Source organism: Macaca mulatta, chromosome 9, assembly GCF_049350105.2.
Source record: "Macaca mulatta isolate MMU2019108-1 chromosome 9, T2T-MMU8v2.0, whole genome shotgun sequence".
Taxonomy (NCBI): domain Eukaryota; kingdom Metazoa; phylum Chordata; class Mammalia; order Primates; family Cercopithecidae; genus Macaca; species Macaca mulatta.
The window spans coordinates 134,990,060-135,134,238 of NC_133414.1; the positions used below are offsets into that span (position 1 = coordinate 134,990,060).

The window sequence follows — 144,179 nt, forward strand, 5'->3', positions numbered from 1 at the left end:
CAAATGTACCACTCTAGTGAGGATGTTGATAGTAGAGGAAGTTATACACATGTAAGGACAGGGAATATATGAGAAATCTCTGTAACTTCTCTTAATTTTGCTGTGAACCTAAAATGGCTTTTTAAGTCTGAAATCAAGAAATTAAATGTATTAACTTCTATAAACACATTCACTGCAAAGACTTGCATAATGCATCTGTAAGTTTGAAAACAGTTGAACATTTGTGAATGTCAATATGTAAACATCCTAGTAAAATACTGTTTTTCAGTTTCAAGGGAGGAAACTAATCTCCCTGTTAATCAAATGTTTTGGCAACTATGAAAAATACTGACCCTTAATAAATGACCCTGCATGGCTCCTTAACTGTAACACTTTCTTTTCTGTAGAGACAGGGCCTCACTATGTTTACTCAGGCTGGACTCAAACTCCCTGCCTCAGCCTCTCAAAGTGTGAGCCACCATGCCCAGACAGACTATAATAGTTTAATTTCAGAAGTTTTCTACCTCACACTGGGAAGCCAAACTAAATCAGCCATTTGAAATAGAAATACTTCTAGGGGCTGGGTGCGGTGGTTCACGCCTGTAATCCCAGAACTTTTTGAGGCTGAGGTGGGTGGATCATTTGAGGTCAGGAGTTCAAGACCAGATTGACCAACAGGGTGAGACCCCGTCTCTACTAAAAATACAAAAATTAGCCAGGCATGGTGGTGTGCGCCTGTAATCCCAGCTACTCAGGAGGTTGAGGTAGTTGAATTGCTTGAACCCAGGAGGCGGATGTTGAAGTGAGACGAGATCGCACCACTGCACTCTAGCCTGGGTGACAGAGTGAAACTCTGTCTTAAAAAAAGAAAAAAAAAGAAATACTTTCAGGGATATTTTGTCTTTGACTTTTAACATAAACACTAAGCTAATTCAAATAACGGTTCCTCTATGTTATGCTGGCATTGTTCCAAATAACAAATGCATAAGAGTATGTAGAGAAATCACAAATTTATCAAATTTCAAATTGCCAAATATTACTCTTTAAAATTATTGTGATCTTGCTTCCCAATTACTTCATCATCAAATGCATGCAGAAGGAATTCAGAATTGGCCTTTCAACTGTCTGCCTCTAACTTCATTCATCATCCTTGCTTGGAATACAGTAATTGCTACTACATCATAGCGAGGCACTTGGTGAATCAATGAACAGACTGCAACTACCACAAGATGCAGGACTATCAACTAACAGATTCAAACTTGAGACAGACTTCTCAATGAGAACGGAGATACTATCTTATATATGTTATGAACATCCCATAAATAATGGCCCTTCAAGGACTAGCAAAAGGGATATGCAAATCCTGACATTACTATGGTCACAGTTTGTTCCATATACTGTATCACCTTTGTAGTATGATAAAAATGAACAAACAGCATATAAATTAGCCCTCCTTTTGTTACCAACAAAGCTGGTCCTCCAGAAGATGGGGTCTTTCCCTGTTGGGTGTCACAAAGCCGATACATGAAACCAAAAAAGAGTGACAAACAGTGCAGGTTTTATTCAATTGCCACAGAATTGAGAAGCAGGAGCAAGGCTCACAAATCAACTTTTCAACTAATGAGGAGTGAGGGGGTTAAAATATAATTTCTCTAGTAAAGGTGTTTCACATTAAAGCAAAGGGAGGAATATTCATGGATTTTTCAGAAATGGGCAGGGAACTTCCTAAAACCAGAGTGCTGCCTTCCTTTTTGTCCTTTCATGGCTTCTTCTGGTCATTGTCATGGCGATTGTCAACTGTCATGGAGCTGGTGGGAGTGTCATTTAGCACAGAAATAAGATTATAAAAAGGCTGAGGTCTTTTAAAAGTCATTTGGTCAGCTATCGCGGTTGTAACCAGTCTCCTCTGGTCTGGTTACAAAGGGAACTTTTCAACACAGGCACCCTGTTTCTTAAAGATAAGCAGAGTTATTGGGGCAGGGTAAAAATTCAGTTATGTCACGCAGGAATTACATCAGGTAACACTTTTAAAGAAGAAATTTGCCAAAACATTAAATGAGTATTCAAATAAGACATTTGAAGTAAAGATTAGTTGAAAATAAAACAGTTCTACTAACTAAAGACAAGTAGTTCCCAGAGCAGGTGCATTTATTTTTATATGCAAATATATCACACTTCAATGCATATACAATAGTTACAAGATCCAAAACCTAAGCCTATCAGAGAGAATTGCAATCCCTTGACTCATATGTGTTCATCCTTAAATGGAGAGCCTCAGTATTTCATACAATAAACATGCCAGAAAAGGATTCTGGGGAGAAAACCCGTATCAGCTCAAAAGGAGAGGTTTTCTTACACTGTCTGGAGTTGTTACTGAGGTCAAACAAGATGACTGCATCTGTTTTACAGGAAACATCAAATCCAAAGTACTAATCATAACAAGGACTAGGCTGGTTCTGATGTTTACTTTCCTACCTACAGCTACTCTGTAATGAAACAAATAATATTAACAGCCCCAGAGTGAACTAATTTTACACATGCCAAATATCACATCTTATTCATTATCTCAGATAAGTAATACAAAACGTAAACTGGTAATCTGAATTAAAGGCTCCAAGTCTTAAGTATCCAATTTTCCAAGACAATTAGAAAAAGAAAAAAAATCAAATACTCTAAGCATTATTTTTCATACTTCTAAGACTATAAGATATTCATATAAATAAAAATTATACTTAAACACATATACAATACAAACTAATGAACTGTATTAGAAATCCTCAAGCATTTTGAACTCAACCCAAGTATACATACATTTCTGTAAGACTGAAAAATATCGTGAGCAAAAATAATTTGACTGTATCATATTAACTTGGTGTACAGTACTGGATTTAAAATAACAAGTGTAGTAAAAATGAAAACTGAGGTCACTTTGTGTAAGACAATGATCCCTCAAAGGACATTAAATACTTGCTTTTTATAAATATTTTTGGGTTTTGGCTTTGTAATAAATATGTAATAAATATCTGCAGTACACTGTTTATGTTGAGAGCTTATCTTTCTCCATTTGAAAGTCTTTCTCCAGAGTCATAATGTCTCAGAGGTATCCCAGTGGGCGGGGAGTTGGGATTTTGCAGCAAATCCATTAACAAAGCAATCTTATCATCAATGTGCTCCTGGAGTTTATATATTCGCTGGTCAATGTAATCCATAAGTTTCTTTTCCATCAGTTCCATATTTTTAGAAAGAATCTTTTCCAAGTAGGAGCAAACAGGTTGCTCTTCCATTCTAAAAATACATTTTTAAAAATATGTAAATTTTCCCTAATATTACAACAAAATCAACCAAGCTTATAAAACGAGCAGCCAACATAAATTGCTGAGATTTGTCTCCACAGCGTGTTCTGTCTTCTTACAATGCATTTCTAGGTTCTAATATACATCCACAATAGGCAACCACAGCCCTAAATGCCCAACACATTATTGTTTAATTCTTTTTTAGTATACAATTGAACAGAAATATAAAAGTGAAAAGGAACCCCCAAAGAGCAAGTCTTTAGAAAGGGTCTTTTTGATTTTGAGCTCCAAATCAAAACTGATCTTGCCCAATTTTCTTCTAAAGTCAACATGTGTATTTTCTAATACTTCCCCAAGCAACCCTATAAAGTTTTTCTTCCTTCATACAAACAACCTTACTAAACTACTGGAAGGTAGTTTATTATTTTTAACCTGATATAAAACACTTGAGAATTTAACTAGAATGGGCAAACTAACAAAATAAATAAAAAGAACATCAATTTCTAACATTCACCATGAACATTAGAATAGTCAGTCTCGGGACAGGCACGGTGGCTCACGCCTGTAATCCCAGCACTTTGGGAGGCCAAAGTGAGTGGATCACTTGAGGTCAGGAGTTCGAGACCAGCCTGGCCAACATGGTGAAACTCTGTCCCTTACTAAAACTACAAAAATTAGCTGGGCATGGTGGTGGGCGCCTGTAGTCCCAGCTACCTGGGAGGATCGCTTGAACCCAGGAGACAGAGGCTACAGTGAGCCGAGATTGCGGCACTGCACTCCAGCCTGGGTGATAAAACAAGACTCTGTCTCAAAGTAAGAACAGGAACTCTCAGAGAATGTGGTCCGCAGAACCTTGGGGTCTCCATGATTCTTTTGGGAATTCACTGAGGTCACAAGTAGGTTTATACTAAGATATTATTTGACTTTTTCATCCTCATACTCATGAAAGAGGCTACAAAATATATGTTACTGCTCTGATGACTAACAGAATCTGTAGTTGTGTATTCTTCTCTTTCCTAAAATTTCACAAAGGAGTAGAGATTTAGTGTATAAATATATGCTTTTTCAGAGATTAATCCACTCTGTTCTCAGTATTCCTACTGTACTCTTACTAGTTATATTTGACTATACATGTATGATTCAATATATATAAGGCAGCCAAAAGCTATTATGTATAGATTCACGTACATTTAAAATAATACTATTCTCAATAAAATTTTAAAATCTGGCTTTTTTTCATAAAGACTGTTATTTATGTTAATACACAGTGGGTTTATTGTTATTTTTAAACAAATATTTTTATGTAGCCTACATAAGTTTATTGGAGTCCTCAATTATTTTTAAGAGTGTAAAGAACAAAAGTCTGAGAACTACTACTCTAGAATACACCAAAGAGAGTTTTTAGGAAACTCTTTTATTTTGAAATAATTATGGATTCACAGAAAGTTGCAAAGATACTAGTTTCTCAGTGCCCTTTATCCAATCCTCCCAATGGTTACATCTTATCTACCTATAATCCAATATCAAAACCAGGAAATTGATATTAGTATGTGTGTGTATAGTTCTATGCCATTTTATCACATGTACACATACTTAACCACAACCATAATCAAGAGGCAGAACCATTCTTTAACTACAATGATCTCCTTCCTGCTACCCCTCTATTGTCATATCTACTTCCCTAAAATCTTCTTTCCCTAATACCCGGTAACCATCAACATGTTGTTCATCTCCACAATTTTATTATTTTGAAAATGTTATAGAAGTGAGATCATACAGTATGTGACCTTTTGAGATTATCTTTTGTCACTCAGCAAAACGCCTTTGAGAGATGTCCATGTTGTTTTTTACTGCTCATCAGCATTGCATGATATGGATGTACCACAGTTTAACCATTCACCTATTGCTAAGACATTTTAGTTGAGACTTTTGGGATATTACAAAGAAAGTGTCTAATTAACAACTGTGTACAAGTTTCTGTGTAGACCTGAGCTTTCATTTCTCTGGGATGTCCAGGAGTATAACTGCTGGGTTGTATGGTAACTGTATGTTTAGTTTTTAAGATATTGTCAAAATAATTTTTAGAGTGACTGTACCATTTTATATTCCTACCAACAATGTATGAGAGATCCAGTTCCCACACATCTTTGTCAGCATTTGGTATTGTTACCATTTTTAAAATTTAGCCATCCAAATATGTAGTGATACCTTGTGGTTTTAATATGCATTTCCCTAATAGTCATGAAATCAGTGTTGATCAACTTTCCGTGTGCTTATTTGCTACTTGTATATCCTGTCTGTTGAAATGACTATTCTTTTGCCCATGGTTGAATTGGATTATTAGGTTTTATTTTTATTTTCTTAGTTTTGAGAGTTCTTCATGTACTTCAGATACAGGTCATTTGCTGGATTTGTACTTTGCAAAGAATTTCTCCCAGTTTGTATTTTAATTCCCTTAACAGGGTCTTTCACAGACAAAAGTTTTACATTTTGATGGGGCCCAATGTATCAGTTTTTTATTTTATGGATCATGCTTTTGATGTCATATCTGATAACTCATTTACTAGTCCTAGGTCCCTAGAGTTTCTCCCATAGAAAAGCTTTATAGTTTTATATTTTACATTTTAGTCTATAAGTAATTTTGTGTTAATTTTTGCATAAAGTATAAGGTTTAAGCCACAATTCATTTTTTGCCTGTGGATATCCAACTGCTCCAGCACATGTTAAAAACACAATTCTACCTCTATCGAATTATTTTTGCATTGTCAAACATCAGTTGGTGTACTTGTGTAGAGTTATTTCTGTGCTATCCATCTATAAGTCTATCCCTCTGACAATAACAGTGTTGAATACTGTGGCTATATGTCTTGAAATCAAGTAGTGATTTCTCTTATACTTTTTCAAAAATTTTTACAGTTCCTTTATCTTTTCATTTAAAAAAGTTCCCCATTTCTAAATTTTAGAATCATCTCATTCATATTTATAAAAAATCATGCTTGATTTTTCATAGGAATTGCATTAAATTTATATATTAACTAGGAGAGAATTGAGGCTTTTACTATGTTGTATCTTCAAATCCATGAATATGGTATGTCTCTCCAGTTTTTAGGGCTTTTCTTTCCTTCATCAGTATTTTATATTTTCCAGTTTACATATCTTGTATATATTTTGTTAGGTTTATAAATTTTTTCATATACTGTATAAGTACTGTTTATAGATTTACATATTTACATAAATTTACATGTATTTTTGTGTATGTTAATTTTGGGGGGCATTCTAGTTTGGTGTCAGGCTAATACTGACTTCACAGAATGAGCTGGAACATCTTCCCTCCTCTTCTAGTTTTTGAAAGCATGTAAAATTGATGTTCTTTAAATGTTCAGTGGAAACCTCCAGTATAGCCATCTGGGCCTGGATATTTCTTTTTCATGAGCTTTCCAATCATTAATTAAGTATTTTTAGTGGTTATAGGACTATTCTATTACTTATTTCATGTTGGCTGAGTTTGGTTGGTAGTTTGTAGTTTTGGGGAAATTAATCCATTTCTCCTAAGTTGTCAAATTTATGAGCATAAATTTGTTTGTAATATTCCCTTCCTTGTTATCTTTTAATGGCCTTAGGATCAGTAGTGACATCTCATTACATTCCGGATACTGATGATTGTATCTTCTCTCTTTTTATCTGTTGATAGTCTTGTTAGAAGTTTATCAATTTTATTGAAATTTTCAAAGAACTGGCTTTTGGCTTCACTGACTTTGCTTGTTTTCAGTTAAATTGATTTCTGTTCTTTATTATTTCCTTCTTTCTGCTTGCTTTTAGTTCAGTTTGCTTGGCTTTAAAATTGTAAATTCAATTTCTTTAATGGTCATAGGACTATTCAGATTATTTTATTTTGGTTGAATTGTAGTTTTATGCTACTGATTTGAGAACAATCCTCTTTTCTAAGGTAATCATTTAGTGCTATAAGTATCCTTATCAACACTTCTTTAACTGCATCCCACAAATTTTGATGTGTTGTATTTTCATTCATTTCTGTGTAATACGTTTAATTTCTATCTAGACTTTTTCTTGAACCATAAACTTAAGAATACTGTGTAATTCCCCAAAATCTGGAAATTTTGTTGTCTTTTATTGATTTCTAGTAAGATTCATTTATGGTCAGAAAACATACATTGTATTATTTCAATCCTCTTGAATTTGGTCACATTTGCTTTGTGACTCAAGATATAATCTATCTTTGCAAATCTTCCATAGATGCTTGAAAAAAGTGTATATTCTCCTATTGTTGGTAGAGTTCTCTACAAATGTCAACTCAATCCTGCTGGTTGTTAGTGGTGTTTAGTTACAAAATAATCCAACTACCTCATTTTCAAATAAAATCTCTTACGCTAAAGAATATTAAACAGTGTGGCAACATGTTTAAGCCAAAACCACACCTAGAGTCCTGAATTCTAGTCTAGAACACCATTTTGACACACTATATATTAAGCAATTAGGAACATACTAAATACTTAGCTACCTCTTAATCAAATATGTACTGCCAAAATAAGGGATTAAGAGACTGGGGATAATAGCCTGTTAACTACAAATTATTATTATCGTAATATAGTTTTTTAATAATTCAGGAATTTGCCTAGATCAAACATAATCTTCAAGGAAAATGTCACAATGACATGCTTAACATACCCAGGCACAAAATAGTACAAATATATAAAAACAACATAAAGATTATGATTCCCACAGCTCCCTTCCATTCATGCAAATTACTTTCTATTCCAACTGTGAACTAATACTTGTGACCCTTCCACAAAATGCCTGAGAAGTGTGCAAAACCTCCAGTTATAGGGACTTCTTTCAAAGTAATCCATTAGTTATCCCCTTTAAGTGTTAATGGTAAAATGTAAAACTTGCTAAAATTTTCTCTGGAAACGCATTTTAGGAGTACTCATTGAGACAAATCTGTTTCCTTTTATCTGATTTTTCCACCTACCAAATCAAAACTTCACATGTCTTAAAATAATACTTACCCAACACCAAGAATGCGTTCGCCGTGCTTGGTGATGTTTTCCTGACACTCGGTCTTATTTCCCACACGGAGATGATTAACTTGACTACATAAATTCTGGAGAAAAGGTAGCAACTCAGAGTTAGGTATATTTGAGTTGTCACTTGCTTTCTTTGGTAAGAAAGAGGACATTGCATTTTTAAGATCATTTTCAAGAAGGGAATGGTTTTGAGGCACAATTTTACACTCATCAAGCTTGGTAGAATTCTCTCCACCAGGTAGTTGTGTACTTTTATCAATGTAAGTTTGTAAGTTTTCAGTCACATTCCCAGATGTCAATCCAGTTCTAAAAGGAAAAGGTGTGGAGGATGACTTGTCTAAGGCTCCTAAGGTAGATGAGGATTGTAGTCCAATCATATGCTTGTATCCAGAATTGCCCAACACCAACTGAAGCTGCTCTCCAATGGGAATACAATTCTAAACAAAGTAAACAAGTAAATGTTAATATTAATAATACTGACAGCTAACTTTTGGAGTAATTACTATGAGTTGGGCACTGTGTATTGTTTCATTTGATCCTCAAAACATCCTTATAAAGTAGGCCACTAATACTATCCCAATATTAAGCTGAGGAGACCAAGGCTAAAGGTACGTAGCCAAGGTAACCAGCCAGTAAGTGGCAGAATTGGGACATGAATGCAGGCCACTTAACTCCAGTCATGACTTTCAATTATTTCATTGTAGTTTTTCCCAAAATAAAATATTAAATAAATACTAGCATGAATAGTCAAACTGCACTGACACTAACGTTTCCACTACAAATTCTCTTTATGATAATAAAATGTACTACTCTCAACTGAGTCACAAGAACAGATAAGTTTCTTAAAATTCAATTATATCATTCCCAACTGTCAAAATATGGTAAGTCACTGACTTTTATCCAGTAGACTCTTTTGCAATGAATTTTTCCTGGAAACTACACAGATAATTACGCTATTTAAAGTTAGATGCTCTATGGATACATTTGTGACATTTTCAATGACTGAAATTAGCTACTTCTGGCTGGGTTAAGAATTCCCAGGATAATGAGAGTTGTTTTGCAGCCTCAATTCAACTGCTTATGCAGTATTATTTCCTGAGAAGATTCTGGCTTACCTTGAAAGGATGATTACAATATCTCCCTTTTATGCTCTTTAATTTTTCCTTTAGATAAAAGAAAATACCTCTAGCCTAAGTGTTAAGGCATATGGCTCTACTCTAAATTCAAAACATAAAAGTCTACTATAGATTCTTATCAGGGGGTATCATCCCACACTTATTGCTGTTCAACAGCTGGTGGAACAGACTGAAAAAGCAATATGTAAATTAGCTGAAGAAACTCAGTTCATATACTTACAGATATTCTAAAAAGTTATTACTAAACTAAGCCAGAACAACATTCATTTATTCAACAGATATTTACCAGGAATCTACTCTGTGCTAGGTGTTGTTTCAAGCACTGGAAATAAAGCAGTGAACAAAATAAATTAAAATCCCTGACCTCACAGAACCTGTATGACAAACTACAAAAGAAAAGAAGGAAAAAGGGGAAATAAAAGAAAGAAAGTAAGAGAAAGAGAAAAGAAGTGAAGAAGGAAGAAAGAAGAGAAAAAAATAAAAGAAAAGAAAGAAAAAATGTATCATGAAATGGAGATGGTGATAAATACTTTAGGGAAAAATAAAGCGGAAAGGAGAAAAATAAGGGCCAGGGAAGCTGGGGGAAGATTTGTAATGTCATGTCCCCATCTAACTTTTTACAAACTGCACTTTGGAAAAGTGCTCTTTATAGAGAAATGTTAACCTATTATAAGTTTATCTTGTTTTATAAAATGCAAGTTTTGAATAAACCTGAATATTTAAATATTCCTGGAATAAGATGAATTAAGTAAAATTACAAAATGTTAACATTGGACAACTCCCCATAAGCTCAAAGGAAGTTATTCAGTTATAACAGGAAAGTCCATTTATTTCTCTATGACATTTCAAAACAAAATGTACAGTGGAAAACTACATTAAAAGTAATAATATTTACACTACAGTCAATATCAAAATTACGGGTGAACATTAAGGAGGCAGAACATTTAAACAGAAAAATCTACATGTAAAGGTATTTGCTATGTAAATTTTTCCTTTCTGACATACAATATTCTGTTTATAAAAATTCACTGATTATGAAAATTAGTCATTGGTTAAGAATGTAAAATAGTACAGTAGTGATGAAAAACAGTATGGAGGCTCCTCAAAATATTAAAAATAGAACTACTATATGATCTAACAATCCCACTTCTGGGCGTATATCCAGAAGAACTGAAATTGGGATCTCAAAAAGATTATCTGCACTCCCATGTTCACTGCAGCAGTACTCACAACCGCCAAGATACAGAAACAACCTAAATGTTCACTGACTGATGTATTGATAAAGAAAATGAAATATCATTGAATGAATATCATACAATGAAATACCATTCAGCCTTTGAGAAGAAGGATATTTTGTCATGTGACAATATGATCAATCTGGAATACATGCTAAGTGAAATAAGCCAGGTACAGAAGAATAAATAATGGATGATTCCACTAATGTGACGTATCTAAAATAATTAAATTTAGAAAGAGAGAGTAGAATGGTGGTTGCTAGGAGATGGGGGGAAGGAGAAACGAGGAATTGCTATTCAGTGAGTATAAAGTTACAGCTTTACAAGATGAATCTGTTTTACAGACCTTCTGTACAATAGGGTCTATAGTTAACAACACCATATTGTACATTTAAAAATTTGTTAAGAGGGTAGATCTCATGTTAAGTATTCTTACCACAATTTTAAAAAGGTCATTTTCTGAGATGAGAGCTCTTTAGATGATCTTTTCTCTTTGGATTAAATATCAAGAAATTCAGATACATCTACATGCCACCATAGGAAATGAAGAATTCTCAGGTGGCCGTGTTGGTTAAAATTCATGGTGAAGAAAAATTACTTATAAATAAAACTATAAAAATTTAAAGACACGGCCAAAATAAAAATACATCTAGTTTTATTTTTTCCTAAAGTCAAGATTTTAAAATAGAGAAATCAGACAGTAAACTAATATTCTCTAATTGTTTCCAAAATTTGTTCACAAACAATTGCTTCCTTTTAAAAATCTTCCATTAAAAGAGTTACTATTAAACTACAATGTACATAAAACTCACTTAGACATGACTGTTTAAAACACTGATTCCTGGACCCCACCCTCTGGGAATGAGTAGTGAGGGCCAGGAATCTGCATTTTGAAGACCTTCCAAAGGATTCTGACACAGGTGTTCAATGATGGACTGTACTTGAAAAAATACACTGCCCTAAATAAATTCTTAATAAAGCTCAAATCTCACAACTTGTCAAAGTCTTCATTTATCTTCAATATTCCTTTACAAAAGTATCTTCTAATTTCCTCTTTATCTCTAAACTTGAAAAAAAAAAGCTGTGTGCACTTAGTAACTCCACATCCCATATACCCAGTTACTACCTAAATACCTTACTACCTAATCCCTCACAACTTGGTTCATGTCTCGTCACTATTCATACTTACTCCCCGAGGATCTCCAAGAAACAGTTGATCAATTCAATAGGTGTGTGTGCATATACACACATACATACATGTATATATACAAGTATATACACACATACACACACACACATATATATGTATGTATGTGTCACATTACAAAGTTTTGGTCAACAATGGACCCACATATGACAGTAGTCCCATAAGATTATAATGGAGCTAAAAAATTCCAATCGCCAAGTGGCATCACAGTAACACATTACTCACGTGTTTGTGGCAATGTTGGTGTAAACCAACCTATTGCACTGCCAGTCATAAAAGCATAGCATGTTTTGGGAGGCTGAGACGGGCGGATCACGAGGTCAGGAGATTAAGACCATCCTGGCTAACACGGTGAAACCCCCTCTCTATTAAAAAAAAAAAAATACAAAAAAACTAGCCAGGCGAGGTGGTGGGCGCCTGTAGTTCCAGCTACTCGGGAGGCTGAGGCAGGAGAATGGCATAAACCCGGGAGGCGGAACTTGCAGTGAGCCGAGATTGTGCCACTGCAGTCCAGCCTGGGCAACAGAGCGAAACTCCGTTTCAAAAAAAAAAAAAAAAAAAAAAAAAAAAAGCATAGCATGTACAATTATGTACACCATATACTACACAGTAATAATAATAATAATAAATGACTATGTTGCTGGTTTATGTATTTATGATACTATATTTTTAGTCTTAAAGTATATTCCTTCTGCTTATATATTCTAAAAGTTAACTGTAAAACCACCTCAGGCAGGTCCTCTGGGAGGTCTTCCAGAAGAAGACATTGTTATTATACAATATGACAGCTCCATGGGTATTACTGTCCCTGAAGATCTTCCAGTGGGGCAAGATATGGAGGTGAAAGACAGTGATACTTATGATCCTGACCCTCTGTAGGCCTAGGCTAATGTGAATGTTTGTGTCTTTGTTTTAAGCAAAAAAGTTTAAAAATTAAAAAAAAAATACAAAAAAAGCTTAATAGAAAAAGGATATAAAGAAACCAAATATATTTTTACAGCTATATAATGAGTTTGTGTTTTAAGCTAAGTGCTACTACAAAAGAGTCAAAAACTTTTTTAAAATTTAAGTGTAAAAAGTTAAAAAGTTACAATAGGCTGGGCATGGTGGCTCACGCCTGTAATCCCACCCAGCACTTTGGGAGGCTGAGGAGGGTGGATCACCTGAGAACCTGGAGTTCAAGACAAGCCTGGCCAACATGGCAAAACACCATCTCTACTAAAAATAAAAAATTAGTCTGGTGTGGCGGCATGTGCCTGCAATCCAGCTACTACTACTAGGGAGGCTGAGGGAGAAGAAAGGCAGAGGTTGCTGTGAGCCAAGATCATGCCACTGCATTCCAGCCTGGGCGACAGAAGAAGACTGTCTCAAAAAAAAAAAAAAAAAAAAAAATTACAATAAGCTAAGGTTAATTTATTATTGAAAAATAAGAAATGCTTTAAAAAATTTAGCATAGCCTAAATGTACAGTGTTTATAAAGTCTAAAGCAGTGTACAGTAATGTTCTAGGCCTTCATATTCAGTTACTGACTTACCTAGAGTAACTTCTAGTCCTGCGAGATTAGTTCCTGGTAAGTGCCCTACAGAGGCGTGCCATGTTTCATCTTGCATACTACATTTTTACTGTACCTTTTCTATGTTTAGATACACAAATCCTTACCATTATAACTGCCTAGAGTATTCTGTAAAGTAACATGCTATACAGGTTTGTAACCTAGGTAGATAGTAGGCTATATGATCTAGGATTCTGCAAGTACATACTATGATGGTTTCACAACCATGAAATCCCCTAATCACCTATGTTCTCAGAACATATCCCCACTGTGAATTGACGCATGACTGTGTATATGTACTTGGAGCCATAAACAAGACACATAAGTCTTGTTTGCATGAAGCTTATCTTTTAGTGAGATAAACATGCAACCAATACAAAAACAACAACAAAGTGGTCAAAAGAGCACTGATGAAACTGATATGGATTTGGAGGTACATGCTACTTTACACTGGTTGGCTAATAAAGTTGTCATTAACGATGTAACATTAAAATGAGATCTGAATAAGAAAAATGCAGATACAGAAGTATCACAGAGAGGGGGTTCTGGACACAGAGAGCAGTTATGAGTGCAAAGGTCTGGAGGTGGGAATATATTTAGATATTTATGGAATATAAACATCAGAATGTCTGGAGCAAGCTACCCAAGGAAACATGGCAGGAGATGAAGTTGAGAAGGCAAGCAGGGCCTACATTTTAGAGATCAAGGTAAGGAATCAGGATTAACTCTAAGTACAAAGGGAGGCAAGCAGTCAGGGGGCTTTGCACAGGAGAAGGATGAGATCCAATTACCCTTTGAGGTCATTCTCGGTACATTGTGGAGAATGGATTGTAGCAGGGCAGGAGGGCCAGTTAGGAATCTCCTGAGGTGTCCAGGTGAGAACATGGTGTGGGAGGAAGAAAAGTACACATTTCCATCTTTTTTGAAATTCTTCTTTCTGTGGTTTCCATAATCTTCAGCTCTCCTGGTTCTCTTAACTCAGCCCATATTACAATACTGGGACATTAATATTTGTGAACCACACAAAATCTACAAGGAGTTCTTGCATTATTTAAAATTTTCACATCAATTCTGTGATCCCTACAGTGTTATCATTTAGATTTTATATATGAGGAATTCATATTGAAAAAAATATGAATCAACTTGCCATAGGATGCAGAACTAAGAAGAGGCAGGACAAGAGCTTGAAGTCACTTTGCCTAACATCAAATCCTTTCTCTTGCTACTCTATCACACTGCTGCCTTCTACATTTCCGGTTACCTTTCTCCTCTCCCTGTATCTTTACAAATGCAGCTACTCTCCAAGGGTCTTTCTTCCTTGCTTCAGTCCCTCCCTTCACCACAGTACCTGTTAGCTACTGTGGGAACACCCCTAAACTTCCCTTCCAGCCACTGAAAGTTCATTCCATTTCTCCTAATCCTCTGTTTCCAGATGTTTGCAACATACTTCCAGGGAATGTCTTATTCACAGCTAAAACTCAATGTTCCGAAAATTAAATTCCTTTTTCCTCCAAGCATCCTCCTCCTTTGGGCTGCATTTATATTATTAGCATCACCATCTTCAGAGCCTCGATTTCATGTTGAACTTGTTTTTTCTATCATAATACCAATATTAAGTTAGCTGTCAAGTCCCAATGGCTCCATCATTTTAGCATCTCACAATCCAGCATTATGTTACTATGTTCAATCTTAGACCTCATTCACTCTTATCTGGATGAGGGGAATAACGTGCAGCTTGTCTTCTCCTTATAGTCTCACCTTCTTCAGATTCACCTTACACATGACAGTGGCTTAACATTTCTCGAAACATAAGTCAAAAACATCTACAAATTTAAAGTAGGATCCAAAGCTCTTTATGATCTAGCTGAAATCTACTTTAAACTTCCCCTATTACTGTTTTGCTTCAGAGAAATGAACTACTATTCATTTTTCAGCTATATCAAATTCTTCTAGCATTCAAGATTTTATTCACCTTATTTTTTGTCTGAAATGGCCTTCTTTCTAATTTACTTGCCTAATCCCACCCTTCATTTTAAAGGGCTAGATAAAATACCACTTCCTTTAGTGAGCCTTTCCTTAGTGTTTTCATCATTCCCCACTTACATGCTCCAGAATGTAAAAATTCTTAAAGACTACAGACTAACTGATCATCTTTGCACACTCAAAATTGCTCAAACCAGTGCCTTGTTCACTGCAAGAAAAAAAACTTGCTGAATGAATGAATTCATAAAAAGTATGAAAATGTGTAGTCAAAACACTTTGTAGAAGGGCAAATCTATAAAGTTAACTTCTATAAAACTAAAAGATAACAGTTAAATCAGTATAAAAGGAAAATTTTAAGTCATACATTTCTTTACAAAAAGCAATCGTTCTGAAATTGTCAATGGCATCTGGAAAGAAATCCATTTCTACTTACCCGCTGCTGAAATCTAACCATATCCATCAACTGCTGAGCTCCAGGAGATAACTTTGACCCCATGGATTCCATTATGGTTTGGACCTTGTCAAGGTCTATCCTTGATCCTAGAGCAGGAAAGCTTGTTGAAGAATTTGCCAAAACTGATCTCATGTGTACCACAACTTTACTGATGAACACACGCTGCCTTTCGCCAAAGGAGAGCAACTATTATAAAACAAAAGTTCCAGAAAATAATGATATTAAAAACAATCATCATTTAAGGTCACTTCTTGGTATCACCTAAACAAGAGTGAAGCATTCAAGAATCTAAAAACTAACTTCAAGTATATTTTAAACTTTTCTCTAGAACAGCAATAGTTAGGAAAAATTCCAATTTATCATGAGGCTCAGATGAACTATTTAAATAAAAGAGTCCTTTCAAAAATTAAGACTTCATGTACAATAACAAATGAGGTGGTTAAATAAACGTTTACCTATTTAAAGAACTAAAAATAAACTACAATAGTCCCTCTTTACCTGTGGAGAATGTGTTCTAAGACCTCCAGTGGCTCCCTGAAACTGCATATAGTACCAACCTCTATATTTTTTCCTATACATACATACCTATAATAAAGTTTAATTTATAAATTAGGTATAGTAAGCGTTTAATAATAAAACAGAATAATTTTGACAATATAATAAAAGTTATGTATATGTTACTGCCCATTAGCCACTTATAGCCAAATGTATCATCAGAAGGTCAATAGTAGCCTAGTGCTGTATTACAATGCCTATGTCATTCACCTCACTTCATCTCATTACCCTTCCTGTAATGATGTGATATGGTAAAATGCCTACATAATGAGATGGAGTGAGGTGAATGATATAGGCATTGTAATACAGCACTAGGCTACTACTGACCTTCTGATGATACATTTGGCTGTAAGTGGCTAATGGGCAGTAACATATACAGTAGGGATACACTAGACAAAAGGATGATTCATGTTCCAGACAGGACTGAGCAGGATGGCAGGAAATTCCATCATACTACTCTGAATGAAGCACAATTTAAAACTTATGAATTGTTTATTTCTGAAATTTTCCATTTAATATGTTTGGACCTCGGCTGACTGTGGGTAATGGAAACCGGGGAAAGTAAAACCGCAGATAAAGGGGAACTACAATATACCTACCAATCTGAGACCTTAACATACCACAACTTGCTACTTAACAAAAAATAAGACTGGCCAGATGCCCATGCAAAATGTTTACTGAAATAATAAGTAAAATTCAATCCTTTCAAATTCAGAACTATAAGAGAATATCAGAATGATGTAACATAGCTTGCTGGATTACACATAGAAATGACGACTTCAAGGGTGATTTTCTAACTTGTTAAAGGACACTCAATTAGTAAAGGACCAGCTTGAAACCTAGCTCTTTTGGCTTCTATCCCTGTAGTTTATCCAACATTTTATTCTGTCCATATTTCTGAAACAAGAGACATTTCATTTGTGGTACAGACAACAGAGTAGCAAAATTGAAAGGGAACAGGCTTTAGAATCAGACAAACCTGAGTTTAAATTATGACTCTGGTACTTACAACCTGTGTGACCCTGGGCAAATGCTAAATCTGAGTCAGGATTAAAATGAGAGAAGACAGTAGCAATGATTTCACATAGTTGTTTTGAGGATTATATGTTAAAATGTCCAGTAGCGACCACTAAGTGCTCAAAAACTTGTAAGTGCTCAAAAACCTTGCGTCAGAACAAGCTTTCCTATCAATCCTAGAGTTTCCCTGAAATAACCCTTTGCATTCCCATGTACTTTCATAGAACAGTTTAAAAACAAAAAACCATTCACCTTCAGAGACACACACAGGTTCATATATCAAACAAGGACATAGGTCAATACAGACTCATGATCCAAGATCTCTTGAGTGTTGAACCAAAGACGTGACTGTCTTCAACATTTTAAGGAAACACCCTATTAACCTCCTACCTCTCAACTTCTCTGTAGTTCCCCTTTCTCTTCTTAACCCCATGGCCTTTTTCAGCATTAAATATAATACTTAGTATACTCATTGGTCTCCTTATTGTCTGTCTCGCCCACTAGAACACAAGCAACATAAGGGCAGACATTTCAGTTTATTTACTTATTGCTAATTCCTAAATGACTGGTATAGTACCTGACATTAAGAGGCACTCAAATCTTTGTTGAATGAATATATCACTTTATTCAAATGGTTTTAGAAGTTATTTAATATATACTATCCAAAACAACATCTTGGGATAATCAGTTCCGTGAGTTTGCTATCTGCCTGTGAAAATCACTTATTTTTTCTTATTGTAAAAATAAGTTTCAATCTTCTATAAGTAATGATAGTAAGTACAGAATTTTAGAGATAAAAAAAATCCAAGAATTTTCTTCAGCTAATTTTACCCGAGATAGGTCCAAAATTTACCGAAGACTAATCCACTAGTCAGCGACAGAACTGAATTAACACTCAGGGCTGAGGACTTCCAACTCATTACCTTATCCCTAGACTCTGAAGACACAACTAACAGTTACCTTAACAATATTTTTCATGCTGAAGACAACAGTCTAATCCCTTAAACTTATTGGTTCTCTTGCTTGAAACTTCTCTAATTTCATTCTTTTTTTCTTTTTTTTTTTTTTTGAGACGGAGTCTCGCTCTGTCGCCCAGGCTGGAGTGCAGTGGCTGGATCTCAGCTCACTGCAAGCTCTGCCTCCCGGGTTCACGCCATTCTCCTGCCTCAGCCTCCCGAGTAGCTGGGACTACAGGCACCTGCCACCTCGCCCAGGCTAGTTTTTTGTATTTTTTAGTAGAGACGGGGTTTCACCGTGTTAGCCAGGATGGTCTCGATCTCCTGACCTCGTGATCCACCCATCTCGGCCTCCCAAAGTGCTGGGATTACAGGCTTGAGCCACCGTGCCCGGCCAATTTCATTCTTTTATAAATGGGGCCAAAACTGCTTATGGGTTTTTGCCACCACTATACAGAGTTTTTAAAAATGTTTTTTGCTCAATTTCCCAACACTTCAAAATACACAGCACTACTATATTAACAATACATTATCCAAAGTTAATAAATGGTCAAATTCTATTTTTATTATTTTTTTAGTGAGATGGGGTTTCACTCTGTTGCCCAGGTTGGTCTTGAACTCCTGGGCTTGAGCAATCCTCCCACCTCAGCCTCCTGAGTAACTGGGATTATAAAAATGTACCACTGCACGTGGCTCATCGTTAAATTTTAAGAGAAAAAGTCTACTCCCTGGTCACCGGGTGAAAAATTAAAAAAAAAAAATTTTTTTTAATACAATGTTAAAAAGGGCTGATAATTTTTTAGAAAAGCAATTTCTTTTTATATGTTTACTAAGTATTTCTGAGCCTCATCTCTACTAAAAATTAAAAAACACCAGGCATCGTGGTGCATGCCTGTAGTCCCAGCTACTCAGGAGGCTGAGGTGGGAAGTTAGCTTGAGCCGGGAGATGAGGTTGCAGTGAGCCATGATTGTCCCGCTGCACTCCAGCCTGGGCAACAGAGCAAGATACTGTCTTGAAAAAAAAAAAAAAAAACAAGCAAGTTGGACTAATTGTATTACTAATCCAAAAGAAAACAAGCATACACAGAGTACAAAAACAACTTAGTTGTCAAATTAGTTAACAACTGACAACTTACCTTTATTTTACAAGCATGTGTGGAGGACTCCAATTTTAGATATTTTTTGTACAAAATAACCTTTTCATGTTCACTAAAAATAAAAAAAGAATTAATTTTTTTTACTTACATATGTTGTCACTTTTAATATTTACACTTACAAATAAATGTTTCCAGAACAATATTTAAATCCTAAGATTCAGTTTTCCTGGTGAGGCATGAAGAGTTGGGATCCATTACTGAAGCACATTGCCTATGACTACATCTACCACTTACTAGGCTCAATGAGAAAATTACATTATACAACATAGGTACAACCATGTAGCCAGACTGTATTTTAAAGCTCAATAAACACAGCAATTGTTTCCAACATGCAGGATACAAAACAGTCATATTTTGGGTTACATTAAAGACACACTGGGGAAAAATCTTCATAAGAAAAAAAATTACAAGTTGCGTTACAGGTTAATAAATAGGTTTATGTAGCACAGTCTTAGATCCCTCCACCATTTCTAATGGGCTTCCAAGAAGAAAATGTGTTCAAAGTTCCAGACTGACTACCAAGTTAACTTTTGGAAGACAGACTGCTGTGAGTTTAAGGAAAGAGACACACCTCTCAAAATTTCATTCTAATAAAACTCTTCCACTAACTAGCTATGACCTCCTACCAATTCACCTCCACTGTTAGTTCTAAACTTCAACATTTAAAAAATAACCAGGCTGATCTACACTGTCTTTAAGATCTCTAAAGTTCTAAACTTCTATGCCTACTGGCACATTTTTATCTTTTCTCCCATAACATATGGCATTAATGTCAGAGAATCAATAATTATTGCAAAAAGTGAGAAAACTCAAAACACTAATTCAGAAGAACATTTTCCCGTGTACAAGCCACACACCTGTCATCCAGGACAGTACAAACATTCTTGCCCCTACTGGTTCCACAGTACTCCTCTCCTAAGTACACTTCCATATTTCTTGCTGAACTTAAAATGCCAATAGAAGCGATTTCTTCACCTCCATCAGGGCCACACCTCAGGTAAAGGAAGCAGGGCTTTTCATCTTGGTTGTTCAGGTTTCTCTTCAAAATCACCAGATCCTGGCTGAGAGGAAGATTGGTGAAAACATCACACAGTATACTTCTCTGAACATGACTCATAACCCACTTGTTAGATCATGAGGTTGCTTTCTTCTTCTTCTTTTTTTTTTTGAGACGGAGTCTCTCTCTGTCGCTCAGGCTGGAGTGCAGTGGCGCGATCTCTGCTCACTGCAAGCTCCGTCTCCCGGGTTCACGCCATTCTCCTGCCTCAGCCTCCCAAGTAGCTGGGACTACAGGTGCCCGCCACCACGCCCGGCTAATTTTTTTGTATTTTTAGTAGAGACGGAGTTTCACCTTGTTAGCCAAGATGGTCTCGATCTCCTGACATCGTGATCCGCCCGCCTCGGCCTCCCAAAGTGCTGGGATTACAGGCGTGAGCCACCGCGCCCGGCAGGGGCTTCTTTCTTCTAACTCACTTCCACTTGCCCTTGAGGTCCAAGCACCTTCCCAAGCATCCAACAAGCACTCAACACAGAATTCACACGGAAATGGAGGTGTCACACATCAGGGCTTTCCCCTCTCATTTTCCCCTTAATCATCAACATTGTACTCAATCTCCTGCCATTGACTCTCGGATAATTACATAAATTACTGGACACCTACTGTGTGCACAGGAGTAGGAGCAGGGCACAATAAACGACAAAAGTGTATTTTTTTCGAAATTAAGTCGACGACGGTCGTCTATAGCTAGACGTTTTACACAGCCTATTTTGGTGGAGAGGTGGTGGCTTGTTTGAAGGTAGGTGGGCGGACTGACTTTGACAGCAGCCCTGAGGAGCTGTCACGCCTGTCCCGCACGTTTATGAAATTCCGAGTCCGGGTCACCTTCCCCCGCTCACGCCCGGGAGCCTCGGCCCCTTCCCGGCCGGACCCACCCCGGACCACCTCGCAGCTCCCCTCCCCCACTAGAGACCCGGCACCAACTGCTCTCCCGGATCCCGGGCTCAGACCCTCTCGCCTCCCCTCACAGCTCCCAGAGGAGCGGGGCAGTTGCCGCGCGTAGCGACCCCGTCCCCGTCGGCTCGGCGCACCCTGGAGCAGGCGGCGCCAGCAGCTCCTCCCAGTCGAAGTCACCGGGGCCGAGACCGGCCCGGGTGAGAAGGAGGTTGTGGGTCAGGGCCCCGCCTGCAACATCCCAAGAAGAGGCCAGCGTGGGGCGGCGGATGAGGCCCCGGTCCTCGGTCCGTGTCTCCATTCTGCCGCCTTCAGTCAGGCCAGCCCAGCCCCGGAACCTCTCTTCCAGTGCTTGAATTTCCGCCGGTACAACGTGAAAGTGGGCTGCAAAGCGACTTCCGGCTCACTCCGCTTCAAGTACCGGCCACTTCTGGCTTTGGTTGGGAGAGCAGGCACCAGAGCTACGCATGCGCATGTGCCCGCTGGACTCAGGCGCGGCGCTCGTAGTGTGCGGGGAAGCGGGGGAGAGCGGAGCCTGTGGACTGGCAGACCGTCGCTCGCTCGCTCGCTCGCTGGAGACTATGCGCAGGCGCGGTGCACTGCGCGCCGGCACTAGGGTGTTTTTGCCGTTGGCTGTGGAGAAACAGCAGGCGGCGTGGACTGCCGTTGCTGAGCTGGTGTGGAATGTCTGTGTCAGGTAGGTGTGGTCTCGTCGCTCTACGCGGCGTGCAAGACCGACTCCTGACCTCGTTCTTTCCCGAGGGGACGCCAGGGCCTTTTCTGCCTCCGCTACGTCGGGTCTGCAGCGTTTGTGGCAGCGAGCGCGGTGGAGGCGCTGCCAATTCTGGTTATTTTTACTCCGAACTCTCCTAGCCTCCCTCACACATATTCTCGCGTTAGAGTGGAGGTTGAAGGGGATGATGAGGTTTTGGGGTTGAAGGGCGTCTGTGATGGGCATTGAGCCATGCTGGCCTTCGCCGGGTGCCCATCTCAGCTGACACCCCCTGACCCCATGTGTGACCTGCCCCTCGGGCCGCGGGAACCCTGGCAGCCAGGACTGGACGCTCTGGGTGACAGAAATCTGAAATGCAAGAAAGACCCAGGGACCGAAGGCAGGGGCTGCACCATGAGTAGTGTGGAAAGGGGGTCTCAGGACTCTGTTGAAGTAGAATGTGAATTCAGTCTTGAAGGAGCTTAAGGCTATGGATACAGAATAGTGGGAGCAGATGGAACTTTCTAGATGCCCCACAGGATGGGACTGTATATAGTGTGCCCCCTCATCCTCTTCCTGTAGAGGCTTGTGCAGATTATTTTTCTGTCTTTTGAAAAAAGGAAACTCTGAAATTCCACTCGTCTATAATCTAGAGTTCCAAAGTTGTGTTTAAGGTGGTATCCTCTCTAGGAAATAACGTTTTTGCTCACCCATAATCTAATTTTGTTTCAGAGCTGTCTATTCTGGGTTCATGACTCAGGGCACATTACTTTAATCTTTTTGCTTATGTTTTCATTTGAGTTTATGTACTAGGTCGTGTGCCCTCTAGCTAAAAACGAGAATAGAGTAACCTTTGTATTCTGTTTACCTGTGTCAAAGCAAGAAAAATGATGACCAACTGTATTTTTCTATAAGTAATCACCAGAATGTATGTATGGTAGGTGAATTCACCAAGATTGGAAGAGAGAAATGTCACCAAAGGTCTATCATAGCAGAATTGCAAAGTCCTCGTTTGCAAAGGTTTTTTAATATTTCAGACTCATTCTAAGTTGTCTTTGTCATTATTTTTGTCGTGTACTTCCTGCTTCTTGTGGTCATAAGTTAACATTGATCCTAAAAATGTGGACAGTCAGAAGGAAAATAGGCTCTTCAGAAACTAATCTGCAATTTCATGAGCAATATCAATATTGTAAACTGGATTTTGACTTCCTTAAATAAAGCTGAATGGCTAGGAATCAGAAAATGAAAGATTCCTATGGTCTATCCTTTCCTTTATTTCCATAGAGCCAATAAACCACCAGTCTTCATTTTCCTAAAGAAAGATTTTCCTATCTCGCTTTTTCTGTTTCCAAGCACTAGCTTCATCTGAACAATTTCAGGAGTTTCTGTCAGTAGCTGTCATTTTCATTCCTTCCATTTCATTCTTTGCACTGCCCTTTTCTCCTTCTGATGATTGATGTTCCTGACTGAATCAACACCTTCACTCCTTAGCATAGCAGGCAGAGTCCTTTATACTATGAACCCTGCCTACCTTCCAGTTTCCTCTACCTAGAATGCCGTTTTTTTCAATAGTAGGAAAAATCCTATTTATCATGTGAAACCAAGCTTACTTCATCCTGCTATAGAATTAAACAAATTCCTCTGTGCTGCACTTACCACTTTTTTTGTAGTATAATTCTCCTTTGGTGTCAGACTTTGCCAGTTTATATATCTGTGTTCCCTACTATCTGCATGCTTGCTGAGATTAGGCATTATGTTGAGTACAGGTTTGTTGTATGGAATTGATAGATTGGTGACAGCTTTTATCACATAAACTAAGAGCAGCAGAAAAAGGAAAATTAGTACATTCAATCTTAAGCTTTTTTCCAAAGCCAGGGTGGTTATGGTTCAAAGCTGACTTCAATCTTAATATGATCCATTATTCTTGTCATGAATTACAAATGAGTTTTTTGCTTTACTTTTCCCTTTGAAATAAATCATAAAATATAGTTGGTGATATGGTTGGCTGTGTCCCCACCCAAATGTCATCTTGAATTGTAGCTCCCATAATTTCCACTTCTTGTGCGAGGGACCCCATGGGAGATAACTGAATGGTGGGGGCAGTTTCCCTCATACTGTTCTCGTGGGAGTGAATAAGTCTTGGGAGATCTGATGGTTTTATAAGGGGAAGCTCCTTTCACTTCGCTCTTATTCTCTCTTTCCTCTCCCTTGCTCTTCTGCCATGAGTGCGAGGCCTCCCCAGCCACATGGAACTGTGAGTGCATTAAACCTCTTTTTCTTTATAAATTACCCGGTTTCAGGTATGTCTTTATCAGCAGCATGAAGATGGACTGATACAGTTGGAAACTTCCCACCAGTAATGATATGCAAGAACTCAATATTTAGGAGCATATTTCAAATCTGTTTTCAGAATATGAGCCAACACACATTTGAAAGGTACATTTTAGAAAAAGTAACTTAGAGTACTAATTTTCTTGAGCACATTCATTTAGTAATGCCACAGTTTAGATGTTTTGACTATCTTAAGTAGAGTGAGTTCTTACTGTATATGCCCTGCCTTTTACACAGGAGTATACTTCCCAGCAAGGTGGTTATAGGAACTTCCTTCTCAGGACCACTCGAGTTGTACCTTTTCTCCTGCTTTCCCTCTCTTCTGGTCCTTGCAGGTCCCACAGTTGCCAGGAATTCCTTCTCACCCTGCTTCAGTACAGGGCCTGCAATTAAGGGAGGAGTGGAAAAGAACAACCTCCCTATCTTTTTCTCCCACCTTCATTTATAGCTGCTTTCTACCTCATTTTAACTGGAACCTCTGTTCTAGTTAGAATCATTGTTAGACTGTATATCGTTTTCAATACAACCTTTCTGAGGAAATATAGAAATGCTGCAGAGGCTCTTGAACTAGAGCTGAATCTGTGCCCACGTCCGTGGTTATCACCTGTATGACACCTTCTTATCCTAAAACTCTTACGCAGCAGTCTATGGTCATACCACCCTGAACACATCCAATCTTGTCTAAAACTGTTATGCAATAAAGAGTTAACTCAGGAAGTCTGGGAGGTTCAAACCCTGTAGCTTCCAAAGAAGTTGGCTCTTGATCAGCTTTGGGAAGATGACCACTAACCTGTTGGAATGCCCTGCCTGATAAGAGTGTCTTTGTATACCTAGCTAGCTTATATCAACTGTGTGATTTATATAGTAAGGCCACGCTTGAGCCACACTCTTATCAGTTTGATCTCTGGAGGTCAATTTTAAATAATTATTTAAAATTAATTAAATAATAATTACTCTATACCTATCTAGATACAAAGAAAGGTTTTTGGGGGTGAGGTAAGTAGGAATCACATAACCATAGCTTGCTGCCAACTGTGGGCTTTATAACAGAGTTCCTTGACACTTCGGTTCCAGAGCCCTTTTACACCTTTACATCTTTCTAATTAAAAAATCAGCAACATTGTTCTTGAGTCTATAGGAATGTACACTAATGGGAATGAGTATTTAAAGAGTGGATTGAAAAGATAACCACTAGGTCCCTCCCCCAACAAGTGGGAATTATGGGAGCTACAATTCAAGATGACATTTGGGTGGGACACAGCCAAACTATATCACCAACTACATTTTATGATTTATTTAAAAGGGAAAAAGGAAAAATCCACTTCAGCTTCAGGACACCTGGCTTAAAATGAACTTTCTTAATGAACCCATTTCGTAAAATGGTTTTATCCTGTTTTCTTAGGAACTTGGCAATAACTTAGAGGGTTTTAGAGTCTTAAAGGAAGGTCTGGGTGAACAAACTCTTTTTTTATGTTAATGAAGGAAAGTAGCATCCGAGCTAAATCAGCTGTAGGATTTGTTATGTTTCGTTATGCATTCATGGCACTTGCACCTTCAGAAGACGTAACTCATCAAAAATTCTACATAATATGCTGTCAACTCATTTGTAATATTGCACGTTTCCTACAGAAATAACCCATCTTTATGCAGAATGATAGAATTTTGAGGTAAGTTTATTAACCTCCCTTCAGGAATATGTTGTACTGTTGGGTTGCAGGTTAAGGGGAAGCCATAGAGTCCTTTTTACCAGTTTTACTTTTGATAGCCGTGCTTTTATATACAGCATACAATGATGTAGTGTAAATATACCTGACAGCAATACCTTAAGCATGCCCTTACAATGACCCTGCATGGCAGATGTACCTGAATGTGTGTTCTGAGCTAGGGAATCCAGGGCGTGGCCAATCTGGAGATTCGTTTATTATTTATGATAAACATCTGATGCCCCGGCCTTTCCCGCGGAACTTGGGCAGCACAGGGGATTGAGGCCCTGAGTTTTGAGTTAGATGAAGGTTGCCAGGTAGAGGTCATTATGGGGAGATTGTTAAGTGAAAATGCTGTATAAACTGCATGTCTTTGCAGGCAGTTGTAGTTTTCATGCCCAGCCCCTGCCACTGGGCTGTGCAGTTATGTTGTCTAGTCTGCCGCCACTGGCCTCTCCCCTGTATGTAAGCCCCTGATAAAACCCATGTCTCATTTGCTGGCTCTGGGTTTCTTCTTTAGCTTCTTGAACCTGATGCCTTCTCTAGTGAGGTTAATGGGGCTTCTGCACAACATATGAACAGCCAAAGGTAAGTTTTATTAATTTTTAATTATATTTTTCTTTACTTATTGTGGACATTTTAGTTTTCTCACTTTCTCTCTTCAAATCAAGTGTGAGCTTTTTAAATAGCAGCAGCTGTCTTTAGTTACATGTGAATCCCCAGCATTTAATGCATTGTCTGGTACACAAATATAAAGTGAATATTGAATGAGTAACAGCCTTAAAATACAAAGCCCTCTTATTAAACTGTTAAATTGTTTATAATTACTTTATAAATTATAATAATTTATAATTATAAATTTATCTTTACAGTTACTTTAAACATATAACAGTGGTAGGAAGTAAGAACACAGTGAGAAAGCAGTGGAAATCTGTGGGAACTGCTTTTTTCCAAAGTTGTGTTGAAAGCTTCAGAAACTACGGAATTAAAACCTATTACATCATTGTTTCTAAATAGCAGAGGTGGATAATAGGCAGATCCTTCATTAGCAGAGATGGATCTTGTAGCTTTGTTCTTTCCTCAGACATTTTGGTGGTTCTTAGGGTTACTGAGATTGATGATTCTTCTAGGTCTACCCACTTTCAGCAGATTTGGTAATTGCTTTGAACCTCACAATACCAGGAACAGAGTAATCTTGGGGAAATAAACACTAGATATTGTCAGATTAGTTCAAGATATAGTAGTGTTTGACTATCTGGCTCACATTTTAGGATACCTTTATGATGTTTTTATAAAAATTCAATAGGAAGATAAGACTGGTGACTTAAAAATGATTCAACTGCAAGTAACATTGATGTTGAGTTTTTAAAAAGGGAGCCATTATCTTATAAATTTTATATGGACCTCTATTTTGTAGGAGGAGTTGTTGAAATGGGTGTGAGCGATACCTCATCAGAGGGTAAAATAGGAAGTTCGTTTTCACAGGCCCATGAATTTTTGGTGGCCAAGGGACAAACATTTATTAAATGTCCACTAAACTATAAATAACATGTTTTAGACCATCTCAGCAACTAGAAGTGAGATTTTTGCAGAGGTTATGAATGAGTCATGCTGGCAAAGCAAAGGTGAAACAGTTTGAGGCAATTTTTTTTTTTTTTTTTAACAGAGTCTTGCTCTGTTGCCCAGGCTGGAGTGCAGTGGCGTGATCTTGGCTCACTGCAACCTCTGCCTGCTGGGTTCCAGCGATTTTCATGCCTCAGCCTCCCAAGTAGCTGAGGCTGCAGGCGTGCACTACCATTCCTGGCTAATTTTTGTATGTTTAGTAGAGATGGGGTTTCACCATGTTGCCCAGGCTGGTCTCAAACTCCTGGCCTCAAGCGATCCACCCATGTGGACCTTCCACAGTGCCTGGATTACAGGCGTGAGCCACTGTGCCTGGCCATCCAAGGTATTTTTAAAGGTGAAATTCTTTTTGTAACTAGAGTTTCAGAAAGCTTAGCTATATGAATTGGTAAGGAAGGGAAAAGGTGGGCAAAAGTAGTTGGGGGTGGAGTTTTACTTGCCATTGCTGTGATTAAGAAAAGCTGGGCTTTGGCAGCTAGACTGTTAGCAATTTCTGTTACCAATTACAGAACCCTATTGCTAAGTTGATAGAATACTGTGAAGGAAACTAGAGGAGAAAGCCTTCTTCTAAAGATACTGGGGATGGCAGAGGTGGAATCTCAGATTTTCTAAGATGTCTGAGTGTCCTTTTGAGGATGTCATTCATTTTAGATATCAGGGTATTTAGACTCAGAGTTGTCACCTTGCTCTTTCTGCTTATTCCCGGATGAATACAGTTCCCCTTAAGGACTATTAACATGTTTGGAACAGGAATCTATATCAAAGTAAATGGAAAGCTCTCTTAGGAACAGCATGGGAAAATCTAGCTGAGGCTGAAATTGGAAGTAGGTGCTGGGTACTTCTTGCAGCCTATATGGTAGTCAGGAGACCTAAGAGGTAAGGCAAGAACCTCATGCAATGCCCAGGGCCCTAAGTGGCAGCACTGAAAGAACAGCCAGTAAGGTGAGGTGGGTCAAGTAGCCTTACCCTGAATTCAAAGCAGAATGACTATTCCAGCATGAAGCATTACTACCAATGTCATTGCTTCTCTGAGGATCAGAAGGGATGGAATGATGACAACTGAAACCGAACTTATTCAGTGACACTGCCTATGTGACTTAACCAGTCTAATATAATTGTGATTTAAATCAACTTTAACAACAAATCTTTAATAGGAGTGACACATGCCCCTTCAGGGTATATGTTTGTATGTGAGGAAAGTTGGCTTCATCTCCACTGGGGATGAGGATTGCTTTTTGGCTCATTTATTGCCCCCTATAATTAATGGCAGTGACACCAAAAACCAGGTTAGTCCGAACATGAGTACTTGTACCCAACAGAGCAATAAAAGTTTGAATCCCTTTCCTCTGCAAAGTTCCTCAGCATACTCAATTTTTTCCTTAAAGCAGCTAAAGTTTAGGTAAAGAGAGAGGCAAAAGGTGGCACAAAGGGGCAGAGTCACTGAGTGCCAGGAAGCAAGATTTACTTTAAGATTCAGGCTGGGCATGGTGGCTCATACCTGTAGTTCCAGCACTTTGGGAGGCTGAGCCAGGCAGATTGCTTAAAACCAGGAGTTGGAGACCAGCCTGTGCAACATGGTGAAACCTCATCTCTACAAAAAATACTAAAATGAGCCGGCATGGTGGTGTGTGCCTGTGGTCCCAGCTAGGAGGATCTCTTAAGCCTGGAAGGCGGAGGTTGCTGTGAGCCAAGATCGTTCCACAGCACTTCAGCCTGAGTGACACAGCGAAACCATGTCTGAAAAAAAATAGAAGCAAGCAACTGCCTGCTCAGGCACACAAAATGAACTGCTTTACCTCTGCCCAAGCTGTATATCTTCATTGATAACACCACTTCTTTGAGCTTTGGGCACTTGGTGACATAGTAGCCACAACCACATTGCCTATCAGCTGGGGGTAAGTAGGGATTGCTGTCTCTTTGTCCTGATGACATTCCTTCCTCTTCCCACTCAAAGAAGCAGCAACCAAGTTGCCATTTAGGCAGCTTGTTTCAATCCTGCCTCTTACCACTCAGACAATAAAAATTTAACAAGTAGGATGCTGGTGGACTTTTACCCTTCACCTATCTACAACTTGGACAAAAGCATTTGCTTCTAGGTCTTGGGTAGTTTTGAGTATCCTAACTCGGCCCACAAGGACCTTTTGTTCTTTCTTTTCTAGAAAGCAACTGCATTCTATCTTAATCATCATCATTACCAAAACTGTCATGAACTATATAAGGTCTGAGATTTTACCCTGTGTACTTAGCTTACTCACAAGCTAATCAGTTAGAAGCTGTTACTCTTTCATGATTAGTGGCAGAAGATGTAAGACTCCTGGGTCAGAGACTAAGGACTTTATTACTCACAGCAAAGCAATAATCACAGCTTCATGTTGGCTTTTTCTATTTCCCATTCCTTTACTCCCACAGTGATGACACAGGGGGCCCATGATTGGTGCCTATATACTCAGGGAGTTGCACTGCAAAACAGAAACACTGTGTTTTTTGTTTGTTTGTTTGTTTGTTTTGCAAGATCCACTGTGTTTGTAGCAAACAGGAGCAAGCTTGCTTTCTGTCTGGAGGAAGACATGATTTCATTTCTGAAAATTGCTCACTGCACTTCATCTCTCAAGATTGCTTATTGAAACATCATCCTAAGAAATAACTTAGGTGTAAAGAGCAGTCAGGGTTTTATTATTGCCATACTAAGGGCAAAGGGATACTAAGGGCACATGGAAAATTGCTTCTCTCAGCAAGTATAATCTTTAATGGAGGGGAATTTGGCAATATCTAACAAAATTGCATATGCATTGGCCTTTTGACTCTGCTCCTGCTTCTAAGATTTTTAACCTGAAGATAAGTGTTAAGTAATACAGAAATATAAACACGCAATATTTTTTATTTCAGAATCATTTTAAAATGTTGGAAACTTAAATGTCCAGACATAGGAGAGTGATTGAATTAAATATTGTACATCCACACAATAGAGTACTATGCTGCCACAAAAAAGAATGAAGATTTCTATGAAGTGATACAGAGTGATTTTCAGGATATACTTTATGCAGGGGGAAAAAGTAAAGTGAAAAAAATTTATATAATGCTACCTTTGTATAAGAAGGAAGGGGGAGTTTAAATACATGAGCCTATTTTCTTTTGTTTTTGAAATAGGATCTCGCCTTGTTGCCAAGGCTGGAGTGCAGTGGCACAATCACAGCTTATTGCAGCCTTGACTTTCAGGCTCAATGATCGTCCCACTTTAGCCTCCCAAGTATCTGGGACTACAGGGATATACCACCGTGCCTACCTATTAAAAAAAAAAATTCTCGAGACAGAGGTCTTGCTGTGATTTCAGAGTTGGTCTCAAACTCTTAGGCTCAAGCAGTCCTCGTGCTTTGACCTCCCAAAGTGCTGTGATTACAGGTGTGAGTCACCACACGTGGCCTCCCAGGCCTATCTTTGCAAAGAAATAGAGGAAAGAAATCAAAATAAAATGTGATTGGTTACCTGCAAGAATTGGATAGGAATGGCATAGAGAAGATGGAAAGTAACCATGTTAATGTTTTGTGTACTTAAATATAATAAAAGTCAACAAAGATAAGGGACAAAAATAGCCCAGGGAACTTCTGAATGCACTATTTTGAGCACCAACCCATTCATGCGCAGGGGGAGACATTTCAGCTAAAATAACTTAATTGAAATTTGAACAACTTTTCATTGCAGGTAAGACAGAGTGAGTTTTTAGTTTTATTTCTGCCAAGTTAACTGTTTTCTTTAAAAAAAAAAAAATCAATTTAAAAAATCCAGAATCTGTACAGTATATTATGCACAATGTTGAGAACATAATCCAAAATTACTTGATAGACAAAACACAAGAAAGTGTGGCCCATTCTTAAGAAAAAAGACAGTCAATGGAGGAAAGTGAGAAGTCAAGAGCTGTGGTTTGAATGTGTTCCCCAAAAGTTCATGTGTTGAAAACATGATCCCCAATGTGACACTATTAAGAGATGGGGTCTTTAGGACATGATTCATGAGGCAGATCCCCCATTAATGGATTAATGCTATTATTGCAAGAGTGAGCTGTCACAGGAATGGGCTCCTACTGAAAGGATGTTTGGCCCACTATTCTTTGTCTCACATGTTTGCTTCCTCCTTCTACCATAGGATTACCCTCTCCAGATGTTGGTGCCTGGCTCTTGGACTTCCCAGCCTCCTAGAACTGTGAAAAAAAAAAATTAAAGAAATTAACAGGAGGTGGCCAAGATGGTCAGCTAGAAGCAGCTAGTGTTTGTGGCTCTCACAGAAACGAATGGAAGGAGAAAGTAAATACAGCACCTTCAACTGAAACATGCAGGTACTTGCTTTGGGAATAATCAAGGAAACAACTCAACCCACAGAGAACAGAGAAAATCAAGGCAGGAAAATGGCCCATCTGGGAGCAACACAGAGCCAAGGGAACCTCCCCTGCCCAGGGAAGTGGTGAATGAGTGTGTCACCCCAGGAAGCCACACTTGTCTCATGGATCTTTGCAACCCTTGGGTTGGGAGATGCTGTCGTGAACCCGTTTCACCAGGGCCTTCAGTCTGACTGACACACAGAGCTACAGGGAGTCTGAGCAGAGCCCCCACAAGGGGATACATGGAGACTTGAGAGCGTTAGATACTAGATGGCTTTCTGGGCATCCCAGCAAAAGCAAATGCAACTCCAGCAAACTGGGAGGTGAGACACCCCAACCCATATATACTCCTAGGAAAAAGGCTGAATCCAGGGGGCTGAGCAGCAACAATCTACAGGCCCCACTTCCACGGCACCTCACGGGACAAGACCCACTGGCTTGGAATTCCAGCCAGCCACCGGTAGCCAAATTGGAGCTCCTGGGGGAGGGGGAAGGGCACCATCTTTGCTGTTTGGGCAACTTAACCATAGCAACCTTTGGGCTTTGGAAAGTCCAAGCCAACCAGGGGCGGAAGGGATTCCCCAGCGTAGCACAGCTGCTCTACAAAAACACGGCCAGACTTCTTTTTAAAGTGAGTCCCCGATCCTGTTTCTCCTTTCTGGGTGAGGCCTCCCAGCTGGAGTCTCCAGCCACCCCTGCCAGTGTTCTTGGGCCAACAGAGTTTTGAAACCTCCCTGGGACTAAGCTTCCAGAAGGAAGGGCGAGCTGCCATCTTTGCTGTTTGGGTGACTTAGCCATTCCAGCCTTCATGCCAACCAGAGGGTAGAAGTGGTACCTAAGTGCAGCACAGCTGCTCTATGAAAATGTGGCCAGACGGCTTCTTTAAGTAGGTCTCTGATTCTGTTCTTCCTCATTGGGCAGGACCACCCAACTGGAGCCTCCAGCCACCCCTGCTGGCATTCTCTGGCCATTAGCACCTGCAGGGAGACAGGAACCCCTGTATCCACCAGCACTCTGCTGCAGCTGCCACACCATAGCACTCGCCAGCACAGTGGACCCTAAACCATGAGGAGCCACAGGACAATGGCAGGGCTTGATGCAAGTCCCCCAGAGTTAGAGAACGCAGTCCAGGAGTTGGAATCTGAGCTTTGGCCCCCTAAAATCTCTCAAAAAATGAAGCCAGTTGACAGAATTCATCTTATACCACAGTCAAACCCTCAAGGTCATCAAATAGGATAAAACAAACAAAAAACCCAAAGGTCAGCAGCCTCAAAGATTGAAGGTAGAAGCCTACAAAGATGAGAAAGAATCAGCACAAGAATGACAAAAACTTAAAAAGCCAGAGTGCCTTCTTTCCCCCAAAGGACTGCATCACCTCCAGCAAAGGTTCAGAACTGGGCTGAGGCTGAGATGGCTGAAATGACAGAAGTAGAATTCAGAGTATGGATAGGTACAAAGTTCATTGAACTACAGGTGTATGTTGTAACCCAATACAAGGAAGCTAAAAATCATAAAACATAGCAGGAGCTGACAGACAAAATAGCCAATATAAAGAAGAACATGACTTAGCTGATAGAGCTGAAAAATACATTACAAGAATTTCATAATGCAGTCACAAATATTAATAGTAGAAGAAACCAAGCAGAGGAAAGAATCTCAGAGCTTGGAGACTAGCTTTCTGACATAAGGCAGACAAGAATAGAGAAAAAAGAATAAAAAGGAACTGAAAAAACCTTCAAAAAATACGGGATTATGGAAAGAGACCAAATCTATAACTGATTGGTGCACCTGAAAGAGATGAGAATAAAACCAACTTGGAAAACATATTTCAGGATGGCATTCATGAGGACTTCCTTAACCTAGCTAGAGAGGCCAACATTCAAATTCAGAAAATGCAGAGAACCCCCAGTAAAATACTTCACAAGATCATCTCCAGGACATATAATCCTCAGATTCTCCAAGGTCAAGATGAAAGAAAAAATGTTAAAAGCAGAGAGAAAGGCAAGGTCACATACAAAGGGAAGCCCATCTTATTAATGCTGGACTTCTCAGCTGAAATCCTACAACCCAGAAGAGATTGGGGGCCAATATTCAAAATTCTTAAAAGAAATGCCAACCCAGAATTTCATATCTGGCCAAACTAAGTTTCATAAGCAAAGGAGAAATAAGATCCTTTTCAGACAAGTAAATGCTGAGGGAATTTGTTACCACCAGACCTGCCTTACAAGAGCTCCTAAAGGAAGCACTAAATATTGAAAGGAAAGACCATTTACCAGCCACTACAAAAACACACTGAAGTACACAGACCAGTGACACTATAAAGGAACCACATGTAAAAAGTCTGCAAAATATCCAGCTAACATCATGAGGACAAGATGAAATCCACACATTATCAACACTAACCTTAAATGTAAATTGACTAAGTGCCCCCAATTAAAGGACACAGAGTGGCAAGCTGGATAAAGAACCAAGACCTGTTGGTATGCTGACTTCAAGATACCCATCTCACATGCGGTGACACACACAGGCTCAAAATAAAGGGATGAAGAAAAATCTACCAGGTAAATGCAAAACAGAAAAAGGCAGGGGTTTCAATCCTAGTTTCTGACAAAACAGACTTTAAACCAACAAAGATAAAAAAAAAGACAAGGGCATTACATAATGTTAAAGGGTTCAGTAAAACAAGATCTAACTATCTGAAATACATATGCACCCAACACATAAGCACCCAGTTTCATAAACCAAGTTCTTGGAGACATTCAAAGAGACTTAGACCCCACACAGTAATAGTGGGAGATTTTAACACCTCACTGACAATATTAGATCATCGAGACAGAAAACTAACAAAGATATTCAGGACCTCAACTCAGCACTAGATCAAGTGCACCTGATGGATATCTACAGAACTCTCCATACCAAAACAATAGAATATACATTCTTCTCATTGCTGCATGGCACATACTCTAAAATTGATCACATAAACATTAGCAAAACACTCCTCAGCAAATGCAAAGAACTGAAATCATAACAGTCTCTTAGACCACAGTGCAGTCAAATGAGAAATCAGGACTAGGAAATTCACTCAAAACCATACAATTATGTGGAAATTGAATAACCTGCACTTGAATGACCTTTGGGTGAATAATGAAATTGTATTGGAATTCCTGGCCAGGGCAGTCAGGTAAAAGAAAGAAAGAAAAGGCAGGAAGAGAGAAAGTCAAATTATCCCTGTTTGCAGACAACTTGGTCCTATATCTAGAAAACCCCATAGTCTCAGCCCAAAAGCTTCTTAAGCTGATAAGTAACTCAAGCTCAGTCTCAGGATACAAAATTGATGTGCAAAAATAACTAGCATTTCTATACACCAATAACAGTCAAGCTGAGAGCCAAATCAGAAATAAACTCCCATTCACAACTGCCACGAAAAGAATAAAATATATAGGAATACAACCAACTAGGGAGGTAAAAGAGCTCTACAAGAACTGCAAACTGCTGCTCAAAGAAATCAGAGATGACACAAACAAATCAAAAAACATTCCATGTTTATGTATACAAAGAATCAGTGTCATGAAAATGGCCATACTGCCCAAAGCAATTTACACATTCAATGCTATTCCTATTAAATTACCATTGAGATTCTTCACAGAACTAGACAAAAACTATTTTAAAATTCATATGGAACCAAAAAGCTCCAATAGCCAATGCAGTTCTAAGCAAAAAGAACAAAGCTGGAGGCATCACACTACCTTACTTTAAACTATACTACAGGGCTACAGTAACCAAAACAGAATGGTTCTGGTACAAAAACAGACACGCAGACCAATGGAACAGAATAGAGATCCCAGCAATAAGACTGCACGCTTACAACTATCTGATCCTCAACAAACCTGACAAAAACAAGCAATGGGAAAAGGATCCCCTATTCAATAAATGGTGCTGGGATAACTGGCTGGCCATACGCAGAAGATCAATACTGGACCCCTTTCTTATACCATATACAAAAATTAATGTGGAGTAAAGATTTAAGTGTAAAACCCGAAGCTATAAAGATTCTGGAAGACAACCTAGGCAATACCATTCAGGACATAGGCACAACAAAGGCTCCAAAGGCAATTGCAACAAAGGCAAAAATTGACAAATGGGATCTAATTAAACTAAAAGAGCTTCTTCACAGCAAAAGAAACTATCAACGGAGTAAACAGACAACCTACAAAATGGGAGAAAAGGGAGTGCTACACACTTTTAAACAACCAGATCTCGTGAGAAGTCACTGTCATGAGTACAGCAAGGGGAAAGTCCACCTCCATGATCCAGTCACCTGTCATGAGGCCCCTCCTCCAACATTGAGGATTACAACTGGACATGAGATTTGGGTTGGGACACAGAGCCAAACCATATCAGACATGAACACTTTTCAAAAAAAGATATACATGCAGCCAACAACCACATGAAAACAGGGTCAGCATCACTGATCATTAGAGAAATGCAAATCAAAACCATAGTGAAATACCATCTCACACCAGTCAGAGAGGCTACTATTAAAAAATAACATGCTTCTGAGGCTGCAGAGAGAAAGGAACGTTTATACACTGTTAATGGGAGTGTAATTAGTTCAACCATTGTGGTAGACAGTGTGACAATTCCTCAAAGACCTAAAGACAGAAATACCATTTGACCCAGCAATCTCATTACTGGGTATATAGCCAAAGGAATATAAATTGTTCTACTCTAGAGAAACATGCATGCGTATATTTGTTGCAGCACTATTCACAATAGCAAACACATGGAATCAACTTAAAGGCCCTTTAATTATATATTGAATAAAGAAAATGTACATGTACAGCATGGAATACTATGCAGCCATAAAAAAGAACAAGATCATTCTTTTTCTTGCAGGACATGGATGGAGCTGGAAGCCATTATCCTTAGCAAACTAATGCATGAATAGAAAACCAAATACTACTTATTCTCACTTTAAGTGGGAGCTAAGTGAGAACACATGGACACATAGAGAAGAACAACACACACTGGGGCCTATCAGAAGGTGGAAGGTGGGAGGAAGAAGAGGATCAGGAAAAATAACTACTAGGTAGTAGACTTAATACCTAGCTGATGAAATAATCTACAACAAACCTCCACAACACAGATTTACCTATGTACAAACCTGCACACATACCTCTGAACTTAAAAGATTTTTTAAAAATATAAAAGGTTGGCTGGGTACAAGTGGCTCACGCCTGTAATCCCAGCACTTTGGGAGTCTAAGGCAGGTGGATCACAAGGTCAGGAGTTCAAGACCAGCCTGGCCAATATAGTGAAACCCCATCTCTACTAAAAATACAAAAAAATATTAGTCGGGTGTGGTGGCAGGCGCCTGTAGTCCCAGCTACTTGGGAGGCTGAGGCAGGAGAATCACTTGAAGCCAAGGGGCGGAGGTTACAGCGAGCAGAGATCGTGCCACTGCCCTCCTGTCTGGGCAACAGAGAAACTCCTCCTCAAAAAAATAAAAAAGTAAAAAGTTACCGAGTCAGTGGTTTTAAACTAAAAAATAAACTAAGAAAATTGACACAAAGAACTGGGCACCATTGGTCAAGCCTGTAGTCCCAGCTACTTGGGAGGCTCAGTTGGCTTGAGGCCCTGGAATTCGAGGCTCTAGTGTGTCATGATATTGCCTGTGAAAAACCACTGTACTTCAGCTTGGGCAATGTAGCAAGACCTCATCTCCATTTAAATAAATAATTTTTTGTGGAAAAAAAAAATAGTACCTAGAAATGGGGCTCTTGCCGTAACAAATACCTGAATATGTGGAAGTGACTTTGAAACTGAGTAGTAGGCAGAGGCTGGAAGAGTTTGGAAGAGCAGGCTAGAAAAATGACTGTATTGCCATGAATGGAACATTAGGGGCAATTGTAATGATTGTTTAAAAGAGGCAAGCTATAGGGGAAGTCTGAATCTTCTTTTAAATTACTTACATGGTTGTGACTGGAATGTTGGTAGAAATGCGGACCGTTGGCCAGGCGCAGTGGCTCACGCCTGTAATCCCAGCACTTTGGGAGGCCGAGGCGGGTGGATCACCTGAGGTCGGGAGTTCGAGACCAGCCTGACCAACATGGAGAAACCCCGTCTCTACTAAAAATACAAAAATTAGCTGGGCCTGGTGGCACATGCCTATAATCCCAGCTACTAGGGAGGCTGAGGCAGGAGAATTGCTTGAACCTGGGAGGCGGAGGTTGCGGTGAGCCGAGATCGTGCCATTGCACTCCAGCCTGGGCAACAAGAGTGAAACTCTGCCTCAAAAAAAAAAAAAAAAAAAAAAAAAAAAAAAATGTGGACCGTAAAGACCATTCTGATGAGGTCTCAGACAGAAATGAGGAATAAGGTATTGAAAACTGGAGTAAAGGCCATCCTGTTACAAAGTTGTAAAGACCTTGACTAGTTATGTCCATGCCCTAGGGCTTTATGAAATGGAGAATTTAAAAGCGATGAACTAGGATATCTGGCAGAAGAAACATCTAAACAGCAAAGCACTCAGGCTGCTGTGTGGCTACTTTTAACTGCATTCAATGAGATGTGAGAGCAAAGCAATGATTAAAGACAATTTATAATTGAAAGTAAAGCAGAAAGATTTGGAAAACTCAGAGTCAAGCTATCGTAGAGTGAACTTTACAGAGTGAAAAACTGTTTGGGAGAGATTGCTACGCATGTGGGCCAAGTGCTGTTTGCTAAAGAGTTTACTGCTATAAGGGAGCCAGATATTATTCATCAAGATAATGGGAGAAAAGATTCAAAGGTATTTCAAAGATCTTTGAGGCTTCCCCTTCTACCACAGGCCCAGAGCTCTAGGAGGGAAGGATGTTTCTGGGGGCAGACCTGGGACATTCTCCACAGGCTCACTCTTCAGAGCTGCCTTGGGCCCCGCTTCCCACATTTCACTGCAGTACCTCTTGGCCACCCCAGCTGTGGCTCAAGCAGGCCCAGGTGTGGCTCAGCATACCATTCTGGAGGTTACAAACTGTAAACTTTGGTGGCATCTACATGGTACTAATTCTGCAGGTACACAGAATGCAAGAACTGTGGAGACATGTCTTCCTTCACCAAGACTTCGAAGTCATGGACAGCCTGGGTGCCCAGGCAGAGATGTATCACCAGAGTGGAGCCACTCAGAGAGGCTCACCAGGGCAGTGCCTAGTGGAGCTGTGGAAGTGAGGCCACCCCCAAGATCCCAGAACTTCAGGGACACCAGTCTGCAACTCCAGCCCAAGAGAACTGAAACATGGACTGAGCCCTGCAAAGCCATAGGAGCAGACCTGCCCAAGGTTTGAGGGGCCCAACCCCTCACCCCCAACAAGTTATAAGCTGTGTCTAGTATACAGGACATAGAGTCAAAGGAGATTACTCTCTGGTTTTAAGATTTAATGCTGTTTTTACTGTTGGGTTTTGAACTTAGGACCAGTTACCCTTTTCTTTTTGCTTATATCTCTGTTTTGGAATGGGGATGTCTATCCAGCGTCTGTCCCACTGTTGTATTTTGGAAGTAGATAACTTGTTTTGATTTCACAAACTTAGAGCTGGAGGGAGTTTGCCCCAGGTGAATCAGGCCTTGAGTCTCACCCATATCTGATTTAGATGAGACTTTAGACTTTTGAGTTGATGCTGGAACAGGTTAAGACTCTGGAGCTATTGGGATGTAATCACTGTATTTTGCATTGTGAAGACATAAATTTTGGGGGCTGGGGCAAAATGCTGTGGTTTGTATGTATACCCCAGAAGTTCATATGTTGAAAAATTAATCTTCGATGTAACAGTATTAGGAATGATGAATGCTTTTGTCATGGAGGTGGGTTAGTTACAGTGGGAGTGTGCAAAATACATTGAAAGACATCAGGCGTTTCACAGGAGAGTAAATACACACAGCCAAAAAACTGAAGGAACAAGTGAAGAGGTGTTCAACGTTGTTAGTGATTAGGGAAATGCAAATCAAGGGCACAATGATATTTTATGTCCATTAGATTGGTAAAAGTAAAAAATGTTGAAGAAGATGTAGGTCTACTGGGTTTTTAAAATAAAATATTAACAGGAATGTAGATTGATGGAATCATTTTGAAAAATAGTTTGGCATTATCTCCAAAATTTCAAGTCTAGCAGTTTTACACCTAAACATGTACACAATAGTAATTGTTGCATACATACAACTGGGGACATATACAAGAATGTTTATTGTAGCACCATTCACAATAGCAAAATCTTGAAACCATAATGCCCACCAACAAAATGAATAAATTATGATATAGTTACATAATGAAATATTCAGTCAAAATTAATGAACTACATCAATATTCAGTACTATGGATGGATGACTCCCAGTAATAAAAGTGAAAAAAGTTACATCGTAAAAGATTACAAATAGCATACCATTTTTGTAATTTTTTTAAACATTAAAAAGTGTTTCAGGATTATAAGTACAAGAAGAGGATGAACATGGGATTTCAAATGATGGTTATTTGGGGTGGATGAAAATGTGCCAATTTCATTGCAGAAATATTAATGCATTTGATTATTAATATATGTATTAATGTATTTGAATATGTATTAGACACCCACTGAGCATGTAATGTATTATACGTATTGCCTACCAAACTCTAAAATATTACTAATTTCAAAGTACATCTGGATACAGTGGTTTCAGTTAAGAGCTTGTGAATCTGTAGAGGCCTGGAATGAAAGGCAGCAATGGAGATATATTTTGAAGATAAAATGGAGGAGACTTGCAGATAAACTTGATTTGGGGGTGAAGAAGAGGGAAGAATCGAGGATGACTACTAGATTAGCAGGGCTAAAGGTAGTGTCCTTTCTTGAAATGGGGAATGGGAATGTGGACTACATAGATCTGGAAGGGTAATCACATTGATCTGGTATTAATAAATGCTTAAATCTGTAACAGCTGCTGTTGGACTGACCTTGATGTAATTTTCAAATACTATTTCCCTGTACATTCCTTCTCAGCTGCCCTGACTCTAGGAGATGGCTATCAATCTCTGGTCCGTTTTCCCTCTGTGGATAAATAGAGTTTCTAATTCCTGGTTCAGTTGATTCTTCTGTTCCATGCAGGCTTTCTTGGTAGGGAGTGGGCTGTCACTAGCCTCTTCCACAGTCACTCAGTTTCTATTGTTTCCACTTAATTTGCCACCCAGGTTTCTTCTGACATAAAGGTTTTTTGTAAATGTCAGTCCACCAAACATATACTGAGCTCAGAGAGAACAGTGGGAGCTGCGACAGTTGCTGGCCTGCGAAAAAGCCCTCTGGTAACAAGGGGTGATGGAGATGTCTTGACCCATTTAATGTTACTATAGAAAATACCTGAGGCTGGTTAGTTTACAGAGAGGCTTATTTGGCTCATGATTCAGTGGATTGTGCAAGAAGCATGGAGCCAGCATTTGCTTCTGTTAATGGCCTCAGGCTGCTTCTACTTGTCATGGAAAGTGGAGAGCCTGCATATGCAGAGATCATATGGTGAGAGAGGAAGCAAGAGGGGAGATGCCAGGCCCTTTTAACAACCAGCTCTCATAGGAACTAACAGAGCAAGAACTCACTTCTCCCTCCCCAGGGAGGGAATTAGTCTATTCCTAAAGGATCTATCCTTGATATAGTTTGAATATATGTCCCCACTAAGTCTCATGTTGAATTGTAATCCTTAATGTTGGATGTGGGGCCTGGTGGGGGGTGTTTGGGTCATGGGTGCAGATCACTCATGGCTTGGTGCTGTCCTCATTATAATGAGTGAGTTCTCACAAGATCTAGTTGTGTAAGTATGTTTCACTTCCCTCTCAACTCTCTCTTACTCCTGCTTTCACCATGTGACATGCTTGCTCCTGCTTGGCTGTCTGCCATAAGTAAAAACTCCCAGAAACTGAACAGATGCCAGTGCCATGCTTCCTGTACAGCCTGCAGAACCGTGAGCCAATTAAACCTCTTTTCTTTATAAATTACCCATTCTCTGGTATTTCTTTGTAGCAATGAAAGAATGGCCTAACACAATGCCCATGACTCAAATACCTCCCACTAGGCCACATCTCCAACATTGGGTATCAAATTTCAACATGAGATCTGGAAAGAACAAATATCCAAACTATAATGGGGATGACCATTTTACATGATACAGAATAATTTTTCCCACATAACTATTTTCTCATACTAAACTACGCAGAACACCCAGCCTTGACCCCACTGCATGCAGGGACAAGTGAGTAGACTACAGAAAGCTGGTTCAATGTTTGAAAACCAGTTAATGTAATTCATCATATCAAGAGATTAAATAATTAAATCACATAATCATATCAATTGATACAAAAAAAGCATTTGACAAAATACCACAGACATTCATGATAAAAACCCTCAGCAAACTAGGAATAGAGGAGTGCTTCCTCAACCTGATAACTATCTACAAAACACCTGTAGCTTACATTATACTTAATGGTGACCAACTAGAGACTTTTCCATTAAGATCAGTAACAAGGCAAGAATGTCCTCTGTCACCACTGTTTCCACATTATACTGGAAGTCCTAGCTAATAAGACAAAATAAGAGGTATACATGTTGGAAAGGAAGAAATAAAACTTTGTCTGCAGATGACATGATTGTAGAAATCCAAAAGAATCCATAACAAAAAATCTGGAACTAATACATGATTATTGCAAAGTTGCAGGATACAAGGTCAAGACGTAAAAATCAACCACTTTCTTAATTCCAGCAATGAACAAGTGAAATCTGAAATTAGAAACACAATACCATTACATGAACACCCCCCAAAATGAAATACTTAAATTTAAAACTTATTAGTTATAAAATTTTTAAAATATACATGAAATCTATATGACGAAAACTACAAAACTCTGTTGAAAGAAACTAAAAGATATTTCATGTTCATGAATAGAAATAATATTGTCAAGATGTCATTCCTTCCCAACTTGATCTATAGATCCAACACAGTCTCAACCCCAGCAAGCTGTTTTGTGGATATCAACAAAGTGATTCTAAAGTTTATGTGGCAAGGCAAAAGATCTAGGCTAGCCAACACAATATTAAAGGAGAAGGAGCAAAACTAGAAGACTGATAGTAGCCGACTGCAAGACTCACTATAAAGTTATAATAATAAAGATAAGTGTCATATTGCAAAAGAATAGACAAATAGATCAATGAACAGAATAGAGAGCCCACATAAATACAGTCAACTGATCTTTGACAAAGGAGCAAAGGCAATGCAATGGACAAAAAAATAGTCTTTTCAACAACTGGTGCTGAAACTAGATATCCACATTAAAAAAAAAAAAATCTACACACAGACTTTACCTCCTTCACAAGAATTAACTCAAAATGGATCATAGAACAAAATGTAAATACCAAAACTATAAGACTAGAAGATAACAGAGAATCTAGAAGACTGGGCTTGGTGATGATATTTTTGATAAAACACCAAAGGTATGATGCATGAAAGAAGTAATTGGTAAACTGGGCTTCTTTAAAATTAAAAACTTCTCTCCAAAAGACACTGTGACAAGAATGAAAAGATAAGCCACAGACTGGGAGAAAATGTTTGCCAGAGGGACTTTGTAAAGGACTGTTATCCAAAATATACAAAGAACGCTTAAAACTGAACAACAAGAAAACAACCCAATTTAAATATGGGCAAAAAGAAGCTAGGCATAATGGTGCATGCCTATAACCCCAGTTACTCAGGTGGGGGATTGCTTAAGCCCAAAAGTTTGAGACCAGCATGGGCAACAGAGTGAGACCCCATCTCAAAAATGGTAAATAAAATAGGCAAAGAGATCTGAACAGGCACCTCACCAAAGAAGATGTACGGATGGCAAATAAGCATATGAAAAGATGTTCAGCTGTGCATGGTGGCTCACGCCTGCAATCCTAGCACTTTGGAAGGCCAAGGCATGAGGTTGGTTTGAGCCCAGGAGTTTGAGACCAGCCTGGGCAACATAGGGAGACCTCATCTCTACAAAAATAAAAATTAGCCAGGCATGGTGGTGCAGAGGTTTGTTTGAGCCCAGGAGTTCGAGACCAGCCTGGGCAACATGGGGAGACCTCATCTCTACAAAAATGAAAATAAAAATTAGCCAGACATGATGGTCATGCCTGTAGTCCCAGCTGCTCATGGGGCTGAAGCAGGAGGATTGCTTGAGCCTGGGAGGTTGAGGCTGCAGTGAACCATGATCTGCCTCCAGCCTGGGTGACAGAGCAAGATCTGTCTCACAAGAAAAAAAAGAAAAAGAAAAAAGATGTTTAACATCATATGTCAGTAAGGAAATGCAAACTAAAAGAACAATGAGATACCACTACGCACTTACTAGAATGACGAAAATCCAAAACACTGACAACACCAAATATGAGGGAGGATGTGGAGCAGTAAGAAGTCTCATTCGTTGCTGATTGGAATGCAAAATGGTACAGCCACTTTGGAAGACAGTTTGGCAGTTTCTTAGAAAACTAAACACTCCTACTGTATGATATAGCAATCACACTCTTTGGTATGATATTTGCCCAAATGAGTTGAAAACTTACGTCCACACAAAAACCTGCACATAAATGTTTATAGCAGCTTTATTCATAATTGCCAAATCTTGGAAGCAACCAGGATTTCCTTCAGTAGGCGAGTGGAAAACTAAACTCTGGTACCTCCAGACATTGGAATACTATTTATGGCTAAAAAGAAATGCACTGTCAAGCCATAAAAAGACAGAGGAGCCTTAAATGCATATTACTAAGTGAAAGAAGCAAATTAAAAAGACTGTGTGATTACAATTATATAATTGTATATTATTCCAGACAAGGTAAAACTACAGAGACACACCCAAAAAATCAATGGTGTCAGGTTAGAGGAGAGGGAGAATGAACAGGCGGAGCACAGAGGATGTTTAGGGCTGTGAAACTATTCCGTAATGATGGATGTGTCATTATACATAGCCAAAACCTACAGAATGTACACCAAGAGTAAACCCCAATACCAATAGTAAACTATGGCCTTTAGGTGATAATGGTGTGTCAATGTAGGTTCATTGATTATTGATTGTAACAAATGTATCACTCTGGTGAAGGATGTTGATAGTAGGGGAGGTTATGAATGAGGAGGGGAAGGAGTATATGAGAACTATACTTTCTGCTCAGTTTCGCTGTGAACCTAAAACTGCTCTAAAAAATTAAGCCTATTAAAAAAAAAATAACCAAAACAAAAATAACTATGATAAAAAGAAAAAACAAAAAAACACGGTTGCCTGCAGGGGTTAAATGGATGTGGATGTGGAGGATGGGAGATAAAAGACAGTGGAGCCAGGCTCAGTGGCACATGCCTATAGTCCCAGCTACTCAGGAGGCTGAGGTAGGAGGATTGCTTGAGCCTAGAAATTCGAAGTTACAGTGAGCTATGGTTCCAGTGCAGCTTGGGTGACAAAGCAAAACCCTGTCTCTTAAAAAAGTAGGGGAGGGGCAAATTAAGGAGAGGGACCTTATACTGGACCAATAATGATAAAATGTCATGAAATGAAGAGTTTAACTCATTGCTCTTTCAATCCAAAAGGAAAATGAGATTATTTGTATGTGCTTTATAATCACAAATTGTATCAGCTTTAGCAGGTTACTGGTCATATTTTGACCCAGTATACACTGATTCTGTCCTCACGTCTTCACATTTTGAACATACCCTTTACAGGTAAGAAGGAATTATCCCCTAAAATATAAGGTTAAAACTAGAATCTGGGCCGGGCGCGGTGGCTCACGCCTGTAATACCAGAACTTTGGGAAGCCGAGGCGGGTGGATCATTTGAGGTCAGGAGTTCGAGACCAGCCTGGCCAACATGATGAAACGCTGTTCTTACGGAAAATACAAAAATTAGTTGGGCTGTAGTGGCGTGCGCCTGTAATCCCAGCTACTCGGGAGGCTGAGGCAGGAGAATCCCTCGAGCCTGAGAGGTGAAGGTTGCGGTGAGCTGAGATGGGGCCACTGCACTCCAGTCTGGGCGACAGAGTGAGATCCTGTCTCAAAAAACAAACTATTATCTGAATTCAATTTTTCTACAACACACCCCCAAACAAAAAAACTTGTTTTATACTTCTCCATAGCTTAGTATTACTTTTTAACACAAACACCTATTGTTCTCTGCCTGCATGCACTGGAATTGAGGTCTATGGATGCCTTTCCTGACCATATTTCTTCACGCTTGCTGCCCACTCACTGGTGGCGTGAGGGCACAATAACGAATGTTTACTTTGCCCTTGCACTGTTCACATCTGGGAACCGCAAAGGAGTGCGGTGGTAGGACTGTCAGCCTCGCCTCCTATTCTTTGATTTCCAGCAACTTATTTTCTAAAGATTGCTGGAGGGAAAGGCTCATCGTCTCTTTTGGGATTTTCCTGAGCAGAAAGACCTCATCCTAATAAAACTGAGGCGCCAATCCTGCTGGCTGGCAACTTGCGGCAGGGAAGGTGATTCTATCTGAAGATTAATCCTAACTCTGGGACCCCTTGGGAATGTCCAGGAGCTAGGAACGCAGCGCCGCGGTCTCTCCAGCCTCTGGTCCTCGGGAGCAGCAGGGCGCCAGTGGAGCAGGTGCCTCTGGGGCCGCACGGAAACCCAGCCACGCCAGTTCCTCCACTGCGCCGGCAGGCGGCGGAGACGCTGCGCGTGCGCACTGGGCAGACGGTGGCCCGGAGACGACTCTCCCAGCCTCCTCCGGTCTCCCCGGGCAGCATGAAGACCGCCGAGAACACCAGAGGAACCGGCAGCGACGGGCGGCGGAAACAAGTTCTCTGCGTCCTCTGCGGCCTCCCCGCGGCAGGAAAATCGACTTTCGCGCGCGCCCTCGCCCACCGGCTGCGGCAGGAGCAGGGTTGGGCCGTTGGTGTCGTCGCGTATGATGATGTCATGCCCGACGCGTTTCTCGCAGGGCCAAGAGCTCGATCGGCGGTCAGCACGGAGGGGCGGGGCCTGGGCCTCGGCGCGGGACGGGACGGGGCGGGGCGGGACGGGGCGGGGCCGGGTCGGGCCGGACCACTGGCGTCCACTCGGTGCTGGGTGATTTGCCATGAGCGTCAACTGCACGCTAGACCGTGCTTGGTGTGGGAGGTGAAGTTCGAGAAAAGTGGAGCTGGGTTAACATAGTTACTGCAGAGGGTGAATGAGTTGGCTGTAGAAATGTGTCATAAAGTAGTTACAAAGCCAACGGTTAGAGCGATGCATTTTAGAGGCTTATCTGTATATTTGATGCATGTATATACTGTATATTCTATACAGTTGAGTCTTAAGACAGGGTCAGGTTCTCAAGTCAGCGTGCAAGGTGGACAGCCCCTGTAGTCAAATGCACTCTTGAAAATCCCTTAGGAAGTTTCTCCTTAGGAGAGGGAAAGAAGCTCTAAACGTCTAGCTACGAGTGGGCTCAGGTTTTGTAATTTGAGGAATCCTCTTTAAGAAAAAGAATACAAATTATAAGTAACAGAATTGCTAGGGTCCCTCAGAACGATAGAAAGAGGCTGTACAAATGCATTATCAGACCTATGAAGCTTAATATTTGTTCATCTCAAAGTCAGTCTGCCTCTGCCAGCTTTGGGAAAGATGGCTGTTTCTTAGTTGACCACCAGAGGAAGTAATGGGTTTGTATTTGCGGAACAAGTTGTATGTTCCAAGTACATCTCTTTAAGCCCTCCTCGTCTCACAGCACAGGGAGATACATCCTCTAGGAGAAGCATGTGGAAACTGAGACCAGTGGGGGAAGAGTAGATTACATTCGTTTCTCTCATCTCGTGCTCACTCTAGAGTAAATACTCTTTGAAATATTCTGAAATTTTAACATTATTATTTTGTTGTTTAATGCCTAATGTAGATGAATTTACAGAAATCAAATGCAAACGTTATGTGACTCCACTCTCTCTATATAAATACAGTGCATTTGGTGCATGGGCTCTCCAGCAAAGTGTATCTACTTTCTCATTCTTGGTTAATTGCGAAGTAAGTACAGTGTCGGGATAGCACAGGATTGACCTGGATGATAGTATTTTCACCACTTGGGAGACAGCTGAAAGTTGTCGATAGGGATTGTTGTATTTGCTGGCTTTCCCTTCACTTGTATTATGTTGTTTTTTCCACGCTTTTCCTATGGACAAAAACTGTGGGACTCATCTGCTCACCTCTTAGGAAGTGATACGTGTTTCCAATTTAGTGGGTTTAGCTGATGTGTTTGTTGTATGTAGTGTAATCTCAGTGGTGGTAAGGCATGGGCAGGCAAGTGAGAGTTCTCACTCTCCTGTCCTCCCGTTTTCCCTCCGGCTTAGATTTCTTAACTATGTCAGGATTCTCCACAGCCCTTGACCAGCACAAGATTACTTGTATTCTCAAGCTGTTTATTCCCCTCAGTCTGTTTCCTCCATCTTTCCCCATCCCATATCAACTTATTTGTTAGCCTGAGGTCTTTTCTTCTTGACCCAGGGACTTTTCACCTGATCTTTTTGCTGTCTACTGCTTTTCTCATTTCAAGGGAAAACCTGCATTATTATATCTTAGCCAGACTATTTTGGTAGGATGCCGATTTTGACTCCACCTTTCTCTTGGATGATAAGTAAATTATTTATTCACTCATTCTGTCAGTCATCCATTTAATATACATTTCTGGAGCACCTATTAGGTGCCAGACCCTCTGCTGGAGGCTGAGTATACAGTGGACAGTGATCTGGCAGAGAGAGAAGCGTAAACAAATGCTTAAACTGCTAGAGTGGAGCACTGCTAGAGTGGAGATGTATGTATAGAATGGGGAGTCATGATGGGCAAGGGAGAGGCTGAGCTGCCTTCTGCATGGTTGAGTCTGAGAAAACTTTGCACAGCACTAGTATCATTAGTTTTCCAGGCAGAAGGAATGGCCATGAGAAAGTCATGAGAAACCAGGCGTGTTAGAGAACTACAGATGGTTCCAACTGTGAGGTGAAATTTTCATATGGGGCAGGGTGGCAGTGAGGCCAGATGACCAACCACCCTAGTGGCCTAATATGAATTGCAATTCTTTGGTCTCTTGTAGCCATCCCAGTGGAAATTGCTTCGACAGGAACTGTTGAAGTACCTGGAATACTTCTTGATGGCTGTCATTAATGGGTGTCAGATGTCTGTCCCACCCAGCAGGACTGAAGCCATGTGGGAAGATTTTATAACCTGCCTAAAGGATCAAGATCTGATATTTTCTGCAGCATATGCGGCCCAGTCTTGCTACCTCTTAACAAAAACTGCTGTTTCTAGACCTTTGTTTTTGGTTTTGGATGACAATTTTTATTATCAGAGTATGAGATATGAAGTCTACCAGCTGGCTCGGAAATGTAATTAAAACTTTTTTTTCTTACACATGGAGATTCTTATTCACATATCAAAAACACTATTGTCTTCAGTGAGAATTTAACTTGATTAGGAGGTTATGTAGATTGACTTCATTTTAAAAGCTAGATGTTCAGTATTGCAAATGGAGTTTTTCCTACTACAGTTGTCATAATTTGTCTAATATATGTTTATTTCATATTTTGGAAAAATAGTATACCAGTAATTCTGTCATTTTAAACTGTTTTCAGATTCATTGGGCTTTTGCCAGCTCTTTTTAGATTGTCCTCTTGAGACCTGTTTACAGAGGAATAGCCAGAGGCCACAGGCACTGCCTCCTGAGACCATCCACCTGATGGGAAGAAAGCTAGAAAAACCCAACCCTGAGAAAAATGCTTGGGAACACAACAGCCTCACAATTCCGAGTCCAGCATGTGCTTCGGAGGCCAGGTATTCCACTCAAAGTCATCCCTCCCTGGATGCTCCCCTGTGCCAGGTTCATGGTCAGTGCTTTGTCTGTGTTGGCTTAGTTAGTCCTCACACAGGCATTGGAGAGACATTATTTCCCCCTTTGTGTGGAAGCCAAAAGTGTAATGGGAAAATTTAGTTTGTCCAGAATCACTGAGCTTGTAAATGACAGCTGAGATTTGAACCCAAGTTTATTTGCAAATGTCTGCTCATAACTGTTAGGATTATACTGTCTTTCAGTAGTTGGAGCAGGAAATTCAGAGAACACATCTGATTCTCTTGCTAAAATACATAATCTAAATAGGTCGCCTGGTAGTTTTCTTTTAGAAATAAATCTGTGAAAGAGTGCGACTGGTATTGGGTCCTATTTGCCTTAGAGCTCACCATCGTTACATTGCTTTTGTATGTGAGGCTTATAGGCTGTGCTGTCTAATGCATTTCATTCATTACATATGTCGTGAGAGTTCTTGAGCAGCATATTTCTAGCAGAAACTTTGCTGGTGATGGAAATGTTCTATATTTGCACTAATATGGTAGCTGCTAGCCACATTTGACTGTTGAGCCCTTAAAAGTAGCTAGTGTAACTGATGACCTGAATTTTGTGTTTAAGTTATTAATTTAAACTTAAATAGCTTCATGTGGCCAGTGGCTATTGTATTGGACTGTGCAGTTCTAGAGGTATATTGACCACATTCCCTTAGTTCCTGCATATTGTCCACGAGGGATTGGTATCAGCTCACTGCAGCCTTGACCTCCTGGGCTCAAGCAATTCTCCTGTCTCAGTCTCCTAAGTAACTGGAACTACAGGCCCACACTGCCAAGCCCAGCTAATTTTTTAATTTATTATAGTAACAGGGTCTCACTGTGTTGCCCAGGCTGGTCTGAAACTCGTGGCCTCAAGCAATTCTTCCAAGTTGGCCTCCCAAATTGCTGGGATTACAAGTATGAGCTACCACCCCTGGCTAATATTTTCTTAAATTTTGGGTTATATTGGGAACAGTGTGTATAATTCCTTTTGCAATTCTTTTTAAGAATCTTCTCTTAAGGTTATAGTTCCCTTAAAAATCTATTTGCTATGCTTTACCTCTTTTAAGACTGTAAACAAGTGGCTCACACCTGTGATCCCAGCACTTGGGAGGCCAAGAAGGGAGGATCACTTGAACCCAAGAGTTTGAGGTTGCAGTGAGCTATGATAACACCACTGCATTTTAGCCTGGGTGACAGTGAAACCCTGCCCCTAAACAAACAGACTAAATAGAACAAAAGGGCATGGATATGAAAATTAGCTAGTGATCACTGGCTAAATAGACACTAAAACTCAAATTATATATATGGTCTCATTCAGTCCTCACAACCAGCTCTTTTTAGATTGTCCTCTTGAGACCTGTTTACAGAGGAATGGCCAGCGGCCACAGGCACTGCCTCCTGAGACCATCCACCTGATGGGAAGAAAGGGTAGTTTTCTACCCTTTAAGGGTAGAAACTATCATCCCCATTTTATAGACGGGATAACTGGGGCCCAGGTAAGTAAAGTAATATACCCAGGTAGGAAGTGGCAGAGCCAAGATTTGGACCCAGTGGAATCTCACTCACTCCAGAACCTGGGTTCTTTTCAGTGTGAGGAAGATCATCTTGAGGCTGAGATTTAACTTGATGAGCTCACTCGCTTAAAACTTTTTAGTGCCACTCCCATAATCTGAGTAAAATTTAAACTCCTTACCCTAACTTATATGTTCTAACCCAGATGAATTCTCCAGCTTCATATTCTGCCACTCTCCCTCCTTGCTTCTTTTCAGCCTTTCTCTACTGCATGAACACAAGGAGCTGGTTCTTGCCCTCAGGCCCTTGTACTTGCTGCCCCCCTGCCCTTCCCACATATTGATCCTTGGCTGCCTTCACTGACCATCCTAACTAAAGCAAAGAACATTAGTTGGACTGCCCTGTCACTCTTATCATTGTCACTTTGTTCATTGTCTTTGCTCACTTATCTACTTAACACCATCTGAAATTATTTTTTGCTTTATATAACTGTTTATCTGTCTCTATTACATTATCAGACTTGGCAAAGGCAAGGATCTTGCTACACCCCCAGCTCAGCACGTGGTTGTACAGTATTTTTCATATAAGACGTTCAATAAATATTTGTTAAATCAGTGAATGAATTCTACCTGAAACCTTCATGGACCTTGCTCAGTGAGAAACTTTGTTCATCCATATCCAGTAAATAAGCAGGAGCCAGAAAGTAAAGACCAAGCATCTTTCCGTAGGGAATAAAATTGAGCTCTTGTGGCCCCCAGTTCAGCCTTAAGAGGGGAAGGGAGAATGACTTTTCAAAGCTTATTGACATGAGTCTTAGGAAATTGGTATTTTTTAATGAGGGGTCCTTAGCTTGTTTTGAGCTACTGCATTTGGATTTTCTACATGGAAGCTAGCTTCTAAATCATTTAGTTTTTTTCCTTTTGTTAAGGATCTTGGGTTATAGCAGTTTCATTCCTCTAGAATTCAGTTTAATATTCATAAATACAAGTTATTTGAAAGTCAGATGTTGGATATACAGATCTATTGTATTTTTCCCATTTTCCCTGTAGCCTGGAGGTGACCGATTTATTGCTCACTGCTTTGGAAAATCCAGTAAAATGTGCTGAGGACAATATGGAACAAAAGGTAAACTTCCAGTGTAGATTTAATGTAAATCAGAAGGAACAACTTTTTGTAGGAAGATCTTTTGAGCTGAATATAAAATATGAGCGAAATGAGAGATGCGTTGTCACTGGCTTGGCCTCTCACCAGCACTCACTGTTGGCAGCTCATGCCGGCTGGCCAAAGCCGATTGTTAAACTTTCAGAAGTGTTGGAGCCTGTTGATGTTTTGTTGGTAGGAATGTTTACACCACAGAAATTGGCAAACACTACACATAGGTCTGGGTTTTTTTTCTGGGAGAGTCAGTTATTAGACATTCACCAGCATATCACCGCCCTAGCTGGAACCCAGTTTACCACTGGATCTGATTTGGTTGGACTCTTATAGTGAAGAATAACAGAAAAGCCAGTTAAACTTTTCTTTTAGTCCCTTCAAATACATGTGACCTATGCTTTAGCCATTTATTTTATAAAACTATGTGACTTCTAATAACAATGTCTGTATTACATAGGAGACAGATAGAATTATTTGTTCAACTAACATTCTTCATAAAGCTGATCAGACACTCCGAAGGATTGTATCTCAGACAATGAAGGGAGCAAAAGGTATGATGTGTCAGTTATGTGTTGAGTTGGTATGATTGTGACTTTCTACTGCTACTTGTATTCCCGACACTCAGTTTATTAGTTTTCAGTCATAAAAATTCACATCATGTTTTCAATTTAATTATGCAATTTGACTAAATATAACTAAAAATTCTGACTCTGGAACTGAGTGTTCATCCATCCAACAAATTTTTACTGAGTCGCCTTCCTGTACTAGGCCTTACTGTAGATGCTGGGCAATTGGCAGGGAGCAGAACATTCTAATGAGGAGACAGACAAAACATAATTACATGAGTATGCGCCCATGCTCTGAAGAAAATGTAGGGCAAGGCAGTGTAGTGATGGGAGGATTTATTTTTAAAAGGGTAATCAGGAAGGCTTCTGAGAGATGACATTTAAGCAAAGATGGGAAAGAGCGAACCATGCAGCTATCTGGAGGATCATTCTAGGCAATGAACACATCAAGTGCAGAAGCCCAGAGGTTGGTTGGACTGTTGTGGAATCGAGAAGAGGCCATTGAGCATGGGGTGAGGTAAGAAAGTGGGAGAGGTAGTCAGGAGCCAGGTGTAAGATCAGCATGGAATTTGAATAAAGTCAATGTATTATAAACCAGAATTTATGTAATAGATAAAATATGTGGTAACTAGAGTTTTACACAATTCCATTAGGTCTTGAATACTGTATGGCTATTTTTAAAATTGTACCTTTAAAACCAGCAACGAACATTTTTTGAGCACCTTTCTGTATGTTAAGTGCTTTACAAATACTGTTTCTAATCTTCACAGTCCTATAAGGTATAATTTTACAAATGGGGAAATGGAGGTTCATAGAGGAACAAGTAACTTGTCCAAGGCTGAACAGCTACTAAATATTTGGGTAACCTGGGGTCCAGAATTACATCCAGTTCCAGTCTGTGCTTCCCATTCTGCTCCCCTGCATCACCATCATTTATTACCTTTACAAAAGCTTAGAGCATTGGAAAAGGAAACAATATACCAGCCATACTGTTTTCAAACTTTTATAAAACTATGATCTATAAGTTGATTTTATTGTAACCCAGGGTATAACCCAGTACACGAACTCATGTGTGGAAACAAGTTTCACAAAACACATCCACATGTTTAATGAACTCTGTGTTCTACTTGATTTCATTTTAGAAAAATACCTATTGCCACTTACTAATGGGTTACAATGCAAAGTTTGAGAAACAGAGGACCAGAACAGAAATGGCATCATAATTAAAACAAAAAAAAGTTCCAGGACTTCTCACTCAACCATTTGCTTTTCTTCTTTTCTGTCTATAAAATGAAGCAAGGTCCTGGGGGGTTGTGGGAGGTACGGTTATGCTCAAATCACTCATATCACACCCATTTAAAAACATACAGATATAGAGCCATATATATGTGTGTGTGTGTGTGTGTGTGTGTGTGTGTGTATATATATATATATTTTTTTTTTTTGGTGAGGGAAGGTAGTAGTTTTTAATCTGTGCTTAGTTAAAAATTCAGTTCCTCTACCATCAGGAAAGTGAAAAGACAAGCCATAGATGGGAAAAAGTATTTGCAGACATATATCTCATAAGGGATTTGTATCCAAAATATATAAAGAACTCTTACCACTCAATAATAAACACAAATAACCCAAGTTTTAAAAGGGCAAAGGATCTGAGTTGACATTTTTCCAAGGAAGATATACAAATGGCCAATAACCACAGGAAAACATGCTCAACATGATGAGTCATTGGGGAAATACAAATCAAAACCGTAAGATAGCACTTCACACCCACTAGGAGGTCTAGAATTAAAACACCCAAGTGTTGTTGAGAATGTGTAGAAATATGTTAGGAATGTCAGACGGTACAGCCGCTTTGGAAAACAGCTAGCAGTCCCTCAAACATTCCGTTAGCACGCAAGCCAGCAATTCCATTCTCAGGTGTATACCCAAGAGAGATGAAAACATGTTCATATAAAAACTTGTGCACATGTTTATGGCAACATTATTTGTAATAGCCAAAATATGAAAATAACCCACGTGTCTGTCAGCTGACAAACAGAATTTGGTGTATCCATACCAAAATATTATTCAGCCATAAAAAGGAATGAAATGCTGATATATGCTATACAATGTGGAATAACCTTGAAAACATGATGCAAAGTGCAAGAAGTCAGTCCCAAAGACCAAGTATATGTATATTTACAGTCATATGAAATGTCCTGAACAGGGAAATCTTGAGATAGACAGTGGTTGTGTGGCTGCTTAGAGATTGGGGGGTGGGCAGAAGGGAAGGTGGTAAGCAGTATGATAGCTAATGGATATGGGGTTTTGTTTTGCTTTGTTTTTGAGATGGAGTCTTGCTCTGTTGTACAATGGCATGATCTCGGCTCACTGCAACCTCCACCTCCTGGGTTCAAGTATTCTCCTGCCTCAGCCTCCCGAGTAGCTGGGATTACAGGCATGTGCCACTATGCCTCGCTAATTTTTGTATTTTTAATAGAGGAGGGGTTTTGCCATGTTGGCCAGTCTGGTCTCGAATGCCTGACCTCAGGTGATCTGCCTGCCTTGGCCTCCCACAGTGCTGGGATTACAGGCTTAAGCCACCAGGATATGGGTTTTTGAGATGATGAAAATGTTCTAAAGTTAACTGGTGATGGTTGCACATACCTGCAAATATACAAAAAAACCACCGTATTATACAGATTAAATGGGTAAACTGTATGTGAATTATGTCCTAATAAAGCTAACAAAAAAATAAAGTTCAGCTTCTCAGTAACACTACCCACGTGTGGCTAGTGGCTGCTGTATTGAATAAAGCAGATATAGAACAGGTCCATCATTGCAGAAAGTTATATTGGACAACTACTGTTCTAGGTATTATTTATCAGGTTCAAAACTAAATTGTCATCTATTTCTGCTTTTTTGCCTGTTTAATTTAGTAAGGTGGTAAGTCAGCTGTCTTGATTTTTCTTGGCAACAACAAAAAGTCCCTTTCAGGTTGGTCTTTTCTGCTCACATGTTTCCTAACAAGTTATTTATATTCTTTGACTTGTTTCAGATGATTTTTGAATATCACATTGTGACCTTTTTTCTATATATTACACCAACTCAATTGCAATTATTTGTAGAATCTAACTGGTTTGTTCAAAGTAATCAAATTAATTTCCTCATGTCATTAGACACCCCGGATTACTTTAATTTACAAGTAATTTGAGAATATCTTTTTATTTTAGATGAACAAGTGCTTCCTCACAACTTGAAGCTTCTAGCAGAAGAACTTAACAAGCTCAAAGCAGAGTTTTTGGAAGACCTAAAACAAGGAAACAAAAAATACCTGTGCTTTCAGCAAACCATTGACATATCAGATGTCATTTCTTTTTTTCATTATGAGAAAGATAATATTGTACAGAAGTATTTTTCAAAGCAGCATTAAAATTTCTGAATTGCCAATCAAATGTCTCATTTTGGTAAGCTTTTGCAAATTTGTTGAAACAACAGTGTTGTATTACGATGTTTTCTAGGCTAGTAATGCCAAAGTGAGTCAGTCACTTGTCAAACGTGATGTGGATAATTAAGCTCAGAGGCAGCCTTCCTCATGTGCCAGAACACTTAGGGTAGGGCTTGGGGGACAGGAGTCAAGTTAAATGGATCTTGAATAAAGAGAAGAAACTAGGAGGGGGACAAGTTGCAGATATATGGAGCTGTTTTGGTTTTTAGCTCGTGATGAATCTTCTCAGGTATTTTAGAAATTCAAAGCAGTGTAGCCACAAAATCTATTTCTTTCATTAACTTAACATTTTACTAGCAGAAAATTACTAAAACACTAATTTGATCTTATTTTCCAAAAAAGAAAAATCAAGGTCATTAGAAAGTCTTATTTTTTATTTATTACAAAAGCAAAGCTTCATTCACAATATGAACTGCATACTAGATATAGTTATTTCCGCATTAAACTGCTTTCCAGAATCCCTAAACAATATAGTGTATTTTACAACCATAATGCAAGTTATGTTTTGCATACAAAATATGTTCTTTACATCAAAGCACATGTTAACAAAAACAAGTTCTAGAAAGCATGTATCCTCTAAGACTAATGAAAACGTTTTTAGCAGGGAATTTTAACAAAAATTAACATTCATTTGATAAATATTTTGTAGAACTTGAAATGAGGATTTTATCTCTGAGTTATTTTTTGTAGTATTCCCCTTGTTCAGTTTTTGCAGAAGAATGGCAAACACTTATTTCTAAAATGAAATAGCCCTGGAAACACCCAGCGTAATTTTTTCGAAGTAAAAGTCTAGCCTTAACTTGAATTTCAAGAAGTTGTAGCTACATACTACACTAGTAAAATCTGAAATAAAATTATTCCCAGTTAATCTCTTCACAGTTTCTTAAAAAAATATTAGTGGAGATAAATTATCTACCAACTTTAAAAATCTAAACATATGTTCACTGAACAAAAATAAATTTAGTTTCAGAACATTGCCTGTTAACGGCAAAGTACTATAAATAGTGCATGTTAAACTCTTCCCAGCAACTCATTTCTATAAAATATTTGATTAAAAATAAAATGAGAGAAACATTCAATACAGAGGGGAAGACATGAACAGCTTTCCAAATACAGAATTTAACTCACAGGAAATTTAAATAAAATCTAAATATTTTTAAAAATACAATACCAAAAAAGCCTCTAAGGTAGATTTGCCTCAAAAATTTTAGTGCATTTAGAATAACTGTAGCTTCTAAGCATCAACACCTTTGGGATATCAACTGTGCTTTTTAAGTCATAGCAAAATTATAATTTTACATTCTAGTATGTAATTATGAGAAAAATCTTTTCCATGTTTAAATTAAAATGCACCTTCACAACATCCATGTTCAGTTGTTAGAAAAAAATGCATTTGACTGAGAATATAGAGTTAATAAGCTGGTTTTAACAAGGGAGTTCTTTCTCTTTGTTTCATGAAAATTTTCATTTTCTGTTTTGGGGTACTGCTTTTATCTGAGGAATAAAATGGGAAAAAATCACCACAAAAGCTTCCAAATGACAACCTGTTTCTTTCTGGCAACTGATAAATACTAAAGCCAAGTTATACACTTGGAAACTACCGCAGTAAAAAGGGATCTGAGCAGGCAGTGATTTAAGCAACAATGTAACAGAATTGTAGAATTTTAAAGTACAAGATTTGACAAAGATTCCAGTTTGGAGAAACTGTCCTTGATGCTGCTCTTTAAACAATGCAGTAGCTTAGACTGGATGCTAAACTGCAAGAACTCATTACAGTGGCTTTTTAGCATCTGAAAGGGAAGGCAGAAGATCCATTAACTTGGCACCTGGGGTTTTTGTGGGTACATGCCACCAATATTTCCCTTTCATTTACTATTAGAGGTCTTTTTTGGTTAATAGGTGCTTAATATTCTCTTTAAGATGCCAATTAGAAGCACATTCAACATATGAACAAAATTAAAAATAGAATTTTTGCAAAGTACACAGAAAAGAAACCAAGTTAGTAACAATATATTTTATTGTTTGACCAAGCTCTCTTCAGAGTATGAGTTATTACACAATATAAAAAACAATAGCCTCCTATTCAAAATGAATTACTCTATATTTATTAAGTCTTATTTTTATAAACAAATTAAATGTCATATTTATATGCATTTTATAGTCATTTCCACACCTTTTTATCCTTTCTCACTAAAGCGATGATTTAGTTTCTACATAGTTTCGTCACTCTACATGAAGACTGGTAAAACTGCAAATAAAAATTACAATTTGAATTCACAGAAAATATTTTAAACAGCTAATTCTGAAGAGGAGACAATCCATTTTGGACATGTTCTCATTTTTGTAAATATGACTTCACTATCACATTTTCTCATGTGTTTCTATACCCACCTTTTCTTGGAAATTATGGGCAATAAATGGATAGAAGGAAAGGAAAAGGAATCTTGAGAAATTTGTTTGGAGGCTGCATTTTAATTTTAAGGAGGACTTCACTTTACCTCTTTGGTCATCAACGGAATAGGAAGAATAAGAGATTCTCATTACAGTTACCCACCTCACCTAACAGTAATGATATCAGAATGAAGGATTTAAATGAAAGTCAAACTGAGAGGGGAAAAAGGCATCTAGCACTCTAGTGTATTTACCTGTGAAAATAAAAATCCAGTGGAAAACTGACGTGTGTTTAGACATTGAATAAACAAGTCATTTTAAATATTAAAAGAGTTTTCAATTTCAAGTCTTAACTGTTTTACATTTCCCCTTGTGGAAAAAAGAAAAATTTGCTAAACCGAAATAGCTTTACTATTATCAGTTGAAATGAAACTACCGATTCAACTTAAGAAATGTGAACTAAATGGTATTTCAATTAACAGCAATTTTTAAGGCAATTTCTGTACTAAACACTGAAATGAGTAGTAATAAATTCCGTTAAAGAAAGTAATTTATTCTACCATTTTGAAATATGGTATAAATAACATCCAGTTCAATGTATACTGAAACATCAAAAGTATGGATAAGCCTTTTGAAGTTTTTATGGACCATAAATGTGAGAAATTCAAATGAACATCTTGTAAGATTATGACTGCACTCCAATTATCCAATGTCGAAAGGAAAAGAAGAGACACCAATGTGTCTAACTGTTCTAATATATAAATGACCCTGACCAGATTTTTATGAAAAAAAGGGAAAATTTTATTCCACTGTCAAATTTATATTCTATAAATATAATGTATAAGCCTTGAATTAGCAGACACTTTATTAGGGATGACCAAAACAAAGAACAAAAAAAACCAAACCATAAAACAGCAAAACTAAGTAAAATATGACTATTTTCAATCAATGTTGGTTATGTTGCCCTCTTGCAAAATGACAGGCAAAATCATACTTGTTTTTACATTTGCATCCACATATATTACACTGAAAAGGATTTTCATACCCATGACATCCCATATGAATAGTGTAAAGGATGTTGTCTGCAAAGTACATATCACAGTGCTGGCAGTGGTGCAGAAGCTGAGGGTCCTGGACCGGCAGGGCTGGGGCTGGGGTGCTTGGCTGGCTGTTTCCTATGCTGGGAGTGCTCGTGTGGGCACTTGGCTCACTGCTTGGACCTGCCACTGGACTATAGTTCCTTTGACTATGGGATGGCCGAGGTTCTGGGCTTGTGGGAGAGGAGCTCTGAGGAATACTTGCTGATACCGCAGAAACTACTGCTTGGGTGGAGGGCTGCTGAATCATGAAAGGCTTTTCATCAGGGCAGGGAACTACATCAGGGGATGCAGGGTTTTGATTTTCAGGTGGCAAACTGGACAACTGCCCTGCTAGAGTAGAGAGCTGATTCAAAGGGTTATCAACCATGAGTTCCTGGGGGTCCCTTGGAAGGCCACCAGTTGGTGTGGTTTTTGCCATACTTTCATAGGAGTCAGTCTGGATATTTGGGATTTCGTGGGTAAAATCGTTAAGGTAGTCTGGTTTCTGAACCACCATGGAAGGTGGACTTAAGTTGATTAGTGCTCTTCTGCTATAGCCCAGATTGCTTGTTTTCTTCTGTAAAACCCCCCACATTTTCTTGCTGCTTAAGGAAGACCTAGTACCTTTAATTGGTACCATTTTATGCTTGCGCCTTCGGTGATGGGACAAGTTACTTCGATCACTGCAGCGGAAGGAACATAATTCGCATTTGTATGGTTTTTCTCCAGTATGGGAACGCATATGGGCTTCCAGATGACGCTCATAAGCAGATGCAAATGGACAAAGATGACATCGATGAGGTTTTTCACCTGTTTCAAAAGAAAAATGATGGAGAGACTACAAGAGTAGTTCATTTACGGAAAGTTTGCTTGTCCATTCATTGGACAACTGGAAATTGATCAAAAAGAAAAATGCTTTCAGAAAGTCATATTTGCATAGCATATGAGATTGTTAAAATTTCTAAACAAACCCACAAACTGAAATAAAACTTAAGAACTCATCAGCAACAACTTGAGATATGCATTGATGTTGTATCAATACAGTATAAAAACTGTTATGGCTTCAAATGCATTTAGAGAGAAGATACAGCACAACTGAAATATTTCTAGTAATAGTCTTACATAATGAGTTTATCAAAAGTATGTCTGAGTTATATGTTCATGTATACATTTATATACAAACACTCATAGTCACACACATACACACATATGCATACCCTTTCCTCACAGAAAAAAAAAAATACAAAAAAAGGTTTTTTTAAAAGTCCTTATATGAAATAGAAAGCTCAGAATTGAAATGGGCTTGCTAGTCTGAGTTATGCAAAGCATCCCTTCAAAATTGCTAGTGCTTCTCCTCCACCTTCCTACTCTTCAGCTGCCAGAAGGAATAATTATAGTTAATGTTGTTAACTGAAGACTGCCCAATTATGTGAAATAAACATTTGGAATATGAGATGTAGAGTCATTCATCTAATAAGTATGTGTCACATGCCCTCCTAGGTTCTGGTGGTACAAAGATGGTCTTGTCACAATCCCTGTCCTCAAGAGGCTCTCAGGCCACGATGATGTGATGAATGAGCACAGGATGCATGAAGCACACAGGAAGGACGTCTGACCTGGTCTTGGGCAGGGGCAGATGTAGTTGGGAAAGTTTCTCAGAAGGGACAGCTAAAGTGAGATCTGGGATTAGCAGTACCATCTGCAACTGTATGCTTTCTGAAACTTTTCCCCCTTTCGGCAACTGGGCAACTGAAATGTAATAGGATAAAGATTAAAACATTTTATCACATCGCAGTGCTTTAGCATTATTCCTTCCCAATCTGAGAGGCAGATAGATGTTGAGAGATTATTTGTATCAAGAGGGAAACATGGCTAAGGAAGGAGAGGATCTACAAAGGGCTTCACTTCTGACCTGTTTGTATGTTGTTATGTTGTTGCTTTGTAAAAATGGAGTAACTTTCCCATTTATTCGAACTTTACGTAAACCTTCATTTTTGAATATTAAAACTATTTCTATGACAAACCAACCTGCCCCCCTTGGCCCCTCTCCTACCCTCACAGAAATGCTTTTTCCAGCTGTCTTTCCATTACCTGTGTGGATTCTGATGTGTTCAATAAGCCGGGCTGTTCCTTTGCTGGCATAGTTGCAGTACCGACACTTGAGCTTCCCATCAAAGGTCCTTTCAAACCCGTCTACTAACATTCCTGAGTTTTCATCCAGGGAAACTTCAACAGATGGGTGATCAAGTCCATTTTGATCACCATCTGTTCCAGCTATAAACAAAGTACAGCAAAAGAAATTATGCATCTCAGAATCAACTCAATTTAGCATTTCAGTTTTAAGTGGCTGAAAAATCTTATAAATTGACAGTTCACTTCCCACAAAAGTTAAATCCATTTTATAACAGACTTTCTGAACTGAGGCTAATTTTATACAAAAACAGTAATACATTCTGTTATTATATTCTGAGAACCTTTGGGGGATCTCAAATTATTTACACAAGGCCAGTGCGGTGGCTCATACCTGTAATCCCAGAACTTTGGGAGGCAGAGGTGGGGGGATAGCTTGAGGCCAGGAGTTACAGACCAGCCTAGCCAACATGGCAAAACCCTGTCTCTACTTAAAAGAAAAAAAAAAAAATTAGCTGGGCATGGCGGTGCGCACCTGCAGTCCCAGCTACTCAGGAGGCTGAGACATGAGAATCGCTGGAATCCAGGAGGCAGAGGTTGCAGTGAACCAAGATTGCGCCACTGTACTCCAGTCTGGGCGACAGAGCAAGACTCTGTCTCAAAAAAAAGAAAACAAAATTACTTACACACACATTGTACTGGTCCTTAACATGTTTTTGAAGAGAACAGGTGAGGAGGAAGGGGAATAAAGAGATTCACTGGAGAGTGATGACACAGTTACACACAGGTGTTTAGCACCCTGGCTATTTCTACAACTGTAACTGGCAAAGAATCTCCAAAACCCTAACTCTATTTTAGTCTGAAGCGGTGAATAAGTTTACCACATCTCACTGTTTATACGAGCATTCTAGATCTCCATTCCATCTAGGATCTTAAAATTCTAATTAAGCACATAAAGGAAACTACCGTCCCTGATACCTCTGAAGGTTAGGGTTTTAAGAATCCCAGAGATAAAAGATGTTTGGCTGTTTGCTTTCAAGGTAATCTGACCACTTTTTTGTAGAAAGAAACTGAAGAGACCTGGTGCTCACAATCAGGAAAATCAGCAAATGGCTGGGACTACAACCCTGGTCTCTTGAATCCTGTCTGGAAGTCTGGGTGTTGGGAAGGAAATTTCCATTCCTACAGCTTCACAGGAAAAGGTCTACTACATCTCAGGAGGTAACAGTGCTGGCATGCACAGTTCAAGCCCCCTGCTTCACTGGTTCCTCACTCCTCACTAGGAGAAGTAATTCTGCTGGTTGAGACAAGACCAATATACAAGAGGGCAACACTGCATTAGAGGGACAAGGCTCAGTGTCTTCCTCTCTCCCACTGCTTTCCCAAGCCAGTCACTATCACATTTTAATGTGTATATGAATTACTTGGGGGATCTTATGAAAACACAGATTATAATTCAGTAGATCTGGGGTGGTGTCTGGTGTTTGGTATTTCTAACAAGCTCCCAGGTGATGCCTGGTCCCTGCTGCCAGTCCCTGGATTATAAGGCCCTACCCAGACTATCTAGGTCAGGCGGTCAGCAAACTTTTTCTATAGGCATGAGATAGTAAATATTTCAGGCTTTGTGGGCCATATGGTCTCTAACACAACTACTCAACTCTGCTGTTTTAGCACAACAAACAAAAAAAGCTATAGAAAATATGTAAACAAATAAGCATATCTGTGTTCCAATTAAATTTTATGTGTACTCAAGTTTGAAATTCACAGAATTTTAATATATCATTACATTATTCTTCTTTTGACACTTTTAAAACCATCTTTAAAAGTAAAAACCATTCTCAGTTTGCAGGCCTTACAAAAACAGCAGTCCAGATGGGGGCCCACAGGCTATAGTTTGCTGATCTCCGAGCTAGGTTAGGAATAAATTCCAGTTTTTTGTGGCAAGCAAATTAGACAAAATTTACCTCTAGCAAGCTCAAGGAGGTTACCACTTTCTCTATTTTCGTTTTCTCTTCTTGGATAGGTAAATATGGTCAGCTCTTTCTTCATTTTAAGAGAGAAGAAACTGAAACCCCTATTTTGGTCTCAGGTTGAATCCAGATTTCCTGATGGCCTAATCGTTTGTATAGTGAAGCTGATGTTCCAGTCCCCTTTGGGTTCCTTGTGTCTAATGCTAGCTCATAAAAACTGCAGGACAGGAAGGGTATTTGGAGCCCCTAACCTTCCAACAAGGCCATAATGCATCTCCAGACCATGTTAAGCACTCTCCAGCAGAAGTCTGATATGTTTTAAAAAGGGGGGGAAATGCCCTGTATCTTTCTAGAAAAAAACAGAATGATTCACATTAATGCGCAGTGGCCTTCACAGTAACAGCTACACACAATCATAGTAGTGTATAAAAAGTGAATTATTTAGTAGTATTAAAATGAGTCTACCTCCCTGAAGAGCCTCTGCTTCTTTGTCCCCACTAACTGATCCAGAAATCATGTTCACATGATGGGTCTGCTGAGTCAGGTATTCCTGAAAATCTTTCACGAAGTCCAAAGGCTCTGGTTTTTTTTCACCCATCTTTGCTTTTTTAACGTTTACAGTCTGTTATACCTAGAAAACAAAACTGAAATAATTTTACACTATTTAGGGAGATCTAGTACATAGTAAACAAATGACAAAGACTATTTTGTGCAAGACACTATACAAAGCAAGAGAAAACACAGTGCCTGCCTTTTAGTATCTTATAATCTTCCTGGTGAACTAAAGAAGACATACACAAAATGGCAAAAAATCAATATATTTAATAATTAAATATAAATAGGGATTCAAACAGTCATAGAGGATGGGAAGAAATTTCAAAGGCAGAAAAAAAAAAAAAACAAGTTCAGATTAGATTAAAGAAATAAGAACACAAGCAGAAATCATCGATGAAGAAGACAATAAAGAAACCAAGCAGGCCAGAGACCAACATAGGGAGAACTTGTCCCTACAAAAAAAAAAAATGTTTTTAATTAGCTGGGTGTGGTGGCACATGCCGACGGTTCCAGCTTCAAAGGAAAAGTCTACTCCATCTCAGGAGGCTAACAGTGCTGACACGCACAATTCAAGCCCCCTGCTTCACCGGTTCCTCACTCCTCACTAGAAGTGAGGAGGCTGAGGTAGGAGAATTGCTTGGGTCTGAGTGGTCGAGGCTGCCGTGAGCCGTGATCGCACCACTGGACTCCATCCTGGTGGACAGAATGAGACCATTTTCTGGATGATGGACATGTTGCTTATCTGTGCTATTCCTATGCAGTTGCTACTAGCCACATATAGCTACTGAGGCACTTGAAATTTGGCTAATACAAATGACCTGAGTTTTTAATTTTATTAATTTAAACAGAAATAGCTGCATGCTGCTAGTGACTACCAGCAAAGGCTCTCAGACATAGTGTTCACATGAATGAGTAGTCTGCAAATAAGTGGTCTAGAACTAGGGGTTGCAGAGTTTTTATGAAGGGCCAGATAGTAAATATTTTAGGCTTTGCAAGCCATGCTCATCTTTGCTGCAATTACTCAACTGTCACTGTAAGCAGCCACGGACAACAGACAGCCACAGACAATATGTAAACAAATGGGTGGGGCTATGTTCCGATTAGGCTTTATAAAAACAGGCATTGAGCCAGATTTCACCTACAGGTCTTAGCTTCCCAACCCCCGCTCTAGAAATATCCAAATCACCACTTCTACTACCTATTGTCCTATCCACTCCAAGACTAGGAAAAAAAAGAAAAAGAAAAAGAAAATCCCTGACGCTAGTGTAGAAAGGGAAAGTCTCTTGTGGGTTCTGCAATCACAAGCTGGTCTTCACCAGGTTTATGGCCCAAATTCACCAATAAAATAGCCAAAAAGTTTTCTAGTAAGAATAAGATGAGGAAGCCTAGCACCTGGGAGACAAAAAGTCTTTTCTTCCAGTAAAAACAATTTTTATGCAAATAAGTACAATTCTCTGGTAAATATACCTTATGATAAAATATTCTTTTTCTAAACTCAAACTATGTAACGAATAATTTTCCATCTAAAAAAGCTTCCGTCTTTAGGAGCCAGTGGTAGGCATCAAAAAATTACTCACTTTCAACACATATGCTTAACTTTTTCTTGAAGTCTCATACATATACAGAAAAGTACATAAATTATAAGAGCAGAACTCAATTAATTGTCACAAAATTAACACATTCATAAAATCGGCAACACAATCAAGAAACAGAAGGCTGCCGGCATCCCAGTAGCCCCCTCGTGTACCCTTCCAAAGCTAGGACCCTCTGCCCTGACAAGGGTTACAGCCATCCTGACTTCTGACTCTGTAGATTAGTTTTGTCTGTTCTTCAACTTTATGTAAATGGCATCACACACTATGAACCTTTGTCTGATTTCTGTCACTCAACATTATAATTGTAAGATTCATCCATACTGCTGCATGCAACTGAAGTTTGCTCAGATTTACTGCTGGAGTCTGTTGTACGACCGTGCCACAACTAATTGATCTCTCATACTGTTTTTAGATCATCTGGGTAATTTCCAGTAATTGGCTGCTGTGAATAAAGTTTCCATGAACATATTACTACACGTTTTTTGATTACATACATATTTCTGTTCATTGTATAGGAGTGAAACTGCTGGATCAAAGGCATGCATATATTCAGTTTTAGATAATGCCAAATAGGTTTTCAAAGTGATTATAGCAATTTACACTCCCACTAGCAGTAAACAAGAGTTCTGCTGCTCCCCATCCTTGACAACACTTGGGCATTTTTTGCCTTTTTCATTTTAGCCGTTCTGGTGGGTGGGTGGTGGTATCACATTAGTTTTAATTTAGATTCCTTGATGGCTAATGAAGATGTAAACTTTTTAATATATGCTAATTAACCACTTAGATACCCTCTGTTGTATAATGTCTGCTCATATCTTTTGCTTATTTTTCTATTGTGTTGTCTTTTTCTAATATGGAAGAACGCTTTATGAGTCCTTTATTAGGATATGTGCATCTTATTTATTAGGATATGTGCATCTTAAGTATCTTCTCCCACTGTGGTTGCCTTTTCATTTTCTTTCCTTTTTTTTTTTTTTTTGAGACGGAGTCTGGCTCTGTTGCCCATGCTGGAGTGCAGTGGCGCGATCTCTGCTCACTGCAAGCTCCGCCTCCCAGGTTCACACCATTCTCCTGCCTCACCCTCCCAAGTGGTTGGGACTACAGGCGCCCGCCACCATGCCAGGCTGATTTTTTTGTATTTTTAGTAGAGACGGGGTTTCAGTGTGTTAGCCAGGAGAGTGTTGATCTCCTGACCTCGTGATCCGCCCGCCTCAGCCTCCTGAAGTGCTGGGATTACAGACGTGAGCCACCGCGCCCAGCCTTCACTTTCTTAATGGTAATTTTTGATGAACAGAAGCTCTTAATACAGTACAATTTACCCATTTTTATCTTTTACATTCAGAGTTGTTTGTGTCCTAATTAATAAATCCTTGCCTACATCTTACTTGAAGATGTTCTCCTATACCTCCTTCTAAATGCTTTTTATTTTACCTTTCATATTTTTATCTGGACTTGAGTTTTGTGTATGGTGGGAGGTAAGAGTCAAAGCATACTTTTTTCCAAAGAGATATCCAACTGTCCCAGCAATGTGTACCTACCAGATCGGCCTTTCTCTACTAAGCTCCAATGTCTCCTTTTTAAATCAAATGGTTATATGTATGTGGCTCTGCTTCTGGATTCTCTATTCTGTTCCACTAGCCTATCTGTCCTTGCAGCCATACCAGATAGTCTTAATAATAAGTCTTGCTATCACAGTAATTTAAGTCCCCCAGCTTTGTTTTTCTTCTTCAAGAATAGACTGTTACTGGTCCTTTTCAGCATGTTTTTAAACCGTGGAACTGTAGGGTTGAGGAATGAGGGGTTCCACAAAAGCAGATTTTCCAATTTACAAAAATATGACCAACTTTTTAAGAATCAAAACTACTCTGACTTAACTAGAAATCTACTGGAAATAGACCAAGATTTGACATACCACTAATATGGATTATTGTACTTTACAACCACTCAGTAACACAGGGCTGTTTTTGTTTTCCCTGTTTTCTGGCTTCAGACTGATAAATCTTATTTTCATACCTCTTGTCTTCTTCTCTCTTCACATTTAGTCTGTTCTTTATTCCAAACAAATTTAGCCAAATGAGGACTTACGGGTAACTGAATTCTCACTTTTCTTAATTCAATACTTGTGAATCGTTCCTTTCTTCCCTTTTTAGAAGCTATGGTAGCTCCAGGAGCTTTTAAAAATTATCAGTGGCCGGGCACGGTGACTCACGCCTGTAATCCCAGCACTTTGGGAGGCCGAGGCGGGTGGATCACAAGGTCAAGAGACCAAGACCATCCTGGCCAACATGGTGAAACCCCATCTATACTAAAAATACCAAAATAATTAGCCGGGCATAGTGGCGGGCGCCTGTATTCCCTGCTTCTCAGGAGGCTGAGGTAGGAGAATCGCTTGAACCCAGGAGGCAGAGGTTGCGGTAAGCTGAGATCGCACCACTGCACTCCAGCCTGGCGACAGAGCAAGACTCTGTCAAAAAAAAAAAAAAAGAAAAAATTATTACTGCCAGGCACGGTGGCTCATGCCTATAATCCCAGCATAATCCCAGCACTTTGGGAGGCCGAGGCGGGCAGATCAGAGGGTCAAGAGTTCGAGACCAGCCTGGCCAGCATGGTGAAACCCCGTCTCTATTAAAACTACAAAAAAATTAGCCAGACACAGTGGCAGGCACCTGAAATCCCAGCTACTTGGGAGGTTGAGGCAGGAGAACTGTTTGAACCCAGGAGGCGGAGGCTGCAGTGAGCTGAGATTGTGCCACTGCACTCCAGCCTGGGAGACAGAGCGCGACTCCGTCTCAAAAAAAAAAAAATTACTACCCCTTTTCAGGTAGAAAAGCCTATTTTTTAGAAAACTGTCTAGAAAGTTGAGGCTACTGAAAGTTTATCCTCTGGACAAATAGAATATAGACAACTCTCTATATCCAAAGGTTCTGTTATCTGTTGATTCAACCAACTGCAAAACAAAATTATTTGGAAAAACTGGATGGTTGCATCTATAGTGAACATGTACAGACTTTTTTTTTTTCTCTTTTTTTTTTTTTTTTTTGAGATGGAGTTTCGTTCTTATTGCCCAGGCTGGAGTGCAATGGCGCGATCTCGGCTCACCGCAACCTCTGCCTCCCAGGTTCAAGCAATTCTCCTGCCTCAGCCTCCAGAGTAGCTGGGATTACAGGTGCCCACTACCACACGTGGCTGATTTTTTGTATTTTTAGTAGAGACAGGGTTTCACCAGACTTTTGGGGGGGTCATAATTCCCTAAACAATACAGTATAACTATTTACATAGCATTTACACTGTATTAGGTATTTTAAATAATCTAGAGCTTCAAGTACACAAAAGGATGAGACTGTGAGTTATATGCAAATACTAAGCCATTTTATATAAAGAACTGGAGCACCCATAAATTTGTTATCTACAGGGGTCCTGGAACTAGTACCTACTGGATACGGAGGTAGAACCATATTTTGGTATTAGGTCAAACTCACTAGCTTTAAGACTGAACAGGGAGTGACCTCTCTCAGCCTTAGTTTCCTATTTCGTAAAATGGAATCATAATCCAACTTGCAGTACTATCTTAAGTTTTATAGGTAAGTATACATAAAGTATATTGTGACATGTATTGCATATGGTAGGCTATCAGAAAATGGTAGCCATTTTTCTAATAATTATTTTTGTAGCAAAAAAACAAAATGGTTATAACTTGGATTTTAAAATTCTCACCACCCCTGATTCAGTTATTCGCCTTTTTCCATCGGTTCATCAGTGTGGTTGGAGAATATACTGAACATCTATTTGTTTCTTAGTTACAATGAAACAAAGATGTTCCACCTTAGTCTCAAGTAATGCCAATTTGCAATTTTTCAGATCACTTTGCAATTTCTCAAACTCATCTCTGCTTATTTTACTTATAGGCCACCTCTTTAAATCACTTGCTTTAGTCTGGCTCAATTTTCTGAATCTTAAGGATTATTGTTGGCTTTTGAACACATTTGTTTCAGTTGTTTTCTTCCCCATCTTATCACGTTTATTTGAACTAGTTCTCAGTTTCTTTATCATTGTGTTACTATTTGTTTTGTGACTACAGTTGATTGTGCTGATTATCTGTCCTTTAAGTTTGCTCTTGGTGGGAAAATGTAAGCTAGTCAGCTCCAATGAAAAAGACTATCAAGAATAAGATCTGGGAAAATACTTTTTTAACTTGTAAAAGCTGTGTAGCCCTATAGATTGTCTGTGTTCTAATTATAAAAGCTGTAATTAAGAAAGAAATCCCAGTATTTACATTGTAACTTAGCATCACTTCTTGCCAATCAGTTCACATGAAAACTAATACATTTCCCCTGGAAAATGTCTGAATGTACTTTGACAGGCTTCTGGAAGCAAGATAATCCTTACCAAATCTTGATTAGAAAGCATAACATTGCTACAGTACAACATGTGACAGTGCAGTAAAAACACACAAGACTGCCAGAAAGCCAGCAGAAGAAAATGATATTTTTATACATGCATCTCAAGTTTAAGAACACAAATGAGCCTAATTACAGAGGACGGCTGGCATATTTTGACAGTCTTGGCTATTATCACATTGTCACATTATAAACTTCACTGTGTTCCCTGCCATAAATTGTGTGCCGCTTTTCAACCAAAATGCATGATAAACTTAAAAAAAAAAAAAGAATGACTCTGAAATGAGAAGATAACATTGTAACATTGCAAACATGAAGAAAAACTCTTCTTAAAGTAGAATTTTAAATATATTAGTATGCTTTATAACCTTAAATGTCCTGTCATGATTTAAAAATTAAGTGTCATTTCATCCCTAAGCATTTTTGTGCCCACTTGACCTGTATGGCCTCTATCCCATATATCCATATACACAGGGTATGACAGGTGCTCACAAAGCCCCAGTCTATAGTAGACCATATACACAGGGTATGACAGGTGATCACAAAGCCCCAGTCTATAGTAGACCATATATACAGGGTATGACAGTTGCTCGCAAAGCCCCAGTCTATAGTAGACCATATACACAGGGTATGACAGGTGCTCACAAAGCCCGAGTCTACGGTAGACAATATACACAGGGTATGACAGGTGCTCGCAAAGCCCCAGTCTATAGTAGACCATATAGACAGGGTATGACGGGTGCTCGCAAAGCCCAAGTCTATAGCAGACCATATACACAGGGTATGACAGGTGCTCGCAAATCCCCAGTCTACAGTAGACCATATACACAGGGTATGACAGGTGCTCGCGAAGCCCAAGTCTATAGCAGACCATATAGACAGGGTATGACAGGTGCTCGCAAAGCCCAGAGTCTACAGCAGAGACACATATGAATGAAAGGTGCCTAAAGCGAAGTAGAGTCTTGGGCTCAAAACTCAGCTTTCTACATCTCAAGTCAGTATTTCTAAGCACAATAAATTGAAAAATAGTAATAATTCTGAAACTAGGCTGGACATGGTGGCTCATGCCTATAATCCCAGCACTTTCAGAAGCTAAGGTGGGAGGACTGCCTGAGCTCAGGAGTTCAAGACCAGTCCAGGCAACAGAGCGAGACCTCATCTCTACTTTTTAAAAAGAAAAAAAAAAAAAAATTCTGCAACTACAAAAGACTTCCTCTTATAGAAAGAAAATAAAGGTTTTCTATCCGAGTCATTTTCCTGTCTTTAATGTAATTATCATCAGTCTCAGGTCTCAAAGTTTAATCTAGGAATTCCACAAATTAACTGATACCCAGAGATGCCTCTAAGGCATTGATAAATTTTAAAACCTTTGCAAACATAATAAAATATACTTTAGAAAATCCACAAACTATAATTTTTTTAGTGGTATCTTTCCCATACGGGACATGAACTCAATACCTTGGAGTTAGCCAAAAACTTACTTACTTTACACAAAATGTCAATGTGTGATATCACGTCATCTAAACAAGAAATATACTTAAGTATTCTCCAGTATTATTATAGATGTGGGTGGTGTTATTACAACTCAGATGTACTCTTTCTGCTGGTATTGTCATGGACTGAATGTTTATGTCCCTAAAAGCTCATATGTTGAAATTCTAACCCCTAATTTGATGGTATCTGGAGTGGGGCCTTTGAGAGATAATAGGGTTATAAATGTGAAGTCCTCTAAATGGGATTAGTGCCTTGTGAAGAGATCCCAGAGATCTTGCTTCCTGTCTGCTCTTTGCCATGAGAGGATACAACCAGAAAGCAAGCCCTCCCCCAGATACCTGATCTCTTGGCACCTTGATATTAAGATTTCCCAGCCTCCAGAACTGTGAAAAATAAGTGTTTGTTTAAACCACCCAGTCTATGGTAATTCGTTATAGCAACCTGAACTAAGATATCTAATCATATCAACCAAAGAGAACAATATTCCCATACTTTATGATGATCGTTCCTTATGATACAGCAAAATTCTCAAGTCCTTCCTGTGATTATTCTGATTAAAATTACATTGAATTTAGTATGAAATTCCATGGGGTGTACGTGGATATCTATATAGAAACTGCCCAGGGTATACCTAAAGTATTATCATGCCAGTAGCGTCCCCCAAATTATTATTTAAGGCTCAAAATTAATGCTTTTAGAAAACAACCAGAAGCTACGCAAGCCAGTAGGGGAAAAAGAGGTGTATGATAATTAAGCTTTGATATCCCAAAGGACAGGAAAACCTCTACCTCAAGTAGATAATTTAAGCTAATCTCCGATCTTCCTTGGTTTCTGATAAAGGATTTATTTTGTATGAAGTCCTCTGATCTTTCTTCTTCAGTCTCATAAATGTAAAGCAGTTGACCAATGCAAGCATATATACATGCATACACACAATTATGTATGTGTATATATGTGCACTCCCCCCCCCACCTCTTAACCAGTAGCTAATAATTTAAAACACAGGCACTGAAATGCAAATTAGGAGGCATTCACAACTATGAAACAACCAGAGAAGAGGCTCTCTTGACCTATCTTCCTTCTATCTTTTTTATAAACTGTGGGAGAATTTTGAGACCATGATTAGGGAACAGCAGGATATGTTTCCTTCACCTAGCATTCATGAGAAGTCTTACTTCTCATGGGTAGCCATAAGGAAGAATACAGTATTAGCAACTAACTTACATAATAATGTATGGGTTAGGCAGGCCTATACACATAAAGTGATTACAGTTCAATAGATGTGTTTACTCTCCATAGCCTAATAATTATGGTCACTGAGATTTACTCTGCTATAGAACACATATAAACAGTCAACGCTGACAAATAAGGATTGGTTTCTATGGAGTAACATGGGCCTTCAAAAATAATTAGAACATAATTCCTGATTTCAGAACTGTCAAAAACTCTTGAAGGCAAAAAAGGAAATTATGAGGCTCTGAGAAATCAGAAATCAAAACATAAAAATAAAATATAAGTAAAACCATGCTGAAAGAAATCAGAAGAGAAATTATACAATCTAACCTTTTCACCCCAAATCAGTTCCTCCTTTTTCTTGCCACTCCAACATTGATGAAATGTAGAGTAATTGAAATTTACTCTGGAGATACAGCAAGCGACTCCAAAAGGCCATGGAGAGAGAATTTCAACTAAAATTGAAAAGCCATACAGAGGTCTGCATAAAAAACAAACAAAGAGCACACCATAAATCAAAACCTTTAAGATAAGAACGCAATTAGCATCTACAGGTTGAATGAGCTAATAACTTATGCCAATCTTATCATTACATTAGCTGAAAAGAAAACGAACTGACAGATAATCAAAGAACAAAGCAGTAGCTTCACTTCAGCAAAAACTCCATAGGATCACCAAAGAATAACTGGTGTGACTATCGTTTTCTCACTGGTGGATTCGTTTTTGGCAAGATTTTTAATGTCTAAATTTAAGTTAAACTTCAGTTTAACGAAATTAAAATTAACTTCATTTAGTCACAGTACACTTCTAAAACGGTCAAGCCTAGGACTGCTGAACAGCTATAGTTGCATAAAAACAATGCACTAGTCCTAAGTAGGGAAATGGGAAAGGGCTTTAAAAAAAAACAAAAAAAACATGCACATCCGATAAGAGCATATCTGAATCCCATCCTTTTTATCCTATCACAACACAAAACAGTTACGGTTTTCTGGGAAACATCCTAGACCGCTAGGGGAAAATAACACTAGACATTTCAATTCACTGTAACGAACTCTCATCAATAATAATAACCTCTAGCTGTTGTGACAACATGACATAAATAAAAATTAAATTGAATTTTTGAAATTGTTAGTTCCGACGTTTAAGTAGTTTTAAATAAGTTCTATTCTTTCAAAACTGAATTTCCTCATATCACATAATTTAAGACGCCTTTATTTCTTCTCCCGCTTGTCACATCTCTTTCGGGTTCTGAAGAGCACATCAGGGGGACTTGAAGTAGGCCACGTGGTTAGTGTTTGCTAGAACTCTTTTAGCTTCAGATCCAGTAATCGAGCATGCTAGGCTTGGCTACTCGCACTCCACACAGTTTATCCAGAGATCTAAACCCCGAATGAACCCGAATAGTTATTTGCTACAATGTCTTTCTCAAATCTCACATGTTCCTAAAATAAGGGTGCCCATGCAGTAGAGACGGATCCGGGCAGGATCATTAGATAAAATACGAAGGCTTTAAACGTCCTTCTCCCAACGAGCAGCCTGGGACCGGCGTCGGGGCGGCAGCCTCACCAGGATTCGGAGCGACATCCTCGCCAGGATTCGAAACACCTAGGAGACCCGCGCCCGCCTGACTCCCTTCGCCCCTGGGACCCCGTGAAGACGCAAACCTCCGGACGCCTCCCGCAGAACCACCTGTCAGAGCCAAGCAGCAGTCCCCACCTCGGAGCCTCCGACGTCCTGCTCGACGGCGCCGACAGCAGGAGACCCCGCTCCCTCAGGGTTCTCGTGGCCATAGGCGCCGCAGTCCACCGCACTCCGGCTAAGGAGGTCCCGGGCCATCACCTGCCCGCCTACCGACCACGCCCGACCCTCCGCTGAACTGAGTCTCTCGCCGGATCAACCGGCCCGCGGCGAACCCAGCTCTCGCCTCCGGCCGCTCCTTCTTATCCGCCCTGTCCCGCCGCGTCGCCGCCGTCCGAGCCGGCAGCCTGCTACTTACCTCCTGACAACTGCATCGAGTAAACCACACCGCCTTGTTCAACGCCTTCGCCGCCGCCGCCGTCTTCGTCACCGTCGCAGTCGCCGCCGCCATCTTTGTTGTGTCTCCGACTCCCTTCCCGCCCCCCTGCCTTGCTCAAGTCTCGCGTGAACAGGATGGAGGGCGAAAACGAGGAGGGGCCTGTTTGTCTCTCTCGGGGTTCCGTAGGCAGCAGTGGGCAGGGATTAAGGGGGGGTGTGTGCGGGGCGGGTACTGAGTGGGCGGGGCCTAGCTCGCGTAGCTCCCACAGGCTGACTAGTTACCCAGAGGCGCTGAACCGAGAGGCCTGCGGCGACGATGGAAAGCCTGGCAGTGCGGCTGCTGCGCGGCAGCAGGCTGGTGAGTGCGTTCGAGGCTGGCGTCCTGGGGGCCCAGGGCGACCTTGGCCCCTGGCATGACAGCTGGCAGAGCCTTCTAACGGGCCTCGGGGCGCCAGCCTGAGCCCCTCTCCACGTCGTGGGCCCATCTCCCCAGACCCTTGACCCGCGGGCAGCCCACGACCCCGACCCCCTTCAGGCCTCTGGGGGCGGCAGCTAGTGGCAAGGGGGTCGGGGCTGTCTAGAAGCTGCTTTGGCGGAGCAAGCGCCTTCAGTGGAGTCGGAGGGTCGCGTCAACAAGATGTCCTTTGCAGGCCGTTGCGTCCTGAGAGCAACTGAGTCTTGATCTCTGGATCTCTGGATACATTTTGCACAGGTGTTACCTCCCTGATGCCCTAACCCACCTTTTCCCCAGTGATTACATTTCACACCCCCTCCCCCCAAAAAAGATTGTTAAAATATAGGCCCAGTCTCATTCTGAGCAGGGTGTCTCCCTGTTCTTCCTTCCGCGGCCCCGCTCAAAGGTAGTAAGGGACTTCGGAGTTGTTCGGGCTTCCCGGCCAGGGATAGAGTTCCCTCTGCCCCTTATCTTATGTCTGGAGCCTGGGTTTCTTCCGTGGATAGACTCACCGCGGCCCAGGGGAGCCTGTGCCGGTCCCTCTTCCATGAACTTAAGCTGAAACCAGCCTTTTGTGCTTAATTCTGATCTCTGCACCTACACAAACTGTTGGTTCTTTAACAGCCCCTGTGTTAAACATCCTATGCTCTTCACCCCTTGGACCTATTATATAGCATGCTTTCCAGAACATACACATTTGGATACACTTGTGTTTGTCAGTACACTTCACTAGGAATTTTCCCACTGCTTACGTGTGCTTTTCGTGTTTCCTTTGCATTTGCTTTAATGAGTTGGGCTTTCCAACTGCTGCTCCAGTCTTATGCCCAGAGGCAGAACTCTTACCTTTTTACTCATTAGAGATAATTAATGTTATTTGTTTTACAGGCCTGAAATACAATAAAAAAATAGTAAGTGATTATTGTTTAATACTGTTTATAATTGTTGGTTAATAACTTAGCAAAGAAAATTTCCTTGGTTTTACCATTTGACTTTGTTTTAGAGCCAAAATTTATTGACCACATAATCTGTGGTAGGCACGTTCTCATTCTACCTGAGTCATCTCAATTCTCACAATCATCTCAACAGGTAGTTTAATCTTGCAGATGCAGCGGTTGATGCTGAAAAAGAATAACTTGCCCACAGATAGAAAGTGATAGAGCTGGTATTCGAACTCTGGTCTGATTCTAAACTTAACCTTCATATACTACTGTCTCCCCTTCCTTACAGATACCAAAAGCCTATTTTGTTTGGACTTTTGGTTTATTGTGGCTTATAGTCCTTTATAGTTTTTTAAGCTCTTTTACATAAATTAGCCAAATTTATTGAACGTCGACTGTAGCATAGTGGTTAAGAACGTGGGTTCTGCAGCTAGGCTGCTTGGGTCTGAACCCAGGCCCTCTCACTTCCTAGTGGTATAAGCTTGGACAAGTTATGCTTTGGGTCTCGGTTTTCCGATCTGTAAATGGAGAGAATAATTGTGCCTATTCCAAAACTGGTGTGAAAATTAAATGAGTTCATATGTTCATGTGAGGCACTTAGAATAGTGCTTGGCATATAGTCAGCTCTCGATAAATATCAGCTCTTACTGCCACGCACGAAGCATTGTGTGCTACGGCAGATGTAATAATGAGTAAAACACTCTACCTTCAAGAAGTTTATCTTTTAGAGAAGAGGTTAGAACTATATGGAACTAACCTCATATCACGTAGGTGTGGAACAAATCCTAAGGGGCTAAATCCTAAATCTGCGTGCAGATTCAGAAGATAGAAATGACTAGGACCATTGGGAAGTGATAGGCTCTTTGGAAGCTGGGTTAGAGTTTAGGAGGGGAAAGGAATGGTCGGAAAACTGCAACAAAAGGGGACTGAGGCCATTTTAGGGAATTGGGGATTGATCCTTTTGGATTGTGAAGAGCCACTGAAGGTCAAGAGCTTTGGAGTTTCCTAGTGCCACAGGGTAAGTAGATTGCTGTGGACACAGGTGGCATGGAGTGGGAAGAAATGCAAGGTAGGGCTAATTTTGGTTTCTATCCAGAGGCAAATAGAGAGCTAGCATTTACTCACTTATTGTAGACCAGGGACAGCATTTTACACCCACTACCCTATTTACTCTTCCTGTAAACTTCTGAATTAGGTATATTAGTGGCTTCATTTTGCAAATGAACTCGGAGGCAATAACCAGTGTTCCCGAGTCACACAACAATCAGATTGCAACACTGGCCTTCTCAGAAGGTCTCTCCTAGTCCTGCAGATGGATTAGAACTGCCCTGTCCATTTGGTCTAAGCAAGCCAGTTAGTGGAGAATTGGACCTTGTAGTTAACCTGTGGTTCCAAAGCATTTTAATGTAGCTTGATATCATTTTTTTTTTTTTTTGAGACGGTGTCTCACTCTGTCGCCCAGGTTGGAGTGCAGTGGCGCGATCTCAGCTCACTGCAACCTATGCCACCCAGGTTCGAGTGATTCTCCTGCCCAAGTAGCTGGGATTACAGGTGCCTGCCACCATGCCCGGCTAATTTTTGTAGTTTTAGTACAGATGTGGTTTCACCATTTTGGCCAGGCTGGTCTCGAACTCTTAACCTCGTGATCCACCTGCCACGGCCTCCCAAAGTGCTGAGTGGTGTGGTGAGCCACCACACCAGGCCGCTTGATGTCTTTTAAGAGATGATTCTTTTTTTTTTTTTTTTTAACAAGGGCTCACTGTGTTGCCCAGGCTAGAGTGCAGTGGCATGATCATAGCTTACCATAACCTTGAACTCCTGGCTCAGGTGATTCTCTGACTTCAGCTTCCTGGGAGCTGGGACCACAGGCATGCGTCACCACACCTGGCTAATTTTTAAAGTGTTTTGTAGAGATGAAGTCTCACTGTGTTGGCCAGGCTCATCTGGAACTCCTGGCCTCAAGCGATCCTCCCACCTCACTCTCCAAAATGCTGGGATTACAGGCATGAGCCACTGCACCCAGCCAAGAAGAGATTCTTGAAAAATATCCTTGAGGTGATTTCTTGTTCAGTTAATTCTCTGAACATCTGCTAGACAGCAGCTGCCAAAATAGATATAATTCTTGTTGTTCAACTTTTTGCTCTTCAACAAAATCAGAAGTATTTTTTTTGGACATGTATTTGGCATCCAGGTAGAGAGAGCACAAATGGTTTGAACGTGTCCCCCAAAATTCATGTGTTGGAAGCTTGACCCCCAGTGCAGAGGTTTTGAGTGGGGGGCCTAATGGGAAGTGTTTGGGTCATAGGGGAACTGGCCTCGTAAATTATTAATGCTGGTTTCGAGAGAGTGAGTTCCTCATAAAAGGACAACTTTGGCCTTCTCTTGCTCTCTCTTTCTCTCCCCTCATTTCTCACTCTCTCTTACCCTCTCTCACCCTCTTGCCTTTCTCTATGGAATGACACACCTCTTAGCCTGAGAACTTGGAACAGCTGACTCATCATAAATGTTCTTAAATACTTAGAACAGCTGACTCATAACAAATCCTCAGTAAACATTAGCTATTTTTAAAATTAATTAAGTTAGTTTGTTAGTTTTTTAGAGACAGGATCTTGTTCTGTCACCCAGGCTGGAGTGCAGTGATACAGATCATGGCTCACTGCAGCTTCAAACTCCTGGACTCAAGTGATCCTCCTGCCTTGGCCTCCAAAAGTGTTGGGATTGCGGGCATGAGCCACTGTGCCTGATTCTTAAAAGAGCAAGGCATTGTTAGGAATTCCTAAAGACTAGAATGAAGAATCAGAGACTGGTAGATGGGAAAAGTTGTGTTTTTAGCAGTTTTGGAGAATACCTAAAACCGAAGCTATTATTTCTGGAGAAAGCAAGCAGAGGTTGGACAGATTCTGGTGTAGAAGTTTTGGCTTGGGGATATGAAATTGGGATCAACTTAAAATCTAATCCATTGACACACTGCTAATAAAGGCATACCCAAGACTGGGTAATTTATAAAGAAAAAGAGATTTGATGGATTCACAGTTCCACATGGCTGGCAAGGCCACACAATTGTGGTGAGGAAGGTGAAGGAGGAGCAAAGGCACATCTTACATAGTGGCAGGCAAGAGAGAAGTGCAGAGGAATTGCCCTTTATAAAACAATCAGATCTTGTGAGACTTACTCACTATCATGAGAACAACATGGGAACACCCCACCCCCATGATTCAGTTACCTTCCACTGGGTCCCTGTCATGACACATAGGGATTATGGGAGCTACAATTAAAGATGAGATTTGGGTGGGGACACAGCCAAACCATATCAAGCAGGTATAAACAATTTGGCATAGGAAATCAAAATCAAAACTGAATATAGTGTTAAGTGTTTTTTCATTAAATTCTAATAAATTGCTGACACAATTCTCATAAGCCATATCAATTCCTGTAATTTTAAAGCCCATAAAGTAGTTTAATTTTCCTTTGGGGGTGGTGAGAGAATTTGTTTAAACTTCATTTCAGATAATTGTAGATTTTCATGCAGTAATAAGAAATATGGAGAGATCCTGCATCTTGTTATCTGATTTGCCCCTGTGGTAACACTTTATCAAACTATAGTACAATATCACAACCAAGAAATTGACATTGATACTGTCAACCTAAATAACAGAAAGAGGCTCTCTGAAAGAAAAGATGCTTATTTGGGAATAGAGCATTGCAATGGAAATACACGTTCCATAGGATTACATAATTGTTTTAAAATAATTATAGTTGGCTACAAGATCAATAACAAGGATGATGCAGGTCCGGGGTTGGACAGGTAGTTACTGGGGCAGATAGGCCTTGCAGAAGTATTTTTTCTGTAAGGTTGTGATGGCCTTTGTGCAATATTTTGGTGTTTGCAATCTTTGGTGATAGTTTTTGATCAGGCTTGCAAATATGAGAACCCTTTTTTCATGGCCTTCCCTCACTCTATTTGTCAAGGTTGTTGTGTCTGTTTGTTTGTTTGTTTTACATTAGTGACTCCATTTTGATTCTGACAACTTTTACAATACAACACACCAAGCTTTTTCAGATATTCTGTTTTCCATGTATATGTGTGTGTAGGACTGTGCAGTTTTATCACATATGTTTGTGTATCCACCGCTATAGTCAAGCTACAGACAGTTCCAACAGTGTAAGGATTGTGTTGTTTGTCCTCTTACAACCCCTCGCTACCCCTAACCTCCTGTCCTGGTCTCTAATCCCCGGTAAACACGAATCTCTAGCTCTATAAATTTGTCATTTCAAGAATATTAGATAAATAGAATCATCCAGTCTTTTTTTTGTTTTTTTGCTGAATAGAATTTATTGTAGGAGAAGGAAAAAATGTTCATCCACCCTCTTGGGTTCAGTGACTGGGGCTTGGAAATTAAATAACAAAAGACAGATTAATAGTAGTAAAAGGTTTATTTCCTATGCATAATGAGCAAGTACCTGGCTCATAAAATGGTTAAAGGGTTTATATACTTATATTTATACTTATATTTACATGTTTATATATCTATATTTACATCTTTTCATGCAGTTATAAAAAGAAATACAGAGAGATCCTGCATCTTGTTATCTGATTTGCCCCTGTGGTAACATTATCCTAACCTTTATGTACCTAATAATATCCTTAGGTATATAAAGGAAGGGGAGAAAGGGCCTCTATAGGACAAACAAATAGGTCCCCTTGGGAAAGACAAACAGATTTTTAGGAAAACAAATAGGTGGTAAGAAATTGTGTAATAACATTTGCCTATCCATCTTCAGGGCCAAAAACTCCCCAGTAGGGGGAATTTCTGATAGCCTCATTTCCTGGAGGTCGCTGCTTTTAGTCAGATAAGGGAAGCTCCTAGAAGGCTTTTCCTCCACTTGTTGAATCTCAGATGTCTTCAGCTTAAAAGAAGCATTATGGCAACTCTGGGATTCCAAATGGGTCCCTGCACCATGATAGGGATGTACCACAGATGTTTAGCCATTCACCCACTGAAGGACATCTGGACTGTTTCCAGTTTTTTACTGTTGTGGCTAAAGCTGCTGTGGACATTTGTGCACAGGTCTTTGAACTTATGTTCTTACTTCTCTTGAATAAATACAAAAGAGTACAACTGCTGGGTCATATGATAATTGCATAAGAAACAGCTAAACTGTTTTCCAGAGTGACTGTACCATTTTACATTCCCAAAAACAATGTATGAGAGATCCATTTTCTCATCTCCCTTGCCAGTGCAGCAAATCAAAATATTTAACCCCAAAATATACTTCGACATATTTTGAAATGGTTGCCATAGTGCCAGCAGACCAGCCTGATCAACATGGTGAAACCCCGTCTCTACTAAAAATACAAAAATTAACTGGGTGTGGTGGCATGTGCCTGTAATCCCATCTACTTGGGAGGCTGAGGCAGGAGAATCGCTTGAACCTGGGAGGTGGAGGTTGCAGTGAGCCGAGATCGTGCCACTGCACTCCAGCCTGCGCAACAGAGCAAGACTCTATCTCAATAAATAAATAAATAAATAAATAAATAAGAAGACTTAGCTTTCCAAACAATCTGTCTCCTGTCTTCTTCTTCTATTCAGTAGTTTATTTGCAAGGCAATAATAGTGTCACAGGTTCAATCCTGGCTTGGGTATTTCATTATCTTTTACAATTACATGAAAATTTTGTTCAAGGGAGAGAAAGCCAAATTTCCCCCCTGCATTGGTCCACCGTTAATATCAACCCCAGTATTTTATTTTTTAAATGAAACCTTATAGACAAATCCATTCAATCTTAATCAGAATGACCATAAGATGGGATTCTCATAATCTCTTTATACATTTTTGTTAAAGAGCAGATCAGTGCCTTAAGAAAACCTTGTGCTTTTATTCCAATGCTCAATTTTTGGAAAAATAAAATAATACCCTTTTGAATGTAGTCAGTATGTTCACACAGAGAATTTCTTTTACAAGATTAATTTTTACAAACCTTCCACAACTCATTCAAACCTTTAGCTTTATCTTATTTAACTGAAAACAATCCTTTAACCGTCTAAACTAGGCAAAAATTTACGTTCCCATGGCTTCTTATAATCTTTTACCAAAAACATATTTTACTTTCTTTACACAACTTGCATGTCTTTTTTATATAAACATCACACACATAACACATATATAACTACACAGATAGACAAAAGATGCAGTAGTTGTAAGATTTTTCGTCTGTCAATCTACTAATTGGATTACTGGCCTCAGGGTGGAGCTCTTCACAAAACAGGGCCAGGAAAACACACAGTTTCTACGGCTTAATAAGCAGGTATAACTGGAAGACAAGAATAGATTTTGAGAGGGATCTATCATAGCACTTTTAATTCTTGGGGTTCTGAGGAAAACAGGATTTTTTCCCCCAAAATAGGGTCCTTGATGACTTTTCTGTTTTTCCCAAGGAGTCCCATGCTCTCCGAAGTTATCTTAGGGCCTCTCGTGTGCATTAAGAGTGGCAAGATGAAATGGAGAAAAATAGTCAACTGTGAAGAGAATAAAAAAAAAAAGAACTTCTTTCCAGCAAAACAAGATCCAAGAAGAGAAAAAAAATACGTAAAGGCCTTTTAAGTATACATATAGCTTAAATATCCACTTTTAATTAGGCTTTTTTTTTTTTTTTTTTTTTTTGAGACGAGTCTTGCTCTGTCTTAATTAGGCTTTTAACCATAGTGCTCTATTAAAAAAAAATCCTTTTAAATCTCCTATTACCCAATTCTAGCCATGCCAAGTGGCCAGTATTTCTGGCTTTGAACTTTACCAAAGGTAACCTCCCAGGTGCTCAGAGAAAGGAACATTTGAGCTAGTTCATGGAGGGGAAGAGAATCAGCAAATGGCAAATGTCACACAGATATCAAACCAGAAACGACTCATTCCCCAAGCCAGGATTGAACCTGTGACACCACTGTAAAACGGTGAAGCCACAGCTACTGAGCCACAGCATTGGACAATCTCCATTGCCCCTCCCAGAAGGAGTCTAGAGTAGTTAATTTTGAGTTTGCAAAGACTTCCAACTACTTAAGATGATTTTACAGCTAACTATGACATGAACGCCAAAATTCCTGGTCTGGGTGGTGGAGACTGAGAGAAAGTACTGCACATGGTTATGAGGGAACCTTTTCAAATCTGTAATTTGAACTAACTTTTAGATAACTTCTGAATTACACAAAATTCTACTTTTTCTCACTAATAACACAACCCTTTCTGGCGTATTTTGTATTCAGAATTATGTGTTAATTAGAATTCTTATCCTTAGTAACCCAAGGATATCCTTAGTAACCTGAAACTTTAATGAAACCATAAAAAAAAAAAAAACCAAGAAATTCTGAAGTATCAGATATGGACATTTATAGATAAGAACATTTGCACAATTTTAGAAACATATTTCCCCATATCACAACCCTTTCTTTTTTTTTTTTTTTTTTTTTTGAGACGGAGTCTTGCTCTGTCGCCCAGGCTGGAGTGCAGTGGCGCGATCTCGGCTCACTGCAAGCTCCGCCTCCCGGGTTTATGCCATTCTCCTGGCTCAGCCTCCCGAGTAGCTGGGACTACAGGCACCCGCCACCTCGCCTGGCTAATTTTTTGTATTTTTAGTAGAGACGGGGTTTCACCGTGGTCTTGATCTCCTGACCTTGTGATCCACCCGCCTCAGCCTCCCAAAGTGCTGGGATTACAGGCGTGAGCCACCGCGCCCGGCTCACAACCCTTTCTTAATTGAAAATGACCCAGATAGTAAATGAGCATCAAAATTAAGATTTTAATTTACCCAAAAAAGTTTACCTAAAACATTTATCCCCTTTACTGTACTCAATTCCTTCATTTTCAACAGTTTATCTGGATTACTTCTGCAAACTGAAATATTAGACACTATAATTGTTTTAATAGCCAGTGAACATCCAGTGCTCACCTAAACCTAAGTAAGAGCCTCAAAGTTAAATACACAGATATTTTTACCGATAACTCAGAAGACTTGGCTAACAACATTAAATTACTCTCATTTGCCCCCCCCCAAAAAAGACATGCAAATCAAGATCATTTTGTTTTGGCTGGGTTTATAGTTTTATAATCTTGTATGCCAAACCCTGACACCTCAAAATATCTAGTGGAGACAAATATAAAATCCAGAAAAAAATGTATGTTGACAATTCTGAAGGCATTTCTAGTTTTGTTTTATCAATAGTTTTCAAACCAGCTTGTTTATACTTAAGTCATGTGAACTTGAAATTTTCTTAGACTTGTGTACTTAATTTATGAGCACTCTTTTAATTATAAGCCAATTTGGTAGACACAACATTTAATAGTAAGTATATATACAAATAAACACATCTAGACAGGTACACACACACACACACACACACACACACACACACACAAAGATCCAATAGCTTTTACCTCGGAACTCTAGCCGTGAGATAGCAATACAGGCTTAACAGTTTTACTTTGTATGCCCCAATAGATAATCCAATGAAGGCTGTGAACCAAAATTGTGGGTAAAGCAGTTTCCATGGCAGTTTGGTTTTTAAAGGGCAAACCTCCCCAGGCTCCAAAGAACACTGGGGCCAAACAGCACCAAAGGAGAGCATCACTCATTAACCAGGCCCCCTGCTTAGAACAGCAGCACAAAAACCTGCCTGGGTACATGCAACTCCATCCCACTTTCCCATTCAGCAGCAAACTCCAGATTGCAAACAATATTGGGACCAAACAGTATTGCAGAATTTCCCATTGTCATCTGTGAGAGAAAATTCTAAGGAGGGCTTAGTACTGGACCTCAGAACCTCTGCCTAGGGTGTCCCCTTTGGAGAGGTTGAAGTCTGGAGTTCGATCCCCTGAGGCATCCCCCTTTGGGATCCACTCTTAGAGTGTCAGATGTCTCTGACCTTAGGTGGGCACCAATCCCACTTTGCATGTTTTCCCTCCAGAGGCAATGGCCTACTATGAGCTTTCCTTTGGTTCCTGGGTGTAATCCCCAACTTTTAGCATCCTCATAATTTGATAAGGCCTTGCTTTCCCATGCTTCCCATTCCACTAAAGTGATAGTCATGAACTGTAATGATAGGCACTGGAGGCTGAGTGGGTTCTTTTGTCCTTAGCCAGTCAAATAGGGGAAGGGAAGAATTTAGCATAAGAAGAGAAGTCGAATGTGTTCGAGTTCACTCCAGATTAGCTGCGCCACATGTAGGGATCAGGGACCACAACCGGAAATGATAGAAAAGAGTCCTTATCTCTTCCAGGGAGGGCAACTATCCTTATTCACTCCTTGGCCTTTAGGCAACGCTGGAGAGTGGCCCTGGCCAGAAGCCTGCAGTTGCCTCCATGTTTAGATGCTGCCCACCAAGGATCCTGAGTTGGAAAGGAAAAGAGAGAGAGAAGATTCCCCTGGATGGTGCAGAAAGGAAAAGGTGAAAAATAAACCGCACACTTTGGGCTGGCTAACCAAAATATGTTCCCAGTGTAGGGTGTCCAGGTTCTTGGCATTTTGAACAAAGAATTAGACAAAATGCACAAACACAGCAAGCAAAGAATGAAGCAACAAAAGCAGAGATGTATTGAAAATGAAAGCACGCTCCACGGGGTAGGGGCGGGCCCAAGTAAGCAGCTCAAGGGCCCAGTTACAGAATTTTCTGGGATTCAAATATACTCTCGAGGTTTCCCGTTGGTTACTTGGTGTATGATGTTTCCTGCCATAGCTGAAGTAGAGTTACAAAATTATTTACTTGGCTTTAGAAGGTTGGGGGCTTTCCATTTAATTTAGTTCTAGGAAGTCCTTAGGTTCCCTGCCTCCAGACCCTATTTCCTGCCTCAGTCCCAGCTATCCGGGGGACTGAGGTGGTAGGATCACTTGACCCTGGAAAGTTGAGGTTCCAGTGAGCAGTGCTCATGCCACTGCCCTCATGTCTGGGTGACAGAGTGGGACTGTCTTGAAAACAAAAACAAAACAAAACAAATGTTAAACCAGATCACCCTGAAGAAAAAGCAATTAATAAAAATAAAAGGCTTTTAGGCCAGGCACGGTCGCTCATGCCTGCAATCACTGCACTTTGTGGGGGCCAAGCCACAAGGATCGCTTGAATCTACGAGTTTGACATCAGCCTGGGCAACATAGCAAGACCTTGTCTCCGCAACAACAACAATGACAAAAAATTAGCTGGGAAAGGTGTGCATCTATAGTCCCAGCTACTTGGAAGGCTGAGGTGGGAGGATCACCTGAGTCCAGGAGGTCAATACTACAGTCAGCTGTGATCACATCACTGCACTCCAGCCTGGGTGACAAAGTGAGACCCTGTCACAAAAATAAATAAATAAATAAAATAATGTATTTGCGTGGCAAAACAACCAAAACTATAAGTGAAGTCAAAAGACAAATCACAACCTGGCTTTTTTAAAAGTTGCAATTTCTGCCACGAAAGAGCCAATTTCCCTAATTTGTATAAAGTTCCTAGAAATCAATGGGAACAGAAAAGACATTTAATAGAAAAATGGGCAAAGAACATGAATAAGCTGTATGCAGAAAAAGAAATACAAATAGTTTGTAGACATATGAAAACATGCTCAAACGCATAGGAAGAGAAGCACAAATATAAGAATGCCTGGCCCAGTGTGGTGGTGGCTCACGCCTGTAATCCCAACACTTTGGGAGGCTGAGGTGGGTGGATCACCTGAGGTCAGGAGTTGGAGACCAGCCTGGCCAACATGGTGAAACCCTGTCTCTACTAAAAATACAAAAATTAGCCAGGCGTGGTGGTGGGCACCTGTAATCCCAGCTACGCAGGAGGCTGAATCAGGAGAATTGCTTGAACCCAAGCAGTTCTTGGGGGGAGGTTGCAGTGAGCCAAGATGGCACCACTGCACTCCAGCCTGGGAGACAGAGTGAGACTCCGTCTCAAAACAAACAAACAAAGAAAAGAACACCTTGTGTTACAAATTTTCACCTATCAGATTGGCACAAAAATTTAAATATTAAAACAGCATACTGTTTTGGCCAAGGCTCTGATTAAACAGAACTAATAATAGTCCACCAAAGTATTATGAAAATTTTAAACTGAAAACATCCAATCAGGCCGCAGGGAAAAACATTATGTAAACTTAAACCAAGTCTTCTGAAAACACAACTGCCTGTGTAAATAAACCTTGTCTCTACTCTTGTTAATCTGTCTATAGTCAGTTCAAAGCCCCTCTATCATCACCATTTAACCTGGTTGGTTAGAGATATATGTAAATGTATCATTCTATGGTATTTTATCACATGTAGATTTGCATAACCACCACCACCATCTAGATGCTCACAAAGATCTCCCTCATTTCAGTTTACTTACAACAAAAGTTCTGTTGTACCTTCCCCAGCCTACCCTACCAACTATTTAAATTTTTTTCTTTTTTTTTTTTTTTTTTTTTTTGAGACGGAGTCTCGCTCTGTAGCCCAGGCTGGAGTGCAGTGGCCGGATCTCAGCTCACTGCAAGCTCTGCCTCCCGGGTTCACGCCATTCTCCGGCCTCAGCCTCCCGAGTAGCTGGGACTACAGGCGCCTGCCACCTCGCCCGGCTAGTTTTTTGTATTTCTTAGTAGAGACGGGGTTTCACCGTGTTAGCCAGGATGGTCTCGATCTCCTGACCTTGTGATCCGCCCGTCTCGGCCTCCCAAAGTGCTGGGATTACAGGCTTGAGCCACCGCGCCCGGCCAACTATTTAAATTTTAAAAAGGAGTGAAAAGGCCCTCTATGTCTTAATATGCAAATATCTCTTGAATATATTGCTACATGAAAAAAAAAAAGGGAAGACACAGAATAGGATACATAGTATGCTACATTTTTGAAAGGGCAGGGAGAAAAATAAGAACGTGTATTCCTATTTGCTTATATTTGTTTTAAGAGAACACTAGAAGGATACATAAGAAGCTAATTTAAAAAAAAAGAAAGAGGTTGCCTATGGGAGAGGTAGAGAAGTGGGCTGGATGGGGATGTGATAACAGGTTTTTTGAGCCTTGTTTGTATGTTGCCTATTAAAACCAGGAGAAAATGTTAAAGCCAACTGGAGAAGGGACGTCATGGGGTAGGGCACGTTCATAGATTACTACTTGAACTCTAAGCCCTAAGTGAATGGTTTGGTTTTTGAAAGTCATAAGATGGGTTGAGTTTTCAGTCTCCAAAGTCATGCATGTTAAACCACAAATTCCAGCCCAAGCTGCACGACAGAATGATCTGGGGTGCTTTTTAGCAGTAAGGATGCCCACGGCAGAGTCTACTCTTGAATCACAATCTTAAATGTTGTGGCTATGATAGCTCTTTTTTAAGTTCTCCAAGTGATACAGCTATGCAGCTGATATGATTTGGCTGTGTCTCTACCCAAATCTTGAATTGTATCTGCTAGAATTGTATCTGCTAGAATTCCCACATGTTGTGGGAGGGACCCAGGGGGAAGTAATTTAACTGTGAGGGCCAGTATTTCCCGTTCTATTCTTTTGATGGTGAATAAGTCTCACGAGATCTGATGTGTTTATCAGGGGTTTCCACTTTTGCTTCTTTCTCATTTTCTGCTGTCACCATATAAGAAGTTCCTTTCGCCTCCTGCCATGGTTTGGAGGCCCTCCCAGCCATATGGAACTGTAAGTCCAATTAAACCTCTTTCTCTTCCCAGTCTCAGGTATGTCTTTATCAACAGTGTGAAAATGGACTAATACGGCTGCCAACGTGGTAACCCCTTGTTCCCACACAACGGGTGTATATGATCCCTTGGCAGATATCAATCCAATGTCCACAACTAAGGAGGTTTAGCAAGGGGATTTTACTACTTGTAACAAGTAAGGAGAACACTGGGATTATTCCCACAACAGTGTCTCCCTGAGCTGGGGGCTGGATCAGGTTTTTGTAAGCATGGGGTAATGAGGTGTGATCTGATTGGATGCTGCAGTGAGGGGATGCCAGGAGGCATGATCTGACCAGATCCTGCCAGGGTGTGACCCGAGCTCATCTCATTAGATCCTTGATCCTGCCATAAACTATCCACTTCTTAGAATAATTAAGTCCTTACTCCTCATTCCGAGCGCTTATGTTCCCTCTGTGGTTGCATGCTTGGTTCATTTGGGTATGCCCAGTTTTATGTGACCTGAGATCTATGGTAACTGAAAAACAACTCACCACTTTGTTACGTAAAAATTGAATCAGATTGGTCTGGGGAGGCTACACACTGATTTAAACCTCAGGGACATTCTTTCTCAGACACTAATAGATTAGTTGGTAAATGCTACTGTAATAAACTAGTTTAATTATTGTAACAATATTCAGCAGTTAGGAGCTTATCCTTAAAATTGTTCTGTGTCATACTGAGCACATTATCTAAAACCTACTTCTAGCTTTTAAAAGCAAGCCTACTTTGAATCCCTTTGAAAACAGGCTGAGCATGGTAGCTTAGGCCTGTAATCCCAGCACTTCAGGAGGCTAAGGCAGAAGGATCACTTGAGGCCAAGAGTTTGAAACTAGCCTGGGTAACATAGCAAGACCCTGTCTCTACAAAAAGTTAAAAAATTAGCTGGGTGTGGTGTCGCACACCTGAAGTCATACCTAGTCAGAAAGCTGAGCTGGGAGGATCGCTTGAACCCAGGAGGTAGAGGCCACAGTGAGCTATGGTCCTGCCACTGCTCTCCATCCTTAGTGACAGAGCAAGACCCTATCTCAAAAAAATAAAATAATAAAATAAAAATGAAATCCCAAAGCATACATGGTTCAGGCAATTGTACATACTTTTAAGTCTTACAATTTTTGCTGGGCATAATGGCTTACAAGTATAATATCAGCACTTTGGGAGGCTAAGACAGGAGGATCACTTGAGGCCAGGAGTTCAAGGCCAGCCTGGGCAACATAGTAAGACCCCATCTCTATTTCTAGAAAAGAAAGAAAAAACTCTGTAAAGTTTCTTAAAGTTTTTTCTTATCAAACATTTCTAATATACAGAAAAAGTCCAAAAATGAATATAACTGATACCCATATCCACACAACCCACCTTTGCTACAGATTTGTTTTAAAGGTTAGTCAAGCGAAGCAATACTACATATTTTTTTAAAAGAAATAAAACAGACCAGGCATGCTGGCTCATGCCTGTAATCCCAGCACTTTGGGAGGTCAAGGTGGGTGGATTGCTTGAGGCCAGGAGTTCAAGACCAGCCTAGCTAACATGGTGAAACCCTGTCTCTACTAAAAATACAAAAATTAGCTGGGCGTGGTGGCATATACCTGTAGTCCCAGCTACTTGGAGACTGAGGCACAAGAATCACTTAAACCCAGGAGGCGGAGTTTGCAGTGAGCTGAAACCACACCACCGCACTCCAGCCGGGGTGATAAAGCAAGATTCTGTCTCAAAAAAAAAGGAGAGAGAGAGAGAGAAAAAAAAAAGAAATAAAACAATGCTAACACAAAACTCACACTTGCACCCTCTCCTCAGATATAACCTCCATCCTGAAGCTCATCTGTATGCTTCCTGTTGGTGTTTTTAAAATTTTGCTATATCTTTATGTCCTCATAAGAATATATACTATCATTTGGTGTTTTAAAGCGTACGTAAATGCTGTCATCCTGAGCAAATCCTCTCGCTAACTGCATCTTTAACTCTATACTGTATTTTCAAGATTTATGCATGTTGATCCACGTAGCTCCCTAGTTCCCTTTAACTGCTATAAGATATTCTGTTGTGTCAATATATGACAATTTATGCATCGCTTTGTTGACAGATAATTGGATTTTTAGTTTTTTGCCTTTACAAAAATCACTGCATCTTTTTGCACATCTCTCCTTGTGCATATGAACTGAAGTAAAATTACTGGGCCTTAGTGTAAATATGTTGTTTTAGTTCACTTTGTGCTGCTGTAACAGAATACAATAGACTGGGTACTTATCAAGAAAACAAATTTATTTCTCATAGTTCTGGAGGATGGGAATTCCAAGATCCATTCACAGGCAGGTTCGGTTGTCCGAGGAAGGCTTTCTTCCCACATCCTCACTTGGCAGAACGGAAGGGCTGGGCTGATGCTGTGTGAAGCCTCTTTTATAAGGGCCTTAGTCTCATTCCCAAGGAGGAGCTCTCATAACCTAATCACCTCTTAAAGGCACCCCCCTCAATACTATGACATTAAATTTCAACATCTGAATTTTAGAAGGGACACATGCAAACCATGGCATATGTTTTTATCTTTGCTGTCACTAAATTGTCCAAAGTGATTGCAACAGTGATTTATATACTCAACCCACAGAGTATAAGAATTTTTCCTTTCTAGCTGGGCATGGTGGCTGACGCCAGTAATCCCAGCACTTTGGGAGGCCGAGGTGGGCGAATCACTTGAGGCCAGGAGTTCGAGACCAGCCTGGCCAACACAGTGAAACCCCGTCTCTACTAAAAATAGAAAAAATTAGCTGGGTGTGGTGGTGCATACCTGTAATCCTAGCTACTCAGGAGGCTGAGGCATGAGAATCACTTGAAGCTAGGAGGCTGAGCTTGCAGTGAGTCGAGATCGTACCATTGCACTCCAGCCTGGGTGACAGAGCGAGACTCTCTCAAAAAAAAAAAAGAAAAAAAAAGAAAAAAATATTTTCTCCTTTCTCCCCACAACCCTTCCTAACTCTTAAGGGTCGAGTAGTTGGGGAGAAGCTTCAGGAGACAACACAACACCTCTGATACATCTTCCTTTGCCTATCATATATTGTGAAAGCTTCTAGGTTTAAAGCACTTTAAGAATGTTTAGAGCAATACTTCATTATGCTGGAGCATAATGGAGGAAGGGAACTAACTCAATTCTTTTACTAACTGGCAAAAGAGCCTTTACCAGAACATTCCACAGTCAGGAGTTCTTAACCTTCTTTGTGTCTTGAATGAAGAATAAACAACAATGTAGTAAAGTTTATAGACCTTTTCTCAATGATTCAAAGTGCATAAAATATAGAGGGTTACAAGGGAATTCTATTTTTTCCCCCAAAGATGCTGGATATAAAAAATACTTTTTAATTGTGATATAGTAATGTGTGTTTGTTAATTAAATAAGATCCGGCAGTAGTTCTATTTACAAATTCAAATTCACTGCGGTGAATTTGAAGTAACGAAGAGCACAAATAATATTTCAAGATATTTGTACCAAATCAATGCGATATAAAAGTATCTGTAATTTCTTATGATGACAGAGTCACAGATACTGCTAAGACTACTGTAACTTGTTGCTTACATTCATAATAGAAGGAAATGCTATATTTTAGTTAGAGGTTAGTGAAATAAGGATGTAATTTTACCCCCGTCCAAGTTCATGGACTTTATTGTTCTGTCCACAGAGGCCCAGACTTGATCATCAACACTTCTAGGTGCAACAGAACTCTGGTCAATTGAGTAAGAAACAGATCAGACTCAAGCTCTGGAAAGTATTTGGCAAGGCATAAATAACCATTATTCCATTCAAGTAGCAATTGCTGTTCTATACAAAAAAATGTGATGATGTGGTGCAATGGGTTATAACTGTGGAAAATCATTTTGATGGAGTGGACACCAAAGCTGCAAAGGCTGAGGTCAACACTGAAGGCCAGGGGACATTAGAAAATCAACATCAAAACATCAGGCTGTGCAGTCAAAGGCAAAGAAAAGAAAAGTTTCTTTTATTAAAGACTGTCATAGTATTAATAAATGGAAAATTTCTTCTGCCAAAAAATGTTAGGTTATATCTCTCAATGCTTTGCTCAAAAATGGATTCCATTCACTTAGCATATTGTCACTGTATTTTATGAAGAGTATCTTTAATAATCTTACCCTGTGTTCCTATATCATTTCTTACCTTTTAAATTATAATTGTCTGTGTTATCATGTCTATGAATCTAAAATCACTGCTATGTTTTGAATGGTCCTATACTTTGTCAGTAGCAGTATTGAAACCAAGAGGCTCGCAGTTGTGTCAGTGGGAAAAATAGGTATTAATGTAAGATTCACTGACTTTTAAGTTTCTCAGTAGTGAGCTTTCTTTTTTTTTTTAAGATGGAGTCTCACTTTGTCGCCCAGGCTGGAGTATGGTGGCGTGATCTCAGCTCACAGCAGCCTCTGCCACCGGGGTTCAAGCAATTCTCCTGCCTCAGCCTCCTGAGTAGCTGGGATTACAGGCGCCTGCCACTGCACCTGGCTAATTTTTGTAGTTTTTAGCAGAGATGGGGTTTCACCATCTTGGCCAGGCTGGTCTTGAACTCCTGACCTCATGATCCACCTGCCTCGGCCTCCGAAAGTGCTGGGACTACAGGTGTGAGCCACTGCACCCGGCCCCGTGAACTTTCTTTTAAAGATAAACTTAGGTACAAAGGTGATATATTAACTAACAGACACACAGAATTCTGTCATGGATTTAGTGAAGTAAATAATCTCCCTTAGAAGTAAGAAATGTGGGCAATGTATTATAGTTTTTGAAATGTAGTAGGTAAGTTTCATGAGCCTTTTGTGAAGAAGACTAGTTGATGCATTCTTTCATTCATTCAAATATATATCAAGAACCCCATTCAAGGCTCCACCACCAGCCAGTGAGCAGACTTGGCCCCCATGCTTACCTCTCTTCCTTCTCCAGTTTCCAATTTTTGTTGTTGTTGTTTTGTTTTGTTTTTTGAGACAGAATTTCGCTTTTGTTGTCCAGGCTGGAGTGCAATGGTGCAATCTTGGCTGACCACAACCTCCATCCCCTGGGTTCAAGCGATTATCCTGCCTCCATCTCCCGAGTAGCTGGGATTACAGGCATGCACCACCACACTCGGCTAATTTTGTATTTTTAGTAGAGACAGAATTTGTCCATGTTGGTCAGGCAGGCCTCGAACTCCCGACCTCAGGTGATCCGCCCACCTCGGCCTCCCAAAGTGCTGGGATTACAGGCGTGAGCCACCATGCCTGGCCTCCAATTTCCATTCTTTCCCCGCTTTCTTCCTTCTTTCTTCGTGCCAGCTGCCGCTGACCATTCTCTCCCGCTGCTGCTAGCGGCATTCTTCCCCTTCTTGAGCCCCTTTGCACCTCGATTCTTACTTTACTTCTCCTTTATCCTTCTTTTTAACTCTTCCTGTCCATCTCATCAAGAAGAAAATACCTTATGTCCCCTTTGTCCTCCTTTCTAGCCCAAAGTTTTCCTGTCCCAACTCTGTCTTTAATGAGAAAAAATGTTCCATGCAACTTTGCTCTAAACCAACTCCTACTTCTGAAAACAAAACAAAACAATTAGCTAGGAAAATGGAGATGCATACCACTTTTCTTCTGACTGGGCCGATGTTTCTCGTTCCCAGGTGAATCCAGAGCAGAGTATGTCTGCTCCTAGGCACATAGTTGCAAAGATTGACCAACATGCAGCCAAGATTGACGGTGGTTTCAAACGCAGTGACTCGTGAACAGTTTCTTTTTCTTGACTTTTCAGTGTGTAATCAAAACTACTGAGAAAACATATTTCAGTATGTTACTGTGTTTGTTAAAGGATTTGGGACACTTGGAGCAGGAAGGCACTCTCATGGCGAGCAATGATGGATCGTTACTGTTTCTATTTCTCTGATGACCACCTCCACTTCGGTGTTCTTAGCAGCTGTGGTAGAAATAGTTATTACGGTGTATTGAGCTTTTACTATAGGCTAAGCCCTTTTTTTTTTTTTTTTTTTTTTTTGAGACGGAGTCTTGCTCTGTCACCCAGGCTGGAGTGCAGTGGCCAGATCTCGGCTCACTGCAAGCTCCGCCTCCCGGGTTTACGCCATTCTCCTGCCTCAGCCTCCCGAGTAGCTGGGACTACAGGCGCCCGCCACCTCGCCCGGCTAGTTTTTTTTTGTATTTTTAAGCCCTTTTATGGCTGGTCTTACTAATCCTCACAAAACTCCAAGAGGGTGGTATCTGCATTTTACAGGTAAGGAAACTGAGATTCTGAGAGGTTTTAACTAAGAGATTAAAAATCACTTGCCCAAGATCACGTAACTTAAATATCAGAAGCTAGGATTTGAAACGAGTTCTTTCAGACTTCAGAGCTTATTTTCTTAATCTTTATGCTGCCTATAAGATGCTGGAAAAAAAATTAGCCGCGGAAATTACAAAAGCCCGGCTGCCTGGGCTCACTCAGCACAGGGCAGGTATCTCTATGTCCTCACCAGCTCCCTGGGCCCACTCAGGGCAGGGCAGGTAGCTCTGTGCCCTCACAAGAGAAGGCTCTTGACAATGGTCAGTTTTAGACATCAGTGGTGTTATAGTTCCAGTTTCCCTTTCTAAAAAGTCAGTGAAATGTGAAGTACGTTGGAGAATGAAATCTTTTGAGAAAGTTCTGTCTCCTTGATTGGTAAAAGTTAATTATCTAGGAAATTTGTTTATTTAAAATAGCTCATTGCTGGATAAAGAAGGTATCACGTCATGTTAACAAACTAATTTGTGTTATGTTTAAAAGACTGAATTTTAAAATGCGCTAGGTTAAGTTTCCTTGTTTTGGTGACATGAAATATAAGAATGGGTTATAAAGTTATTCCCAAAGAAAATGATATTCAAGTACCTTTTAGTGTATGTGTATATATATGTTCCCTATTTAATGGGGGCTGTTCCTACAGCTAAGAAGAAATTTCCCAACTTGTTTGTCTTCTTGGAAGATTCCTCCTCATGTCTCAAAATCTTCCCAGTCAGAAGCTCTACTCGATATAACAAATAATGGATTACACTTGGCTCCCCTGCAAACACTTACAGATGAGGAGATGATGATAAAGAGTTCAGGTAAGTAAATGTATGAGTATCACCTTTTTCTCCCCAGACAGGATCTCTGGAGCACAGTGGCACAATCATGGCTCCCTGCAGCCCCACCTCTGGGCTCAAGCTATCCTGCTTCAGTCTCCTGAATAGCTGGACAAATGTCACCTTATTATTCGTCTGGTCATGAATTGGGTCTACAATATGAAGTCACATATGACAGGATTGAAAGATACGTTCATCTAAATTTGTGAATATAGTTTTTTTGACATAAATTCTTTTTGAAGAAAAGAAATGCATATCCAAGATTAAAATGACAGAATAAAAGGCTATGTAGTTAAAAGTGAAGGCTTTCCCGCCCATGTTCTGTAGTTCCCCAGTTCTTGCCACCTTGTTACCAGTTTCTTATATAGCCTTGCAGAGTTAGAAGTACATTTATATTCCACTTTTCTTTAGATAGTGGGTTTTTTGTTGTTGTTGTTTGTTTTTTTGAGATGGAGTCTCACTCTGTCACCCAGACTGGAGTGCAGTGGCGCAATCTCGGCTCACAGCAACCTCTGCCTCCTGGGTTCAAGCAATTCTCCTGCCTCAGGCTCCTGAGTAGCTGGGACTACAGGCACGTGCCACCATGCCTGGCTAGCTTTTTGTATTTTTTTTTTTTTAATAGTAGAGATGTGGTTTCACCGTGTTAGCCAGCATGGTCTCGATCTCCTGACCTCGTGATCTGCCCACCTTGGCCTCCCAAAGTGCTGGGATTACAGGCATGAGCCACCATGCCCAGCCTAAACAGTGGGTTTTCATACTTTATGTGGAATTTAAATTTTACTTTTATCTATGAAACACCTGTGGTTGAAACAGGGTGCCCGAATGAAGCAGAAGTTGTATACCACTAAACCTTAAAGCAGTTTGCATTCATTTATTTATAGGTATAGGTGTAGGTGTAAAATTATGATCTATTTAAAAATCCGTAGCAGAACATCAGAATGTTGTTCTTAGAGAATATGGATGGTAAGTGTATTCGTTTTCTATTGCTGGGTATTGAATCACTCCAAACTTAACAAGTTAAAACAGCGCTCATATAGTGGCTCACAGTCTGTAGGGTAGAAGTCCAGCTGGAGCAAGTCCAGGCTCAGGGTCTCAGAAGGTCAACATCAGTGTGTCAATTGGGCTGTGTTTTTGTCCGGAGCTCAAGGTCCTTCCAAACTCCCATGGTTGTATCAGTACGCAGTGCTTTGCAGTTGCAGGGCTGAGGTCTTGTTGCCCAGCTGGCTGTTAGCCAGAGGTTGTCCCCAAACTCCTGGAGGCCTCTGTATTCCTTGCCATGTGGCTCCCTCCATCTTCAAAACCAGTGACTGTCCCTCCCAGCATCAAGTCTCTCTCATCCTTAAAACATGTTTGACCAGAAAGAGCCCCATCTTTCTTCGGGGCTCGCCTGATTAGGTCAGGCCCCCCAACTGTCATCTCCCTGTTTTAAGGTCAGCTGATTTGGGAGCTTGATTGTACCTGTAAAATCAACTTCATAGCAGCACTTAGATTCATGTCTGAATAACTGAGAGAGAACATGTATACACCAGCGGCTGGGAATCTTGGCACTGTCTTAGAACTCTGTCACAATAAGTAAATTTCTTTTCTTTCTTTATTTTTTGAAATGGAGTTTTGCTCGTTTTGCCCAGGCTGGAATGCAATGGCACTATCTCGGCTCACTACAACCTCTGCCTCCTGGGTTCAAGCGATTCTTCTGCCTCAGCCTCCCAAGTAGCTGGGGTTACAAGTGCGTCCCACCACGCCCGGCTAATTTTGTATTTTTAGTAGAGATGGGGTTTCACCATGTTGGCCAGGCTGGTCTCGAACTCCTGACCTCAGGTGATCCACCAACCTCGGCCTCTCAGAGTGTTGGAATTACAGGCGTGAGCCACTGTGCCCAGCTAGTAAATTTCTTTTCCTTTGCTCCCTCACCTTTTAGATATGGTCTCAGGGAAGTGAGTTTGGGATGGCTAAGGAAAAACAGGGTGAGTCGTCAAATAGTTTTACATAAATCAAAGAATTTGCTTAGAGTATCTTGATTCTCTGTCTTCAGTCGTATTTATTTCTTTAGTACCCACCTAGTCTAAGCACAGAAGCAATAAAGATGGGCAAGAAAAAAAATCACTGCTTTTAAGGAACTCAGAGTCTAGTGGCAAAGACAGTCAAATAAAGGAAATAGTTTCAAAGTAACATGGTAAATGTCATGGAGGTATTTGGAGAGCAAAGCAGAGAATACCTGGAATTTGCTAGGTGTGGCAGAAGTGGGCTAAGGAAGCAGTCAGGAAAAGGCTTCTCAGAGAGTGTGGAGCTTGAGCTGTACCATGAAGGACAAAGTGCAGTTGGCCAGTTGGACAAGGGAAGGGAAGAGATTCTACATAATGGGAGTCGCCTGTGCAGAAACAAAAGAATACTGAAGCAAGCCGCATGCACTGAACTCTCAGTTTAACCCTGTTGCCTTCTCTACCGACTTGGTATTACGTTGGTAGTAACCCTAAGAAGGTATTTTCATCAAAATGAATTCTAAATGCATCTAAGTCTTAAAAACATTAAAAAATGAAATAGTGGTTTTCAACTGGGGCAGGCCGCCCCCAGAGGACATTTACCAATATTTAGGGACATTTTTGATTTGCCACAACTTAGAAGTGGGGATGCTCCTGGCAGCTAGTGGGGTAGAGGCCGGGATGCTGCTCAACATCCTGCAATGCACAGAACAGCCTCACAACAAAGACTCACTTGCCCCAAAATGTCCATAGTGCCAAGGAGGAGAAACCCTGTTCTGTATGACCACGCAGCTATGAAAAGGACCAGGTTAGATGGGATATGCTGACATAGAAAGATCATCAAGATATAGTTGAGGGAAGCAAGGCACACACCAATGTGTATCTCCTGATTCCTATGTGTGAACGTGCGTGTGTACAGGTAAGTATAGATGATTTTCAAAGAAAAGTTTTCAGAAAGAATACATAATAAATTTAAAATTAGTGACCGTTGGGTAGAGTGGAGCATGGCTTTCGTGTTTCATTTTGTGCTTGTGTTTTTGCACCATCTACACATATCATTTATTTTGTGATGTCATCAAGAGTTACAAAGGGATATAGGGAACTACACCTTTCTCTGTTAAAAAGAAAACTTTATAAATTCTATTTTAAAAATGTAAGAAGGGTACCTGTGTATATTTTAACTTAGTTAAAATGTAAAATTTTGTCAGCAAACTATTAATGTGACTGTAACTTTAACATAGACTTACCAGTAATTCTTTTTCCTACAGTTAAAAAATTTGCTCAGGAACAAATTGCACCTTTGGTTTCAACCATGGATGAAAATTCGAAAATGGAGAAATCAATAATACAAGGATTATTTCAGCAAGGGGTATATTTTATAATTCTTCCAGTTTCAAGCTTTTATAAAAACATTTTGGTGTTAAAATATAGGCATATTTTTAAATTTAGGGACTGTAATGATAGCACAATGAACCCTTCATTTCCTAGTCAAAATTATCTGTTTTCTTTTTTTGGTTGAAATCCTACTTAATATTTATGTACTTAAAAGTTTTTAAACATGGAATTAACATTTTGAATTGGAAATGCTATATATTTTAAGGAAAAGTTTGGAAGTAAGATGGTAATTTATTTGTACCTTTAGACCAGTGGTTCTCAACTGGGGGCAGTTTTGCCCTCCAGGGGACATTGGGCAACGTCTAGAGACATCTTTGGTTGCCACAGCTGAGGTGTGCTACTGGCCTCTAGTGGGATAGAGACAAGGCATGCTGCTCAACATCCTGTAGTGCACAGGACAACTGCCACAACAAAGAATTATCCAACCCAGTGCCACCGTGAAGAAACCCTACTTTAGATAGTAACACTTCATAGCATAGTTTATATTCTACCTGAATCTCTATGTAAGTGATAAACTTAGAAGCAGAGGTGATACATGAATTCCACATTAAGCAGGCAACAGATTCCCATCTTTCCAAGTCACATAGCTCTTTAATGGAAATACAACATATGAAATAGATACAAGTAAAACCGCTCTCACTGTGATAGGGGGAGAGGCTATTAGCATAGGGGCTTCTAGAAGAACATTTTTTAAATCACCACACTCATCATTTCTCACTTCTCCAGAGGTATAAAATATTTATTTTTTTATTTTTAATACTAAAGATGTCCCAGAACAAGGTGGCTGCGATTCAGAGCCATTGGCCTAAATCTTGTCTGCCATCCAGTTTGAAAAATAACCATTGCCACTTAGCTAGATAGTTTTATTTATTTCTGTTTTAAAGCAACCAGCTTTTTTTATACCGTGTGTAGTAGCGATTCTTCCATCTTTCTTTTAGCAGTCAAACTCTTGGGAAAATGGAATCTTATATGGAGTCATTGTGGTCAAACAGGAGGCCGATGTGGAGAAGAGATGGACTCTGTGAGTCCATTCCTCAGCCCGGTTTTATTTCTATTGCTTGCAGACCCTCTAGGCTTCTGGAAGCAGTCTCACAGTTTCACAGCGTGAGATCTCCCCTGTGCTGGTGGTTTCTGCAGCGGGGCTGTCTGCAGAGTGATGCATTGCCTGCACCCTGCTACTCATCTCCACAAACCGCTGCTGCGCAGATGCAGCCTCACCTGCCTCCTTACTCCCATTGTCATGGCTTTTTGGCATAATGGCTTGCAAAAACAATATTTCCACTTTGGGAGAGATTAGTGACTTTTTTAGAGAAGCAATGTCTCTGGCATCTGCTCAAGACATTGTAATGAGGTAGCCAGAGTGCCCTACTCGGTCCTCAGGCAAACCCAGATCCTTCCGTTCTTCCTCATTTCTGGTTTTATCACCATTCAGTCACTCCCATTTCTGGTTGTTTTCCTGTTGTAGCCCAAAATGTAACAGCCACAGCCCTGACTGCAGCATAGTGTGACTCCACGAATGTCTAGAGAGAGACTGAGAGAATTATCCTTCTATTAACAGCGGTGGGCCTTGAATTACACAGGCACACATTCTCTTTGTGAAATTGAGAGTACTATGTGAGCTTCAGTAGTGACAGAACGGGGTTGTTGGAAAGGCTTGGCTGGCACTGGTCATGTTTACAGGCACCCGTTCTTTGGCTAGTGTGACTCTAGCAAACACCACCACCTCTGCTAACCATCCTGAACTTTTGAAGGTGGCATAAAAGGAATGGTCATTCAATTATTAACCTGTCGAAAAAGTCAAGGTGAAAGAACCTGACTGGAAGAAACTTTGCCGAATGAAACCGTAGACATTCCCATTGAGGAGTAGGCTATTTTCTTCTGTTTCCTTATTACATTGAAATCAGCATAAGGTGAGTAGGGCATGTTGAAAAACCAAAACTCCACCTACCTTCTTTAAGCAGGCAACAACAGTTCTTAGCAAGAAAGGTCATCTAAGTATTTTTATATAAGATATTTTCTCATTCCATTAAGCTACACTTTAAAGCATTTTACCTCACATTATTTTTTGAATCCCAAAAGGAAGCAAATGATGGAATATAATTTTATCCTTTTCAAATATACAGTTTCTGTTACAGATTTTTTTGTTACCTATGGAAAAATTGCCATACCAAATTAAAATAAAATATACATACAAAATTTTAAAATTAAGAATAAATATGGTGGCCAGGTGCAGTGGCTCACACCTGTAATCCCAGCACTTTGAGAGGTTGAGGCAGGTGGATCACCTGAGGTCGGGGGTTCGAGACCAGAATGGCCAACATGGCAAAACCCATCTCTACTACTACTACTACTACTACTACTACTACTACTAATAATAATAATAAAATTAGCTGGGCGTGATGGTAGGCACCTGTAATCCCAGTGACTTGGGAGGCTGAGGCACGAGAATCACTTGAACCCGGGAGGTGGAGATTGCAGTGAGCTGAGATCGCACCACTGCACTCCAGCCTGGGAGACAGAGCAAGACTCTGTCTCCAAAAAAAAAAAGCAAATATGGTTACATTTGATTTTTTAACTTGTTCTTGCAAGAAATTTCCCCATATAAAAATAGCTTTCTTAATCTATGTTGCCTTGTTTTTTCTTTAGTTGATGGGTATTGAAGTTGACCCAAAATATGGAGGTACAGGAGCTTCATTTTTATCCACTGTGATCGTGATAGAGGAATTAGCCAAAGTTGATGCATCTGTGGCTGTCTTTTGTGAGGTCCAGAACACACTCATTAACACAATGATTAGAAAACATGGAACAGAAGAACAAAAGGCCACCTATTTGCCTCAGCTCACTACAGAAAAAGTGAGTTGAGATAAAGTGTTGATCTAATGGATCTAATCTTTAATAAGTTTACAATATTTTCAGGAAAAAAGTAGCTGCAATGTTGACCTTACTATCCAAGACCACAGTGCAGTATCATTAATTCAAGCAATGCTCAATAAATTAATGCTGCTGGAAAAGTACACTCTACCTCTTATTTGCCACTTGGAAATTTAGAAAATAATCATCAGATAATAAAATTATTTCTTTTTGTCCTAATTATATTTTCTAATACCTTTGTTGATGGTTTCATTTACATTGTGATGTGTTTCTACTGTGATTATTAAAATCAATTTCAATGAGTATGTGTTCGTACGTCTTTAAGTTTGTCTTGGACAAATAGGGTATATTTTTGGAAAATAATACTTTCAGAACACCATTGCTATTTTCATAAATATAGGCTTTTTTAAAAAGCAGCTAAAGATTTGATTTACAAATGTCCATTTTTCCGTAAGTATTTGTTATACAGAGTATAAATACAGTTATTAATTTGGACATTTTTTTATCCCATATGTAGGTAGGAAGTTTCTGCCTCTCAGAGGCTGGAGCAGGTAGTGACTCATTTGCTTTGAAGACCAGAGCTGATAAAGAGGGAGATTATTATGTTCTCAATGGATCAAAGATGTGGGTCAGCAGTGCTGAGTACGCGGGGCTCTTTCTGGTGATGGCGAATGTAGACCCTACCATTGTAAGTTTGAAAACGAAATTTCTTTCTTTTTCCAAACCCCTTCTTTTCTCTTTCTTTATCTTTTCCTCCTTCTGTTTCCTTTTTATGACTTCATCTTGAACTCTTTAGTCTTCTCAGTACTGAAAATGTCAGACTTGAGCTGACCTTTTTTTGCTTTATTTATTAATCTCCTAAAGTAAATATTGTTGACAAAATTATTAATTAGAGTCGGCCCACCATATCCATGGATTCAGCCAACTCCGGATTGAAAATATTTGGTAAAAAAAAAAAAAATTCTGCAAAGTTCCAAAAAGTAAAACTTGAATTTGCTTTGTGCCAAGTACCATGTTGAATTCATGTGAATAAAGTGATGTGCATGCATTATATTAGGTATCAAATAATCTAGAGATGATTTAGAGTCTACCGGAGCATGTGCATAGGTTATATGCAAATATTACACCATTTTATATAAGGTACTTGAGCACTGTCAGATTTTGGTATCCATGGGGGGTCCTGGAACCACTCCCCCACAGATATGGAGGGATGACTGTTTGTGGAGGACCAGTTGTTACTTATCTCCCAATGTGTTATATAGTAGGCTAATCTTTTTTTTCTTTTCCTATTTTTTTTTGATGTGGAGTCTCGCTGTATCCCCCAGGCTGGAGTGCAGTGGTGTGATCTCACCTCACTGCAACCTCCTCCTCCTGAGTTCATGAGATTCTGCTGCCTCAGCCTCCCAAGTATGTGAGACTACAGGTGCGCACCACCACGCACAGCTAATTTTTGCATTTTTTGTAGAGACAGGGTTTCTCCATGTTGGCCAGGTTGGTCTCGAACTCCTGACATTGGGTGATCTGTCTGCCTCGGCCTCCCAAATTGCTGGGATTATAGGCGTGAACCACTGCACCCGGCCCTAATCTTTAATTTTGTTGAATTTCCAATTTTCCGTTTAGTAATGAAGAATTTAAGTACCTATTTAGTACATTTATTTTTAAGAATACTTTATTCAGTTGGAAAATAGACATATAGCAAAATGATAAATACATTTTTTCATCGGTAATTACAGTATTTTCACTAATGTAACAATTGAATTAAATTGTTAAAACTTTTTTTCTTTTTTTTTTTTTGAGACGGAATTTCTCTCTGTCACCCAGGCTGGAGTGCAAGGCCATGATCCCGGCTCACTGCAATCTCCGCCTCCTGGGTTCAAGCCATTCTCCTGCTTCAGCCTCCTGACAAGCACCTGACACCACGCCCAGCTAATTTTTGTATTTTTAGTAGAGACGTTGTTTCACCATGTTGGCCAGACTGGTCTCAAACCCCTCACTTCAGGTGATCCGCTCAACTCGGCCTCCCAAAGTGCTGGGGTTATAGGCATGAGCCACCATGCCCGGCCTAAAACTTTACATAGTAAAATTAAATTGAGAACATGGCATTCTCATGATTATATAATCGTGTAATAATAATTTTAATATTTATAATGGCCTCTGAAAAAGTGAAAGAAATGGTAAGGTTCTTGGATCTCATGTCCTCTAGTTGCCCTCGTTTCATAATGCCCATGTTGCAATTCTGAGTCCGTTAGTATTTATTACTAAAGTCCATTTGTAGTTTTCTTTTTACTTAAACTCTTTAGAAACAAGGCGTTTTATAAATCCAAGTGGTAATAGCGTTTTAAATCTTCTTTTTAGGGATATAAGGGAATTACCACCTTCATAGTAGATCGTGATACTCCGGGCCTTCATATCGGGAAACCTGAAAACAAATTGGGGCTCAGAGCTTCTTCCACCTGCCCATTAACATTCGAAAATGTCAAGGTGGGTGTCTTAGACTAATCAGTAAAAGACTGATGTGAAATAAGCCTTGCATGGAACCACAGGAGGTGTGCAACACAGGTGTCAAAATATTAAGTGGCTATAAGCACACGCAGGAGAGTATGTTGTAAAACCCTGAACAGTGCTCTTTAGTCATGACCAGACAAATGTACTTTTCACAAAAGTGGAAACCTTTCTGCCCAGAAGCTGTCCTGGGAAGCAAGTGTCAAGAATTCATCCCGTTTATGTTTCATAACTTACGTACTCTGACCATGTGTACTTTATGAGCTTGAGACTTGTGAACCAAACGGGGCTGCAGAGAAGGAAGTCTGGTGTCAGTGCACTAAAGGCCACAAGATGGGGGTGTTGTTCAGTGAGAGCGGAAACAGCCAGGCTATTAAACGTGAGCAGCAGCAGATCGCGGATGTTAGTGCTGGTGCTGTAGAACTCTCTGTAGGTGGGGCGGGTGGTGTCGGCTTTTCCACCACTCATCACAGAGCCTAATCTTTTTTTTTGCATAGCTGTGGGGAGCGAGGGGGAGGATGTCTTTACAGATGTCATTCGGGCTTCACTACTTCACCCCAACCGTTTTCCTCATTCTTACTTTCCCATTTCTTTCTCCATTCTTCCCTGCTCACTCCCCCAACTACCCATGTTTGTAAAACTAAGTATAGTTTTTTATTATTCCTAATTCTTTGTGGTTTTTTTGGACTGTGAATAAGCATTTTCATCTGTTTCTTCTCTCTTCCTCTTTCTCTTTCTTGTGCATACACCTGTGTACACACGCACACACACACATGCCCCACAGTTGATTTTTATGAGGATGAATGGTCTCAACAGCAGAAAGGCTTACTACACTTGTTTTTGCAAGTATTTGCAGATTTTTGTAGTTCCTAATCTGTTATCTTACACTGTAGCCTACAGATAAGAATTGGGGGGGGAGTATTAATTTATGTTATTGATGAATTCTATGAGATTCCCTTACTCTGGATTCACTCATCCATTCAATACCTGTGCAAGGCTCTGGAGGATGCAGTCATGAACAGCATGAACTTGAGTCCTTTTCCTCAGAGAGCTGTGGAAAAACAGTGTAGAGGGAGACAGAGATGCCAGCAAGTTCTGTGAGACAGCTAGCACACGAATTGGGAGGCTATGCCTACTTACAAATACATAATCAAAATGAATCGTGTAAAATGAAACTGAGAAATAAGTGCACATTTGTATTTTCAGGTTCCAGAAGCCAAGATCTTGGGACAAGTTGGGCATGGCTATAAGTATGCCATAGGGAGTCTTAATGAAGGTAGAATAGGAATCGCTGCGCAGGTAAGTCCAATGTAAACTCTTCCTTGATGCTAGTCAATTAAAATGTGAAAAGAAAAAAATGCAATGAGACCAGTGAAAATTTGGAAGCTTGTGGACACAAGATGGCATCATTCCCTTACATGAGGGATAGAATGGCTTCTGATTATTTCTTTCAAATTCCCTTTTGGTCAATTATGTCAGTGTCTATAGAACCAAACAATGGCCTGGTGGTAACAGTATTTCTGCTTTGAGAACATTAAAGTATTATCTAATACCTGAACCAATAACTTTTAAAATGTATTGTAAATTAAATATGGCACTTAAAAAAATCTACTTTTCAAAGCATGAAATTCATTCTGGAAGGAATGTTTTACATTAGGGATAAATAATATTCATTCCACTGTGTAGTAAAGATCTCTTATCTATAGTTAATAAAAGATTTGTTGCTTACTGTTTTGCATGTGAAAACTGGGCAATGTTTTTGGCAGCACATGAAATAAAATAGCCACAGTTAAATAGATATATAAAATGAGAACTATTCAAAAATTTTTTTACCAAATTTGGCTTTTATAATGCATATTGTGTTTTTCTATTAAGTGATATTAGTTATTTTCCAGATTAACAAAATTAATAAGGTCTTTGGCTTAACTATAGATTGTGTCATTTTTGTAGAGAGTGTGTGTGTGTGTGTGTATATATATATATACACACATATATATATATAATTTTTTTTTTTTTTTTGAGACAGGGTCTCGCTCTGTTGCCCAGGCTGGAATGCAGTGGCACGATCTCGGCTCACTGCAAGCTCTGCCTCCCGGGCTCACGCCATTCTCCTGCCTCAGCCTCCGGAGTAGCTGGGACTACAGGTGCCCGCCACCAGGCCCGGCTAATTTTTTGTATTTTTAGTAGAGATGGGGTTTCGTCGTGTTAGCCAGGATGGCCTTGATCTCCTGACCTTGTGATCCACCTGCCTCTGCCTCCCAAAGTGCTGGGATTGCAGGTGTGAGCCACTGCACCCGGCCTTTGTAGAGTATATTTTTAATCAGTGATTATACAAAACTCAAGAACTTAGAGCTTTTCAAGTTTGAAGATGTTATATATATATTAGCTATTGGAATAAATATTAGATTATTACTCTAGATTTTTTTCTGCTGCTGTTACTTTGCTAACTATTTTTAGACCATAACTTAGTCCAGTTTTCCTACAATGCTAGACAGTGCATCACTAAAGAATATTGTTTTATCAGTTCTCTTAAAAGTTTTTCTGTGATTCAACTTAGTTAGAGATGACATTAAAAACTACAATACTAGATCTCATTTTTTTCAGACATATAAATAATATAGATGTTCTGGCAATAAAATACACGGCCTGGGCTTCAGTCTAATTACTCCAAGTTATCTAATAACCTAATTAAAAGTTAAGGTCAGGTAGTTACTATGTCAGTGGATGCCTTTGAGAGGAAGAGGCACATGGAGTGTAACAGTGAACTGAAGGCATCTGTCCTCGAAACCTTGCAGGCAAAGAGAATTCAGTTTTTAAGTGTTTGTAGTAGAAACATTTTACTAAGGTAGAAAAGCCCATTTTGATGGATAACTGATCATTTCAGCCTTCATTTTAATATAGGGTATTATTTATGTACAAATTTTAGCTGTAAGGGTATAGTGACATCATCTTATCTCACAGCCAAGAGTGCAGTGAGTCTGCTGTGTCATGTGAATTTGGGGTTTGTGGTTTTCTTGTGCCTTTAATTTTTAACATATTATTCTGTTTTCTAGGGAGTTCAAAATAAAAGACTAAAAGAAAATGTGAATGAATACTAATGAAATAAATTGATAAGTTTGCTGGGCATTTCCCCCAAAAGCTTTTGCTATTGATTTTCTAAAACCATAATTTGACATAATTAGATAGTGATTTAATGGCTACCTAATGTTGACACTTAGAAACCGTTTCTAAGCTTGAATCATATAATAGATATCAAAGTTGGTTAGCAGTGAGACAGTTCAACTAAAATTGTCACCATGTCCTGTGTAAATTAATGTTTTTTACTAGATGCTTTCTATGCATTGCTTTCAACCCTAGCTGTATATTAAGTCACTAAGGAGTTTTATAAAGTTGAGCTTTAGGTCACACTCCTCCACCTACTCTACTCCCAAGATTTGGATCCAGTCATTAGGCCTGGGTGTCAGTATTGTTTTAAATCAGGTTCCCCAAATGATTCTGTGGTGCAGCTCGGGTTCAGAACCACTGCTCTCTTATGTTCTAATGTCCTTCCCATTGAAGCTCTCATTAATCCTAATCATATACAAAATAGACGGGAAGGTACAAAGTTAAGACGTGATCTTCCACATTTCACTTCTAGAAGAACTGGAGGGAGTTCCTCTACAGTCTTCAAGGCCAGTTCTGAGCAAAACTTGTATGGCTCATTTTATACCTGGAGAATCAAAGCTTAAAGAAGATTCCTAAAAAGTAATCTTAACCTGAAAAGGTTGTGAGGTTGTGTGGACACAGCCTTGGTGGGAGATTTACCTCTGCTAGAATTAAATATGCTCATATTCACATGAAATCACTCAGACTTTTCTCCCAATTATTGGAAGTTCAGTTCTACAAATGCAGTGGGCGAAGATGTGTTATGAACACACACCTCACCACCTCAGCATCTCCAGTTCTTCCCCTACCCCAATCATTCCATTTATGTTTAGAAGGAATTCACAACTTGGATAATTAAACTTGTAACAAAGTAAGAAATTCTGATCTTTTTCTTTCTTTCTTTTTTTATCTATTAACAGATGCTGGGACTGGCACAAGGATGTTTTGACTATACAATTCCATATATTAAAGAAAGGATGCAATTTGGCAAACGACTGTTTGATTTTCAGGTGTGTAATTATTAAGGTCTTTCTGCTGCGCTGGACTTCCCCAGCTTCCTGTTAATGAAGGGCTGTGTTGAAAGCCATTGAGGGAATCCCCTCAGGGGGATTTTAATGGGAGATGGGTAGGGGAGGAAGGAATAGGTCTCAGGGAGTGTACTTGTGAATACCTTGATCTTTGCCAAGGGCAGAGGAGTAGTCCTTGAGGCCAGGCTGTGGTGCGATTCAGGATATCCTGGTGAGCACTATGAAGCTGTCTCCTCACTGCTTCAGAAGCTCAGGGCAGGGGTCTGGAGTCAGACTTCCTGGATTCAAATCCTGGTTCTTTCACTTACTAGCTTTAGGCCTTAGGCAAGTGACCTCATTCTAGTCTTAAACTGCCTCATCTATAAAATAACGATAAAACTACTTACTTACCCAGTTTTAAATGAGGTATGTGTAAAGTGTTTCACACATTGCATGGGTATAACAAGTGCTCAGTAAATGGTAACACTTGTTATGGGCCCCCATTCAGACCAGAACCATATGGTAATCCTCAGAGGACTGTACTTTGACACCTACGTCTCATGGAAGACACAGTTTGCTGCATTAAATACAAATGAGGTGCTCTCAGTCAAGCACTTGGGTAATACTGGTTTGGTCCAGTGCCGTGGCTTCTCAGAGTTCCCCAGGCAACCTGGGGATTCCTTGGTGGCAGTGGTATTCTTCCTGCCCTCCTTGAGGTCTTGCCAGAGTGGGGGCAGCCTGGAGTGGCAGCTTACCAAACCTTTTAGGCAACCTGAAGGCATGTCACCTAAAATTCCAGAATAATTACTTTACATGGTTGCAAAACCTCCCTTAAGCAGCTCTAGGCTCCAAGTACAATTTCTGATTGCACTGCTAGCTGTCACATTGTATTGTCTTCAGGTTTATAATAATGACTAGGCCTCATATGAGCACACTCAGGTTGCACATGTGTAGAGATACGAGGCTGTGGACATGCACAGTCATTTCAAGACCCAGAAGGACTGAGCATGGCAGGCCCGGCCAGTGCCTACCGCAGCCCATGCTGTCATTCCCATCTTATGCCTAGGAACCCGAAGCACATGGAAGCTGAGTTCCCAAGGTCATAAAGCTAATATGGTGCCAAAAGTAGAGGTATTTTTTGGTCTTGGCCTCTAGTCGAATTTTTATTATACTAGAGTACTTTCTCAGAGCCAGCTACCACAAAGATTGCAGTGAAAGAGACAGAATGTAAAGGTTGTTTTGAAGGGAGGCTTTTGATCTTCTTTATGCACAGGAAACTGTGTTCTTGTGCATATAGATAGACAGATTGATAGATGGAAGGGGTCAGGTATACTAACAGGTATAATCATAATGACATCTTTAGAGATGCCTAGTAGGGGTAGTTAAAAGAACACTTAGATTTTTTAAATTCATTAATTAATTTATTTTATTTTATTTTATTTTTTTGAGACAGAGTCTCGCTGTGTCACCCAGGCTGGAATGCGGTGGCGTGATCTCGGCTCACTGCAAGCTCCGCCTCCCGGGTTCACACCATTCTCCTGCCTTAGCCTTCCGAGTAGCTGGGACTACAGGCGCCTGCCACTGTGCCTGGCTAATTTTTTGTATTTTTAGTAGAGATGGGGTTTCACCGTGGTCTCGATCTCCTGACCTTGTGATCTGCCTGCCTCGGCCTCCCAAAGTGCTGGGATTACAGGCGTGAGCCACCGCGCCCAGGCTAATTTAGTTTTTAAAAATTTTGTGGGTACACAGGTACCCACAAACATTTATGGGGTACATGAGATGTTTTGATAGAGACATGCTATGTGAAATAAGCACATCAAGGAGAAGACATTTTGATCTTAAAAAGCAACATTATTATAGCTGTATAATGCTTTGATTAAAGTTCGTAGAGTTTTTTCTAACACGTCATCTCATGTTTGTTTTGCAAGCATTTGTTCATATCTTTCTGACCTCGAGACTACATGGTCCTTGAGGGTAGAGACCAGCCTATTCATCTTTATTAATTTCAATTGTTTATTCAGTATAAATTTATTTAGCATGTTCTCCATGCCAGGCCTTGTGTTCACAATGTAGTTAGGGAACGAGTATTCAGCAATGGTGAGTTCTTGTAGAGCAGGAGACATGCGTCAGTCACTTTCCTGCCTCTCTCAGTACTTAATGTGGCAAATGGAATAGACAGCATGGATGGTGACTGTCGGTTTAATTGAACTGAATGTATTTTGCAAAAATAATCAGAATCTCTGAGTTCCACATAAAAAGCCAAACTCCTAGAACAGTGATACTTGTATAGAAACAGACAAATTCACTGATGGAACAAAACAGAAAAGCCGGAAATAGACCCATGCATATATGCAGATTTGATGTATGATAGAGATGGCATTACAGATCACCGAGTGGGAATATTCCTTCTGTGTGAGAAAATAATGAAACTGTATTCCTACCTCACACCATACACCGAAAATAGATGTCACATGTAAAGACATAATGTTAAAAGCAAAACTTTAAAGATTTTAGGAGAAAACAGAGAATATTTTTATAACCTCATAGTAGTAAAGGTTTTTGTAAACAGACACAAAAAGGACTAATCCTAAAGATAAGATGGGTGGTAAGATTGGTAAATTTTTTTCCTGGAAAGATGCTATAAAGTGAAAAGATAAATCACAGGGGAGAAGATACTGACTCTGCACATAGGTTTGTGGGTGTTTAACTTACTATTATGCTTCATAGCCTACATATATGGAACATCGTCTTTTTTTGTACATATGAAATTGTCATGTGTATCACATATTTCAGGAAGAGAAAGAGAAGAATCTGTAGGGTATTAACGAACAGTGCTGTTTTTCTCCAGCTTGTCCCTCCCTTTTGTTTAGGAAAGGCCATTCCTGGGATTCGTGTGTGATTGCCTTAATCAAGGTTCACTGTCTTAATATTCACCACACATTATTATAATTATTTAATTGTCTGTTCTCCCTGCTGGACTATATATTATAAATCATGAGAACAAGGAACTCTGGCTGTACTGTTCAGTGCACTGCCTCCGTCACACTCAGGGCGGTGCCTGCCATCTCAGAGGTGCCCAGTAACTATCTGGGTGGATGGATAGGTTAGGCATGAGAAACATTTCAGTTTGTAATAAACATCTGTGCCTGTTATTTCCAGGAAATTGTTTACAAATGTTAATGTTTGTATTCTGGCTCACTAAGTTAACTGTTGTTTCTTTCATTGGCAAACATTTAGTGTGGACCTAATCACCCTCTAAAATTTCAGGGTGGTAGTAATTGGTGCTTCATATATTCTTCATTGCTTTGTAGCTAACATCTTTTAATACCTGGAAGCCATATGCAAAATCAAAATTTTCTTAATTCAAGCAAATAAAGAATATATTCAAAGTTTTGCTGTGCCAGGATTTAATTTAAGCTCAATTTTGATCAAAAGAGAGTTGAAATAATTATTAAATGTAACAGTCAAGTGTCTAAACCTAACTTTATGATACTTTACTATTTAAATCTTGATAATCATGAAGAATTTGAAGTTTTTCTAGGAAAAGAGGATTTAACGTTACTTATAATGTCACATTTCATTTTAGATTACAAATTTTAAAGTGTTTAAAAGACATGAATGTGAATTTCCTTTGGGGTATATTTTGAGTCTGTCAGTGTTGTGTATCTAGGCAGGACTTTCAGGTTGAGGTGCTTTTTTAAAATCATAATTCTCTAACTTGGGCCTGACTGTTACAGGGCCTCCAACACCAAGTGGCTCACATGGCCACCCAGCTGGAAGCTGCAAGATTACTAACATACAACGCTGCTAGGCTTTTAGAAGCTGGAAAGCCATTCATAAAAGAAGCATCAATGGCCAAATACTATGCATCAGAGGTAAGAAAAAAAAAAAAGGAAAAGAAAAAGTAATTTAGCCTTCTTTTTTTTTTTTTTCCAGATATATACTTATTAACATTTTCTCTTGGGATTGTTGATTGTACTTTGGTTGTTTTTCAAGTTAAGATAACATGGCCTCTTATTTCTTGTAATAGAAAAGCAAAAAAGGAAAACTGCCGTAGGAAAACGCTTGAATTCTGTGAGGTCTCAATGATTCGTTGAGTAGCCCAGCTCAGCTAGACCACCCATCTCAAACTGCCGTAGGAAAACCTTCAGTTCTGTGAGGTCTCAATGTTTCGTGAGTAGCCCAGCTCAGCTAGACCACCCATCTCAAATCCATGGCTGAGCCTCCTCTGAATGAGGGTGTCATGCCTATGGTGTCAAGTTCAGGCAAAGTGACTGCCGTGGAAGATGATGGGTCCATCATATGAACAAATCAGATTTAAAACACCAAGAAAAGATTGTCCAAAACTTTGTACTCATACGTTGGCTTTCTATAGCTAACACATTAGACTGTGGCTAGAGAATTTAGCCAAATCATTGGGCAGCTGTTTCGCAGCCTCAGCGGTATCTTACTCATTCCATGGCTTTAAATTCTCATTTAACCTCTCCAGCCCATAAATTTAAATCTCCTGCCTCAACTTCTTTCGGAATTCCAGACTAACATGTCCAACTTCTGCTTTACCATCAGAACCTGAGCGTCATCTTGACTCCCTGCTTTCCCTCACCCCACACATTGAGTCCAGCATCATCTCTTGTGAATTCTACCCCCCAGATGAATTCTACCCCCAAAAGATTCCTTGAATGGTGTATTTGTCTCCCTCTCCACTGCCACATCTGTACTGCAGTCACCTTGCTGCTCTCCTGGTCCCTGGTGCTTCCTCCCATCCAGCCTCTCTCGTTTTTCAAAGTGGCAGCGAGGCCATGTCACCTTCCTGCTTGAAACCCTTCAGTGGCTTCTCACAACAAATGGAACTCTATCCGTACTAGATTTCAATTGCTGCTATAACAAATTACCAAAAAGTCAGGGACCTAAAACAACGCAATTTCATTTTCGCTCACTTCTAGAGGTCAGAAATCTGAAATGGGTCTCACTGGAATACAGGGGCTGCCTTTCTGCGGTTCTAGGGGACAGTTGTTTCCAGCTTCTAGGGGCTGCTGACATTCCTTGACTTGTAACCCCTTCCTCCATCTTCAAAGCCAACAATGTGGTGTGTTCAGATCTCTCTCTGACTCTGCTTCCTGCCTCCGTGGTCATGTCACCTTCCATGACTAACTCTCCTGCCTCCTCCTTTTCCTTATAAGGACTCCTATGATTATATTACAGCCACCCAGATAATTCAGGGTAATCTCTCCACCTCATGTCCCTACCCACATCTGCAGAGTCCCTATTGCCATGGAAGGCAGCATATTCACAGCTCTGAGGGATAGGATGTGAACGTCCTTGAGGGGCCATTCTGCAGGGTCTCTCGCTCCTCCATTCTCTGTTCACACTTCACCCCAGTCCCAGCCCACTGGTTGTCTCAGGGGCTGGAAATTGAAGAGTTCATTCTCCCCTTGGAGGCTTTCCACATGTTGGGCCTCAGCTTGAAATGTCCCCTAGCTCATCCGTTACGCCCCCAGTAAACATTTCCTGAATAAATGATATCCCTCAGCAGGCAGATTCACGTGAACAATGCTCTAATTTCTTAAGAAAATGGGGATTTAGTGAAATGGTATGGAGAATGGGACTGAAGAGACAGTGCTAGTTTAAAAGATAACTTCATTCCTTCCAATGCCACTAACAGTGAATCCCTGTTGCTGAAAATGTTATCCAGAAGTGTTTATTATGTAGAAGTTACGTGATTTCAGTGTGTAATTGCACTTGCTTTTGGTAGATTGCAGGACAAACAACCAGTAAATGTATCGAGTGGATGGGGGGAGTAGGCTACACCAAAGATTACCCTGTGGAGAAATACTTCCGAGATGCAAAGATTGGTAAATAGATATTTATTTTTATTTTTATTTTGTTTTATTTGCCTCTGTAGGTATTTTGGCTGCTTTATTTGTCAATTTTATCCTAGGCAAAGGCAATTTTAATTTCTTCAGTATATGTTTATTGGCTGTCTTTATGGGGCTGGATTTTTTTCTTACCTTGTCCTTCAAAAAAAATTGTTCTTTTTTTTTTTTTAGATATCAAATTGCCTTTTTAAATGTCTCAACAGGTTATTTAGTAAAACTGCCACAAGTAACAGTCTGAGCTTATGCATCAATTGTTGAAGAATCAAAATCTTCAACTTTTGATTAAACTTTAGTCAGTTTAATCCTGATCCTGGACATCAAAAAACCAAATGGAAAATTGTCATCTCTTAGTCAAAATTACTCTGTGAAATAGTACTGTATTCAGGGGACATCAAGTGATGTGACTAGTAACTGTTTTATAGCAAGTGCAGAGGTGATGTTTATAGAGCTATTTCTTGTCTTAACTGTGTGCCAACTCCTCATTGTTCCTTCTGCTTCCTTTTGCTTAAGGTACGATATATGAAGGAGCTTCCAACATCCAGTTGAACACCATTGCAAAGCATATCGATGCAGAATACTGACGTCTGTAGGAGTGGGACCCCTCCCTGGTGTCACTGCTGTAAAATTTTAAACTGTTGTGTCTTGTTAGGAGTAAGTGCCTTGCATGGGAATAAACTTCCACAGCATTCAAATATTTTACTGAAGCCCTTAGTCAGGGTCCTGGGGGTTGGCCTTTTTGGTTTTCTCTTTTCAGGCTGTTTAACTTAGGCACAGGAGATCCACTTTTAAACTTGGGAAATAAGCACCTGTATTTTTTTCCAAAACTGTTTTTAAAGCTCTATACATATATATATTTTTTAATTTGAGACGGAGTCTCACTCTGTCACCCAGGCAAGAGTGCAGTGGCATGATCTCAGCTCACTGCAACCTCGACCTCCTGGGTTCCAGTGATTCTCATGCCTCATCCTCCCAGGTAGCTGGAACTACAGGTGTGCACCACCATGTGTCACTAATTTTTGTGTTTTTAGTAGAGATGGGGTTTTGCCATATTGCGCAGGCTGGTCTCAAACTCCTGGCTTCAAGGGATCACCCACTTTGGCCTCCCAAAGTGCTGGGATTACAGGGGTGAGCCACCGTGCTTTGCCGGATATTTGTATTATCATTCTAGTTTCAGAGTATACAGAAATTTCATCCCATCATTTTGAAAAATAAAGATATCTGAAGTACAACATTACTTATAGAAATAGTTACTTTGTACTCCTTAATCTTGTGGCATCAGAGGAATATTTGTTATGTAGTAGGCAATTTTTATCCAGTACTTTATAGATTCAACTCTAAGTTGCAAGTGAGGTCAAAACTCATGAAAATTTATTTAGAAAAATCTAAAAATTCTGGTTTTAAATATGAGAATCAGTGGAAAATAAGGGTATAATTTTGTAGGTCATATAATTGAAGAAAATATTATTTTAACAATGTAAAGCAATATGATTTGTTACTATAATTAACCTGTATAAAAGATACATTTCATGGTGGTTTCAGTAGGTCATTTTAAAAACCAATGTGCATTAATTTTCAAGTATAAGGTTTAAGTAATTTGATTGAATAATCAGAAAATATTCAATACAGTGTTGGAATATTCTGTCATGCACTATTTTTCCATTGACAATTTCTGTATTTTAATTGAATACAGTTTCTTCAGTCATGGTTATTGCACTTTATCCTGAATAATAATTCAGAAATTGGGTTTTGGTTCAGTGATTCTCAAGAGAAAGATCTCTTGCCCATTAAGAAGTGTATCAAAATCTCATAAGAAATGAGGGAAAGAAGAGGGCTGTAGAGTTTGAAAAAGTATATTCAATATTAAAATAATTTTATATTTGGGAAGGCAAAAATGAATCTATTGTTTTGCTATACAGGTTATAAACAGGCAAAATCAATAAAATATATACCTGGTTGTATTAGTCTGTTTTCATGCTGCTGATAAAGACATGCCCAAGACCAGGAAGAAACAGAGGTTTAATTGGACTTAGAGTTCCACATGGGTGGGGAGGCCTCAGAATCATGGTGGGAGGTGAAAAGCACTTCTTACACGGCGGCGGCAAGAGAAAATGAGAAAGAAGCAAAAGTGGAAACCCCTAATAAACCCATCAGATCTCGTGCTTATTTACTATCACAAGAATAGCACGGGAAAGACCGGCTCCCGTGATTCAATTACCTCCCCCGGGTGCCTCCCACAACATGTGGGAATTCTGAGAGATGCCATTTAAGTTGAAATTTCAGTGGGGACACAGCTAACCCGTATCATTCTACCCCTGGCCCCTCCAAATCTCATGTCCTCACGTTTCAAAACCAATCATGCCTTCCCAACAGTCCCCCAAAGTCTTAATTCATTTCAGCATTAACCCAAAAGTCCACAGACCAAAGTTTCATCTGAGACAAGGCAAGTCCCTTCCACTTATGAACCTGTAAGATCAAAAGTAAACTAGTTACTTCCTAGATACAATGGGGGTACAGGTATTGAGTAAATACAGCCATTCCAAATGGGAGAAATTGGCCGAAACAAAAGGGGAACAGGGCCCATGCAAGTCTGAAGTCCAGTGGGGCAGTCAAATTTTAAAGCTCCAAAATGATCACCTTTGACTCCATGTCTCACATCCAGATTACGCTGATGCAAGAGGTAGGTTCCCATGGTCTTGGGCAGCTCCGCCCCTGTGACTTTGCAGGGTACAGCCTCTCTCCTGGCTGCTTTCATGGGCTGGCGTGGAGTGTCTGCGGCTTTTTCAGGCGCACAGTGCAAGTTGTCTGTGGATCTACCATCCTGGGGTCTGGAGGACAGTGGCCCTCTTCTCACAGCTCCACTAGGTGGTGCCCCAGTAGGGACTCTGTGTGGGGGCTCCAACCCCATATTTCCCTTCCACACTGCCGTAGAAGAGGTTCTCCATGAGGGACCTGCCCCTGCACCTAACTTCTGCCTGAGCATCCAGGCATTTCCATAAATCTTCTGCAATCTAGGCAGAAGTTCCTAAACTCCAGTTCTTGCTTTCTGTGCACCCACATGCTCAACACCATGTGGAAGCTGTCAAGACCAGGCTTCTGCCCCATGAAGCCACAGCCCAAGCTGTACGTTGGCCCCTTTCAGCCACAGCTGGAGCAGCTGGGACACAGGGCACCAAGTCCCTAGTCTGCACACAGCATGGGAACCCTGGGCCCAGCCCTTAAAACCACTTTTTCCTCCTGAGCTCCCAGGCCTGTGATGGGAAGGCCTGCCAGGAAGTTCTCTGACATAGCCTGGAGACATTTTCCCCAGGGTCTTGGGAATTAACATTAGGTTCCTTGCTACTTATGCAAATTTCTGCAACCAGCTTGAATTTCTCCCCAGAAAATGGATTTTTCTTTTCTATTGCATAGTCAGGCTGCAAATTTTCCAAACTTTTATGCTCTGCTTCCCTTATAAAACTGAATGCCTTTAACAGCATCCAAGTTGTCTCTGGAATGCTTTGCTGCTTCAACATTTCTTCTGCCAGATACCCTAAATCATCTCTCTCAAGTTCGAAGTTCCCCAAATCTCTAAGGCAGGGGCAAAATGCTGCCAGTCTCTTTGCTAAAACATAACAAGAGTCACCTTTGCTCCAGTTCCCAACAAATTTTTCATCTCCATCTGAGACCATCTCGCCTGAATTTTATTGACAATATCGCTATCAGCATTTTGGGCAAAGCCATTCAACAAGTATCTAGGAAGTTCCAAACTTTCCCACATTTTCCTGTCTTCTTCGGAGCCCTTCAAACTGTTCCAACCTCTGCCTGTTACCCAGTTCCAAAGTTGCTTTCATATTTTTGGCTGTCTTTTCAGCAATGCCCCACTCTACTGTTAGCAGTTTACTGTATTAGTCTGTTTTCACACTGCTGATAAAGACATTCCCCAAGATTGGGAAGGAAAAGAGGTTAATTGGACTTACAGTTCCACATTGCTAGGGAGGCCTCAGAATCATGGCGGGAGGTGAAAAGCACTTCTTACATGGTGGTGGCAAGAGAAAATGAAGAAGCAGCAAAAGTGGAAACCCCTGATAAACCCATCAGATATCATGAGACTTACTATCACGAGAATAGCACAGGAAAGACTGGCCCCCATGATTCAGTTACCTCCCCCTGGGCCCCTCCCACAACCTGTGGGAATTCCAGGAGATAAATTCAAGTTGCAATTTCAGTGCAGACACAGCCAAACCATATCACTGGTGATGCCACTTCTTCAGTATTAGGGATTCTCAGTCAGAAGAGACCCCGTCTGTGGTACACTTCCTGAGTCCCCTCAGGAGGAAGGTGGACAACAGAGAAATGAGAGTTTTGATATTTTCTGAAAGAGAAACATGCGTTAGAGATGAAAAATGTTCCCAGGCTCATGCAGTTGCTTAGAATAATCATTACTGTTAAATGAGAAACATTTTAGTACTTTAATGAGAGGATAATGTTTATTTAAAAAACCTGACATCTCCAGAGTAATTTTGCTTTGCACATTCATGTTTATTGACGTGGACTAATTTCTATAATGCAAATCAGAGTTAAATATTAAAAACTGTGTAAATACAATTGACATAGGAATTATATTAAAATATTAGGAAGAAACAAGGACAAATTTAGACCTTGAATCCAAAGAGATAAAGCCTCCTTGACTTTCAAATGGAGAGATGATGAAAACCCACTCATTCAGTCTTTCAGAACAAAAAGACCATAATCTGATAAGAGTAGGAGATGGATGAAATGCCCTACAGAGGCCTTGGACATCTTTAATTTCTGTGATTATGTGAAAGAGGTGGACTTTACAGATAATGGAGCAGAAGCCAACATTAGTAAAAAGAATCCCAACTTCTTCCTGTAGAATTAGAAACACGTGAAAGTACAATAAACCTCTTGTTCCAATTACCAGCATCAGAGAGCTTCCCATTTGCATCTGGACCTTGAATTTATATTTATTGATCAAGTTCTAATTTGTATGTATATTTTGTGCATATTCACAAATAACAGTTAAAATTAATTATGTATTATAGTTAATATATGCACCTACCTTCTTCCGTTAGTGAATCAGTAAATGGTAAAATGTGTTATTTTATCATTTTTCCAAAGAGAATGTTGTAGGTTTTCCCTGTAGTTCTTGCATTATAGCTTTTCTTCTGATAACCATGACTTCAGGAGCTTTAAAACTATCTATCTTGCGTTTGTGTCTGGTGGAGAACTAGCCATTAGCCTTCTGAAGCCTGCCATTGTGGTTAATTTGAGGATTGGGCTGTCTTGGGGCTCAGAAGGTAAAGAACTGTTTGAGCAGATGTGTGTGGGCAGCACTGGATTCCACCCAACTGCCAAGTTAGTATTGTTAGAGATTTCATTTTACAACACAAAAATAAGCCCGTGTCAAACATTTTTAAATTATGGAAAGTTAAACCTAGAAAGACCTTAGAGAACCAGCCACCCAACTCTCTCATTTTAAAAGTGAAGGATTCATAGCACAGATTACTTGCCTAAGATCATCCAGGAACAAAGACAAGAATCCAAATGTACTTGGGGACAAGAATTAGTCCCCAAATTCAGTGTTCTTCCTAGTATTAAACATTGCCGCTTTCAACAAATTTTGGATTTCATTCTTGTTATATTTCAGTACTCTTGTTGATTTATTTTAGGTTTAACTGATAAAGAATGAACATTTCAGAAGTGTTAGGACTAATCAGTGTCATTGCTTACAATATGAATCACTTGCCAAAGACACTGGCATTTAGCAAGCTCTCCTCAGCTGTAACCAGCATGTCAAATGGGGGATCCTTTGGTTTCATTGTTATGATATATTTTTTAAATGTACTAGTCATATCCTTGTTTCTGTATTTTTGCTGATCTTTCATAAAGCAGAAGTTTTGTTTTAATGGTATATATTGGATTATATTCGATGTTACAAAACCAATATTCTATGGAAAATGAAAAAAATAAAGGACTAAATTAACGAGATTTTTGGTACTCTTATAAAGCAAAATTGTTTGTTATACATACAGATGAAATAAGAAAATAATGTAATCTTTCTGTAAGATAGATACATCTTTGTTTACCAAACCAATAGCTTGCCTCTCATATAAGCCAATTTTGTTGGTTTTCAGAGAAGAGGTCTTATAATGTAGACCAAGTTTAAATTCATGATGCTAAAGAAAATTTTGCCAGAGGACCCCTTTTTTTAAAATGGCAAAATAAGCAGCTCTTCAGTAGAGAGTTCACCTCTTTTGAGCACACCTTTGCTGTACAGATATTATCTGGCTGATATGTACACCTGTGCTTTATAGTATTACTTTTAGAAAATGTATATTATTGCACTTTTTACTCAGTGATACACTGTAGCCTAAGGCTATAGGAAATTTCAACTTATTTTCTCCCCATTATTCTCTACATCATTTTAGAAATCTACATATTAGTCCCCCCCTTTTTTTTTGTCATTCAGCAACATGTAGTGAGTGGTTGCTATGTCCAAGGTGCTGTGGACTCTAAGCCACCATGCAAAGATGAATAAGACTAGCTCCTTGTTTAAATGTGTGCCCATTCAGGTGTCTTTTCTATTCATCACAGAAAGATTGAGTAGAAAGCTACCAAGGTCACGCTTATGCAGAAATATTTCTCTACATCCATTAGAATGATAACAGTAAGTGCTGATACCATGTGCTAGCCATGATTCTAGACTCTTGACACATATTAACTCACAACAGCCCTATGAGGGAGGTGCTCTTGGTTATCTCATTTTATAGGCAAGAGACTGAGGCATAGAGGGGTTCGAGAAGATGCTTTTTAGTAGATGGCGGAAATGAAACGCAAACGCCAGCAGTCTTGCTGATGAAGGCTGTCCTAGATTTATTCTTTTGCATCTAAGCCTTGTTTATCTTCAGGAGCCTTCCAGTAAAATACTACCAACAACTAGCCCTTTATTCATTAATAATTCTTCATGAATGAGTTTCAGATACTTTGAGGCAGAGAAACTAGCTGAGAATGGAGGCTTTGAGACAAACGGGTGTGGTGGAAACGTGTGTTTGGGGAGAAGGCCTGGGAGAGTAGGTAAAGCAATGGGAAGATGCAATTAGAAGGATGAGAAAAGCACTGAAAAGAAAACTAAGGAAAGAGCAAATAATCTCACTCTAGAATTTTGCCTGGGATTTGCTATGTGCCATGTTTGACTCCTGATCTTAAAAAAAAATAAATAATAAGTAATTTATTGAGCCCAGGAGGTTTGAGACCAGCCTGGGCAACATGGCGAGGCCTCTTTTCTACACAAAAACACAAAAATTAGCCAGGCGTGATAGCACATACGTGTAGCCCTAGCTACTTGGAGGCTGAGGTGAGAGGATTGCCTGAGTCTGGGAAGTTGAGGTTACATTTAGCTGTAATTGCACTCCAGCCTGGGGGACAGAGTGAGATCCTGTCTCAAGAAAAAAAGAAAAAGAAAGAAAGAAAAAAGTAAAGACTCAAAGTTACCCGAGAGTGGGGAGAATGACAAAATCCATGATAAAAATCTGAGTGGTGGCTACAGTGTCTGACACGTAATTATTTGTACAGACAGCTCACAATATAAGGAAAAAACCCTTATTTTTTAACATAAATCATGGTAAGTGGAAAATAAGACGGGAAGATAGGCAAACATAGTAGTATTTGTAGTTGCAAATGGGTTAAACTCAGATGTTCAGATGGTGCAAACGAAAAATTTAAATCCCAGCTACATAAAGTTAGAAACACCTAAAACAAAACAGCACAGAAAAGTTGAAATAAAGAGATGGAAAAAGACCATACAAATGCTACAAAAAGGAAAGCAGGAATAGCAATGTTGATATCTAACAAAATGGAATTAAAGGCAAAAATAATTTTAAAAGATATCTCATAAAAAGGAAGAGTTCACCAAAAAAGTCCAGTAGTCACAAACTTTATGTCCCTAACAACATAACTGGAAACTACATAGAGCAAAGCAAATAGAAATAGAATGAAAAAAATTGACAAAGCCATTATCATAGTTGCTGACTTAGAAATCACCAAGTCAAATAGAAGGTAAGAACAGATGTAGAGGATTTGGGTGGCGTAATTAACAGGTTTGATAAAGAGCGAGAACCTTTTTGTTTCTTTTCAAATGCAAATGAACGATCATTAGAATTTTGTCTCAAAGAAAATTTCCACAAATTCCAAAAAGATAAACTTTACAGGCAGCACTCACTATACACAATGATAAGTTAATATATAAACAAAAAAGGTAGGATATAGAAAAGCTAACCATGCCGGGCATGGTGGCTCATGCCTGTAATCCCAGCACTTAGGGAGGCAGAGGCAGGCGGATCGCCTGACGTCAGGAGTTTGAGACCAGCTTGATCAACATTGTGAAACCCCGTCTCTACTAAAAATACAAAAAGTAGCTGGGCGTGGTGGCACGCCCCTGTAATCCCACCAGTTACTCAGGAGGCTGAGGCAGGAGAACCCGGAGGCAGAGGTTGCAGTGAGCTGAGATCGCGCCACTGCATTCCAGCTTGGGCGACTGAATGAGGGTCCATCTCAAAAACAAGCAAAAAACTAACCCTAGACTTTAAATAACCTGGATTAATTAATAAATAGAAATATAAATTACAAATTGTTGTCCCAGCACTGTGGCTCACGCCTGTAATCCAAGCACTTTGGGAGGCCAACGCAGGTGGATCATTTGAGGTCATGAGTTTGAGACCAGCCTGGCCAACGTGGCGAAACCCTGCCTCTACTAAAAATACAAAAATTAGGTGTGGTGGCTCGCACCTGTAATCCAAGCTCCTCAGGAGTCTGAGGCGGGAGGACCGCTTGAACCCAGGAGGCAACGTTGCAGTGAGTTGAGATCACACCACTGCACTCCAGCCTGAGTGAAAGAGCAAAAAAAAAAAGCAAAAAACGAACGTTGACAATGATATGACAAACCCAGTTCTCGAATCTTCAGAGCTTCGGGGAGGCAGTACAAGAAGGCATGTCAGGGACATCCAAGGCAGCATGGTTTGTAGTAGCAAAAAGTTAGAAATGGCTGAGTAGGAGAATAAATAGGTAAATCATCGAAAATGCACACAAAAGTAGTTTTAAAAAAAAAGGAAGATCCATGTATGGAGATGAAATCAAGTCATATTGTTTAAGGAGATAGTAAGTCACGTAGTATTTGTGCAGAACAATACAAAGCTACATATATTTCTGTAAATACAAACGTGTATAAATTCTTAGAAAAAAAAAAACCTGGAAATTAGCCAGGCACAGTGGTGCACACCTGCAGTCCTAGCTACTCCAGAGGCTAAGGCGGGAGGATCACTTGAGCCAAGGAATTCAAAGCTACAGTGAGCTATGATCATGACACTACACTCTAGCCTGGGCAACAGAGTGAGACCCCATCTCTTAAAATAAAATAATATAAAGAAAAAAGTAGAAAGTATACTGCCACACCAATAACCGCATTTAACTCTGGGGGCCTGTGCTGGCACTGGAGGTCATTAGCATCATCTATACTATTTGAATTTTTATATTAGGACTATATTCTTATATTACTTGTGTAATAGTGGGCTACTGACATCTTTTACTTTTGTGCATCATTCTCCCTTTAACTGATTTTTCTGCTTTTCTCAAATAGCCACAGTGAAATAGGCAGCTCTGTTTAGCCTCATGGGAGACCAGACTCTGACACAGAGAGCACAGAAAAGAGATCTGAAACCTATGAAGGTCTGACCTCCCTAGGTAAATAGCACTGTTCAGGTTTAAATGCTTGTCCTAAGCAAAGGAATGTATGGCTTGCTTTGCCAAGCAGAACTTCACAGAGAGGGCTTTTTGTTCTCACGTACAAATTGGGCCATGTGTACTGGCCTTGGGATTAGGATCTTGTCTTTAGTTGTGATTTGATTTTCTATGATTTGACCCAGGGTATTCAAATGTAATATTTCCTTGAACACGAAACATTTGTATTAAGGAAAAAGGAAAAATTCAAAACTTCTACTCAAGTCAAAGGGCACAGGTCCTGTGTTTAAATTGGATGGACAAAGTATGGCCCAAGGGCCAAATCCAAGCCACTGCCTATTTTTGTTATGGCCTACAAGCTAAGAATGTGTTTTTATGTTTTAAATGTTATATAGGTATGTACAGTATCCTCAATTTTGCCTCTTGCCTAGAAAGCCTAAAATGTGTACTCTCTGGCACCTTTAGGAAAAAGTTTGCCAACCCCTGATTAAACGATTGCCTCTGAATCAAATTTTGAATGAAAAGGTTGGTCAATCTGTCTTGATGTCATACCGAAAGAAGAGAAAGAGAGAAGACTTCCCCTAGCAACCTGAGCCATTATTCTCTCTTGATTTCCTTTGTTGACTTTCTAGCCCTATAGGCTCCCTCCTACAACCTACAAACACGATTGTCTTCCCTTACCCACAGTTTCCGTTACCTGCATCAACTGTGATTCGAAACTATTAAGCAAAAAACTCCAGAAATAAACAACAGATAAGTTTTAAATTGCACGTCATTCTGACTAGCATGATGAAATCTTGCACAATTCTGCTCTGTCTCAACAAGAACGTGAATCATCCCTTTGTCCAGTGTATCCACGCTGTCTGCCCTACCCACCTCTTGGTCATCAACATTGTCTGCTCTTGACATCCCGCCGTCTTCATTGTCATGCTTGGTGATCTAGGATCGCACAAAGCAGAGGCTCCACCTTCTCAGACGTTGTCGGAAGGTCGATAGTAGCGGAATGCTGCATCACGGTGCCTATGCCATTCACACAACTTCATCCTATCCCACATGCATTTTATCATCTCACACCATCACAAGGAGGGTGAGTACGACAATGAGACAGTGAGAGACCACATTCATGTAACTTTTCTCACAGTGTGTTGTTATGATTGCTCTATTTTATTATTATTGTTAATCTCCTTCTGTGTCTAACTTATAAATTAAACTTTATCATATGTACAGTAAAAAAATGCAGTGTATATAAGGTTCAGCTCTAACTGCATTGTCAGGCATACACTGGGGATCTTGGAACATATCACCAATGAATGGATAAAGGGGGGACAACCATATGTTCATGTCTTCCCACCCTTAAAAAATCAATTTTCTGTGAGCCACTGCTCCACAGTGCTGAAAAGATGGATAGTGGTCACTCTACAGCAGTTCTTCATCCTCATTACTCCTCGATCCCTTTTTACCTGGTGTTCATTTTGTCAGTGAGTTTAAACAATGTTCTCAAAAGCCATCTTTTTACCTGTAATTGGTGACCTATTATATTTGTCCCAATTTATATAGTTTCAGACACCCCTCATCTTCCTAAAGCCTCTTTGCTCCTCTGACAAAGCACCTCCTCTTTTTCACTGACTCTTCCTTGGCTTCTTTGGCCTTATATGGAAATTTTTTTATCAAGACTCTGCTATTGTGCCTCTTCATTCTCTGTACAATTGGTTCTAAACCTCACTGTACTTTTAGAATAACTCCAAGAGACCTCAAAGTGCAAACTGTGGAATGCCATTCCCAGAGTGTACCAGTCATTGGATATAGTGTTTATTTTTAGATCTGTCCAGCAGGCTTTGGAAATTTATCTTTATTTTATTTCATTTCATTTATTTATTTTTGAGACGGAGTCTCACTCTGTCGCCCAGGCTGGAGTGCAATGACACGATCTCGACTCACTGCCACCTCCACCTCCCAGGTTCAAGCAGTTATCCCGCCTCAGCCTTCTGAGTCACTGGGATTGCAGGTGCCTGCCACCACACCTGGCTAATTTTTGTATTTTTAGTAGAGATGGAGTTTCACCATGTTGGTCAGGATGGTCTCGAACTCCTGACCTCGTGATCCACCCGCCTCAGCTTCCCAAAGTGCTGAGATTACAGGCGTGAGCCACTGCACCTGGCCGGCTTTGGAAATTTATGTCTAAAATGCAGGTGAGGGATGAGAGTAGGAGACAGAGATCGGGAAGTCTTACATAAGTCTGGTGGTATGAAAGTCAGATGAAATACTCAGGAAGGACTGGCCATCTCCTGGGCTTTCTGCCCCTGGATCACGTGGGATGTCTGTAAAAAGGCACATTTCCTGACCTATGAGTCTTAACTTTGGGGCTGCGGCCTGGGAATCGGCATGTTTAGTAACCTGCCAAGGGATTTTCATCGCACATTAAGACTTGAGTAGTTGCTCAAAATGATTCCATCCCCAAAGTCCGTGCTCCTTTCCAACTTCTCCCCAGCACCCCAGTCCAACAGGACCAACGAGGTAAACCCCAAGCTCCCTAGAGACCCACCTACTTAGCGAAGAAGCAGAAGGGGAGCAGGCGGGCCCCTTCCCCCTGTCCTCCTGAGGTCAGAGGTCCTTGCGGATCCCCATTCATTCTCCCAGTGTGAGGCAGAGAAGCCACGCACCAACTGTTCTCCGAGTTCAGTGGAACCAAAGGCAATTCAGGGCAATGTGTTCACAATTCTCCACCCCAAAAAAGGAGCCTCCGTGGGACTTGCTTTAATGAGATTTTACTTTATTAGTTCAAGAGTTAATGAAGAAACTGCTGATAAGATAAATCACCTTAGGTGCGGTGTTTTGAAAATTTCTCTTAGAAATGGATTTTTTTTTCCTTTTGAATATGGAAACTAATGATGAAGTCATAGCAGGGTTGTAAGTTTTGGTGCCTTTAGAGGGTCAGGAAGTAGGAAGGGAGAGCATCTGACTGAGTGGACAGTTCTTCGAGCCCTACCTTATTTTATATTCTGTCTATAACAGAAACCCATCACTATAAAATGTACATACAGTTCCTTTACGCATTAATACTCCATTGTACCAACCCTATTGATTTTTCCAAGTAGACAAAGGCTAAGGATATGCTTATTGATTGTTACTCAGTGCATTTTAAGTGTATTTTGTAATAAAGAGCATTTTGAGACTGAAACAAACTTTCACTTAACCAATGGGCTAGTTGAAATTTTAATTAAATGTTATTAAACGTTTTTTGTAAAAAATAAGACTATTCACAATTCCACATTCAGTGTCCATCAGCTAATATGGAGAATTACAATCATATGCCATGCAAGTTACAACTAGACCTATGTAGTTAATATAAGGTAGGAGGAATTGTGAATTACTAATTTTGCAAAATGTTGCTCAGGTACCGTGTGAAACTGTTAGAAAGACAAGCCAATTCGTGGAACTTCTGAAACTAACTATTGGAACACAAAGAGACAGAAGGCGGGAAGAGAAGCCAAAACCCTGAAGAGCTTTGGTGTGGAATTACCTAATTTGGGGTAAAATAGAAAGAAACTTCTCTTTCCCCCAGCCCCTTTCTGGAACAGCCTCCAAAAAGGCTGAGAGTAGGGATTGAGAAAACATATCCGTAAGACGGGTGGCCAGATAGGAAGCATTGTTTGGTTAGTGCTTTTTCTTTAAAGAGTAGCTGCTTAGTAACTATTTCTGTCTTCGTTTCCTCATTGTCTTTATTCGAGTGGGGGCAGCTAAGATTTGCTTGGGGATATTAAAACATCATTTGGAAAATCAACCTTTGGTATTTGCCAGCTCATATTAGTGGATTTGCAGTTTGATAAACCACTTGGATAGAGGAGGTGCCATCCTTGTCTCAGGTACCTCGCGTGGCTTGAAACGGTGTCCACACTGGAAGAAGACATGTCCTCCATCAAGGGCATCCTTGAAGATCAATGAATGGTCCAAAACGATTCATAAGGAGGGTGAATCTGTTTGACTGCAAATGTGGTTTCAGAGTGGAGTGTAGCACCTGGGTCCCAGTCACCAGTGGGCCACCACCACTGGTTCCACCTCCAGAGTAATTTTTAAATCTGTCCAGTGTCTCTTCTCCACTAACACCATAGTCTAATCTAAGGTATGATTTCTCACTCAGAGCAGCACAGTAAGCCTCTTAACTGGCTTCCAGCTTCCACTATTCCCAGTGTTCGATCCACTTTCTATCTAACAGCCTGAGACATTCTTTCAAAGGTAAGTTGGATTACACTCCTCTTCCATGATTTCTCTAGAAATGTGCTGTTCAATATGATGGCCACTAGCCAGCCATGTGTGGCTATCTACGTTTTTTTTTTGGTCTTTTGCTATTTTATTTGGAGGATTATTGCATATATATTCATAATGAGAGTCATCTATTGTTCTTCTTTATGCTTTTAATCAGATGTTGGTTTTGTGTTGTATTTCTTTATAAAATGATTTGAGAAATTATATTTTTATGATTTCAAATATCTATCTAAATTTAAATGAGTTAAAATTTTAAAAAATGAGCAACCATTTCCTTGATTATATTAGCCATGTTTCAAGTGCTCATTAGTTACATGTGGCCAGTGGCGACCATGTTGGGCAGCACAGACATCTAACACTTCTGTTTTACCTGAAAGTTCTGTCCGTCTGTACTGCTCTTGAAGATGCGGCAATTTCTCCCTCAGAGTAGCAAGTGGTGCCCAGAGCTCTTGACCAAGCAAACTGTATGGTCTCTAAGAACTTTGGGCTCTGAAGGAGTATGGCAAGCTTAATTTGGGGAGCTATTACTTTTTTTCCTCTTTTCTCTTCTCCCTATTCAAGCAGGCTCCTACGATTCTTGCCTCCATCGAGGTTGGTGGCAGCATCCCCTGACTTTTGTCTAAAAGTCTAAATCCATAGAGAAGGACAAGGTTTGAAAGGAAAGGGGGAAATTAAGTCCGATGTGAAGGATAAGGCTCGAGGAGAGAAGAATTTTCCCCAAATTAAAGAGAAATTTCCCTAGGTTGGGGGAAGAGAGAGAAAAAGATGATCACGTCCCATAAGTAGCCTAGACTAGCACCCCAAGGAAGTGCGTCAAGAGGGAATGGCATGGGGGACAGCAGGAAGCTGGGTCCTAGGCAGATCTCTCCAGTCTCGCGAAAGATGCTGGACCTCAGGCACATCCCAAAGAAAGCAGAGAAGCTGGCCTGAGGGAAGCACCGGAGCTAGGAGAAGGGACCTCTCCCTCAAGGAGGTAAGGAGCACAGCAGGTGATGGAGGCTTAAGAGGCTCCTTCACACCATGGCCCTGGGCAAGACCCCAGAACCCAGATAGAACTGCTGGGGAAAAGAGCCCTCACAGAGTTAGATATTCCATGGAATTATTGGGCCGAGGGCTCAGCACTGGTGCCACACTGATTGAGGGTGTAAAAGGATGTAGGGTGTGATTTTTACTCTTTCACAGAACTAGAGTTAGAGTCCAGAGCTGCTTATGGATCAGATGGCCATAAGTCTTAGCATCCCTGGATGTCCCAGCCTGTTGTCCTTAAGATTTGCTTGCTAGCCCCTTATTTTGTGTAGCAGGCATCTGAGCCCAGAGAGGCAAATGTCCTTGCTCCCAAGTTCCCACAGCAGATGACTGAGAGCGTAGGCACTGACATCAGACTGCTGGAGTTTGGCTGCCTGCTCCACCACGTAAGTGTCCAACCTGCAGTGGGTGTCTCATGGCTGCCATAACCAAGTATCTCATACTGGGCAACTTACAAGCAACAGAAACGTATTGGTCACAGAGGCTGGGAAGTGCGAGGTGCGGGGAGACAAGAATCTATCCGGTGGGGACTCACTCCTCTTCATAGATGCTACCTTTTCACTGCATCCTCCCACGGCTAAGGGGCACACAAGCTCCCTCAGGCTTCTTTTCTAAAGATACTAATCACATTGATGAGGGTGGATTCTTCACTGAGGCCTCACCTCTTACTACCACCACATTGGGAATTAGGTTTCAACATATGGATTTGGGAGTGGGGGGACACAAACATTATGACCAAGGTTGTGGTTACTTGACCTCTCTAAGGTTTTTTTTCTTAAGGGTGAACAGGGCATGATTATGACACTAATGCCCACTTTGAAAGGCTGCTGTAAGGCATAAGTTACACAGTGTGTATGAGCCTCAGCAGACTATTGAGCCATTCCATAAATTACCAGCTGGGACTACAGGCTGGCTGCCCTAGCTCCTCATTCAATGTTCCTGTCTCGTAATAAAGTCAAAGCAACTGCTAATGAGCAGATCAGAAAGTAAAGTTGTAAAACTTCTGAAGTCCCACTTTTTCTCAAATTACAGCAGCTTCTTTAGCCAAGGGTAAAATACCCTGACCCACTTAGTTAGAGGTTTGCCATCAAGGCCACTGCCGTGTCTAGCTGTGCAGCCAGCAGAAAACACAAAACTGTCCAAGCATTTTGGCTTCCACTCCAAGATGATCTGCATGACATTTGAGTCAATCAATCTAGAGGTAATGATTCCTGCTTCAGAGCTGTGTGTGTCCAATCACCAAAAAAATAAGGGTTCCCAATTGATTTTTGTGAACTGGTTTCATTTTCTCAGAAAGCATTTCAGGTCAACGGTGAAGCTAGGGTGCTGAGAGGAGGTGGTGTGTCTCCACCTACTTTTGCCCAGGAATGTCTGGCTCTCATTGTGCTCTGTGGAATAAAATTGGAATCATCAAGCCATTTGAGGAATTACAAGGACATTTTAAAGCAGGACTTTTAATCTGGGAGAATAAGCAGAGAGCATCTGCCTGGAGGAGATACACACACACACACACACACATACACACACACAAACACACATACACACACATACATGCATACATACACATACACACACACGCATATACACATACACACACGTACACACACACGTATACACACACACACATACACACATGCATACATATACATACATATTCATATAGGTTTGTCTTTCCAGAATAAGTTTCTCACAGCAACACAGTGACAGTTAGGAATCTGTGGGTACTCTTTTCCTGGGCTATTTTTTCATCTCAATGTGTGAACTTCATTTATAAAATCCTCAAAATTAAAGCATAAAGAAACCTAAATGAATAGTGAAAGGGATAATTAAAAATAGGCAACTGTCCTTGTTTCTCTCCTAAACTGGTTGATTTATGCCTTGTTGTGGTTTTTTTTTTTTTTTTTTTTTGAGAACACAAAACTATTAATTTATGTGTGAAAAGAACAGTGAATTAATCCTAAAGAGCCCTGCAGCCTTTAAAGACCCGAATCATATGTTGAGCTCGTTTAAAACTTGCATAGGAAATTAAGGTAGAATAAAGCCCTTTAATTTGAAAAGTGCATCTATAGTTGCCATCCCTAGGATATCTGCAGGGTCATTATTCAGAAAGGTTAAGGAGGACTTTATTTTTTTATATTCACTATGTATTTCCCAGTTACAGCTCACCATGGTGCATTTCAACTTATAAAGAGAAGGAGATAAAGGGGGGGAGGGGAGCTTTTTATTCACTTTCCACTTAATTTCCTTGCCGCCACGCCAGTCCCAGCTTAATGAATGTAATTGCTACCTTTGATGAAAATACTATTATCAAGATCACACATTACATTGGAAAACAGTTTTTCTTTAAACACAGCTACTGCAGTCTCTAATTATGCATGTAACAAGTGTCTCCCAAACAAAAGAGCATGTTGTCTACAATTGCTAGGAATTGGAGCAAGGCAAATTCGAACAAAGGACAGATTAGATTTGCTCCCCGCTCCACAAAGCCCATCCCTCTGATTAATTTCCTGCAAAAACTAAAACAATTCTCTTAAAAGGCGCTCGCCCCTTCTTCAGAATGATCCATATGCCATTTGGGTCTTTCTATAGGATGATAATGGCCCCTGATTTGAACCCGTGTTAGAAAATAAGAAAGGGCTTTTATGAACTTCCTCTTTCATATGCAAATGAGCAGCACAAGATCTTGAGGGATAATGAGCCCCCCAAAAAGTGACTTTTTAGTGGCTATAAAAGAGCTCACTGGTAGGGGAAAGTCGGCATTGAGCCTGTTCAACCCAATTATTTTATTAGTTTCAAGAAATGAGGCGTCTCTGAGAAAATACCTCTGTGCCTGTTAAGACAGTGGCAATAGCTTTTCTGGGATGCCCTTTCCTAAAAGACAGTTTCTTGACTTAGGAATAGAATTTTTAAAATGGGTTCATGATTAAACAGCAAGTATGCTTGTTAAAGTTTTAGGAGACCCTGGGTTTTAATTGCGCTTTGCTATTCATTTGGGAGACTGCATTGAGCAAGTTATTAGGCAAGGTGGGCACCATCTCCTGGGGTCTTCATTTCTTTCACTTACCCAGTGTGAGAGGGAAGCGAGACGATCCTGAATGTGCGACTACCACAGTGTCTCCATTCTACCCCAGCATTATTCAAACCCAGAAGGAAAAAGCCAACTTAGTCCCCAATACAGTATTAGTTATGAGGATGAGGTCTAGAGTCAGACTGCCTGGGTTCCAATCTCAGTTCACAATTTACTTCCTGTGTGACCTGGAAGACGATCATCTTTCTATGTCTGTATTTCCTCGACTTCATTTATTTATTTATTTTTGGTATTTGCTTTATAGTTTGGATATATTTATATGTATCTCAACTTTTTGTTAGATTCGTGGAGTACATATGCAGGTTTGTTACATGGGTATGTTGTGTGATGCTGAGATTTGGGGTACAACTGATTCCGTTACCCAGGAAGTGAGCAGAGTATCCAAGAGTTCGCTTTTCAGCCCTTGCTCCATTGCCCCCATTCCCCTCTAGTAGTCCTCAGTTTCTATTGTTATCATCTTTTTTTCTTCTTCTTTTTTTGAGACGGAGTCTTGCTCTGTCGCTCAGGCTGGAGTGCAGTGATACAATCTTGGCTCAGCGCAACCTCTGCCTTCCAGGTTCAAGCAATTCTTCTGCCTCAGCCTCCCGAGTAGCTGGGACTACAGGTGTGAGCCACCGCACCTGGCTAATTTTCAGTAGAGTTGGGATTTCACCATACTGGCCAGGCTGGTCTTGAACTCCTGACCTGATGATCCACCCACCTCAGCCTCCCAAAGTGCTGGGATTACAGGTGTGAGTCACTGCACCCGGCCTATTGTTATCATCTTTACCTCCTCCATGTTTACCCAATATTTAGCTCCCACTTGTAAGTGAAAACATGTGGTGTTCAGTTTTCTGTTCCCATGTTAATTTGATCATATTTCCTCAACTTTAAAATGAAATTAACACCAAAAGGACAGTGAGAAATAAATAAAAGCATACTTGTAAAATGCTTCCAACAATACCCGGTACATAGGAAGTATTCAAGGAAGTAAGTATTCAATCAGTTTTACTTGTTACTCTTATTATTTAAGACCTGGAAGACCACTGGTGCTTGATGAAATGAATTTCCCAAAGGACTGCCCACTGTCTCCTTGAGTCCTGGGGAAATGGCAAGGGAAGTGTCATCTTGGATTGAACCTTATGCCTATCCAGTAATGGGAAGGGTGCCAGAACCCAAATTAAGGAGGTCACAGTTAGGTCTGGAGCTGTTTGGTAAAGTTCTACTACATTAGAAGTGACTTGATTCTTTTCAGAGGCTCCTGCCGGATATGGTCCAGAGAGAATCAGCAGAGCAAACACCAAATGAAGCAGGCTACCTGCACTGCTCTTTCTCATAGGAAGGAGGCTCTGGATACATAAAAAGAGAACCACCACACTCCTGGCTCCTAATTATCTTAGGATTCATTGCCTGCATCCAGATCATTTCCTTAGGGCTGTGAAAGCCATCATAAAGCTGTGCTCACTAAAGAATTGAGTACCTATGAAAGTTGCACCCACTGGAATGTCCCCTTCTGCTGAACTCTAGCTGTCTTTCCTCAACCCTGATCATCTTTACTGTCTGTCTCACTAATTGTCAGATGTTCCAACAATACTTTGCAAAGCCCATATAAATTGATGGCAAAATGAAACTGCAAATTGTGCCACAGTTGCAGGAGTTCATGGAGTTGTGAAAATGACACTGGAGAGCCATTAGAATTCTATGAAAAGCCATTGACAAATGAGGATCTGGCCATTCTTGAGTTAAAGAAAAAAATGGGCAAGAGGGATGACACAGTCGACACGCAAAAGAGAATGATTTGAGTGCCGTGGATGAAGATATGCCCTTGTGAAAATGCATGAAGCCTTTGGATAATTTTGCAAAAATGACACTCTAAGACCATGCTGTGAAAATCAACCACAAAGAATGGCCCACAGAGTGAGCCATCATACAATTTTGTACTGAAAAACGTATACCCCCCCAAAATTAACATTCAATTCATTCTTTGTTCAGTCTAAGATTATAGGTGCAATTATAGCCTTAATCTAAAAATGAGATATATCCATTTTCATAAATTTTAAGGCAAATTATAAGTTTCGAATCAAACTCTACATCAAACCTCTTTTGTTTCCACCATTTATTAGGAGCGGGTCCCTATTTTAAAGAGATTTGTTTAAAGTGGAATTTTTCCTGCACCAATTTGCTAGTTCAGCAAGGACCTCATGTACTGTAGGTGATATCTTGGGAGCCACAGGAGACAGTGCACACCCTTTTACATTAAGGCCTCAATGCTGCAGAGCTCTGTCCCTTACATACTTTGGTCAGTGTGAGCAGGACACACACACACACACACACACACACACACACACACACACACACACTCTTCACCTGCAGATTCCAGGCGAAGTCAGGCTCTCCAGGCCTGTGTTATCATGGTAGGGAGGGCTTTCCCAGTTCAGGTGGCTTTCCCATAGCAAAGGACTCTATGACTGGTGGTCAGAAGGAAAGGGGCCAGGAGCACATCACAGAGTATGAAGACCAAACTCCGCAAATACCACCCTCGCCCACTGCCCCGTGAGTCATAGAGTGATGGGGCTGAGAGTCAGCAGAGAGTCCAGAAATGTTGCTGTTCTCTTCCAGGAGCCTTCTGGCCCTCGAAGCTGTGTACCTGCCACCTGGTCCCGGCCACAACCCTGGAGGAGGCCCTGGAGCACAGCAATCTCGATTTCTCAGAAGCAGAAGTGGAGGTGCTGGGACCAGCCCAAGGGTACCTAGTGCGTGCTGAGAACCAGGGCAGCCTTAGCACAGGTGGAGGGCTCCTCAAAGCACCCCCTGGAAAGCCCTACACATCCATCACTCGTCCCATTCCTCATGCTGCCTGGAACTCTGGGAATTGGCTGCTGAGATCGCTCTAAGGAGCCTCAATGGGGACACGGCATTACAGACAAGACAGCTTTAAGGCAGCATCTCTGAGTCTCGATGGCCTCACAAATGACTGGCCATTTCCTGGTCCACTGGTCAGGGAATTAGCATACTGTGCATGGGAGCCGCCTCCATCTGTCTTCTGTGCTCCTCATTACCAGCGGCAAGGTGGAATCGGCACCTAACCTTTGAGTCCATGAAGGGTAATGCCCCAAACACTCCTGAGTAGATGCACTCCCCTGTGACGGCCACGTCGTGGGACTCTGGAATGTCCTCCACGGGCCCATGCAGGCCACATCTGTGTCTGAGGCCCAGGAAGCAGGTGGACTCCACAAAGAGCAAGGGGTCGAGGGAGGAGCCCTGACCTCTGCTGGTTCCATGCACCGTTTGTGGGGGACTTGGGCTGGTTGCTTGTCCTCTCTGGCCTCATCAGTAAATCAGGGGTCACCTTGGCAGGTCTGAGAGGTCTTCTGAGCCCTAAGTCCAGGGCTGCCTTCCCAAGAAGCCTTTTTTAACCCAGTCCTCAACTTCTCCCAGTCCTGGAAAACCAGCCACGACTCCATCAACTCCCCACTGGCCTCCCACAGGCTCTGACCCAGCTCCCCTGCCCTTGGCTGCATTCTCTGGCTTAGTTTCAGCAGCTTCCCCCGTTCACTCAGTGGGAGAAAGTGAGGCTGGCTTCTTACTTGTATTTGCTTCTGGCCACAGCAGAGGTCTGAGTTGGAGGACAGAATCTCCAGGGGAAGGAAAGGGAGATAAGGCTGAGAGGAGGCAGGGTCCCTAGGATGTCCCCTGTCTTCCAGAGGGCACCTTCTGACATCAGCTGACTCCTGGAGCCATGGCCTCTATCCTGCAAGGTGGCTGGAGTTTGTGGACAATGCAAGCTGAGCCACCTGCGGCTCCAATCCTGAACAGGACTGGGGTCTGTGCGAAAGGACATTTGACCGCTGCTGGGTGCCCCAAACAATTGGTTGCAAGGTGCTCTTTATAAATCTACTGGGTATAGTTTTTTATTGTAGATTGCACAGAAAGGCCCCATGGTGGGCCAGGAAGGTCAGGGCTCAAACAGCTGGGCTGGACCATGCTGTGGGATGTGACTTTGGAAAGTTCTTTCTAGAATTCGAAACTCAGTTTATTCATCAGTTAAATGCGTGGTTGTACCAGATAGTGGCTACGAAACTTCCCAGCCCTGACCTTCCAGAGGACTCCAAAAATGCTGGAAGGGACTGGAGAATGTGCCAACTCAGGGGCTTTCCAGCCTTGTTGTGCAGAGTGGTAAGTTTTGGACCAAAGAAACTGGACCACGTGATTCAAATGCCCAGCAACTCGGGGCTGTCACAGTGGGGGCGTGACTGCAGCCTGACCAGAGGCCAGGAAATGCCATCTGGCTCCCAGGCAGCTCTGTCCACCCTGTGGGGACTCTGAAGGCTCCCAACATCTGACCCTCTCCCTATGGGGAGGAGAAGGGGGACCATGGCTGAGGCAGGCCAAGGAAGGGGCAGTCTCATTGCTTAATTTCTTCTACTTGTCCATCCATCCACGGCTGCATTCACACCTTGAGTGCTCAGGGAGCTCCTGTTTGTCCCTCAAGACTCCACTCTTTTTTCCCTGCTGTCCCCTTGCCCACCCCCAGGAATAATGAGGCCTACCTCTCCCTGCCTGAACCACCATCGTCACACAGGCCATTCCTTTACAGTGGCACTTGGAAGGCCTCACGAATGACAATGAGTCTGTAAACCCCGGAGGCAGGGCTTTCTGTTCCCCAGCACTTGGCATAGCAGGTGCTTAATCAAGGTTTGCTGAATGAGTTACCGAATGAGAGGAAGAAGTGACATGAGGAGGCATGGGGGATGACACTCCAGGGGGAGGGGCAGTGTAGGCAAAGGCCAGTGGAAGGAAGCAGCCCAGTGTCCAGGGACCTGGGAGTAATCAGCACTGATGAACATGGGGGCACCCTAATGCCCCATTTCGTTCCTCATCTCACAGGTACTTGGGTATTTGCCTTAATATCTGTATTATTCATTGGACTGTGAGTCCCATAAGCCCACTGACTATTCACAGGACTTTGCCTGTGACCTAGCACATAGTAGGCGCTTAATAAGTGATCCTTAAATGGATTAATTGGATAAGGTAGGAGGACAAAAAGGTGGACACTACAGGGCCTGTATGGCAGCTCCACAACCATCACAGACCCCACAGCATGGCAGGTGCTTAAGCAAGGTTTGCTGAATGAATTAATGAATGGGAGGAAGAAGTGAGATAAGCAGATGTGGTGAGCAGGTGTGATGAGCAGATGGGCCTCTTAAAGGGTTGCTATAAGAAAGGCAGGATGCTCAGTTAAACTAGAATTTCAGACAAGTAATAAGTTTTTGTTATTTATTTATCTGAGACAGGGTCTCGCTTTGTCACCCAGGCTGGACTTCAGTGGTGCAATCTTGGCTCACCGCAGCCTCTACCTCCCAGGTTCAAGCGATCCTCCCACCTCAGTCCCCCAAGTAGCTGGGACTACAGGCATGTGCCACCACTCCTGGCTAATTTTTGTATTTTTTTGTAAAGACAGGGTTTCGCCATGTTGCCCAGACTGGTCTGGAACTCCTGGGCTCAAGTGATCCACCCGCCTCAGCAACCCAAAATGCTAGGATTCAGGCATGAGCCACCGCATCCAACCAACAATGAACAACTGTGTCCCAAATATTGCACAGGACATATTTATTAAAAAATTATTCATTGTGTTCTAAAACTCAAACTCATGTTTTTGGTGTTTTTATTTGTTTATTTGCATATTTGTTTTTTGTATCTTATTTTTAAAGCTTGTTTCTTTGCTTAGTTTTTACTAATCTGGCAACCTACCATTCCCTCTTTTCACTGGGCCATAATCATCCCTGGCTTTTATCATCGGTATAACTGTGACCTCAGAGTCACAAGATGGCTGCTGGAGCGCCAGCCTTCATGCTTGTGATTTAGGAAAGCAGAAGGATAAAAGGAGCAGGGACGAAAGGACACCTCTCTCCCATCTGAGTCAGCTCTCTGTAAGAGATTTCCTCTACTAAATATGGGTTTGTGCTAGATTTGTTCTTTGATAATAATAAGAAATTATCGTTTATTTTGTTAGATGTAAAAGGTATTATGGATTTATGAGAAAATGTCCTACCTTTTTGGCGATGCATCCTAAAATATTTAAAGATAAGATATCATGATGTCTGTGAATGTATTTTTAATAATTTTCAGGAGAAAAAGGAGGCAAATATGGCAAAATGTTAACAACTATTAAATCTGGATGAGGGGTATATATGATGCCCATTATCCTTGTCTCTGGACCTTTCTTTATGTTCGAAAATTGTCTTTGTGGGTTTTTTGTTTTGTTTTGCTTTGTTTTTTGAGATGTAGTCTCACTCTGTTGTCCAGGCTGGAGTGCACTGGTGCGATCTCGGCTCACTGAAACCTCTGCCGCCTGGTTCAAGTGATCCTCCTTCCTCAGCCTCCGGAGTAGCTGGGATTACAGACGTCCACCACCACGCCTGGCTAATTTTTGTATTTTTTTTTTAGTAGAGATGGGGTTTTGCCATGTTAGCCAGGCTGGTCTCGAACTCCTGACCTCAGACAATCCACCCACCTCAGCCTCCCAAACATTCTCTAATAGAAAGTTTTGAGCTGGGCACAGTGGCTCACATCTGTAATCCCTGCACTTTGGGAGGCCAAGGTGGGAGGATCGCTTGAGCCCAGGAACTTGAAGTTACAGTGAGCTATAATCGCACCACTGCACTCCAGCCTAGGAGACAAAAGAAGACTCCAACTCTTAAAAAAAAAAAAAAAGTTTTCGTTTTGTTCTTTTTAAAAATTATTTTATTTATTTATTTAATTTATTTATGTTTTGAGACAGAGTCTTGCTCTGTCGCCCAATCTGGAGTGCAGTGGTGCCATCTCAGCTCACTGCAACCTCCGCCTCCCGGGTTCAAGCAGTTCTCCCACCTCAGCCTCCCGAGTAGCTGGGATTACAGGTGCATGCCACTACAACCAGCTAATTTTTGTATTTTTAGTAGAGACGGGGTTTCGCCATATTGGTCAGGCTGGTCTTAAACTCCTGTCCTCAGGTGATCCGCCCACCTCAGCCTCCCAAAGTGCTGGGATTACAGGGATGAGCCACCTCGCCCAGCCTGTTCTTGTTTTTTAAAGGACAGATTACGCATAAAATGCCCAACAACATTTACTTTCTTCTCATTCCCTTGCAGAATGGGAGGCTGGGAAGGGAAGTCTTTGAGCTGGGTATATTGGTGCCTGAAACAATCAACATTCAGTCAGTGAGGAAGAAGGGGAGAATGGTTGTCAGGCAGGAGCTCACAGCCTTAGCCCAGGGCTCAATTTCTCAACCCCTCTGCACAGCACACAGAGGAGCAGGGGCCGCGGTGCCTGAAGTGCTGCCTTGCCTTCCTTGTTGGAACCAGTGCCTCCTGGTCTCACCCAAATTCCTAGAGAATTTCTTCCCTTAGTACGGTGACTAAGGCACCACCAACTCCTCACCCTATGGAGAGGAGACCTGTTGAGCCCCTAGTCTGTGCATGGTACAGCTTGTATGATCTCTGTGTCATACGGGTACCCTGTATGATCTTTGCCAGGGTAATTTAACCTCCTTGGAGCCCTGTGATCACCTTTCTAAAGGATACACAGTCCAGGCCCTTCCTTCCCTCATTAGATGGAGTTGAAGTTCCCAGCTCACTATCTGGGGCTACTGTTGGGGAGAAAAATCCTTGAGCAGAGATCCTGAGCTACTGTGTCATGTGAGGCAGCGTATGCCACTTGCTTTCCTTTCTGCCTTGATGCCCTAGTTGTCACCTACCAGAAACTGATAGTACCTGGTGTAGTGTTCAGCGTATAGAAGAAGACCTTGAAGCCATGGATAAATACATGGGTTATTGCACTCTGCATATGTGGCACGTAGTAGGCCTGCTATGAAGATATGGGGGGAGAGCAGGTCCTCTGGTCTGTCAACTGACTGATGAATGGATACATAAAATGCGGCACATCCATGCAATGGTATATTATTTGGCCATAAAGAGGAATAAAGCACTGATTCATGCTACACAAAGATGAACCTTGAAAACAGCATGGTAAGTGAAAGGAGTCAGTCATGAAGGAGCACATATTGTTTGATTCCATTTAGATGAAATGTCCAGAATGGGCAAATCTATAGAGACAGAAAGTCAGAAAGTAGATTAGTGCTTGCTTAGAGTCAGTTGTGGGATGGAGGGGAAATGGAGAGTGATTATTAATGGGTACAGGGTTTCTTTTTGGAGTGATAAAAATATTCTGAAATTGACTGCACATATCCACAAATATATTAAAACCAATTGTACACCTTGCATAGGTGAATTGTATGGTATGGGAATTAGAGCTCAATAAAGTTTTGTTTTTTTTTTTTTTTGGGACAGAGTCTTGCTCTGTTGCCCAGGCTGGAGTGCAGTGGTACGATCCTGGCTCACCGTGATCTCCGCCTCCTGGGTTCAAGCAATTCTCGTGCCTCAGCTTCCCGAGTAGCTGGGACTACAGATGCACCCACAACATCGGGCTAATTTTTGTATTTTTAGCAGAGACAGGATTTCGTCATGTTGGCCAGGATGGTCTTGAACTCCTGACCTCAAGTGATCCACCCTCCTCGGCCCCCCAAAGTGCTGGGATTACAGGTGTGAGCCCAGTCAATAAAGCAGTTTTTAGAAATGAAAAACTCCTGGCATGGTGGCTCACCACTCTAATCCCAACACTTTAGGAAGGCCGAGGTGGACAGACTGCTTGAGCCCAGGAGTTTGAGACAGCCTGGGCAACATGGTGAAACCCCGTCTCTATAGAGAATATGAAAATTAGCCTGGTGTGGTGGTGCACACCTGCAGTCTCAGGTACTTGGGAGGCTGAGGTGGGAGGATCACTAGAGCCCAGGAGGCGGAGGCTGCATTGAGCCATGGTCACACCACTGCACTCCACCCTGGACAACAGAGCAAGAGCCTGTCTCAAATAAATAAATAAATAAATAAATAATAAAAGTTTAAAAATGGGAGATGTTTGTATCCATGGCAACAATATCAACAATATGTCGCCCAGGAGGCCCCTTGGCCGCTAGCAACCTGGAAGATTCCCAGCATCGGCTGGAATTCCAGAAGCCAAGTCCAGCTAGAACCATGGGGTAGGGAGCTGGGGGAAGAGCCCTGTGTGGATCCTGCCAGCGGCGAATGACTCGAGCTAATGTGCCTCCACTTACATGTATTGATCGTTTACCTCCCTCTGTTCCCCACGCTAGATCTATGAGCAAGGAGAAAGGAAAAAGGAGTTCAGGTTTAAACTCTTATCACTAAAGTGAGTCTCCTTCTACATTAAAAAACTATCCAGACCCTGTGGCAGGAATGGGCTCTGTTCTTCGGGCATAAATTTGTGTGTGTGGAAAAAAGACTTATTGGTGAATTTAGCAGTATTTTTCGTTGAACTGGCAGTTGCTAACCATTACACCAGTATTTATTTGATTCTTAAAGAGTACAAAACCATGGACCACAAATAAAGAAGATGGAGTAATAGTTTGTGGCTGGGCCACTAGCTTTAAACTTGAAATGAAGTGTCCAGTTTTGAGTTACTGTGTCCAACCACCATTTGTACAGTTTGAAAAGTGGGGGCATTTTTCCAGCCTGTCAGTGTGACTGTAGTTCATTCCCATGAATGATATCGCTGAAGGAGCAGTTGTTCTGCTATGAGCACCTCACTCATGACCAGAATATATTAAATGTATTAATCTGTGCCTCCCGGCGTAATTTAGGAAGGCCCTCTATTTGACACATTCCTGTACATCCTTGTTTTATTGCCTGCTCCCGCAGGTAACAATGTCTCAAAAGTCCTGCTCCCGAATGAAGTTAAAATTACGTGTCACCCAATAGCATATGCAGTTTTGTGGCTTATTTTGCTGTCAAAATTACCACCGTGCAACAACATGAGGCGTTAATGGGGACGTAGCGTGATTTACCTCTCGGGATCTGGGCTCGGCGGTGAGCGAGGACTCCTTCGGCCACGTGGCCACATGCGAAGGGAAGCCCTGGCCACCTCTGCCCTTCCACTCTGCCTTCAGTACCCAAACTCTGTCACTGACCATGGCAGGTCTTTCCAGAGATGAAAATAAGAGGTACTTGAGATTCTCTGCCAAATAATTGCTAAGCTTGTTTCAAGTCACGAAGGGAAAACTGCAAATTTCAAGCAGGTTAGTCTTCCACCAACAAATCAGATTCATAACTTGTTTCCCGGTTAGACTGGTGACTACTGTCTGTTAAGAATGCGCCCAAGACTTAATGCAGAAATGTCTCATTTTAAAGCTAATGGGAACAGCTCTGACTTACAGTTTGACACAATGTTTTTCTACCCTGCCAAGCCTGTGTCTTTGGAATGTTTATTATTTTAGGTAACAAGACAGCCACAAAGCCAGGTTGAATCTTGTAGTGAGATTATGGATTCGCCATCTAGGAAGAATACGGAATGTAGTTTAAGCCAGCCTGGGAGCCTGGACTAGCGGCTGCCCTAGGAGGTTAATGGGTCCTAGGCACTT

The 144,179-nt window shown here is 40.5% G+C and overlaps 4 protein-coding genes and 1 long non-coding RNA gene across 13 annotated transcripts; 3 read left to right on the forward strand and 2 right to left on the reverse strand.

Annotated features, from left to right (window-relative positions):
- Window positions 1–2,109: 2,109 nt before the first annotated feature.
- On the reverse strand, window positions 2,110–21,995 carry C9H10orf88 (chromosome 9 C10orf88 homolog). Its single transcript, NM_001194291.3, is given in 6 exon segments — window positions 2,110–3,264; window positions 8,300–8,754; window positions 15,864–16,070; window positions 19,549–19,621; window positions 20,427–20,630; window positions 21,658–21,995. Coding segments are annotated over 6 exon segments (1,338 nt in total). The 5' UTR covers window positions 21,822–21,995; the 3' UTR covers window positions 2,110–3,029.
- Window positions 21,926–33,980, forward strand: LOC144331360 (uncharacterized). 3 transcript variants are annotated; one of them, XR_013398445.1, is made up of 4 exons: window positions 21,926–22,217; window positions 26,787–26,854; window positions 32,030–32,584; window positions 33,183–33,980. It is a non-coding gene; the product is annotated as an uncharacterized LOC144331360 (long non-coding RNA). The 3 variants fall into 3 exon arrangements; XR_013398444.1 differs by having other exon boundaries at window positions 32,030–32,219; XR_013398443.1 differs by having other exon boundaries at window positions 32,030–33,980.
- Window positions 33,981–46,951: 12,971 nt separating this feature from the next.
- PSTK (phosphoseryl-tRNA kinase) lies at window positions 46,952–56,771 on the forward strand. 2 transcript variants are annotated; one of them, XM_015148389.3, is made up of 6 exons: window positions 46,952–47,229; window positions 49,328–49,619; window positions 49,866–50,064; window positions 52,671–52,746; window positions 53,234–53,327; window positions 56,555–56,771. In XM_015148389.3, exons 1-6 carry the CDS (start codon window positions 47,014–47,016, stop codon window positions 56,752–56,754), a joined length of 1,077 nt encoding a protein of 358 aa, XP_015003875.3. In that variant the 5' UTR covers window positions 46,952–47,013; the 3' UTR covers window positions 56,755–56,771. The 2 variants fall into 2 exon arrangements, with proteins under 2 accessions (XP_015003875.3, XP_077803931.1); XM_077947805.1 differs by lacking the exon at window positions 56,555–56,771 and adding an exon at window positions 55,671–55,838.
- Window positions 56,772–57,182: 411 nt separating this feature from the next.
- On the reverse strand, window positions 57,183–75,771 carry IKZF5 (IKAROS family zinc finger 5). 5 transcript variants are annotated; one of them, XM_015148315.3, is made up of 5 exons: window positions 75,670–75,771; window positions 74,004–74,154; window positions 64,865–65,030; window positions 62,391–62,573; window positions 57,183–61,109 (listed from the first exon to the last, which is right to left on the reverse strand). In XM_015148315.3, exons 3-5 carry the CDS (start codon window positions 64,995–64,997, stop codon window positions 60,166–60,168), a joined length of 1,260 nt encoding a protein of 419 aa, XP_015003801.1. In that variant the 5' UTR covers window positions 64,998–65,030; window positions 74,004–74,154; window positions 75,670–75,771; the 3' UTR covers window positions 57,183–60,165.
- Window positions 75,772–75,905: 134 nt separating this feature from the next.
- ACADSB (acyl-CoA dehydrogenase short/branched chain) lies at window positions 75,906–117,578 on the forward strand. 2 transcript variants are annotated; one of them, XM_077945230.1, is made up of 12 exons: window positions 75,966–76,047; window positions 93,417–93,712; window positions 96,669–96,828; window positions 100,094–100,194; window positions 102,867–103,073; window positions 103,609–103,779; window positions 105,447–105,572; window positions 106,800–106,892; window positions 109,658–109,747; window positions 113,482–113,619; window positions 115,497–115,596; window positions 116,131–117,578. In XM_077945230.1, the coding sequence occupies exons 3-12, from the start codon at window positions 96,810–96,812 to the stop codon at window positions 116,199–116,201; spliced, it is 1,116 nt and encodes a 371-aa protein (XP_077801356.1). In that variant the 5' UTR covers window positions 75,966–76,047; window positions 93,417–93,712; window positions 96,669–96,809; the 3' UTR covers window positions 116,202–117,578.
- Window positions 117,579–144,179: the final 26,601 nt, after the last annotated feature.

Excerpts from the sequence above, each read along its gene's own strand:
- PSTK (XM_015148389.3), top strand. The coding sequence starts at position 47,014 with ATGAAGACCGCCGAGAACACCAGAGGAACCGGCAGCGACGGGCGGCGG. Across the intron at positions 49,620-49,865 it reads CTACCAGCTGGCTCGGAAAT|ATTCATTGGGCTTTTGCCAG; the intron begins GTAATTAAAACT and ends AACTGTTTTCAG. Across the intron at positions 52,747-53,233 it reads AGGACAATATGGAACAAAAG|GAGACAGATAGAATTATTTG; the intron begins GTAAACTTCCAG and ends TGTATTACATAG.
- IKZF5 (XM_015148317.3), bottom strand. The coding sequence starts at position 64,997 with ATGGGTGAAAAAAAACCAGAGCCTTTGGACTTCGTGAAAGATTTTCAG. Across the intron at positions 62,574-64,864 it reads AGCAGAGGCTCTTCAGGGAG|CTGGAACAGATGGTGATCAA; the intron begins GTAGACTCATTT and ends CTTTGTTTATAG. Across the intron at positions 61,110-62,390 it reads ACACATCAGAATCCACACAG|GTGAAAAACCTCATCGATGT; the intron begins GTAATGGAAAGA and ends CTTTTGAAACAG.
- ACADSB (XM_077945230.1), top strand. Across the intron at positions 105,573-106,799 it reads TAACATTCGAAAATGTCAAG|GTTCCAGAAGCCAAGATCTT; the intron begins GTGGGTGTCTTA and ends TTGTATTTTCAG. Across the intron at positions 106,893-109,657 it reads GAATAGGAATCGCTGCGCAG|ATGCTGGGACTGGCACAAGG; the intron begins GTAAGTCCAATG and ends ATCTATTAACAG.